Source organism: Schistocerca piceifrons, chromosome 6 (genome assembly GCF_021461385.2).
Source record: "Schistocerca piceifrons isolate TAMUIC-IGC-003096 chromosome 6, iqSchPice1.1, whole genome shotgun sequence".
Lineage (NCBI taxonomy): Eukaryota > Metazoa > Arthropoda > Insecta > Orthoptera > Acrididae > Schistocerca > Schistocerca piceifrons.
The window spans coordinates 301,023,159-301,167,337 of NC_060143.1; the positions used below are offsets into that span (position 1 = coordinate 301,023,159).

A 144,179-nucleotide genomic window follows, 5' to 3' on the forward strand; every position below is an offset into this window, starting at 1 on the left:
TCTCGAATTTTGAAGGTAGCAGGATAAAACTACGGGGAGTGAAAGCTTATTTGTAACTTGTATTGTGACCAGATCATTATTATAAGAGTCGAAGGAAATGAAAAGGAAGACGTACTCAAAAAATCTGGATAAGTGCAAATAGGATCCGCACGTTGAGGATTCTGTAAAAACTTAATTATGTATATAAATAGTTCATTATTCGTAGGAATCGAGGAACTGGACAATTTTTGCTTTTTATCGATATCGATGCTGGCATGATATTGGTCCTGGAAATTCCACGATTTACGAGAATGCTTCAATTTGAAGTGTTTAGTCGAAATTTTTTGTATAATCTCACTATGGATATTGTAATTTTTTGTTCGTTTTATTGATTTTAGAACTACATTAACATGCTGTGCTAACTGGTAACTGTATATGGCTTGACTTCGTCTGCTGTCGTCCTTGTTGCGATTGCTAGTAAGATTTGACAGAAGTCTCCGGACATCACGTTACAGCCCGTCATAGGAATACTGTTGTTACGCAGATGTCGAGTTTTTCTGTGGAACGCTTCAATGGTTACTTAATGGAACACCTGAACCTCATCACAAGCAATGCAAGTGCAATCCTGCATCAATTATCATGATTAATTCGCTCTCAAACATTACAGAAGCTGCACGTATCGTAGGCATACACTTTTAGCGCTGTAGTCCGGCGGCCGAAGGCGCATAACCGGTAAATCACAAAGCATTGTTTTTACAGGCGCAACGGACTTCATTTCATCATAACTCAGCCAATTAGCTCGAAATATTTCTAAATTGTTCACACAAACCTTCCTCGAGAATCACTCAACCTGTTACTGGAAACTCATCACAAAGTGGGTAACATTATTGGCAGGTTACGAATGCAGTGTAAGTTTGTAACAGCAAGAGAATATGTTTTATGTGCTATAATTACAGTTTAGCAATTTTCGGAGTTTTCCCTTTACTTTTTACTGTAAAATCTTGCTTCTCGTCAATTTTCGTATTTCTATGTCAACGGAAAGCTCTGTATAAGTTTTGATGAATGATTTTGCGAGTATCAAAATATGTAACATAAATGGCAGTATCTTTTGATTGAAATTTACGCAGAAGGTTCTGTTCTTTTCACCGTCAAAGGACGATATACCTCAGTATGTAACATTAATCTCAACTTGATATGTCCATTTGGTCCTGAGAAAAGACGGACAGACATAGTCGGATAACAAATGAAAAAAAGTTTCTCATGTGATATAATTACAGTTGAACAATATTAGTATTATTATTTTACTTGTAGTGTGAAACTTTGCTTATTGCCAAATTTCATTATTCTAGATTATCGGGAAGTAACCTACACGTTCTGATGAGTGAGTTTGCAAATATCAAAACCTTTGACATAATAGGCTGCATCTTTTGATTTAATTAACAGGACAGGCAGGCAGGCAAAAACATATTTTTTCGTGTGACGTAATTGTAAATTAACAACTTTGGGATTTTTCCCTTTACTTGTACTGTGAAACCTCGCTTCTTCCCAAATTTCATGCGCTAGGTCAACGGGAAGCACACTATAGGCTTCGATGAGTGAGTTTGCAAGTCTCAAAGTATGTGACGTAAATGGCCACATCTTTTGGTTGCACTGACTTACAAGCTTATATTTTTTACACCGCCAAGGAAAACTACATCTTATTGTATGACACAAGTTTCAACTTTACACATTTACCCGTTCCTAAGAAAAAGGGGTCTTAGCAGTCGGACAGAGAGAGATAAAGTCAGACGGACACACAAACAACGAAGCGATGCTACACTGAAGCGTGAGGGAAACTGGTTTAGGCATGAGTATTTAAATACAGAGACATGTAAACAGGCAGAATACGGCGCTGCAGTCGGCAACGCCTGCATCAGACAATAAGTGGCTGGCGCAGTTGTTAGATCGGCTACTGCTGCTACAATCACAGGTTATCAAGATGGAAGTGAGTTTGAACGTGGTGTTATAGTCGGCGCACGAGCGATGGGACACAGCATCACCGAGGTATCGCTGACGTCAGGATTTTCCCGTACGATCATTTCACAAGTGTACCGTGAATATCAGGAAACCGGTGAAACATCAAATCTCCGACATCGCTGCGGCCAGGAAAAGATCCTGCAAGAACGGGACCAACGACTACTGAAGGCAATCGTTCAACTTGACACAAGTACAAACCTTCCGCAAATTACTGTAGATTTCAATGCTGGGCCATCAGCAAGTGTCAGCTTGTGAACCATTCAACGAAACATCATCGATATGGGCTTTCGGAGCCCAAGGCCCGCTCGTGTAACCTTGATGACTGCACGACACAAAGCTTTACACCTCGTCTGGGGCCGTCAACACCGACATTGGATTGTTGATGACTGGAAACATATTGCCTGGTCGGACGAGTCTCATTTCAAGTAGTATCGAACGGATGGATGTGTACGGGTATGGAGACAATCTCATGGATCCATGCACCCTGAATGTCAAAAGGGGTCTGTTAAAGCTGGTGGAAGCTGTGTAATGGTATGGGGCTTCTGTAGTTGGAGCGATATGGGACCCCAGAAACGTCTAGATACGACTGTGACAAGTGAGACGTACGTAAGCATCCTGTCTGATCACCTGCATCCATTCATGTCCATTGTGAAATTCCGTCAGGACAATTCGACACCCCACATGTTTAGAATTGCTACAGAGTGACTCCAGGAACACTCTGATGAGCTTAAACACTTCCGCTGGCCACCAGACATAAACATTATTGAGCCTATCAACGTGCTGTTCAGAAGAGTTCTCTACGCCCTCGTATTCTTACTGATTTATGGACAGCCCTACAAGATCACGAAGTCAATTCCCTCCAGAACTACTTCAGACATTAGTCGAGTCCATGATGCGTCGCGTTGCGGCACTTCTTCGTGCTCGCGGAGCCCTACTCGATACTATGCAGGCCTACCAGTTTTTTTGGCTCTTCAGTGTATGATGGTTCAGTTTTTACCGACTGATGTGAGGAATCATGAAATGGAGTGGGTTACAGTGTATCTCTGTGTTATTAAAACTGTACATCGAGCAAGCACCAAAGGAAAACATGGAGAAATCAGAAGCCGGCCGGAGTGGCCGTGCGGTTCTAGGCACTACAGTCTGGAGCCGAGCGACCGCTACGGTCCCAGGTTCGAATTCTGCCTCGGGCATGGATGTGTGTGATGTCCTTAGGTTAGTTAGGTTTAATTAGTTCTAAGTTCTAGGCGACTGATGACCTCAGAAGTTAAGTCGCATAGTGCTCAGCGCCATTTGAACCATTTTGAGAAATCAGAAAGGAAATTTAAGTTCAGGGAGAGGAAATAAAAACTTTGCAGTTTGCCAGTGACGTTATAATTCTGTCACACACGGCAAAGGACTTGGAAGAGTAACTGAACGGAGTGGATAGTGTCCTGAAAAGATGTTATAAGACGAATATCAACAAAATTGTGAAAAGAGTAATGGAATGCAGTCGACCTGGTAATGAAGGAATTAGATCGGCAAATGACACACAAAAAGTAGTAGATGGTTCCTGCTACATGGATAGCGGCATAACAGATGATGGCTGCAGGATATAAAAATCAGACATGCGACAGCAAGAAAAGCACTTCTGAAAAAAAGAAGTCTGTTAATATCGAATTTAAATTTACGTGTTAGGAAGTCTTTCGGTATGTTTGCGTCTGGAGTTTTGCTTTGTACGAAAGTTGGTCATGGATGATACACAGTTAAGATAAGAAGAGAAAAAAAGGCTTTGGAAGTGTGGTGCTAAGGAAGAGTGCTGAAGATTGAATGGGTAGAACTAATAACAGTTAAGGAGGTACTAAATCGAACTGCGGAAGAAATAAGTTTATGGGACACATCATGAGGCATCAAGCAATTGTCAGATTGGTAACGAAGGAAGTGTGAGATGAAAAAATTGTAGGAGGAGATCTTGACATGGACGCATTAAGCTGGTACAAATGGATGTAGGTAATCCCAAGTCGTGTAGAGATGAAGAGATTTGCACAGGACAGCGTGGAAAGTTGCGTCAAAGCAGTATTCGGACTGAACTTGACAACAACAAGACGTTCATTTTTTTTCTTTAAAGGACATTATAAAAACGACACCTACCTTGCAAAAAGCGAGTCCAGTTCAGTAAAAACAAAGTATACGCTAGAAACAGTCATAAATTTCTCACAATTGTTACTCCAGTGGTTTTCAGAAGAGGATAAATAAATCTATAAATTTATCATTATCGGTATAGGGCCTTTTAGATCTCGTTCACTCGTCTCCACATGAACTATGTGCTTTGCCTGTTGTCGAATGTAGAACAGATATGCAAGAAGAAGAACGGGTGCAACTGTTCCTCACAGCAGTGAAAGCTAGTCACTTGGGTTATCTCACAGGCTTTCTAATAAAGGACATGAACAAATTTAGAAGATTTGAAGTAAAATCATCGATCCATATCGGTTCGAAAACTAGTGTGCGTAAAGTCAGGAACCGATGATACTGGAATCTTTTGGTATGTGTACATTATTTTTACAGACTGTTTATAAAACATTTTTGTTTTTTGCTGTGGAATAGTGAAGCACCTTATTTTGAGAGCCACGAACTTTCGCTTATACAATCTATTGATTCATAAGAATTACAGCACGGTAGGTGGAACACTAAACGCAGACACTGCCGTGTTAAACCTAGAACACTAAAGGGAGGAAGATGTTACTTTGGTACTAAACCACTATACATTTTACTATTCCAGTTTTATTAAAAGGAAATAATAATTTATAGATTGTGATCTGTTTAATTCAATTATTAGATCCTCAACGGTATGATAATACCAAACTGAGAACAAAATGTCCTGTTTTATACCCTATTGCAACCTTTAATTTTACGAGGGTTCACTAATCTATGTTTAAGAGAGTCTGTGTGAAACGAAAGCAATCAGTTCTCGTGTTAGATACCGCTGAAGTAAACTGAGTTCAACAACTTTTTGTACTGAAGCGAAGTCCTGTCAGCAGAAACACAAACTGGCTTCGTAACAAGCGCTTGGACTGTGTCAGTTCGTGACGAATAACGTAGGGATACGATTGAGCAACCGCTGTTGTGACTAACTTACCTCTGCTCACCAATCGTCACCGAACCTTCAAAAAAACCAGTGCTACCCCGCCATATAGATAGTTACTTATATCAATCAGATGACCTTGGCTAGAGATGCGATAGCGCATCTGCAAAGATAGCATTTTAAATGTATCAGCGCTTTTAACCATCAATTCCGTCTACATTGTCCTTGAAGTGCAAATTGATCGATTAAACACTTTTCTTGACCTTTTCTCCGCTTGAGTGTGTTCGCAGACAGTGTTGGTGACGGGTAGTTAGTTTCTTGTTTCACGGATCTTTTGCGTGGTAAATCATAACGAAGTGGAACGGGTCATTTTGTTTACACACCATATGGTATTGTGTAAGCACACTTATGTTTCAGAGGAACGCTGGGGTAGTCACATCACATGAAAGCTGCTTGCAATTTTCATGGTTCTATTTGTTCATATTCGATGACTTTGTCTGACTTTTTACTTCGAAGGTCGTTTCTACGTTGCAAAACACGGGAATATGATGAGACTGCTACTTTCTGGCGCGCTTTTGCGCAAGTATCAACTTTACATTTCAGCTTTCTTTGTGACCAAGATTAAATCTGTTGTTCCAAGCGAGAGACGTTAATCTATGTTCAGGGATCAATACTGGTGTCTCACTAGCTTATTCGTTACTATCTCACTTATTTAATGTAAGGGACTGGAGGGTATTATAGATTACATGGCGTTCTATTTTCTTCCATTTTTGATGATTTGTGGTAGTGTGTTCCACATGGATGACATATGTAGTTTCATTACATAAATTTTCGTCTTTAGTAATCCATAATGATGTAGAATTCTCTTCAGTATTTTTCATCCAGACCCTCCCTCATAATTTATCACGTTTCCATGGGCAGCTTCTTTGTCTAAAGTCGTAATTGAGGCAAGAAGACTTAACTGAATACGTCCTACCCTCAGTGAAATCATTATTTAGGGAAGTCACCATCAGAAGATGATATAAATATATTTATATATTTTTGCTGCTGAGAACTTAGCGGCATGTGCTGATCCTGAATACGTTGTGACTGACTTTTGTGATAAATGCTCGTGTGTGCAACGTGAAGTCTGTTATTAGGAGGATGCTGTAAACTTTCAGACTGCATTAACAGGTTTGAATGTACTGGTCATAATCAAGTATTCCTTAAACATATGTTCACGATCGTCTATATTTATCGTTTCATTAAGAAAATCTGATTCCAAATAGCTTATAAATAGAAGTTAGCTTGCATCACTATTCATTCTTCGATCAAAATTTTGTAAAGAAAGGGGAATATTTTTAGGGCATTATCTCCGAGGCCATATCAGTTATGAACTCAGATTAAGTTTAGAAAGGCAGCAGAAGGCTTACATCTGGCGACTGTCTACGAGGATAAATTTACGGTCCTTCTCATTAGTTATTTGTGGCCATACTATTCAGTTTAGTTCACGTTCTGTAATTAATTCGTGTTTATCTGATAATGAGAAAAAAGATTTTGTATAATGTAATTACAAATTGACAATTTTCGTATTTTTCCCTTCAGTTGTACTGCAAAACCTAACTTCCTGTCAATTTTTATGATTTCTGGTGAACAGGTGGTACCACATAGGTTTTGATGAGTGAGTTTGCCAGTATCAAAATATGTGACATAAATGGCTGTATCTTTGGCCTCATTGGCTTACAAGCTTCAGTTTTTTGCATCCACAGCAGATCGGATAGTAGACTTTAATATGTGACATGAATTTCAATATTATATATCCACCAGTTCCTGACAAAAAGAGTTCTTAACAGACAGACACTCGAACAGACAGCAAAGTGATCCTATACAGATTCCAAGCAATTGAGGTACAGAACCCTAAAAATAGTGAATACTAACTTTAAATTTCCTTTGGGTAAACACTGCGTTATTTCAATACCAGTATTGTGTTCTGTAGCTACTCAGTTGAGAAACTTTTCATATTTCTTTTTGTCTTGCTTTGCATATGGATTTATTTCTGATATGCTGTGTCCTGAATTATCAGTGGTCATGTCTTACATGTTTGAATTTTGTGCCTAACTTAATTCACTTATTTTGTTACTCTTGCACTTAATCATTTTCAGGCGGCTTTGAGGTGTTTAGTTAATGTTTATTTGTGAGAATTCTGTATCTGTTTTGGTGTACTGGCATGATAGCAATAAATTTTAGAACAATTTTATGAATTTAGGCTCTCCTTATAATGTGGCTACAATGAGATAAGCGTGTACTTATTCATTTCATGTTTTTAATAGTTGGATTTTTCAGAATTAGTAGTCTTACATGTGTTTTGCTGCACAGGGAACTCAGAAGTGGCACTGAATTAATGGGCAGTCAAATGCAGGTAAGACATACTATAGATTTATGTTGAACTTACTTTGCAAGTTTACGTAAGATTCGAAGTGTATACAGATGATTTTCCAAAGGAACAATGCTAGCATACTAAATATCGTCATGAATTTATTAAGATTTAGCACTAACAATGTTGTTTGAACATACAGAACCAAAATAGTGCATTTTGTTAGGCAAATTGTTTTTGACTCTTCTATTGATACTGTGTGATACTGAATACTCTTGTGGAGTGAATACTAATTTAGTTTTGCAATGGAATGTTATTTTGTTACCTATACATGAAAACTGATGTTTGAACTTGCTGTGAGGTATGTGATGTAAGAATCAATACTGAATATTGGTGTTAATCTGAATTTTATTTTTTCTTTACTTGCAATTACGAATATTACTGTGAATCTAATGCATACCCTTGTCTGGGGCCCCTGTATGAGAATGTCATTGCTAGTTAACTGAATCTTTGTCTGCACTATATAGATTATTCATGTGGATATGCAGTGTGTGTTACCAGCTGGTAGGCGGAGTACTTCTGATGAAGTTCACTTCTGAAACGCATGTAATTTGTTGCAAAAAGTCGTAATGTAATTATAAGAGGACAGAGGAAGCTTTAATTATCAGTTTCACAATTATGATTCGCAGTGGAGATAAACTGTGAAAGTTAGGAGTGTATGGAAAGTATTTCAACCCCCATTCCCATCCACCCTGCTTGTTGGTATTGAGTGAGAATCTTTTGCGGTGGAGTATATATTTATTTTTGCACGGCTTGAAAGTGTTTAATCCATTGGAGTTTACTAGTTTCATCGATTTTTCTCATTGAAGGGCCTATTGGACTTTCAAAACTTTCGTGGTGTTGATGAGATGAGGTAATTTTGGATCTTTACTGTCAAGACTTGGGATGTATCCACTACTAGTGCTGATCATTTACTGTGTGTGTATAATACAGGTGTTCTGATAATTTGTTATTCTATTGTTTTTTGTATTTCATAGAAAGTCTGATTTTTGAAGGTTTGTCTGAATTCAGTCTTGATCCCTAACATTTTAAGAATATTTTTGAGCAAGCCTACTGAGAAACAATATTTGATTTTGATGTTTTATTTTTCTGCATTTGTGGTGCTGTATGGAGATTTAGATGGTATAGTTAAACATGATTTCTTTGTTATCAGTTGTGTGACTCTTGATTCTTGCATTTGTATGTGGTACAGTGAAGTGTTCTTAAAGCATTTTATTTGTTACTTTGTTTATGTGATCATTTGTTGCAAAATGGAAAGAACTTTGGCAAATTAAATAAAAAATAAGTGTAAATATTCGAAATAAGCCTGTATCTTTTGAATGCTGATTAGTCACCGAACTTAGTCACAGGTGTCAAGTATCCATGAGCTTCTCAAAAGATTTAAGACTAAACAAACAGACAAATCTAACCATGGTGAAGTCAGGTGCTGCTCTGCGTTTGTTAGAAGAGTGCTAATTAAATATAGCTTGCTCATGAATAAATTACAAAGCTGTAACAAACCTAATTCTTAAACAACCATTCTTCCTCATTTACTAGCCAAACATTTTTTGTCTTGTAAATTGGAATAACTATTTATTCAGCTTTTTCAACTGAATTTTGTTTTCGTTTATAACAAAAATCTTTCACTAAGCGAATTCTAATCTAATTCCATGACTTGGACGTGTGACTGGATTCGTAATTTCCTGTCAGTTTGGTCATAGTTCATAGTAATTTATGGGACATCTCCTTGTCTCTGGGCTCCTCACGGAGATGTTAGGCCCTTTGCTGTTCTTAATCTACATAACCGATGACTGAGTAGCCCTCTTAGCTTTGTTTTCAAGTGATACCGTCGTTTATTGTTTAGTAATGTCATGATAAGATAAAAACCAATTAAAAATTCGCATCTCAAATGAAGGAGTATAAAACATCTGTATCAAATATTGTTTCTCAAGATCCAATAATACGATTAAGAACCAAGAATGAATTCAGAAAAATGTCCAACCACCCACCCACCCACACACACACACACACACACACACACACACATATATATATATATATATGATTGCTGTAGTTTTATACTACCATATGAGAAATTAGGGGAAAATTATCCTCATAATAAAATAATAGAAATTGTAGCTCTTATTTCTTTCATCTTTGGCAATGTTTGTTGAAGTGATACTGAGCTGCACTATGGTTTGGCATCCATGTTAAACTGCAGTTACGCCTATAGCTTGCAGCATAAGTCAGTTCGAAGGTCAGAAGGATGCATTGGCATACCACCCTCCAATAACCCCACAACAAGCGAAGCACCATTCTGTTTGAACTACCTTCCGTTTTGATAGTAAGTACTATGCTTATTCTCATGACTCCATATTCGTCAACTATGCTAGCTCATAGCCGCCTTTCGATCAAACTTTTCTGCCAGTTGCAGACTGTAACTTTCCTGAGTTCCTTATCCCAACGATCAGGTGGTCTCCCTGGTGGTCTTCGTTTTTCTCTGGGACTTAACTGTGAAACTGATTTTGTCCATTTCCATCCTCCGTTCGTGCAATATGTCCTGCCCACTGCCATTTTAGAGTCTTAACCCGATCTATAATATCTTTTACTCTTGTTATTCCTCATATGTCTTCACTTTTCTGTCGATCTTTCTTAGTGAGACGTAAAATTGACCCTTTCATAGCTCTCTGAGCAGTTCTGAGTTCCCTTTTGAAAAATTCATATATTGTATATGTGTATGTCCACATCCAGGATCTCCTCCTAAATTTCTTGATCGATTTCAACCAAATTTGGCACAGAAACAGTAGGCCTCACGAGTATAATCAGTGTGGTGTATATAGCCTCCTAGTTCTAATAGTAACAGAGGTGTGGGCGTAATACTGTTTTTTCCAGGCCCTGGTTTATAGACTGCCCTTCATGACAGGCATGTTGTGTGGGAACAGTATTGGCCCACTAAATCAACCCACTTTTTGAGGGAACCTACATACCAGGGGCTCGAATGAACACATTTTCCCCATTAGCTGTTGATAAATATCCTACCATAATTAAATTTTTGTATTCACATTCATTGACTTCACCAACTCACAATCAAGCTTTCACCTTTCTAACAAACCTGTATCTTGGGTTGATCAAAAAAATATGTTAAAAATATGGAAGTGAAATAAATATCTCCACAATTCCATTCAGTGTCACATTATTCACATTGATGTACATGCCTGAGAATAATAAACGTCCTGGATTAAAGCCAGGATCTGGCATACGGGCTTGACCCACCCAGGGAAAGTACAGTTTCAGGCAGATATTGTGGAAAAATAATTTATTGTTTGGTAAGTAAATGTACCAACATGTTTCAAACACAATTTAGAACATTGTGTATTTTTTGCTTCGTTGGAAGTCCTCGTGTTCATATTGCAGAATGCTTCTATCTTCTGGGATTCAGCGTCGATGCCGCCTATGCAGAGGTTGTGAGGACGCAGAAGACGGCCCCTCAGAAGTCGTCGTGTCCGCCAGACACGCCCACCTGGTAGCCCGTGCCTTCGATATGCTTCTGTGTCCACTGGTCGTACTTTTCTATCCAGCTGTCCGGCATCTCCGTGCGCCAGCCACCAGCCTCGCCGCGCCGCATAAACTTAGTGGGGTCTGCGCCAGTTTTCTCCACCTCAGCTGGCTCTCTGTGAACAACCAGTACATTGTGGTAAGTCTCAAATATTCTTGTGCTTAAGCATACATAGCGCAGTACGTATATTGCGGCATACAAAGTGCACTGTCGATGTAGGTGTTCAGAAATTTACAATGCCTTAAGGTCGGAATTATGCATGTTGTAAAGGTTCCTTAAGTGGGTACTTTACGATAAGAAACGATCAGTTAGAGATAAACCAGCACCTTCCTCCCCCGCCCCCCCTCCTACCCTTCACAAACAATATTTTAAAAAATCGAATTTCCATATACAAAACATCTAAAAATGAGTTGTTTCAGGTGGTACTGGGGGGGGGGGGGGCAGTCAGGAGGTGGCGATGGTCACAGAGGGACGCAAGAGGGAGGGTGATAGATAAACTGATGAGACAACAGGGAATGGCGTGCATTTACGGTCGGAAGTGTGTACACAGAATTTGCAAATATTCATCACGTGGACTTGCTGGTCTTCCGTTTTCCGTGTTTCGAGTTCAAATTAATCGACATAGTATCCTCCTGTTTTGCAAAACAATATTTCTTTATGTGACCCAAACATGTTTCAGCCCCTCTGTGGCCTCATCAGTGGATTTCCTTTACTCAAATCTGTGAATTGTGAACATATTTTAAGTGACAGCAATTCTACGAAAACTGGGCCTAAAGACAGTTTTGGTTTGTTTCTTTCATTACCTTAATTGTGCATTATACTATGCTAGTAGCTTGTCATATGCGATCAAACGATGTTAATACGATTTTTGTTGGCGAGTTAACATATCACTTTATGTTTAAATGGAATTTTGTTGTGTCAAGATATTTCCTACATATATTTGATATTACTTACGTTTTGATGTGGCAGATCCTTTATCTTGTTTCCTTTCTCAAGAGTTATTGAAAAATACTACACACATTTTTCGTAATTTTTCTTTGTAAGAAACATTCCTCATGTCAACAAAACACATGGTGAACACCATTGTTATGTGTTCCAATCGAGTCGGCTTTCGCTTCTTCTCCTGAGATTCTGAATGCCCGTTGAAGCGCTCATGCCCTCTGGGTAAAAAAATTATTGAAGTGAGTTCAGTGCCGAATTTCGCCTCTGTTTACTTTCTGTCTTTCTTTGTGTGTGTGTGTGGAGGGGGGGGGTCGGCGGCGTGTGCATGCTTTTTAGCTGTTTATGTTGTTGTTTCTGTAAAATCCCTATAATGTACTAAATATCGTGCCTTTACAGAGTGTAATGTATTCAGTGATAACGTGTATTTAAAAAAAATTAAAAACAAAAAAACGAGATAATCAGAACATCTTCGAACTCTAAAAAGTAACAGCTCCGTAGTACATTGGCTCAGCTCCTAATAGCCCACAACCACCACCACCTACAATAGAGATAAATTTAAAAATACGAAAACCCAACCACAGTCTACACCAATAGAGGAAAACTTCCACATACAGAAGGCAATGCCAGAAGGAAACCAGGATATACATGAGTACACTACAATGTGCAAAGGCACACTATTTAACACATTAAAGGAACTTCACAGAAAAGACAATACACACACAAAAAAACACCACACACACACACACACACACACACACACACACACACATACATACAAAAGAAAGAGAGATATAACCAAAATACGAATTTGGCTCCAAGCTCACTCGTGAGCAAGTGAACGCCTACTGCGATGTGGTGAAGCGAAAAGCTTTCGTTACAAACAAAAATTTAGTACAATATTTGTAAATTTGTATTTGCTTGCGGTTCTCAATAACTCATGAGAATGCAAAAGACAAAGGACATTTCACAGAAAAATATAAGTGATAGCAAATACAGTATGTAATGTGTATAAGTGCAGATATTAATAAATGTACTACCTTAATATGAACACACGTCAATGTGATGGCTGTTTCTTGTCTGTGTCGAACAGTCTTACCACAAACGTGTTACAAACTTTACGACCTGATGTTTTCTGTATGCCCATAACTACACCATTAAGTGGACTATGCCTGTCAGGACAGACTAAACGTTTTGCGTCCAGGCTTCCACACATCAACACCTGATCTGCTGCTCAGAGGAAAATAAACATCAATGGCTCGCTCTTGCAACATGTACGTGGAGGTACATACAACTTATAATAGCCGTAGATTATTAGTCTGCAAAGTACGTAAATACTGATGTAATATTGTTCAGTACACCATCCACAGTCACGAACAGAAGTATCTGCACATATACCTCCTACACTCTCCATATGTGTAACACATCTTGATACAACAAAATTACGTTTAAACATGAATTGGTGTTTTAACTCGGCGATAACACCATTTGATTGCAGATGACATGCGGCTAGTACAAGATAATGAAAAATGGAGCTGCATAACTGTATAGTGAAAAAAATAAGGTAAATGCAGAAACAAACCAATAGCATCTTTAGATCTAATTTTCGTAGCTTCGCTATTGTTTAAAATATGTTCACATTTCACAGATTTGAATTAAGAAAACCTGCTGATTATGGCTGAGAGGTGGTGAAACATGCATGGTTTACCCAAAAAACATGTTTTGTAAACCTTGCGCTGACGTGACAAAAGTCATGGGATATCTCCTAATATCGTGTAGGACTTCCTTTTCCCGCCGTAGTGCAGCAGCTCTATGTGGCATGCAATTGATAAATCGTTGGAAATTCCTCCAGAGATAATGAGCTGTGCTGCCTCTATAGACGTCCAAGATTGCGTAAGTGTTGCCAGTGGAGGCTCAAATGGTTCAAATGGCTCTGAGCACTATGGGACTTAACATCTGTGGTCATCAGTCCCCTACAACTTAGAACTACTTAAACCTAACTAACCTAAGGACATCACACACATCCATGCCCGAGGCAGGATTCGAACCTGCGACTGTAGCAGTCGCGCAGTTCCGGACTGGGCGCCTAGAACCTCTAGACCACCGCGACCGGCGCCAGTGGAGGATTTTGGCACAAACTGACCTCCCAATCATGTCCAATAAAAATTCGATAGGATTCATGTTGATCTACATGGCCAAATCAGTCGCTCGAATTGTCCAGAATGTTCTCCAAACCAATCGCGAACAACTACGGCCTGGTGAGATGGTGTATTGTCATTAATACAAATTCCATCGCTGTTTGGGAACATGAAGTCCATGAATGGCTGCAAATGGTCTTCAAGTAGCCAAACATAACCATTGCCAGTCAATTATCTGTTCATTTAGACCAAAGGACCCAGTCCATTCCATGTAAACACAGTCCACACCATCACGGACCCACCACCAAGTTGCACAGTGCCCTGTTGACAGCTTGGGTGCGTGTCTTCGTGCTCTTACGAACTGCAGACGAAACTCATCTGACAAGGACACAGTTATCCAGTCGTCTACCATCCAACCGATGTGGTCACGAGCCCAGGAGAAACGCTGCAGGCGATGTCATCTGTTGCCATACCCCATTAACGCCAAATTTCGCCTCACTGCTCTAAATGATACGCTCATCGCACGTCCCACATTATTTTCTGCAGTTATATCATGCAGTGTTGCTTGTCTGTTAGCAATGACAACTCTACGCAAACGCCGCTGCTCCGGTCGTTAAGTGGAAGCAGTCGGCCACTGCATTGTCCATGGTGAGCGGTAATACCTGAAATTTGGTATTCTTGACACATTCGTGACCCTCGGAATATTGAATTCTGTAACGATTTACGAAATGGAATGTCCCATGCGTGTAGGTCCAACTACCATTTCGCCTTCAGAAACTGTTAGTTCCCGTCTTGCGGCCATTATCACGTCTGGAACTTTTTCACACGATTCACCAAAGTATAAATGGCAGCTCCGCCAACGCACTGCCCTTTTATACCTCGCGGTACGCGATGCTACCGCCATTTGTATGTATGCATATCGCTATCCCATGGCTTTTGTCACCTAACTGTACATCCAGTAACTGGAACAGACAAAATTTAACAATTGTAAAAATCACGCTACAAAGGCACAAGTGGACAACAGGCAAAAATGCTTCAAATGGCTCTCAGCACTATGGGACTTAACATCTGAGGTCATCAGTCCCCTAGAACTTAGAACTACTTAAATCTAACTAACCTAAGAACATCACACACACCCATGCCCGAGGCAGGATTCGAACCTGCTACCGCAGCGGTCGCGCGGTTCCAGACTGTAGCGCCTCGAACCGCTCGGCCACCCCGGCCGGCGACAATAGGCAAAAGACAGTGTTCATTTCAACGTACGCACAAGTCTATAAGATGCAGAAGATGGTGCAATCATTACTCGGTCTGTAAATTAACAGTTGGTGCATAGAATCTAGGTTGTTGTTCTTGTGATCTTCAGTCCAGAGACTGATTTGATGCAGCTCTCAATGCTACTCTATCGTGTGCAAACCTGTTGAACTCTGAATAACTACTGCAACCTACATCCTTCTCAATCTGCTAGGCTTATTCATCTCTTGGTCTCCCTCTACGAATTTTACCTTCCACGCGTCCCTGCAGTGATCCCTTGATGCCTCAGAACATGTCCTACCAACCAATTCTTTCTTCTAGTCAAGTTGTGTCACAAATTCCTCTTCTCCCGAATTCTATGCAGAATGTGGGTACTTAATAACAATGCGGTATTCAGAAACTAATACAAATGTGGGCTTCTTGTTTAGCATAACAATCTTCCCACAGATATTGTGCCACCTCAAAATCCTCACAGTTGCGATGCGCTCGAACGCCCGTACGCGCCTCTGCCGCACGTGGTGCTGAGCGGCGGTATTGGCAGTCCGATAGTGACACCTCCTAAATAAAACTGTCTGCCGTCGGGTGACAACGTGTAACGTAACTGAATTCATGTTCTAAATTTTTCGCAGTTTACAAAACAAGATTTGTGCTAGAAATTTCTCATATAAACGGTAGGCTCGTACTGGGCGGAAGCTATGACATCCAGAAAGCGACGTCACGCCTGTCTGAATGAAGATATGTAATGTAATAAATGGTAATACTTTTAAGCTTATCAATAATGCTCATTTTCTAAAAGAAACTGAGTGAAGCCATCTCAGGTTTTAAAGTTTTAGATCAGTATCATAATAATAAATGCAGTTTTGAAGGACATCCACTTGTATTTTAGCTTTCAGCGCACAAGTTGATCTTGTGATTCTGAGTCATTTGCAAGCGGTGGAAAAGAGAAGTGCGGATAGGTAAGCAGAGGTTGTGAAGGTGAGTCAAGATCCGTCCTCCCATTAGTAACAATGAGAATTCAGAATTAATGTAAACAGCTCTAATATCGGAAGTGGCAGCAGCAGATGATGGGAAAAAGTCGTCTCTGTTATTTGGGTTACGGAATGCAAGATTTTCGAAACTAAAATTGACGACAATGTTCGGTGTTGCTACCAAGAGCATAATGACGTCAGGGAGCACCAAGGCTTGTTGCGACAGTGGTTACAAAAACTGAGGCTTGAAGACATCACTCTTCAGCGACCTCACCACAACAGCAGCATCTCCGTATCTGCATACTCAAGACAAGCCAGTTCTTACGTTTGTTAACCATTTTTCGGAACTTTCAGGAACCTCAGTCCATATTTCAATATATGTGTTGCCTTCTTGGAAAATAGAGTAACTCACGTTAATTGCCTTTAAACTGTTATTTAGCATAACGAGTTTCCTGTTTCCTCTATTCAAGTAAATTTAACTCACAAGCTTGAATGTATAACAGTTTTTCAAAAGTCCACAATTACGACAAAAACTCGTTGTCATAAACATTGTAAGAATACGATATTGCTCCCACAGAACTAAATAATTGTTAACAAATACCATGGACGCATATGTTTCAGTTAAAGTATATTTTCTTGACCGTAATTTTGTAAAGTAATTATTAACTCGGTAACTTTTTTAGTCACACTGTGCAATACACTTTTGCATTGGTAGCGAGTGTGGTACGTTAAGTTAAGGTAATCCTATGCATCTTGTGCCCAAAAGTTGTTTAAATCTCAAGTTTGTTGGAACTTTTGTTTGTTTTGCCGTTTGACTGCCTCGTCCTGCGGCTGAATATTTAGTTACGGTTCGCTGAAGAGCAGTAATCTGCTACCATCTCATTTGTATGACGGGCAGTCGAGAGGCACGTCGGGGTTGGGAGGGGACAGGGAGGGACGAGAATACGAATTTTTCAACAAAGATTTTAAAAAGTCACTCGAGAATTGTACCACGAAACTGTCAATAATACTCGCCAGAAGCTCACCAACTTTGAGCAAAACTGTACGGCAAAAAAAAAAAAGAATTTTACTGAATTGTATTCGCAGCGAGAGTGCATACGTCATAGTGCCCTATTTCGTAAGATCTACTTGTAAATACATACTTTTTCGGTAATTCACCGAGGCCATTCCGCTGACGGATGTTGGCAATGTACTCTTGCTGGTTGACAGCGGGGTTGTTCTTCATGCTGGAGAAGCTAAGATGCTCACAGAGTTGTTCCATCTGTTCGTCAGTCACATTCTTTCCCAAGAACTTCGCGGTTCTCCTGATCACCCTCGGAAGATCCTGGAAACGAAACGTACTACTGTCAGTAGAATTTTCAAAATACTCCAAGCAAATGTAGAACCAAATTAACATACACATAAGGAAGGTTTTTAGTTCGTAATATTAAACAGTGAACACAAAAACTGGTAGATTACGACATCAGTTTCGAATCACCAATGACTGTGACGTACCCCACTTTACTTCAGTTAAGTTGTGTAACGAAGATGACATGTATTTTTGTAGTACGTTGACTGTCTATAGGGTAATGCTCCCGTGTCATTTCCTAGCAGTTTCTCTTGTAGAGCACATAACAGCAGCGCCAAACAATTTTAGATATATAAGTTGTGTTTATTTATTAATAAGTCTTCAGAATGTAATATACATATGAAATTTCTACAGTGGCTAGCCTAGTTACTATGAACATTTCCATGAACTGGGGAATCAGAAACCAATATTTGATGAAAGTCTTGCAGCCCTTCTGGCATACAAAATTAGCATTTAGCTTTTTGTATTACGAATTACTGCATTCATGGCTAACATCAATTACCACTGAAGCCACCGAAAAGTTGACAAATTTTCAAAACGACAATCATCGAGGTATAACGTAAAAATTGGTGAACACATTCGGTGCTAGATATTGTTCTCGCCTTAGCAAAAGCAGATGCTTGTTTAAAGAGAGGAAATTGTTGAGGTATCACAGAAGATTACAAAAGTAACTCATAAACAAATTATTGACCATCATGTGTACCATAAAGCGTAGACCTCCATCTTACGAGCCAGGTAGGTCAGCTAGAGCTGGTTTGATCTGCGTGTCGGGTTAATCACTATTCGTCGTGCACAGCGTGCTTAGATACGGGCCAGCCTGAAGTCGTCCTCGCACTGGACTTGAAAGCGGCTGTGGACGTGGATTTGATCAAGTTTTCTTACCTTAAAACATTGAATTTTACATTCCATGAGCCATTCCGAAGCATGAAATACTGAATAAGACATGTCAGATTTGTGTGTCATGAACAGTAACGTCGCCAGGGAGATAAAAGTTCGCCTTTTGCATCGGAATCAGAACTTACCAGACGCTTTATTGGATTCTATCGTTTTGTAGTTGAAATCTACATTTGGTGCTTTTCGGTTATAACCTATGACCTATGGATATGTGGTGTTTCAGAGCACCAGCACTTTGGGCGTCTCTCGGAAACGCGAAGTTTGTGGTAAGATTTGTTGCAATCAAATTATGATAAACGTCTCGTTCGTGATTAAAACATTTTCATATTTAATTATTTTCGTGTTATAAGTTGCTTGTTATGAAAGAAGTCGATTTCTAGGTTACACCATATTGAGTATTTATCAGAAACGCGCCCCGTTTTGGTATTATTTGTTATAACAAAATATCAGTCAATGACATATCGGTGGTTAATGCCTTAAGGACTGCATGACATCAAAGATGTACTGTTACAATACATCTGCTCACTTTGTGTAGTGCGTAAATTGTGGAATTGTGAACTTAGTGTAATTATTTACATTTTGGTATCTGCAAACATTGTGGGACTTTCTTATTAAATTAATAGAAGAGTGTTCCACAATATTACATGTAAGGGTGCTGTCTCTCAGGAGCGAGTGTGTTCGATTTTGTGAAAATACCAGGGAACAGGCCACAATGAATTTTAGGACCGCTTCCTATGCACTGCCTGGTTCGACGAAATTCAAAATTTACTTTATTTATTCGTACAGAACGCTTGACCGATTGTGAAATACATAATTCCTTTGTAAATATTGTGTATGATTGTGTGTAGAAACGTAGAAACAAACAAGCACACAAGCACACACACACACACACGAAGCGCAAGTAAATTTAACAGTGCTATTGCAGTAAATAAATTATTGCTTTGGTTTCATCTAAACGAGAGGTTGCACTATTTGCAGTAGAAGATTTTGCCCTCTCTTGTCACAACTCTTGTATTTCACCTATTCTAGAAATTCTGCTAATAAACTGAGGCAGTGACTTTGTACAAATGAGTATCGGGATTTTAGCTTACTGAAAAGACAAAGATAAAATAATTTTTAAATTATGTTGAAGTTATTGCAAACTTGTATCAAACTTTTTGTAATGGAAGTTTAAAAATCTGATGGCATCTCTGACTGAATATGGAACTTTAATGTTTGGTAAGATCTTTCAGCAGAGTGAAAGTAGGATTTCCTATGAATTGCACAATTTTCATAGCCAAATGTAGAGTGTAAAATCGGCAAATGGGCATTCAAATTTACCAGCCTGAAGTTTAGTTTTGCATAAAAAAGTGTTGAATGTAATCAAGGTCATTAAGGAAAACGTAGTAGCGATTTGAGGGAAATAGAAATATTTCATGAACAGCAGTTGCTAGCTATGGGAATGAAGTGTGAAAACGTTCGTGTCTTCAAGGCCTACCTATTTGATGCATAAAAAGTTACATTAGTATGATATTTAACTGTCATAAAGGCTTGTTCCGAATCAAGTACTAAATTTAGCACATTCTGACATCAGAAGACATATAAAATCAAATGAAGTGTCAGTAACATCATGCTTTCTGAACAGAACTGAAAAACAAAACAAAAACTGAAAATTGGTCAAGGCATTTGTGAAATTATTTTTCTGAAAGTGAGGAATAAAAAAGGTTAAAGAAATATTTTACACACTTTTGAATGATGCTCAGAATTATGTACAGCAAATGAGGTGCATCCTGAGCTAAATTAATAATGCAGATAATTAGATTAAAACTATTTGAGATACTGTAGACCAGGAGACAGAACAGCCAGTCTAACATTCCATGACAATTAAACCAAGTGCAAATGTTGTGACTGATAATTCAGAAGTTGTGAGTACTTTTAGCAATCTCCTTCTAAAAGCACCAGCAAAAATAGTATGAAATTTTTCAGTTTAAGAAACAAGATAATGTATTAAAAGTGCCATTCTGCAAAACGTTAAGCAACTATAAGTAGCACCAACATCATTCACTGGTGTTAACTGAATCATCAAAAGCCTCAAAAATAAAGTCTCATATAATGTTGATGGCATTTTAAACAAAATTCTGAAAAAAATTTTCTAATTTAATATGTAATGATTCTAGTAACATAAACAATGTATCATTGGCCCAGGGCATTTTTCCAAACAGGTTAAAACATCCAACTGTTAAACCTCTATACAAGAAAGGTGACATAAAAGATTTAAATCATTACCATCCAATTTTCTTACTGACATATTTTTCCTAAAATAATGGAAAAAGTAATGTACTCCAGAGTGTTCACATTTTTAAGTAGAAACAGTTTACTTAGTGTAACACAGTTTGGATTCCAGAAGAGTTATTCAACTGAGGATGCTATTTACACATTCACCCACCAAATATTGCAAGCCTTAAATAATAAATTATCGCCATTTGGAATTTTTTGTTATCTTTCCAAGATGTTCGATTGTGTAGATAAAAATCTTAGAAAAACACAGGTTTTATGGAATTACTGTCTTTACATGCAGCAGGTTTGAATCATACTTAATAAACAAAATGCGAAAAGTTGTGGTGAATCATGCTGACAATGTTAGAAAGTTAGAAAACTATAATGACTGGGGAGAAATCACAAAGGGGGTCCCATAGGGTTGAATTTTAGGTACACTCTTATTAATTATATATGTGAATGACCTTCCAAATAACATTTATCAAGCAGAATGGGTACTTTTTGCAGACAATAGTAGTATTATAATAAATCCAATTAGAGAGGAAGCAACAGAAGAGGTTGTTAATGACATTTTATAAAGACTTATCAAGTGGTTCTCAGTAAATGAACTTTCTCTCAATTTTGAGTATGACACTGCATTCAATTATGTACAAAAATGATACCAACAAGTGATATAGCACTTGAGGAGGAGTCAGTAAATAGGTTATAATGCTCCAAATTTTCGGGTATATATATTGAAGAAAATTGGAACTGGAAGAAGGACATTACTGAGATACTCAAATAATTAAGTTCAGCCCTGGTGCAGATCACACATGCTTGGGTACTGAGCTCATGAAGATAAGTAATTAATTCTATAATAACTGTCAATTAAGTAATATTACACTGTATGTAATTTACAGTCTGTTTCATATAATCTATTGAATGTTTCATTCTTTTCAAAGTATTTCTCGAAAAACCAAAAAAATAGCCTAAGGGCCAGTTTCCAAGTACTTTACACATAGGTTTACATACAAATTTAAGACATTTCTTTAAGTATTAAGTGATGAATTTAGGTTGTTTTTATTACACATATATTTAGTAGTGTCGTATCTACTCAGGCAATTAAAGGTTTTAAGTTCTATCTTTTATTTCCTTTCAAAACACGTAAGGTACATATTGCACATACACGATCTTAGGCCTAATTTTTAGGGTATATAAGTTTTGATTTTTGATGTTAGTTTAAATGCATTACCTTGTTGTATTAATAGTATACACGTATACAAGTGTTCCACATAACTTTAGTGACTCTTGTGGCCTGTAGTTAATAGAATATTACTGTTATTGCCTACACAAATTTTGTAAAAATATTGCAAAAAACCATGAGTGAGAATGTTTGAGCTGCCATGGAAGAGTCAGTCCTGGGCTTCTGTCCAGCTGTTGTGGCAGATGGTCACATTGGGGTGAATATAGTATCATGGGCATTGGGGAAGTAAATGGATCTCTTCCATGGTATTGCAGATTATGTTCAAGGGATAGGAAAATAGCGGAATGGGAAGGAAAGAGCCCTTCAGGCTGAACTGAATAGTGCTAGGGAGGAACTAATGAGGTCAAGGGGGAAGAAGGGTGAAGACAGGTGGAAAGTGGTAGCAAGGAACAGGGGCCACAGAGAGAGAACATTATCTGACAGTTTCAGCATTGGCACAAGCAATAGATTTGCCTTGCTACCTTAGCCAAGTAAGGAAGAGGCTCAAGTAGATGCAAGTGTAATCAGCAATCAACAGACTTTCACTAGGAAACCAACTGTTTCAAAAAAAGTAGTAATTAGGAGGAAAGCTCTGATGTTAGGTAGTAGCTATGGAAGAGGTGTGGGCTAGATCCTGCAGGAAAAATTAAGTGACAGGTACCACGTCACAAGTATTTTCAAGCCCAGTGTATGTCTTAGCCAAGTGATAGAGGATGTAGGATCATTGTGCAAGGGTTTTACAAAGCAGGATCATGTTCTGGTAGTGGATGGAGTGGGAAACAATATTGATAGGGATCAGGGTTACAGTATTGAGTGTAACCTGGTAAAAATAGCATCTGCAACGAACCATACAAATGTTGGCTTGGTTACTGCTTTCATGCAGTATGATCGGCCCCAATAGGACAGCTCTGTCAAGAGGGTCAATATGGAACTAGATCAGCTGTCACAAGATTCTCATAAAAACACAGTGAAAAATAATGTTAGTATATTGCATCAGAATATCAGGGGATTAAAAAATAGAGTTGATGAGCTTCTTGTTTCTTTAGAAGATTTAAAAACTGAGGGTGGAATAGATGTACTATGCTTGTCTGAACATCATATAGTCAAATGTATAGAAATGGTAAATTTAAGTGGATATAAGCTTTCAGCACATGTGAGTAGAGACATTATGGAGAGAGAGGAGTTACCATATATGTTAAAACCTGTAACAGTGTGCAAAATTTCGAAATTAAAAAATTTTGTGTAGAGAAACATATAGAAGCATGTGCATGTGATCTTAAACTAAATAGTGGCACTTTTATAAGTAGCAGTGTATAAGTCCCCACTGGAAAATTTTCAACTATTTTTGAGAAACTTGGATTGTTTGTTGTGCTATCTGTCAGACAGAGGAAAGCAAATTGTTGTTTGTGGGGATTTCCACGTACATTTTCTGAAAGTCTGACAGAAAGCTTAACCTTGAAGTAGTACTTGGTTCTTTCAATTTGATGTCAGTTATTGATTTTTCTATTCAGGTGGTACAGGAAAGCAGCACACTGATAGATAATGTTTTCTTAGGACAAGAAAAATTTAATAAAAAGAACTTTTCCTGTTAATAATGGTCTGTCTGATCATGATGCATAGCTAGTTACAGTATATGATATAGCTCCATACAGTAATGCAAAATAGTCCTCCAAAATAGTGCGTTCAGTTAAAGATTTAGCAATTGCAGATCTTAGGGAAAGCTCATAACAGTTAGACTGAGATGAGATGTGCAGGGAACCTGATTCTAATTTAAAATTTAACCTCTTTCATGATACCTTCGTGAGTATATTTGAAAACAGTTTCCCTAAGAAAACAATGAAAAATAATTGTAAGAAATCATGTAAAAAGCCATGACTTACTAAAGGGATAAAAATATCTTGTAAACAGAAAATAGAAATATATCTTATAGCTAGGAGGAGTAATGATCCCAAAACAGTGCAACATTATAAAAACTACAGCACTGTATTAAGAAAAGTTATTAAAAAGTCCAGAAGTATGTGCATTTGTCTGAAATTAGCACATCTGATAGTAAAATAATAACAGAATATTGTTAAAAGGGAAGCAGGGAAACTGAGAGCACAGGAAGACTGTATTTCTATCAAACTCAGTGAATAGTTTAACAAGAATTCAGTTGTAGAAAACATTTTTAATTATCATTTTTTAAGTGTTGTAGAGGAAATAGGATCCACCTATTCATTAGAAAATGCGATACAGCATATGGAAGAGGCAATACCTGTGCAACTTGATAAAATTGATATTTAGCCCACCTCTCCTACTGAAATTAAGAAAATAATAAATTCACTCAAAAATAAATGCTCACATGGAATTGATGGCATTTCCAACAGAGTACAAAAAGCTTGTCCCAACAAATAAGTAGGATTTTCAGGCGCATATGTAGTAGCTCACTGAAACAGGGTATTTTTCCAGATAGACTGTAATATGCTATTGTTAAACAATTGCATAAAAAAGACGATAGGTCTGATGCTAACAACTACCACCCAATCTCACTTCCGACGACCTTATCCAAAATTCTTGGAAAAGTAATGTATTCAGGAGTAGCATCACATATCTGTAAAAATGAAGTACTAATAAAAATGTGAATTTGGTTTTCAGACGGGCTTTTCAATAGAAAATGCTATTATATGCTATCACTGCTGAAATATTAAGTGCATTGAATAACTGAACATCACCAATTGGGATATTTTGTCATCTCTCAAAGGCTTTTGATTGTGTGAATCATGAAATTCTTCTAGATAAGCTTAAGTATTGTGGTATGAGCGGAACAGTGCACAAATGCTTTAATTCATATCTAATTGGAAGAATGCAGAATTTTAAAATTAGCAGTACAGATTGTCTGCAAAAATCAGCAGAGTCCTTTAACTGGGAAGGTATCAAGAATGGTGTCCCACAGGGTTCAGTATTGGGTCCCTTATTGTTCTTAATATACAGGATGGTTCACGAATTATTGCCACCTAGAATAACTCCAAAAACATGACAGTATCTGAAAAGTTTGTGGAACAAATGTTGCATGGGACAATGGTGGCTATAATATGACATTGGTTTTTTGTTGTTAGGTGGGGTCGCATAAGAATATACAAAGGTCAATTTTGTTTTTTATATGGTATGCTATAGTTTAGTACTTATTTTCTGATAGTGGCTATCAAGCCAAATCCAATGACTTGTAACAGTAAGGCCTTTGAAGCTCAACAAAGGTCAAAGAAGTGGCATGAAATTCCATTTACAGGAGGCGTTCGAAGAGATGACCATTCGTATCAATGCAGTGCTGCAATCTTCTTATCACTTTGGCACTTACCAAAGCACATGCTCTGACAATTCTCTCTCGTATATCGTGCAAATAGTAAATATTCTAAAATATTCTCCGAATCTAATGTACCATTGACATGTAAACAAAATTTGACAGTTTCACAATACAACACTAATAGGAATGGTAACGCCAGTATTGTCGAATAAAGTGAATGTGAATGATGTATTCCTTCGAGAAACAAGTCCATATGCCTCTCATTTACAGAGAATGCCAACGAAATTCAGTGAGAGCTAGAGACTTATACACTGAAAGATATCCTCAACGTACTCACCCTACACGTCTTACATGTGTATGATACACTGACAACAACTGGATCTTTAACACATCAGAAACGAAAGTTACTAACGAGGAAACGGAAATTGGTGCTCTTGCAAATGTTGTTCGAGATCCTTGTTTAGTTCACGTCAAATCGCAAGGGAATCTGGCATGAGCCAGAGTAATGTTGTTCGTGTTCTGCATCGCCATAAATATCATCCTAAACATATCAGTCTCCACCAAGAATTAAGTGGTGCGGATTGCATGCATCACATTGAATTCTGCTGATGGGCTCAACTTCAGATTCAGAGGGCTGATACATTGATTAATTTCATTTTATTTACTGATGAGGCTAAATTCACGAACCATAGAAATGATAATTTGCATTATTGGGCAACTGAAAATCCGTGTTGGCTGCAGCAAGTTGCACACCAAAAACCGTGGGCAGTGAATGTATGGTGTGGGATTCTGGAGGACAGAATTATAGGTCCCTATTTCATCGAAGGAAATCTTAATGGTAGGAAGTACACCACATTCTTGCAAGAAACATTAGGTCTGATATTGGAAGAAATACCTTTAGGAACCAGGAACAGAATGTTGTATCAACACGATGAGTGTCCGGCACATTTTTCACTGATGGCTAGAAATGAGTTGCGGAGACAATTCCCAAATCGTTGAATTGGACGCCGAAGAGATGTGTCGTAATGCCTCGTTTGCCAGACTTGACGCCTCTGGATTTTTTGTTGTGGGGATTCCTGAAAGACATTGTTTATAAGATGTTCTAACTACACCTGAAGATATGCGAGAGAGAATTGTCAGAGCATGTGCTTCAATAAGTGCTGATGTGATAAGGAATAACACTCAATCCATGATAAGAAGATGGCAGCACTGCATTGATACCAATGGTCATCACTTCGAACACCTTCTGCAAATGGACGTTCATGCCACCTTTGTGACCTTCGTTGAGCTTCAAAGACCTTACTGTTACACATCACAGGATTCGTCTCGATAGATGCTATCAGAAAAAAAACACCAAACTACAGCACCCCATTACAAAAAAGTTACCTTGATATCTCTGAAGCGAACCCACCTAGCAACAAAAAAACCAATGTCATATTATGGCCTCCATTGTCCCATGCAACATTTGACCCTCAAACTTTTCAGCTCCTATCAAAATTTCGGAGTTGTTCTAGGTGGCAATAGTTAGTGACTCACCCTGTATATTAATGACTTGCCACTCAATATTCATAAAGATACAAAGCTAGTTCTTTTTGCTGATGATACAAGTACAGCAATCACACCCAAAAAACAAAACTCAGCTGAATTTCAGAATATCATTAAGTGGTTCTCTGCAAATGGCCTCTCACTAAATTTTGAGAAATTATACAATTCCAAACAGTAAATGGCATAACACCATTGATAAATATAGACTATGAACATTCTGTTGCTAGGGGGAGAATACTTAAAATTTCTGGATGTGGGCATTGATGAGAGATTGAATTGGAAGAAACACATCGATGATCTGCCGAAACGTTTAGGTTCAGCTACTTATGCTATTAGGGTTATTGCAAATTTTGGTGATAAACATATCAGTAAATTAGCCTACTATGCCTATTTTCAATCACTGATTTCACACAGCATCATATTTTGGGGCAATTCGTCATTAAGAGAGAAGTATAATCAGAAGTGTAATCAGAATAGTAGCTTGAACCCACCCAAGATCACCTTGCACACATTTATTTAAGGAACTCGGGATATTCACAGTACCTTCACAGCACATATATTCATATATGAAATTTGTTATTAATAATCCATCCCAATTCAAAAATAACAGTGACATGCATATCTACAACACTGTAAGAAAGGATTATCTTAACTGGTCTGGATTAAATCTCACTTTGGCACAGAAAGTGGTGAATTATGCTGCCACCTCCTGACATGTTTTGCATATTTCCTCACAGTAATGTCTTGTGGAATAATTTTCTGGGTTAGCTCATCACTTGTAAAGAAAGTATTGATTGCACAATAACGAGCAGTAAGAATAATATATGGTGTGCACCTGCAGTTGTCACGCAGGCACCTCTTCAAAGAGCTGAGTGCTTTAACTGCATCATCACAATACATATATATTCGCTAATGAAATTTGTCAATTTCAAAAGAATAGTGACATTCACACCTACAACACCAGAGGAAAAATGACGTTTATTACGATTCTTAAAGCTGTCACTCACTCTGAAAGGAATTCGGTGTGGAGCTACGAAAATTTTTGATCATTTACCCAATATTGTAAAATGTCTGCTAAGTAGCAATGCAAGTTTTAATTAAGCTAAAATCATTTCTCCTTGACAACTCCTTCTGGTCAATGGACCAATTTCTGTTTAATAACTGGTAACTTGCAAGACAACTAGTTTTAAGTGCAATTGCATCATGTATACATAACCTATAAACGGACTCATTCCACATCACTTTGATAAAAGAATCGTTCGTGTGATCCGTGGAACATGGAAAGACTTAACTAACGAACTAAATGTTTGTTTAATGGAGAAACAAGTTATTTGCACTGGACAGATCAGCTTGAAGAACTGCTTCAAACCACTCTTGAGAAGGACGATCATAACAATGAGAACTTGGACTCTCTGTTGTACACTACATTAAAGACCGAAACTGGAAACGTTTCTAGAACAGGATGCCTGAAAGGTTAAAGCACTAAGTAATGGTTAATTACCAGATATTTGGCATTAAACAAGTTACAAAATACGTACTCAAGACAAGAGCTCTTCTAATTTTTTTATCGCTATAACTAAAATCAAAGGTCATTTTACGCTTCATCTCCATTAAAATAACCCTAGTCTAAAGAAAACACTCCCAAAGGTAATACTATCAAAGACACTTTTCTTCAGAAAAGGAAAAACATTTGCTTTTGACAATTCTGTGACACTGTAACTGGAGTGTGTTAAGGGCATATTGCAAACAGAACTTATGAGTACATACTGAAAATTAATGCCTCCAAATTTTGTGTTCTGTTCTCACTATCATCTGAGGTATTACACGTCTTGCATATTACTCGTTCAACTTTCCCACTTCTCTGAATCAAGTTGCAACTCTCTACCATTAGAGGGTTCCGAAATACAGCGTATAACTTGGCCGTGTATACCGTCATTATTTCAGTAATTGAGCAACAGTGAGCTGTAACCGAGTTTTTAAGTGAAGAAAACGTGCTTCTAATTGAAATCCTTCGCCCTTTATATGACCATACCAGACCACACATAAGCGAAGACTATTGTAGTCTTAGTGCTTGGGTTCATGGTCATTGATCGTCCACCATACCGTTCCTGCTTGGCCCCTATCCGAGTTTTATCTGTTTCCAAAACTTAGAAACACCTTCGAGGGCTTCATTTTGACAGTGATAAAGTGGTGCATGCAGAAGTGAAATTGTGGCTTCATCAACTAAGTGAAATATTCTACAATGATGGTATCAACAAACCGGGAGAAATGTGTATGTCGGCAGGAAGCTTTAAGAGTTTTCACACCAAAAATTCATGGGCATTACTTTTCACCATTTACTCGTACATAACAAACCGGCAGTGGCCGTCAGGTTCTAATTATTAGTATCATATGCCACTATGAATAAATGTCAAATATCACATGGTAACTTTCGGTTTCCTGCCTAGCTTATAACTGTCAGCCACAGTGGAATTCACACCCCCTTGCAGAATTTAAAGATGGTGCATGGAATGCGCATTTGTTATTTAAGGTACTCGTAGTGCTTACCTTCTTCATTTCTTCATACGTGTTGAACAGTACATTCGGCTCATTTCTCATCTTCCAAAAATCGAGTACATGGTCCCAGAACGGAGTGAATGGTACTGTAAAACAAGAAGATGCCAGTTAAAACATGTAGTGAACGAGGCAAAATAGAATCTGCCTGAAAAAAAGTGAAGCACCCAGAAAGGAAGGAAGAAATGAGATGAAACTTCGTGGACTGAAAATCTATATGATTTCAATGGTTACAAAATCGAGACACACTAATAAAGAACTCAGCAGTTTGAGCACACTTGTAAGTGTGACATTGCACCTCGTCTGTTCAGGATGCATGTATTGATTCGCTTCTATTCTCTCCTGAGGCAAGCTGGTCCATAACTGTTGCAAATAGTTCTTGATTCCTATTTAATGGCACTGGGCATTGCAGATGCTCCCATCCATGATCTATTGGGAGCAGATCTGAGGGATCTTGCTAGCTACAGGAGTACCTCAACATCAGACAGACAGTTCATGAACGTTTGTGTCATGTGTGGACGAGAACTGTCTTGTTGAAACTAGTACATGAGAGGTAGCTCTAGAGTCCGCAGGAGGCTCGTGATGTACTTTTCTGCCGCTAGGGTTCATTAAACCACTGTCAGCCATGACCTGTAGTCATACCGAATGGCTTGCCACACTGTGACCCCAGGATTAACATCACTGTGTCTCTGCAGAACACTGGGAGAATGAGACCTCTCCCCAGATCTCCAGCAAACTCGCTGATTATGAGCATCCAGGGTAGTCCAAAACCGCGATTCACCACTGAACACAATTCATCAGCTGTCCATGCTTCTTGGTCAACTATAACGTCGTCACAAAAGTTTCTGTAATGATTGTAAGTACATTTAAATTCTTCTTGCTAAGGAGGGTGACATTTTCAGTGTAGTTTATGTTGCCAATATCAGTAACAAGGCTGTCCAGATTCTTCAATAACAACTACATACCAAAGCGTTTGTTGGCTGCTTTCTTCTTCTTCACTAATAGCTGGGGATGTTTAGCATTTTGAAGGAATGCATATTGCCACTTACCGCTGTCACACAAGACTGATGATATGCAGCTATCAAGCGTCCTTTTACACTCTAAAGGTCCAAGATAGCAGCACTTCCAATAATATGATCTTCTATCGCATCCTCTGAATATGTTTATTCTTGCAATCCAGCTATAATCTCCTAGGTCAGTTCCACTAGAGTGTGTGTGTGAGGGGGGGGGGGTCGGGTGGAGGGGGGGGGGGGGTGGCTTGCGGGTGGGTGGGGAGAGGAGGGTGCTGTGTCACGGATACCCAGGGCCTGAGAAGATCGATGAGCAACTTGCATGTTTCCTTGTAGGCTACTATATACAACTACAGAATGGACCTTGTGTTTGAACTTTATAAGTGTATTAAACCTCAACAAACTGTGCCAGTTAGTTCTAATTGGTGTCATCTGACGAAGAAGTTACAGTACAGTTGCTGTGTAATGTTTAACAGTGTTCTGCAGTTTGTCTACTGATGCAATAAGAATACCTGAAAATTGACTGTTGTACAAGTTAATTTTCTGGGCAATTAAGAACAAGAAAAAAAATTGCGTTCTGTTTGCGAATTTTAATTATTTAACAGTGAACTACTTGGAGATTCTTAACACATACTCCAAAAAGAGAATATATATTAATTACACAGAAGAGTTTTATTAAAGTAGGAGAAATGTATTTTTCACAATCCATGTTATTGTTGTCCACATCCTCATCCTTTACTCGCATCCTTTATAATTAGAATCTATGTATAACCCTCTTCATTTGAGGTCTGTATACCATTGGCGGAGATCTTCTTCTTGTTGGAAACCATAGTTCTCCCGCTGAAGCATCATAATATTTAGGAATCTTTGTAACATCTGGGCTAATCCAATGTGTTGAATACACAAAGTTGTGCAGTCCCTGTTCTCACTGTTAATGCCTGTATAAGCACAGGCAGAAGCATCAGTGGTCATAACTTGCAATATACACTCAATGTGTACTGTCACCCTGCATGTAGCGTCAAAGATCATAATCTCGTTCATTGTGACAATAAGCTGTCAGCAGAGCCCGGCATATCCAACTTTTATACCAAAACCAAATCTAAAATATAAATATTTTTAAATGACATCCACTGCTGCAAATAATACACATTAGCAGTGACAAACCGTCATGAGAGAACCATCAAAGGATAAAGATGTTGATGCTCATAGCAACACTACTTGCTGCAAGACAGTGAAGTACCAGCGCTGGTAATGATGATTAATATATATATATATATATATATATATATATATATATATATATATATATATATATATATATGTGTGTGTGTGTGTGTGTGTGTGTGTGTGTGTGTGCAACATCACCTGACGCAGAAATTATGTTGTTTAGCATTAGTTACAGTGTAAACAACAGCAGCAGCAGCAGACATGTCAGTTGAGTACAATATTGGACCAGGAGTTGTATCCGGTGGTTGTACTACAATATTCACGATTTAGTGAAGCCAAACTCATACTATCCACAGATGAAGGGTTTCGAATATGCAATGCGTCAATGCAGATATTTGCTTTATCCATGGAAATGTTGACCCACCATAAGTTATGCTGGGAGAATTACAGTGCTTAACAACAAACAGTTCTCACATAACAGGAGAAGGCATTTAAGAATTTAATTAGCACCAATTATGTAATACAGCAGTCTCTAGAATGTTGACTACACTGGCAAAAACATGCCCACCGATTCTTAGACATTGCGGAGTAATCTGAGGGAGATGAATCACCACACTCTCTCTTTGAAGCGTTAAGCCACTATCAGAAAGTATTAAACATTTCTCACACATGGCAGATGAAAGCATAAGAAGAAGAGGAAGGAGAAGAAGAAAGGAGAAGGCTATACTACCACTGACTACATCAACCATCACAATATTAGCCAACCAGAAAAGACATTCGGGGTCAGCTGGGACTAATCGTATATGTTAGGAAAACATACAGTTCAAGAAGCACCAATACATGTTGGAGAAAAGGTGTTTGATTTGACACCCAGTTTAGTGGGCCAGGACTATTAGAGTCCTAAAAACAACGAACCCCAAAAAATATTTGCCAGAAGAAATATCATATGGTGAAACCTTGTGTATGACTTAAATGCATAGGTGAGACAACGCCCCAAATAGGCTGTTAAAAAGCACAAACAGTAGAAGATCACATTCTAATTATTAGATCAGCATCAACTGGTGCACTTAGCAAAGCTGAAGGAATTGACATTCTGCATAAAAAACTGAATGCATTACCTCTGAAGTGCACGTGATGGTGTGATGAAAAGTAATGATCCAAAGCTTTTATTCCTTCTTCTATGACGACAGAGATATTCATGTCAGACGTATTACTCAGTCGACTTTCCCATTTCGCTGATGCAAGTTTCAACCCTCTGGTGCAAGAGGACTGTGTCACACAGTGATGTGTAACTATTTCAGTGTGTGAGAAACTGAATGCACGAATTCGAAGAGTACCTCTACAGATTGAGCACCCTCTCCTTCAGTTTGACAATGCCCCCTGATGAAAGTTGTCATCTGCAACAGTGGGACACTTTGAGATCACTGTCATCGATCATCAACTGTAAAGTTCCGACTTAGCTCCATCTAGTTTTCACACGTTTCCAAAACTTGAACACCGTCGAGGATTTAACTTCGATAGTGATGAAGATGTGCAGGCAGAGGTGAGTTGTGGCTCTGTCAACAAAGTCAGACATTCTAAAGCGAAGGTATCAACAAATTTATCTCTCTTTGGGAGAAACGTGTTCAGTGCCAGGGGGTCTGCGTTGAGAAAGAAATATATAGACGTGAAGACAAGGGATGTTGAATGTTAATAAAATTTATTTTATTAAAAATCTGTAAGAGGTTCCACGTGAAAGATCCAGATGCCCTTGTATACCATGATGAACTGAATGAAATCATCGAATACTTAAACTACACACGTCATTTGCTGCAGGGAAAACAGCCCAAATGAATGAAATAACATAAAATATTTCAAAGCATCAAGAAAGGTTGGGACGAAACGGTCTCATGACAAACTAAAACAGACCATAGACGCGAATTTTACAAGAAGAATTTCAAGCAGGTAACGGAACAGTGCGGAATAAACCACTACTCAACATTCTTCCACATGAAAGCGAGTATTGTGGAACATCTGAACAGAACGATAAAAATGGTAGGAGGATGCAATTTAATCTTTGAGGTTCATACAAAATGGCTCGACATTCTGCCACAATTTATTGGGGATTATAATTGAACTAAACATCATAAAACTAAAATGAGGCCTATTGAGGTTCATGATAGTGGGTTTCAAAATACACTATACAGGCAGACAATCGTATTAAGATTGTGGATCCGCACAAGCAGAAATTGAGTGTATGTGATATGCTGCGTATGCAACTTTGCTTGAGAAGGCTTACCAACCGAACTGATTAACAGAGATATTTACATTTTCCAAAGTACAGTGGACAAACTCCGAGAACTGCATCTTGTGTGGATCAAAAAAATGGCCCACATTGAATCAGTATCTGTGGAACTGCCTACCCAGGATAAAAGATTCTTAATGTTTAAGAACACCCACACCAGGAGTGATGTCCCTTCGTCATATATACTGACTCTGAGTGTCTCCTAGCTCCTGTGGTGCATTGTGAGGATGGCCCCAATACTTCTCATACTACCTTCATTAAGTGGTACATACCATATGTAGCAACATGTCAAGATATATGCTTCTATGACCCCAACATCAAGAGATTCAAACAACAAATTCAAATCGTACATTGGGGATAGTCATTTGAGATTGCTGCTCTCAGAGCTCGAAAAACACAAAGTAGAAATTCCACATAGAGACCACAACACTTACAGCTTGAAATATCAGTTACCATATACACATGCCGATCTTCTTCCATGATTTAAGTGGGTATGATACTCAGTTTCTTGTTGGGCACTAGGGTGATTGCGACTTGAATGATGATGAGCCCAGTGTAATCCCTGACACCGTTAAAAAAAATTATTTTGCGAGCGGATCACGCCAAAAAAAGAAAAAAAACATTCTGCTTCCCGAATTCACTACATTTCATGCACTTGTCTCTTCAGGAAACCTGGTGAGACGATGCATCAGGATATGCATATCACCATAGCTGCATATACTGATGGTGCAAAGTTTCAGCTTTTGACAAAGAAGGGGGTCTTTCCATATTAGTACCTGGATGTGAAGGAGTGACTCCATGGAACCATGTTAGCTGTCATAACCACATTCTGCAGTAAACTCACATATACTGTCGTAACAGATGCTGAGTATGGGCATACGGTGTACGTCTGACAGGAGTTCTGATTTTAGGACGTATGTTAAATTGAACATGACAGCCAATATACAGTTGTCTCAAACTTGTTTGAGATTTTCAAGCATCTGGACGTAGGAAAGTACTCTCTGAATCCTGCCTTTTGTTACACTATACCAAGGCTCTCATGGGACACAGTCTTAAGAACATGTGTCAAACTATTATATGTATCTATTCCGCTACGAGTTTGTGAAGCCGTACTTTGCTGATCCAAATTTGCTTTATACAGACAGTTTCATCTACAGGGTGGAAAGCTGCTATCCATATGAAGTAATTGGATGCGATCTCTAAGCATTCGAGATCTCCAGATATAGGACTGATAGTCCTTATTGAAAGAAACCTCAAAACAAGGAAGTTATTGACCTGAGGAAAAGCGAAGTGAATGGTTTGTGGAATTTGTAGTGTTCACATCGAAAATGTATGCATATTATGACACAGGTGCCATCCAAAGAAGGGCTAAGCGTTTTGCACTGTGGAACCTCAAAGGCTCTCACATTATAGGATTACAAGAGGTGCTTGTTCGATGGCATTGGTGCCGCTCTGGTTATGGTATGCCAAGTAGTATTGCACGACAGGTGAAAGGTGAGCTGTCGCGAGATGACAACGCTTAATCTTTGTTGATAGGATTGAGACCCTCTCATAGCCACACTTCATTTGCGAGTGACTGAGTGCACAGATCTGTATGTATTTGTAAACGGTTGTTTGATAAACAGTGGTTGTGTGTGTCTGTGTGAATGAATAAAAATTTAACGGTGTATAAACTGTACATAGCATTTAAGTTTTCTCTCTACTACTTTTTAGTGTATAAATGTATCGTATAGTAGTAGTACTGGATATAAGTCATCGGAAAATTTTATTGTAGGAATTTGCTTTGCGGCTTATTATAACTAAGGCAAGTTCTAGTAATTTATATAAATCATCACAAACTGAATTATTTTACATACATTTGTAAATAAATTAATGAGAATTGTATTGAAATATTAATTTGTTATATCATTAGCATTATTTCCTAATCCTTCACTATTGAGTGCAACAGAAATAAAGAGAAAATATTGTCAATCATAATTTGTTTACAACAAACTTGATCCTCACCATATGGTGTACAGGTCTAGAATCAAGAGAGCCACGTGTGTGTCCTAGTTATAAAGGATGAGGGGGTGTGGGGTTCCCACAATTTTAATGTGTTCCCGTTGGCTGAGAGATATAGAAGGCTGGGAGAGGCTGCCCTTCGTCTTCTAGTCAATTTTATTGCACAAGTTGCATGGGTGGGTTATGAGGTTCCATACTGACCTTGAATGTAAGCCACACAAGTGCCCAGCGAGCATGTATTCAGTATCGAGTTACATCTTGACCTTGAATATACCTCACACTATTTCCTCAGATTCTTGAGTAGGAAGACGGTGTCCCTGGGTGACTAGAATACAACTCGTCCACTGGCCTCAGCTCTAAAATGATATTCCCTGTCAAGGCCAAGTGTAACCAACACGAGGAGTCGTTGTCAGCGTCCTTGAGATAAGATCGTTTCTGCGACTCGTACATACACTGCGTAATTACTGACGTGTTGCAGCAGTGTGATTTCTGTTCTGATATATCATATCCACAGCCACATCCACATACATATTCCACAACACATCGAATGGTGCATGGTGGATGGTACCCTATACCACAGCTAGCCATTTCCTTTGCTGTTCCACCCATAAATACGAGCAACAAGGAAAGACGACTGCCTATATGCCTCCGTGTGAGGGCTTATTTCTCTTATATTCGTGGACCATACGCAAAATGAACGTTGGCAGCAGAAGAATTGTTGTGCCATCAGCTTCAGATGAGGGGTCTGTAAGTTTTGTCAATAGAGCACTGGGCTCTGTTACTTAAGAAGTCTCAGAGCCAGTCACATATTTGAGAACCTATTCTGTATGCTTGTAACTTCTTTAACAGTCTGCAGTATTCGAAAATTCTACAGCAAATCGATGTGAAGGAAACTGGTCTGTAATTAGGCAGATCCGATCTTTTTTTCGAGTCGCTTGGGACTTCGCGCTGGGCGAAAGATTCGCGATAAATGTAAACTAATTAAGGCGCCAGTGTCATAGAACACTCTCTGTAAAACCGAATTGAGATGACATCCGACTTATTTCTTTTCAACAGCTTCAGTTGCTTCCCTACGCCAGGGATGCCTGTTATTACGTCCTCCAAACGGAAGTCTGTGCGACTGTCAAACGACGGTATGTTTGTACGATGATCCTGCGGGAAATTCTTAAACGTCAAATTTTAAATTTCAGCTTCCTTTTGCTGTCTTCTATTGCCACACCAGACTAGTCAACGAGTTTATAAGCCTTAATCCGCTTCGTAATTTCACATAGAGTCAGAGTTTTCTTGGGTTCTTGTCAAATTCATTTGTTAAGGTTTAAAATGTTAAGGTTGTTTTAAATGCCAACATATTAGGTTAGGCTTTACCGTGCCGCGCGGGATAAGCCGAGCGGTCCAAGGCGCTGCAGTCATGGACTGTGCGGCTGGTCCCGGCGGAGGTTCGAGTCCTCCCTCAGGCATGGGTGTGTGTGTTTGTCCTTAGGATAATTTAGGTTAAGTAGTGTGTAAGCTTAGGGACTGATGACCTTAGCAGTTAAGCCCCATAAGATTTCACAAACATTTGAACATTTTTTGTCTTTACCGTGACTGTTATGACATTAAATGAAACAGCAAGTTTACTGTTACCAGTCGCTCTTTATTTATCTCCACTACGCGTCTGAAAGGTTTAAACCTCCATCGTAAGGTGGATTTAGATTTGTTAGTATGACATTTGTGTGTGAGTTGTGTTACGATTTTTTTGAGGAAATTGTGGCACTGTCTAGTGGAGAAACAAAACACTAATTCAGAACTTGGTTTCGGGTTTCTTTCGATAAAAAACTAAACGTATATCTAACGGCAAGAATAAAATAAGTGAAATAGAGTTATTAATTACAGGACTGTATCACTAACGTCGATTTGCAGCAGGGTTTTGGAACATGTACTGTATTCGAACATTATGATGTACGTCGAAGAAAACGATTTATTGACACATAGTCAGCACGGTTTCAGAAAATATCGTTCTTGTGAAACACAACTAGCGCTTTATAGTCATGAAGTAATAAGTGCTATCGACAGAGGATGTCAAATTGATTTCATATTTTTAGATTTCCAGTGGGCTTTCGCCACCGTTCCTCACAAGCGTCTTCTAACCAAACTGCGTGCCTACGGAATATCGCCTCAGTTGTGCGACTGGATTCGTTATTTCCTGTCAGAAAGGTCACAGTTCGTAGTAATAGACGGAAAGTCATCGAGTAAAAAAGAAGTAATATCCGGCGTTCCCCAAGGAAGTGTTATACGTCGTCTATTGTTCCTGATCTATATTAACGACATAGAAGACAATCTGAGTAGCGGTCTTAGATGATGCTGTCATTTTCCATCTTGTAAGGTCATCAGATGGCCAAAACGAATTGCAAAATGATTTACATAAGATATCTATATGGTGCGAAAAGTGGCAATTGACCCTGAATAAAAAAAAGTGTGAAGGTGAGTACTAAAAGAAATCCGCTAAATTTCGAAGACACGATTAGTTCCACAAATCTGAAGGCTGTAAATTGAACTAAATACTTAGGGATTACAATTACAAAAACCCTAAATTGGAACGAACAGATAGATAATGTTGTGCATAGAGCCAACCAAAGACTGCGATCCATTGGAAGAACACTTAGAAGAGGCAACATGTCTACTAAAGAGACTGTTTACACCACGCTTGTCCGCCCTATTCCGGAGTATTGCTGTGCGGTGTGGGATCCGCATCAGGTGGGGCTGACAGATGACGTCGAAAAAGTACAAAGAAGGGCAGCTCGTTTTGTATTATCGCGAAATAGGGGAGATAGTACCACAGACATGGTACGTGAATTGGGGTGGCAATCATTAAAACAAAGGCGTTTTTCGTTGCGACGGGATCTTCTCATGAAATTTCAATCACCAGTTTTGTCCTCCGGTTGCAAAAACATTCTGTTGGCACCCACCTACATAGAGAGAAATGATCATCACGATAAAATAAGAGAAATCAGGGCTCCCACAGAAAAATTTAAGTGCTCGTTTTCCCGCGTGCCGTTCGAGAGTGGAACGGTAGAGAGACAGCTTGAACGTGGTTCATTGAACCCTCTGCCAGCACGTTATTGTGAATAGCAAAGTAATCAAGTAGATGTAGATGTACAGTGCCTACAGTACTGTAGGTAGTCTATTTTATTTATTTTATTTTTACGTTTCACCCAGCTCTCGGTTCCGAGACTAAGTTGAGCACGACAGCTTTTCTGGAGGGCAGAAAATTCAGGAACTTTATTCTGTGCGCAGTTTGCTTTCGCTCTCTGCGTATCGACTGGTGAGCGTTCATCGGGGACCACAAACTACCGTCTACCCTAAAACAAAATCTTGTGCAGTGCGCAGATACTCTTCTACCAAAGACCTGCTTCCTTTGCGTAGTACACCATTGCCCTATCTATGTCTTATAATTCTCCACGCCATAACCCAGGTCCGGAAATCTGCAAACAGTACTGTCACAGAATCGGCAAATTCTTTTGCTGAGACCCTCCACTCGGCTCCAAACCAAAAGACCTCGGCCGGCCGCGGTGGTCTAGCGGTTCTAGGCGCTCAGTCCGGAGCCGCGCGACTGCTATGGTCGCAGGTTCGATCCTGCCTCGGGCATGGATGTGTGTGATGTCCTTGGGTTAGTTAGGTTTAAGTAGTTCTACGTTCTAGGGGACTGATGACCATAGATGTTAAGTCCCATAGTGCTCAGAGCCATTTGAACCAAAAGACCTCGATTAACCCTGTGACCAATTCTGCAGACTGGGAGCTCTGCTTGCACCCAGCGCGTGAGGCCAGCAGTCTTCACCATTTCCCGCGAGCCGCCCCGAAGCTGTGGATGGCCTCGGAACCCACGCGGGAGACGTCATTGCTGCCGACATGTGCCTTGACTAGCAGATGACTGCATCCTGCACGCTCGATAACAGCAAGCAAGGCCTCCTCTACATTTCCTATGAGGCCATCGACAGGTATACCGAATGCACACTGGATTTCTTTCCGGCCCTAAGCTATTTCAGAACCTTCAACATCGCAGCGCGTCAGCAACCGTTGGTTAATATATTAAAAAACTAAAAACCCGCCTCGATTGCGAAAAAAGCACCTAGTGTTAAGTGTTAACCCAGGTTTCGGCGTAGATAACTACACCTTCTTCAGAACAACAATAAACCCACAAGTGCCTAAGAAGACCTTTGTCAATGATTGAAAGAACACCATAGCTATACATTTATAAACGAAAAAGAAAAGGAAAACACAAACAGTACATATGTACAAAGTCAAAACCACTACTTAACTTAATGGTGTACGCTCCACCTCACACCGGCCTATGTTCGATGGGCCATAACCCGCCATAAACTGCAGCTACAAACGGTCGCTCGCTTGCAAGCCTGACCCGCTATGTTTGCACATGCGCAAGACATGCGAAGTTACTTGAATGCGCATGCGCATACGAATACGAGAAAGTTTAACCATGGGTCGGGGCTAAATAGCCCATATATTCCCAACCGTGGATCAACGTATATCAAAAAATGAAATGGATAGAACAAGAAACGAGCTAAATAGGAGATGAAACCTAAAAATAACCGCACACGGTTGCTTATGCTAGTAAATAAACTTATATATGAAGCCACATATGACAACAGGAGGAACTTTTAAAAACTATACGTAAAGCCAGTAGTTAGCCTGGGAGGGGGGTGGGGGGGGTTACTGAGGGGACGTAATCTAAAGACGTCGTGGTAATAAAGATATAGGGATAAAACGTGACGTGATCAACGGGCTAAAATCACCTTCATCGTAAAAGGAAAATGAGGATAAAAAGAAAGAAGATGAACAGCTTGACCAACCGCGCTCGCCAATCAGCGCGCGCATGTGATAATCCCCAGATGTTTTTGAAGAAACGCAGATCTTTAAGCATCTGCAACACGTTAAAGACAATATCCTCAAGGACCTATTCCTACTAAGAAATAGAAAATTTTTTGAAGATTTCGCGCCTTTACTTTGTTCTTTATACTTGCATATCTGATGATCTGGGGATTATCTCATGCGCGCTCTGATTGGCGAGCGCGGTTGGTCAAGCTCTTCATCTTCTTTCTTTCTATCCTCATTTTCCTTTTACGATGAAGGTGATTTTAGCCCGTTGATCACCTCACGTTTTATCCATATATCTTTATTACCACGACGTCTCAGCCCCCCCCCCCTCCCCCAGGCTAACTACTGGCTTTAGGTATAGTTTTTAAGACTTCCTCCTGTTATCATAGGTATCTTCATATATAAGTTTCTTTACTAGCATAAGCAACCGTGTGCGGTTATTTTTATGTTTCATCTCCTATTTAGCTCGTCTCTTGTTCTATCCATTTCATTTTTTGATATACGTTGATCCACGGTTGGGAATATGTGGGCTATTTAGCCCTGACCCATGGTTAAACTTCCTCGTATTCGTATGAGCACGCGCATTCAAGTAACGTCCCTTGTATTGCGCATGTGCATACATAGTGGGTCAGGCTTGTAAGTGAGCGACCGTTTGTAGCTGCAGTTTATGGCGGTTCATGGCCCATCGAACATAGGCCGGTGTGAGGTGGAGCGTACACCATTAAGTAGTGGTTTTGACTTTGTACATATGTACTGTTTGTGTTTTCCTTTTCTTTTTCGTTTATAAATTTATAGCTATGGTGTTCTTTCAATCATTGACAAATCTCTTCTTAGGCACTTGTGGGTTTTATTGTTGTTCTGAAGAAGGTGTAGTTACCTATGCCGAAACCTGAGTTAACGCTTAACACTAGGTGCTTTATTCGCAATCGAGGCGGATTTTTAGTTTTCAAATATACTAAGCTATTTCCCTAACGTGTTCCTGATGCACCTAACATTGGAGCTCCCGATAACTAGCAAACACCTGCCCCCTGTGCCTGCTCGGATCCTGCTCATCTAGACTCACAGATAAAATGGGTTAGGCCGGAGGGCCAGCCCACACGTCGACTCTCCGCCTCGAGCAACACGAACGTGTTAACATTCGCCAATTTCCCTGCAGTGAGGGCAGATTCACAGCGTCGTGTACACAGCAAAGTACCTCGGCAGCAGAGTACGAGGAGAAACATGGGACACCTGAAGTGTCTGATGTGATGCGCCGCATTCTCCGCCACCACTACACCCGAGGCAGGAGCCTGACGATCGCTGACCGTGGCCAAATGCATCTTCAGCTACTTGTGAATTGCTGCCAGCTGTTCCTGAGCACACACAAAACCTAAATATCCTGTCACTGCTAACTTAAGAATCAACCGTAAAAGCACACAGAGAAAGCTAACTATTGAACTTGCTACTCTCCCGATGTTTCGCCAAGGGAGAGTGAACGACTTACTGGACTGTGTAACCAACCGTTCAAAAGAAATCACAACTATGCTACAGGTCGCGTAAACTACTCTTTACAGTTACTAAAACGCAAAATTACATGTCTTAAATATAAAAACACTCGCGGAATTTAAGAATTGAACTATATAAAAGCACAGGCGGTAGCTACAAACTAACTGATTATACAGGGTGTAATAAGGGCAAGTACTTTTACGTGTGGTATATTAAAGCGCACACACACCAGTATGTTGGTTGTTTTTTTGTGTGTCGAAAAGTCTTCCCCCCCCCCCCCCCCGATGTTTTCAGCACAATTGTAACTGCAACAGTAATTGGATTGCAGCTTTCTGTTTAGACCAACAGTTTGCCACTTATGTATCCACACTTCAAAACCTGACGTGCTGCCCAGGGGAAACTAGGCATTAACGGCTTGGTTACAGAGTTTCTCCAAGCACGCCCGACGTTACCTGAATGATACCATTCCAGGATGTTGGATTGGAAGAGGAGGAGCAGAAGATGAACTTCATCGCCAGTGGCCTCCCACGTCTCCAGAACTCACACCTTCTAACTTATCTATGCCTGACACTCTTGATAGTCTGCGACATTTCATTCTTGAAGCTGTGAATTCGATAACGAGAGACCAGCTGCGTCATGTGTGGCAAGAAATAAGCCACCGTCCTGATAATGGTCGTTTAACACATAGTGCTCACATTGAATTAATAAAAATTTGAACTTTTCTCTCTCCAGGGACATTGGAGTTGTGTTTCTATTTTTTGTGGTTTTGAAGCAATAAATTTTTCAAACCTGTTCCTTCTTTTAGAATAACCCTGTGTAAACAACGAAATAGGTCAGTCCCGAATATATGAACTCTGGTGATAGTCGTTACGTTGATAGCTCTAAATACCTTGTGTGACATTTAAATACGATAAGTTTTGAGTCTCACAAAGTTCAGCTGTGTTTGAGAGTTAAAAATAGCCGATATTGATGTTTAACAGAATGTCATATACCTCGGAAAATGTATGCTCTTGTTAGACATTACATCCTGGTCTTTCAGATTAAGACGAAAAAACCGAAATTAATCTGCACCAAAATCGGTTTTTATGGTAGCGGTTAGGTGGGATGCACTGTAATGTTCTCCAGCGAAGCTGTGGTTTACAGCTTAAAGAAAATTTCCCTAGAAATCATTTCTTAAAAAATATTTATAGTGAGGTCGTGAATTGTCTATGTACACTCCTGGAAATTGAAATAAGAACACCGTGAATTCATTGTCCCAGGAAGGGGAAACTTTATTGACACATTCCTGGGGTCAGATACATCACATGATCACACTGACAGAACCACAGGCACATAGACACAGGCAACAGAGCATGCACAATGTCGGCACTAGTACAGTGTATATCCAACTTTCGCAGCAATGCAGGCTGCTATTCTCCCATGGAGACGATCGTAGAGATGCTGGATGTAGTCCTGTGGAACGGCTTGCCATGCCATTTCTACCTGGTGCCTCAGTTGGACCAGCATTCGTGCTGGACGTGCAGACCGCGTGAGACGACGCTTCATCCAGTCCCAAACATGCTCAATGGGGGACAGATCCGGAGATCTTGCTGGCCAGGGTAGTTGACTTACACCTTCTAGAGCACGTTGGGTGGCACGGGATACATGCGGACGTGCATTGTCCTGTTGGAACAGCAAGTTCCCTTGCCGGTCTAGGAATGGTAGAACGATGGGTTCGATGACGGTTTGGATGTACCGTGCACTATTCAGTGTCCCCTCGACGATCACCAGTGGTGTACGGCCAGTGTAGGAGATCGCTCCCCACACCATGATGCCGGGTGTTGGCCCTGTGTGCCTCGGTCGTATGCAGTCCTGATTGTGGCGCTCACTTGCACGGCGCCAAACACGCATACGACCATCATTGGCACCAAGGCAGAAGCGACTCTCATCGCTGAAGACGACACGTATCCATTCGTCCCTCCATTCACGCCTGTCGCGACACCACTGGAGGCGGGCTGCACGATGTTGGGGCGTGAGCGGAAGACGGCCTAACGGTGTGCGGGACCGTAGCCCAGCTTCATGGAGACGGTTGCGAATGGTCCTCGCCGATACCCCAGGAGCAACAGTGTCCCTAATTTGCTGGGAAGTGGCGGTGCGGTCCCCTACAGCACTGCGTAGGATCCTACGGTCTTGGCGTGCATCCGTGCGTCGCTGCGGTCCGGTCCCAGGTCGACGGGCACGTGCACCTTCCGCCGACCACTGGCGACAACATCGATGTACTGTGGAGACCTCACGCCCCACGTGTTGAGCAATTCGGCGGTACGTCCACCCGGCCTCCCGCATGCCCACTATACACCCTCGCTCAAAGTCCGTCAACTGCACATACGGTTGACGTCCACCCTGTCGCGGCATGCTACCAGTGTTAAAGACTGCGATGGAGCTCCGTATGCCACGGCAAACTGGCTGACACTGACGGCGGCGGTGCACAAATGCTGCGCAGCTAGCGCCATTCGACGGCCAACACCGCGGTTCCTGGTGTGTCCGCTGTGCCGTGCGTGTGATCATTGCTTGTACAGCCCTCTTGCAGTGTCCGGAGCAAGTATGGTGGGTCTGACACACCGGTGTCAATGTGTTCTTTTTTCCATTTCCAGGAGTGTATTAAGTAATAAATTTGACATTTTATTCCGTCCACACTGTTTCCGTTGCCATTACACCATTTAGTTTTTTTCCTTCTTCAGTGTACTGTCGAGATTCTTGGCTGACTTGAAAATGCAGTGGCTCAGTTGTATTCTGTAAGGCTGTTGCTTAATGCTTTCAAATCTTTCAGACTTTTTTGTAGTCTCCACAATTGTAATTTGGACCTAAAGTTATTCATTTTTAAGAACTATGAACATGGATAAATAAAAGGAGAAAGAAATTAATGATTCTGAAGTACTTTACACCAAGTCTTATTATGTCTTTCTCTTCGGACTCATCTACAGTGTAACCAAAATTATGTTCACTATAGTTCTTACTAATTTGCAACTGCAGTGGCCTGTACTTACTTTGATCCGTCATGAACCAGTCCAAGAAGTGCTCGAAGCTGAATCTGAAGCCATAGACCAGTTTATAGTAGTGGTAGTAAGAGAGTACCGCGTCTTTTGGATCTCTGGAGACGTAAATCACCTGCAGAGAACAGAAAACAAACATAAGCAACTTTGCAGCAGGTGGCTTTCGATTGTTGTGCAGAAGGTTGCCTCCTCCTATTCTGGTTTTTCATGGCTTTGTAGCCTGCTGAGATTACTGTGTTGTTGTGCTGAAAGGTGTCCATGAACTTGATTGACTGTTCCAGTTTATAAACGTCAATATGTTTCAAAATTGTGTACATATCGATGGACCAACATGTTGAGAAGCGTGATGTGGTATCATGCAACACTAAATTGAAGCAGATTCATCTTCTTCGGTCCGATGAATGCAATGGGTGAATACTTACAGCAAAGTGAAGCATCATATTTGTTAAGAGTTACGAAGAAACGGCGACACATAAATGTTGTGTTAATACAAATGTGCTGAACCGAAGGGAGAGGAAAACTCGTTTACGAATGGTTAAAAACTTTTTACAGGACTGAAACATGGAACAAACATTTTGCTCACGAATGATGACTGTCCTGGCAATCAAAGAATTCCCATGTAGAAATTAACACGATTACTATAAGTAAGGACTGTGTGAAACCCAGATTACTCTGTTCATTCACGAGATTCAGAAGAGAGTTAAAGGTAAAGCCCTGACTGATGGCGTCTTTCTTGACTAACAGAAAACTTTGGGAAGTTCCTCACCACACCCTAGTAAAAGATGACACGTGCGTACAGAATTAGGAAGAGACAAACGATTCCATGGAAGACTTCTCAGGGAAAAGAACTCAGCGCCTCTTCCTTAAGGAGAATAATCGACAGGAGTAAAGACAGTACCGAGTACCTCAGGGTAGTGTTCTGGGGCTGCTACTGTTCACAATTGTGGAGAAGTAAGGAGGAGATAAGTGTTGAACGTTCCGTCGATAACGATGTCAGTAGAGACGAAGCACAAGCTCGCATTAAAAAAAGGGCGGAGAAGGGAATCGGCAATGCCCTTTCAAAGAACCATCCCAACATTTGTTTCAAGTGATTTAGGGAAATCACGAAAAACCTAAATCTGGATGGCCAGACGCCCGTTTGAGCCATCATCTGAATGTTCATAGCTTACAATGGTGAGCAAAAACTGTAGGACCACTTTCTTAACAGGCTGTTATTCCATCTTTGGAACACAGTACAGCACTGTTCTTGGGCTACGTTAATTGTAGGTATAACTCTGTCGTTCAGAAATGAATAAAATGCATTTTCTCAAAATTAAAGGGGTGCCCCTTAGTAATTCTTTAAACAGCGTCATTAACAATTTCTGCTTTTGCTTTCTCTCTAATGGGAACTAGTATCGTCTGCAAAGAGAACCAATTCTATTTGATTGAAAGAGGAATCAGCAAAACTACCACCTGTGGGTCTACAGCCAGTTTTCAGAGCCTCAAACTCAGAAAATGAAGTAGTAAGTGTTAATGGAACATCTCTGAATCATCTTGCTGATTGCATTCTACTGTTTCCATGTAGTGAAGACAATCATTAACAACAAACGGGGAGACTATATGGGGTGTCCCAGGAGGAATGGTAAAAATTCAAGAAATGGGAGGAACGACCATTTCAAGCGAAAACTTCATATGGACGTTTGTCCTGCTCCGAATGGATTCTGAAATAGAATACATCTAATGTAAATTGTTATTTATGTTTGTTTTTAGTCGCTGCTGGAAAACCATTCTGGAGTGTAATTAGCGGTCTTCGAAAGGGAGGTAAGAAGGAAATGACAAGTATTTTGGACAGGTCAGGAAAACTGCTGGTGAATCCTGTGGATGCCTTGGGCAGATGGAGGGAATATTTTGAAGAGTTGCTCAATGTGGCTGAAAATACGATCAGCAATGTTTCAGATTTCGAGGTAGAATGGGATAGGAATGATGACGGAAATAGGATCACATTTGAGGAAATGGAAAAAATGGTCAATAGGTTGCAGTGCAATAAAGCAGCTGGGGTGGATGAAATTAAGTCGGAACTCATCAAATACAGTGGAATGTCAGGTCTTAAATGGCTACACAGGATAATTGAAATGGCCTGGGAGTCGGGACGGGTTCCATCAGATTGGACAAAAGCAGTAATCACACCAATCTTTAAACATGGAAACAGAGAAGATTGTAACAACTACAGAGGTATCTCTTTAATCAGCGTTGTGGGTAAAATCTTCTCAGGTATTGTTGAAAGGGAAGTGCGAGTATCAGTTGATGACAAATTGGATGAAAATCAGTGTGGGTTTAGGCCTCTTAGATGTTGTCAGGACCAGATCTTTAGCTTACGGCAAATAATGGAGAAGTGTTATGAGTGGAGCAGGGAATTGTATCTATGCTTTATAGATCTAGAAAAGGCATATGACCAGGTTCCTAGGAGGAAGTTATTGTCTGTTCTACGAGATTATGGAATAGGAGGCAAACTTTTGCAAGCAATTAAAGGTCTTTACATGGATAGTCAGGCAGCAGTTAGAGTTGACGGTAAATTGAGTTCATGGTTCAGAGTAGTTTCAGGGGTAAGACAAGGCTGCAACCTGTCTCCACTGTTGTTAATATTATTTATGGATCACATGTTGAAAACTATAAACTGGCTGGGTGAGATTAAGATATGTGAACACAAAATAAGCAGTCTCGCATATGCGGATGACTTAGTTGTGATGGCAGATTCGATTGAAAGTTTGCAAAGTAATATTTCAGAGTTAGATCAGAAATGTAAGGACTATGGTATGAAGATTAGCATCTCCAAAACGAAAGTAATGTCAGTGGGAAAGAAATATAAACGGATTGAGTGCCAAATAGGAGGAACGAAGTTAGAACAGGTGGACGGTTTCAAGTACTTAGGATGCATATTCTCACAGGATGGCAACATAGTGAAAGAACTGGAAGCGAAGTGTAGCAAAGCTAATGCAGTGAGCGCTCAGCTACGATCTACTCTGTTCTGCAAGAAGGAAGTCAGTACCAAGACTAAGTTATCTGTGCACCGTTCAATCTTTCGACCAACTTTGTTGTATGGAAGCGAAAGCTGGGTGGATTCAGGTTACCTTATCAACAAGGTTGAGGTTACGGATATGAAAGTAGGTAGGATGATTGCAGGTACTAGTAGATGGGAACAATGGCAGGAGGGTGTCCACAATGAGGAAATCAAAGAAAAACTTGGAATGAACTCTATAGATGTAGCAGTCAGGGCGAACAGGCTTAGATGGTGGGGTCATGTTACACGCATGGGAGAAGCAAGGTTACCCAAGAGACTCATGGGTAGAGGTTAGGAGGAGTCGGGGCAGACCAAGGAGAAGGTACCTGGATTCGGTTAAGAATGATTTTGAAGTAATAGGTTTAACATCAGAAGAGGCACCAATGATAGCACTGAATAGGGGATCATGGAGGAATTTTATAAGGGGGGCTATGCTCCAGACTGAACGCTGAAAGGCATAATCACTCTTAAAAGATGATGATGATGATGATGATTTTAGTCGGTAGATTGTCTGCCTCCGTAGCTGAGTGGTCAGCGCGGCTGACATGTGGGGGACCTGAGTTTGATTCCTGGCACTGCCAGACATTTTTCTTGGTGAGAGAACTGCTATGGGGTGCAACAATGTCTCGAGGCCAACTGTGGAGGTACTCGATAGAGCAGTAGCGATTTCAAGGTCAAGAAACACGACGACGGCCAGGAGCGCCGTGTGCTGACCACATGGCCCTCCGTACTGCTTCCAGTGACGCCATTGAGAGAGGATGCCATGGCGATCGGTCGGACCCCATTGTCCCGTCGAGCGCCAGAATGCGAAACTTTACCGGCCCTGCTTTATTATTCAATATATTGTCGCGTTTACAGATCTACAACAGTTAGTAAACATTGCAACATGCGTTTCACGAAGTATCAATGGAAAGTTACATATCTTTAACAAATTCACGTCTAACCACTATCGTAAATTCTCATTACAGGTGACATACAGTACGCAATAAATTTTCGAATATCCCAGCGTCAACTTCAATGCAATTGTACACTGTCGAAAGAGTAGGCTGTTTGCTTGTTTCGCGTATACCTTCGTTTGTACACCTCCGAACTCATAACAAAAGAAAAAAAGACCTAATGGAATACTGTTTGATTGATCGAAAAACGAATTCGGAAATTAATTTCCACTGTGGAATTGCCTGCGACTATCGATGATTATTATGTGTGTTGTTCATTCCATTCCGTATAAATGTTGCTTCATTGGTGAATAGTATTAATTCAATCAAATGAGGATTTCGTTTAACCAGTGATAAACTTCAAGTCTTGTGGTATTGCCGCCAATGTGAAGATTGTGGACACGCTGTATGAGAAATGGATAAAAGTTTTCCGTGCGTTATATTCGCGATACACGAGTTATGAGACACTGATATGTGCAGAAAGTCGCTGACTGCCGTTAGTAGCACCAGGAGCACCAACACATCAGAAGCCGTAAACACAAAGCATATCTGCAGTTAATCATTGTGCAGTTGTGTGTGATTTCGTTTTAGCAAATTCATGTACAAACACAACTAACCAGTGCTTCTCTCTGTTGCACTTTCAGTCCCTTAAACTCCTTCACTCACAACACCCAATGGTCGGGCTGGACTAAAACGTCGAAGAGGTTGTGTAAGTAAGGCGCACATGTACGCGCCACTATCGCCACGGCAAAAGTACACTCATGTTCAGAAAAACAGAACACCTTGAACGACTAGATATAGGACTTACATATTCACAAGACATGTACATTAGTATGTACTGCAGAAATGATTTACATTTCAGTTCACATTGGTTCAGCATGTGCCCCGTTGCCCAGTAGATAGGTCCGCCATGGTCCCTGATAACTTGTTCAAAGAATGATTGCATCGACACGTATAAGGCGGAAATGATGTCCTGTGGTAAAGCCATCCATGCTGCATTCACCTATTTCCAAAGTTCGTCTGTGCTAACATTCTGTGATACGAAGAATTCACTTTTTCATGCAGCTGGAAAACGGCGTCTGGGATGTTGTACAGAAAGGGTATCAGGTTGTCATTCACGTAGGTCACACTGGTCACAGTGCCCTGGATCTGCACCAACTATGATTTGTGACTGTACCCAATAGCACCGCAGACCGTAAGGCCTCGATTTTGCGCTGTATGTCTTGTGTGAATGCAGTAAATGTGATGCCGCTCCCCATGTCTGTGGCAAACAAAAACGCGGCCATCATTTTAAACAAACAGAATCTGTATTCGTCCGAAAACACTATCTGATGCCATTCCAGTACCCAGTGATGTCGTTCCATACACTATTGCCATCTAGCATGTTTCTCCACATTCGTCAAAGGTAGGTGGAGAAGTGGACGGCGCGCACGTAACCTATACCATAATAAACTGCGACGGACTGTCACCTCGGAATGTGCAGGACGTGCACACTGTTTCACTAGAACCCAGACGGACGCAGATCTGTCCTGCAGTCCCGTTCGGATGAGTTGTCGATCTTCTCGGAGGGTGGTCTGGGTGGTGCGACTTGAGCCATTTCGCCGTGTTCTACGGCCTTCTGTAAATCATTCTTCACTGCCGAAACACTTTGTCCCACACTATCAGCAATTACCCGGATGGATACATCACATTCTCTCATGCGCATAATGCGCCCTCTTCCAAACTCACTGATTTGACTGTACGGTTCACGCATACGTCTGCGATGCCGCCTGCTCGTCTGCTGAAATCGGTTTATAGCGACAAAGAGAGCCGCAGGTACATATTCCTGGTATGCGATGTTGCGCCGCTACGTCGGTGTTGACCCTGAACCCGCGGACCGATATGGTTTAAATGCTAGTCATTTCTGTAGAACACAGTAATATACACGTCCTGTGAATATGAACGTCCTATCTATAGTCGTTCAAGGTGTTCTGTTTTTTCTGACCGTCAGTGTGTATTAAATATGTCTTGTCACATAAGCCATTCGGAACAGGACATGGGTCTATACGAAAATTTTTACTACAAAGGAGTGGGCCTGTCATATCCCTGAATCCTGAGCATTTTCGCTGGGACACTTTGTATACCGAATAAAAGTGGGTCCAATACTGAACTCTGTGGGACTCCCTACATGATTTGTCCCAGCCAATGAAAATCTCTCTCCTTCCAAAAATGTTTGATTAATTAAGCACTACTATTTGCATTCGATTTATTAAGTACGATTTAATCATTTGTTTATAAAGCCATCAACGCCATAAAACTTGCGTTTTTCTAAGAGAGGAATACAATATACACAATCAAATGCATGCCCACGTGCCGAGGAACTACAGTAGCACTCGTATTGTGAGACCAAAAGAGCCATCTCAAGACATCATTTTCGTAACTGAACGTTTATTTGGTGTTTTAAGCCCCATTTTTAAGGAGATATAAATAAAAAGTAAAGAATCAATTACTCACATCTTTGGCGCCACAGGATAGACAGGATAGACAGATCAAACAATTTCAACTGAGCAGCTGGTTGTTTCAAGTATACTGTAAACAGAGTGATGTCTGATAAGGGCTCACCTTTGGTTTCTTGGTCCAGACCTGGGTGGGAAGCAGCTCCTTGGGCAGGTGGCTCTTGATATAGCGCGGTGGAGTCAGATTTGCTGCCTTCTGGACTGATTGCAGCTCACCATCTGCCACATCGCCGCCGATGGTCATATTCCTGCACACACACGTACACAATACTGCTGTGAACGATAGTTTCTTAAATTAACTACCTCGTAGCTGAATGAAAAATACAAAAAGAAAGCGTGTGAGTAATCTTTCTTACATGTAGCGAGGAGAGCAAAGTGAATTCGAAGTACAGAGACTTTCACCATCTCACCGACAAAATCTGAGGAGCGACAGTTTGCGTTTTGAAGAAATGTGAAAACACGTGAGGCAAATGCTGATCCTATGATTTATCTCAAAAGAGATACTGTAGAAGGGTAGATCTAAGTTTGTAGCATCCAGATTTAGAGGATGCTTTTAATAAAATTGCCTGGTACATAATATTTGCAATTCTGTGGGTAGTAGGAATAAAATACACCACGATAAAATACACCGGAAGATCATCTATTACATTTACAAAAAACACACTACAGCTATAAGAGATGAAGCACATGGAAGGAGTTGATCAACAAGTGACAAAGGTGTACTCTATCCTTGAGGTTGTTCAACACATTAAGCAAGCAGTGAACGAAATTTAGAAGAAATTTGGAAGGCAAAATAAAGTTCAGGGGGAGTAAACAAAAACTCAAGATCTTTGCCGCTAACTTTCTAATTCTCTCATGGACGGCGAAGGACTTGGAAGGCCAGTTGAATGGAATGGATAGTACCTTGAAAAGAGATTATAAGATGAACATAAGCAAAGGTATATTAAGTGTAATTAAAAGTAAATCATGTGATGTAAAGCCTATTACACTAACATATGAGACACGGAAAGAAGAAGAGTTTTAAACTTTGGGTAGCAAAATCTTAAATAGATTTTAAAATGTAAAATGCACATTGACAGTAACAGGAGAATCATCTCTGAAAAAGAGAGATTCGGTGGCATCTTATATACAGGGTGATTCAGCTGCCCCTGCCGATGGGTCTTACGCAACCCACAACACCGTCAAAAACCACACATATTCATATTCTCTCGCTCGCTATGTGCAAGTTATAAGTTCTGCAGAAAAAATGGGCAGGACCTTTTCGTAGGAAATTTAAGAGTTACATTCTGTACAGGGATACGTTATCGCTTTTGCCATGGTTTTCGAATTATCCAAGAAAACTCGTTTGAAAGTCACTTCTCTGCGTTTTCTTGAATAGTTCGAAAACTATGGCCTATAGCGAAAACGTATACCAGTATTTTAACTACGTTAAAAATCCTACCTAAAGTTCATGTTTAATTTTTTGTAGAACTAATAGTTTAGGCACAGCGAGCGAGAAAATATGAAAATCTCACATGCTGTTTTTGAAGGTCCTGCAGGTTACATAAAAGCTATCGATAGGGACAGCTGGATCACCCCGTATACCGGGTTATTGTTTTAACTAGATATCTCGAGAACCACACATCATACGAAAAAATGATCTAAGTGAAAAGTTGATATTATTAAAGAGGACATCCGTGCTACAACTGGCCAGATGACCACCTCCTAATCAACCCTCCTGCGTGGATGGGGTCAGCTTTGTATTTTGAAATGAGAACCCCATTTTTATTGCACATTTAGATTCTACACCAAAATATACGTACAGTTTACTCAAAGCATTGTTTTCCATTTGTGGTAGATGGTACTGTAATCGACAAATGTCAGGTGTGCTTCCTTTTGTAATCAAGAACCGACGCTTTAGGTTCTACATGTCATTTACCACGTAAATGCAAACCTTTGTGTTCTAATAGTTGATGTTTATGTTATAAATTTACTTTAGTGTTGTACATTTCATTGTGCAGCACACTATGTTCGGAAACTATATTTAGTCTGATCCAGGAATAAGGACATAAATGTATTAGTATTATGTTATAAGAGGATTGAGTAATAAGATAGAAGAATTTCTTGTCTGTTTGGAGAATTTAGAGAGTTCCAAAAAGATAAGCATCCTGTGCCTTTCTGAGCACCAGATAACCACAGGATTAGGTAAGTGACATGTAAGCACCTTACTGATGTGAACTAATAAGGAAAAAGGAGAATTTTTTACACATATTAAGATAGAACACAAGTTCAAAAAAACTGGGATAGTAGATTTTGTTGTGATCGGCACATAAAAATGTGTGCTTGAGAATTGATGCAGAAAACAATTCACTTTTAGTTGTAACTATTCATAGATCCCCACTGGGAAATTTTGAAAAACTTGTGAGAGTCTGGATCCCTTACCATGCTATCTGTCGGATAATGGCTAGCATTTAAGAGTCTTTGGACACTTAATACAAATTTTCTAAAGTTTTGTGATAGGGAAAATGATCTGGAAACCATATTTGGAACCTACTATTTGATCCCAGTAAATAACTTTCCACCATGGTTGGATAAAGGTGGTAGGAACCTAATTGATAATGTTTTCTTTATGAAGCTCACAGCAAGGAAATAACCATATACCCAGTAACAAATGCTCTCTCTGATTATGGTGTGCAGTTAGTTAGGATAGATGACATAGTACCTTCCAGTACTGATACTCCACAGTGGAAGTCAGTTAGAATAATTAATTACTCAAAACAAATGTTACTAAGAATTGTTTACAAGAGATGACCTGGAATGAAATTCATAATAAATCGAATATTGGAATAAAATTTAATTAATCCATGACCAATTTATATTGTCATTGAAAAACAACTTTCTGCTCAAGCTAATCAGGAAAGACATTAAGCAGCCATGTAAGAAACCATGGGAAATAGGAAGCATTAAATTATCTTGTGAAAGGAAAACGTAAATTCATCTGTTGGCAAGAATGAGCAGAAATCCTACTGTAGTAGCCCATAGTAAAATCTACTCAAAATCATAATTAAACATTATTAAAAAATTAAGGAACATACACATTATTTCAAAAATCAGTAATTCCAACAGCAGACTTAAGTGGAATGTAGTGAAATGAGAGACAGGACATCCAGCCGCAGAATGAGATAAAATCACTATTAAACTGAATGGAAGGGCTATAAACGGTCAGACACAAGTAGCAAGTATATTTAATGATCATTTCTTAAATGTAGCAGAAAGCAAAGGGACAAATAGACCAAAAGTAAAACATAGCAGGATGTCGAAAAAAAACAACGCTCATAAAATTCTGTCATATAAATAAAACATCAAATTCTTCTTCTGAAATTAAGAAAAATACATATTCTCTGAAAAATAAGAGTTCATCTGGATTTGAGAGTGTTTCCACTACTGTACTAAAGATGTGTTCTTGTCTTACCTGAAACATGAAATGCATCACTAACTCAAGGTGTTTCTCCAGATAAACTGAAATATGCTGTTGTTAAACATCTCTTTAAGAAAGACGATGGGAGAGATGTCAATAACTATCAACCTGTTTCATTACTGACACCATTTTCCAAAATTCTGAGAAGATGACATATCTTAGAACACTGTCTCACTTGAGCAACAATAATATCCACAGTTTATCACAGTGTGGTTTTCAGGACTGTTGCTCAACTGAGAATGTCATTCGCATGTTCACTCTTCAAATTTTACAAGCATTAAATGACATCATAACTCTGGGCTGGTACTATCTGCGCTCTATTTAGGGCATTTGACTGAGTGAATCACAATATTCTCCTACAAAAACTGAAGTTTTTTGGAATTGATGATATAATCAACCAATCCATGATATCTCACCAAAAGGATGCAGAAAGCTGTAATTAGTAATTCAGAGAATGTAGCCTGGGGACATTGTTTTGAATGGGGAGAAATCATATATGATGATCCCCAAGGCTCAATATTAGGTCCACTATAAATCCTAAAACAACTTAGTTCAGTCACATTTTCACTTTGAATCATTGCAAAACTCAGGGAGCGACAAATCAGTAAGTTGACATACTTTGCATATTTTCATCCAGTGACGTCGTATGGAATGTGCTCTGGGATAATTCATCTTTACGAAAGAAAATATTCATTGCTCAAAATCGTACTGTAAATATAATATGTGGTGTCACCCACGATCATGTTGTATGCATCTGACTAAAATGTTGGGTACTTTAACTGCTGTTTCACAGTATATTTATTCCTTCATGAAATTTGTTGTTAATAATCCATCACAGTTTAAAAGGAACAATGATGCGTATAATTACAACACTAGAAGAAAAAACGACATTCATCACACCACATTATGGGTATCTTTAGCACAAAAATGGGTGCACAGTGCTGCACTCAAAATTTTTATCACTTACCCAGTGATATAAAATGTCTGAGAGATAAAAAAGTAAAATTTGAGAATAAACTGAAAAAGTTTCTCCTTTTTCCACGCACTCTATGCCATAGAAGAATTTCTATTACTGTAATATATAAAACATGGTGCTTAGGAATTAATCACGTCTGCCTGTCTTCTTTCATGTCAATTATCAGTATGTAGGTGAATATACCAAATAATTTGTGATGCGAATTTAAAATGACTCATTCCACATCATTACGATTTGTCGTGCGAGATATCTATGTAACTTGAAACTAACTAACTAGGTATCAAAGTATTTTAAAGTTACAGGATGGTACCAGATCATAATTTTAATCTTGTATGAACGCATGTAAAGCATGCGCTACAGAATATATACAGTGCTCTACAGCGAGTGTTTGTTATTTCCATGGTAGTTTAACCTGTAATTTAGCCTCATTCCAATCAAACCATCTGTTCTTGTATTTGCTCATGCGTCCAGGTTGCTGAGTTACGTAACAGGCACCAAGCAGTAACTGGTAGGATTCTTGTGTACTGGCTTCACAAGTTCACCCCTCATGGTTTTGTCTTAATAAGAAGCTAACACTGTAGTGTAAGATGTCCAAATACAGCAGTTCATATATTGCATATGGCATCCGTTGCAGAAAGAATTAATGGGTATATTATGTGTCCGCTGTGGAGACGTGATTTATAAGTGGATGTCTTACAACGTACTTACTGAATTTGAGGAAATCTGTCATCCAGGTTGATCTTCTTCGCCGTCTCGAAATCGCAGTCGTGCCCAAGAAGCCACACCATTTCTTGTGTCCATGTCGTTCCTGTAACAACATTTACCAATCGGTTCAGTTGCAGCAGCAGATACTTAGAAATTTGTACGAATGTCGCTCCATGTTTACCAGCAAACAGGGAAATTTTAATGTGCAGATGGTACCAAAAATTCGTGTGGCTAGCGGAGAAAGCTACAGGAGCTGTTCCTTACCTAGAACAGGAACAAACAGAAAAATGTTTGCGCATAAAAGTAACTGCGGCCTGCAGTCGTTAGGAAGCTACTGATTATTAATTTATCTCCGGTAAGTCGCCAGTCAGTAGTGGGGTATGCGCCGACAGTCGTCCTGCTGTATTCGAGACACATATAGAATCGAATTCCTTCTAGCTAACGTGAAAATGTGGCTTAATTTTGGTTTATAGCTTGTTAATCTCTAAAAATGAGGAAGGAAGTGGATGAAACATTTGCGGTTGGAGTATTCGCGTAGTACGATAGTCTTATGTCGGGTGTGCCGGTGAGCCCAGATATGGTTCTCCTTATGCCACTTTAGATGAGAAGAACGTACTCAACTGCTTTGCTCCATGGCCAGAATAGACGACTAGACTCGAAATTTCCGAGGTTTTGCACCCTGAAGCCACAAAATTCTTCTTGAATTTTGTAAAATTATGAACTGAAACTTCCTGCAGTATTTCAAAGGTCTTTCTACAAGGTGTGTAACACAACTGGGGCAATGCAACTTTAATACACAGCCTCCACGCCTGCCCTAATAATTCCTGAAGGATATTCCTGTAAACAAAAATATTCATAAGATTCGACGCCGAGAGTGAGAGGATAGGCGCTAATGTTCTTAACTGATTGTAAATTAAGATGGAGTTTTAATGGCCCACATTCGTGAATGAAGAAAGCACTACTTATTCATTCATTCATTCGTGGTATTTTGCATATTCCATCAGGAAGAAGAACCTTCAGGGCTATGGAATGAGTCAAGGTATATACACTATGTAATCAAAACTATTCGGACACCTGGCTGAAAATGATTTAAAAGTTCATGGACCCCCTCCATCTGTAATGCCGGAATTCAGTATGGTGTTAGCCCACCCTTAGCCTTGATGACAACATCCACTGTCGATGGCACACGTTCAATCAGGTGCTGGAAGGTTTCTTGGGGAATGGCAGCTCATTCTTCACGGAGTGGTGCACTGAGGACAGGTATTGGTGTCGATTGGTGAGGTCTGGCACGAAGTCGGTGTTCCAAAACATCCGAAAGGTGTTCTGTAGGATTCAGGTCAGGACTGTGTGCAGGCCAGTCCGTTACACGGATGTTATTGTCGTACAACCACTCCGCCACAGGCCGTACATTATGAACATGTGCTCGATCGTGTTGGAAGATCCAGTCGTCAACCCCGTATTGCTCTTCAACAGTTGGAAGCAAGAAGGTGCTTAAAACATCAATGTAGCCCTGTGCTGTGATAGAGCCACGCAGAACAACAAGGGGTGCAAGCCCCCTCCACGAAAAACAAGACCTCACTACAACACCTACTCCTCCGAATTTTACTGTTGGCAGTACACACGCTGGCAGACGACGTTCACCGGGCATTCGCCATACCCACATCCTGACATCGGATCGCCACACTGTGTACCGTGATTCGTCACTTCACACAACGTTTTTCTACTGTTCAATTGTCCGTTGTTTACTCTCCTTACACCAAGCGAGGCGTCGTTTGGCTTATGAGCAGCCGCTCGACCATGAAATCCAAGTTTTCTCACCTCTCATCTAAATGTCATAGTACTTGCAGTGGATCCTGATGCACTTTTTAATTCCTGTGTGATGGTCTGGATACATGTCTGCCTATTACACATTACGACCCTCTTCATCTGTCGCGGTCTCTGTCAGTCAACAGACGAGGTCGGCCTGTACGCTTTTGTTCTGTACGTGTCCCTTCACTTTTCCACTTCACTATCACATCGGAAACAGTGGACCTACGGATGTTTAGGAGTGTGGAAATCTCGCGTACAGACGTATGACAAAAGTGACACCCAGTCACCTACCCACGTTCCAAGACCGTGAGTTCCGCGAAGAGCCCCATTCTGCTCGCTCACGAGGTTTAATGATTACTGAGGTCGCTGATATGGAGTATCTGGCGGTAGATGGCAGCAATACGCACCTAATATGGAAAACATATGTTTTTGGGGGTGTCCGGATACTTTTGATCATATAGTGAATAAGATTAAATGGTTCAGTAGAAGAAGCAAGAGAACGTATTAAACATGTCATTCCATAAAACTTTAATCAATCGAAGAAGCCGAAATAAAAAGAACTACAAAATTCTAAAAAACAAAACCTCTTGTGATGTTGATGGAATATCAAACACAATTTTGAAAAGTTATGCCAACATAATATGTAATGGCCTTAGTGATTCAACAGTGCATCACTGGTACAGGGAATTGTCCAGACAGGTTAAAATATGCGAGTGTTAAAAATCTTCATAAGAAAGGTGATGAGACACACATAAACAGTTACCTTCCGACTTCCTTACTGATATTTTTCCAAAATCTTCGAAATAGTTATGTACTCCAGCGTAGTCTCGAACTTAAGTGGAAACAATTTATTTAGCACGCCACAGTTCGGATTCCAGAATGGTTGCTCGATTGAGAATGCTATTCACAGATGCAAACCTGAAACAGTACAGGCCTTACATACGTAAACATCGCCAGCTGGTATTTTTTTATCTTCCCAAGGTGTTTTTTACGCATTTCGTAAAACTCAAGTTTTATGGAACTGATGGCTTTGTGCACCGCTGGTCTGAATGATACTTAGCAAACTGAATTAAAAAGATTTTGATGAATAATACAATGTCGGTAGGATATAAAATCTTACTGAATGAAGTAGTGGTTAATGAGACATTTTCAATTTTCTTTTCTGTTGTTATAGGTTACCAGTTTCTTGATTTTTGTTAGATGGAACCTTGTTGAATATCTCTGCACTTGTGTACAAAACTCCACTGTAAACCCTTGACAAGGAGATGAATAGTACACAAAAATAACTTTTGTTTGTTACACTGATATAGTGCAAGTCACAGTGCAGCTTATGAGCCAAGTGAGTGGACCTAGAATATAGCCAATTGCACTTCCTCATCTATGTATTCACTACACTGACTGTTTTCTGGATACTTTCCCAGGCATGTTAAGATACACAGTGAAGAGCAGGGAAACCCGGCTGTTGCTCTAATGGAAATCTCCTCCGTGACGTGTAGCTGCTCCTTCTGTTTACAATGGTAGTCAGGGTGGGTTACTGTGTTCTTGAGGTTCCGCGGAGGGGTTTGCAGCCTGTCGCGATGGGGGAGGCTCATGAGTACACTCTATCTTTAAGCTGATAGCCAAGGCGATGGAAGCCTGTTGCCATCCTCACGATCCACGTTGGAGGTGGGTAGCTTCATCATGAAAGTCGCATCTCGCCTCTTCCATCTGATGGTAAGTGGCTACCTGGTAAGCACACCAGCTTCAAACTATATGTAGTCTGCTGCATTCATTTTAGTATTTTGACACTGCTGATTCAGTAGGTTGTGTGAACTGTAAGTAACTCTCGTCCTCTTTTGGCCGTGAATTGATAGGTTGCCACATATCTGCGATATGGATTAATCTGTACTCACAGCAAAACCATGTAAGTTCTCAATGGGTATAGTGTATTCATGCTGCCTTTGATCGACCACAGCATGTCTCTACATTGTTTAGTGCTATGATAATTTAATCTTCACTTCCGGCATCCAACCATACAGCAAATTTAATTTACACTCCTTCTCAAGAACTGTAGACAGAAGTTAGTATACAAGAGCTAAAGTTTCATAGCCTCAATAGTACTACACCAGTAAGTCGCCCTCTCCCTGCCTCCTCACGATTCTAAACAGAATCGAACGCCCACACGTAAAACAGCTTCAAATTATGTTCAAAAGTTGTTGGAAGTCGCTAAGTGTGAGGTAGAAAAAGTTCCGACAAAACCTTGAAACTATGTCTAAAATTTGTTGTAAGTCACTAGACACCCTCATTCCCAAACACTAGATGAATATAGTGCTGGTATTTTGCGCGCCATGCTGCCTCAAGAACATACACAATTTCTAGCTTTAATACTTAACTTATTGTATTAAACTTTTTACTTAAGATTGCACTTTTTATTGTCTGTGGAAGCAATCATATAGGCAACCTTTAACTGGGAGCAGGTGATCGATTTAGTCTAATTAATATACACTGAGGTGATAAAAGTCATGGGATAGCGATATGCACACATATACAGGGTGGTCCATTGATCGTGACCGGGCCAAATATCTCACGAAATAAGCGGCAAACGAAAAAACTACAAAGAACGAAACTTGTCTACCTTCAAGGGGGAGACCAGATGGCGCTATGGTTGGCCCGCTAGATGGCGCTGCCATAGGTCAAACGGATATCAACTGCGTTTTTTTTAAATAGGAACCCCCATTTTTATTACATATTCGTGTAGTACGTAAAGAAATATGATTGTTTTAGTTGGTCCCTTTTTTTCGCTTTGTAATAGATGGCACTGTAATAGTCACAAACATATGGATCACAATTTTAGACGAACAGTTGGTAACAGGTAGGTTTTTAAATTAAAATACAGAACCTAGGGACGTTTGAACATTTTATTTCGGTTGTTCTATTGTGATACATATACCTTTGTCAACTTATCATTGCTGAGAACGCATGCTGTTACAGTGTGATTACCTGTAAATACCACATTAATGCAATAAAAGCTCAAAATGATGTCCGTCAACCTCAATGCATTGGGCAATACGTTTAACGACATTCCTCTCAACAGCGAGTAGTTCGCCTTCCGTAATGTTCGCACATGCATTGACAATGTGCTGACGCGTGTTGTCAGGCATTGTCGGTGGATCACGATAGCAAATATCCTTCAACTTTCCCCACAGAAAGAAATCCGGGGACGTCAGATCCGGTGAACGTGCGGGCCACGGTATGGTGCTTCGACGACCAATCCACTTGTCATGAAAATTGCTATTCAATACCGCTTCAACCGCACGCGAGCTATGTGCCGGACATCCATCATGTTGGAAGTACATCGCCATTCCGTCATGCAATGAAACATCTTGTAGTAACATCGGTAGAATATTATGTAGGAAATCAGCATACATTGCACCATTTAGATTGCCATCGATAAAATGGGAGGCAAATATCGTTCCGCCCATAATGCTGCACCCGTCAAGGTCGCTGATGTTCCATTTGTCGCAGCCATCGTGGATTTTCCGTTGTCCAATAGTGCATATTACGCCGGTTTACGTTACCGCTGTTGGTGAAAGACGCTTCGTCGCTAAATAGAATGCGTGCAAAAAATCTGTCATCGTCCCGTAATTTTTCATGTGCCCAGTGGCAGAACTGTACACGACGTTCAAAGTCGTAGCCATGCAATTCCTGGTGCATAGAAATATGGTACGGGTGCAATCGATGTAGCATTCTCAACACCGACGCTTTTGAGATTCCCGATTCTCACGCAGTTTGTCTGTTACTGATGTGCGGATTAGCCGCGACAGCAGCTGAAACACCTACTTGGCCATCATCATTTGTTCTAGGTCCTGGTTGACGTTTCACATGTGGCTGAACACTTCCGGTTTCCTTAAATAACCTAACTATCCGGCGAACGGTCCGGACATTTGGATGATGTCGTCCAGGACACCGAGCAGCATACATAGCACATGCCCGTTGGACATTTTGATCACAATAGCCATACATCAACACGATATCGACCTTTTCCGCAGTTGGTAAAAGGTCCATTTTAACGCGGGTAATGTATCACGAAGCAAATATCGTCCGTACTGGCGGCATGTTACGTGTTACCACGTACTTATACGTTTGTGACTATTACAGTGCCATCTATCACAAAGCGAAAAAAGTGGTCCAACTAAAACAATCATATTTCTTGACGTACTACACGAATATGTAATAAAAATTGGGGTTCCTATTTTAAAAAATGCAGCTGATATCCGTTTGACCTATGGCAGCGCCATCTAGCGTGCCAACCATAGCGCCACCTGGTTTCCCCCTTCAAGCTAGACAAGTTTCGCTCTTTGTAGTTTTTTCGTTTGATGCTTATTTCGTGAGATATTTGGCCCGGTCACTATCAATGGACCACTCTGTAGATGGCGGTAGTATCGCGTACTCGAGGTATAAACGTGCAGTGCATTGGCTGGTGGAGCTGTCATTTGTACTCATGTCATTCGTGTGAGACGCTTTCTGACGTGATTATGGCTGCAGGACGGAAATTAACAGACTTTCAACGCGGAATTATAGCTGGAACTAGATTCATGCGGCTTTCCATTTTGGAAATCGTTATGGAATTTAATACTCCGAGATGCACAATCTCAAGAGTGGGCCGACATTATATCTCACCATGGATAACGCAGTGGCCGACGGCCTTCACTTAACGACAGAGAGCAGTGGCGTTTGCGTAGAGTCGTCAGTGCTAACAGACAAGTAGCACTGCTTAAAACAAACGCAGAAGTCAATGAGAGATGTACGATGAATTTATCCGTCTGGACAGTGAAAGGCATAGGTCCCGAGTTCGAGTCTCCGTTGGCACACAGTTTTTACCTGCCAGGAAGTTTCATATCAGCGAACACTCCGCTGCAGAGTGAAAACCTCAGTCTGGAAACATACCCCAGGCTGTGGCTAAGCCATGTCTTCACAATATCCTTTCTTCCAGGAGTGCTAGTTCTGCAAGGTTCGCAGGAGAGCTTCTGTGAAGTTTGGAAGGTAGGAGACGTGGTACTAGTAGAGCTAAAGCTGTGAGGACGGGGCGTGAGTCGTGTTTGGGTAGCTCCGATGGTAGAGCACTTGCCCGCGAAAGGCAAAGGTCCCGAGTTCGAGTCTCGGTGCGGCACACAGTTTTAATCTGCCAGGAAGTTTCATATCAGCGCACACTCCGCTGCAGAGTGAAAATCTCATTCCGGATTGTTTGTAACATTTATTTAAGGATACAACCATGCCCCACTGACGAGTACGTACTCCTGTTGAACACCTTCAGCCATTTGAATGGGGCTTCATTGCGGACCTATGGGAATCTGGACGGACATATCAACGAATTGCTAAACATATTGGACACACCGTAACTGTGATGTATCTTTGCTTTCTACAGTTGTTTGTGGAAATCCACACACATGGAAACCAGTTGTTAGACTTCCGCGTAGTAGGCGCACGCCAAGATAAAGACATTGTGTGAGCAGTAGTGGCCGACTGAACATCATCCATCGACGAAACCCGGGCGCCTGTTGCGCCATCATGAACTATTGGGAGCCGTCTGCTTCCAGCACGATTAATATCACGTGTACCTCTGGACACCGTGACTCTGTCAAGTGTGGCTACTCTAGAGTCGTGAAAGAGTTTACTAGAGAGTGGAAAGGCACTCTGTCGGCTTCAGTGATGAGAGTAAGTTCTGTCTGCATGCGAGTACGGACGTAACCATGTATGAGGTACACATGGTGAGCTGCCTATTCCAGCGTGCATTTGCCATGATAGACAGGCCCCACCACCGCAGGCATCATGGTGTGGGAGGACATCAGTTTCGACTCGCAGTCACGTTTGGTGTTTCTGCAAGGTGGATCAACCAGTATCCTCTACATTGCCGTTACGTCCGTGCTACTGCCGGTTCTATGGCAGGATGGCGATGTGCTTTTTCATCAGGACAATGCACGTCCACATATGGCTGCAGCGACGCAACGTTCTCTTCGTGATGAACAACAGCTGCCGTGCCCAGCAAGATCACCAGATCTGTCGCCAATTGAATACGTATGGGAAATGATGAAGCAGGAATTCACTCGTTCTCTAAGGCATAGAGGATTCATTGACGAATTGAATAAAACGTGCAAGATGCTTGGGACAGTCTATCTCAGGATGCCATTCGGCACCTTTATGATCGTTTGCGTGTCAGAATATGCCTACATTGCCGCTAATGAGGCAGTGTGGGTGGGGTACATTGTTTATTGATGCTCACGTTTGGGCACCCTTTACTGTAACATGTATGTCTCATGGGTGTGGCCGAGCGCTTCTAGGCGCTTCAGTCTGGAAACGCGCGACCGCTACAGTCGCAGGTTCGAATCTGCCTCGGGCATGGGTGTGTGTGCTGTCCTTAGGTTAGTTAGGTTTAATTAGTTCTAAGTTCTAGGCGACTGATGACCTCAGAAGTTAAGTCCCATAGTGCTCAGAACCATTTTTGTATGTCTGATCTTGTCTGAAATTGTTATCATATATCCGAAAATGACGAACTACCTGTCCCATCTCTTATCAATAATATGACCTTGTCGTTGAGGGTGCTGAAATTTTTTGCCAGCAGTGTATATTACTAACCAACTAACCCAGTTTATGGTTCATGGTTTATAGTCCATGATCCACATATCCAGTTGCTGTTGTCTATGAGACTGCTTCCAGGTGTAACAAAATTTTGATTTTCTATATTTCATATAATTATTAAAATTGCTGCCATAATTCTGTCATTAACAGGTATATCCTATGTTTAAGGTGGGGCTGGGGGTGGGGGTGAAGGTGGTAGTGGAGTCATAAAGCGCGTGTTTGAAAACGAATAGGTCATGGAACAGAATTTCACTCGGAACACGGATTTTTCGGTCTTGGTTTTAACCTAGCCTTCACCTGCCGACGATGTGAAAAGTCGCCAGAAACGACACCTGGTTTGGATTTCACGTTAAACTACAGGTTTCTGGTTAGATAACTGGGATAGGTTCAGTTGGTAGTAAGGCAGGTGGTAGTCGTCAATTTATTGGTAGAATACTCAGGAAATGCCATCAATCTACAAACGAGATTGCTTACAGATCACTCATGCGATCGGTTCCAGAATATTGCTCAAGTGTGTGGGACCTATTCCAAATAGGACTAACACAGGATACTGAACGTATACACTGAAGGGCAGTACGAATGGTGACACATTTCTTTGACCTGAGGGCGAGTGTCACAGAGGTGATCGAAAGCTAAACTGGAAGACTCTTGAAGATAGACGTAAAGAATCGCAAGAAAGACTACTAAGAAAGCTCCAAAAATCGACTTTAGATGATGACTCTTCGAATGTACGTTATATGATCAAAAGTATCCGGACACCCGAAAAATATACGTTTTTCGTATTAGATGCATAGTGCTGCCACCTACTGCCAGGTACTCCATATCAGCGACCTCAGTAGTCATCATACATCGTGAGAGAGCAGAATGGGGCGCTCCGCGGAATTCACGGACTTCGAACGTGGTCAGGTGATTAGGTGTGACTTGTTTCTTACGGCCTTACGCGAGATTTCCACACTCCTAAACATCCCTAGATCCACGTGAAAGGACACGTACAGTACAAAAGTGTACTGACCGACCTCGTCTGTTAACTGACAGAGACACCCGACGGTTGAAAAATGGCTCTGAGCACTATGGGACTTAACATCGAAGCTCATCAGTCCCGTAGAACTTAGAACTACTTAAACCTAACTAACCTAAGGACATCACAAACATCCATGCCCGAGGCAGGATTCGAACCTGTGACCGTAGCGGTCGTGTAATAGGCAAATCATCACACAGGAATTCCAAACTGCACTAGCATCCTCTGCAAGTACTATGACAGTTAGGTGGAAGGTGAGAAAACTTGGATTTCATAGTCAAGCGGCTGCTCATGAGCCAAACGACGCCTCGTTTGGTGTAAGGAGAGTAAACAACGGACGATTGAACAGTAGAAAAACGTTGTGTGGAGTGACGGATCACGGCACACAGTGTGGCGATCCGATGGCAGGGTGTGGGTGTGGCGAATGCCCGGTGAACGTCGTCTGCCAGCGTGTGTACTGCCAACAGTAAAATTCGGAGGAGTAGGTGTTGTAGTGAGGTCTGGTTTTCGTGGAGGGGGCTTGCAACCCTTGTTGTTTTGCGTGGATCTATCACAGCACAGGTCTTCATTGATTTTTTAAGTACCTTCTTGCTTCCAACTGTTGAAGAGCAATTCGGCTACGGTAATTGCATCTTTCAACACGATCGAGCACCTGTTCATAATGCACCGAATGTGGCGGAGTGGTTACACGATAATAACATCCATGTAACGGACTGGCCTGCACAGAATCCTGACCTGGATCCTATAGAAGACCTTCTGGATGTTTTGGAAATCCGACTTTGTGCCAGGCCTGCCTGACCGACATCGATACCTGTCCTCAGTGCAGCACTCCGTGAAGAATGAGCTGCCATTCCCCAAGAAACCTTCCATCACCTGATTGAACGGATGCCTGCGAGAGTGGAAGATGTCATCAAAGCTAATGGTGGACCAACACCATACTGAATTCAAGCATTACCATGGAGGGCGCCACGAATTTGTAACTCATTTTCAACCAACGTTTGATCACATAGTGTACTACAACGCCCTACGTATCGCTGACTTACGGATTGTTAGGACAAGAACTGAATAATTACAGCAAACACTGAATCATTCATTCAGTTATTCTTCCCGTGCTCCATACGTGAACAGGAAGCAGCACTAATAACTGGTACATGTTACGGTCGCAGGTTCGAATCCTGGCTCGGGCATGGTTGTGTGTGATGTCCTTAGGATAGTTAGGTTTAAGTATTTCTAAGTCTAGGGACTGATGGCCTCAGTTGTTAAGTCCCACAGTGCTTAGAGGCATTTGATCCATTTAACTGGTACGATAGGACGTATCCTCTGCCATGCACATTGCGGTGGTTTGCGAAATATGGATAGAGATGTAGATGTAGAGGAAGAATGCCTTAGGCTTTTCGCTAGCCGCCGCTGTTGCGACTAGCTCCCTTGGCCTTAATGAAAATCGCTGGTAACGAGGCCGCCTCACAGAGACTTCCTTGTACGCGCGCGTGACGAGCGTCTGTCGTCGCCAGCGGCCGGGTGGCGACGCCGCGCCGTCGCTGCACACGCCGACCCACTTACCGAAGCCGCGCGGACCACGTCAAAGCGAGCCGCCGCCTCCTCTGTGGCGCGCCGCACTGCGCTCCAGCCCCGACGCGCTCTCATTGCGGTCGTTAAATGTCACAGCGCAACAAGTTCATCTGTTGGAAATGAGAGCACCAGCGGCTTGTTTCGTCGTGCTAAATATACAAAGGGTATAAGTGTTCAAAAAATGGCTCTGAGCACTATGGGACTTAATTACTGTGGTCATCAATCCCTTAGAACTTAGAACTACTTAAACCTAACTAACCTAAGGACATCACACACATCCATGCCCGAGGCAGGATTCGATCCTGCGACCGTAGCGGTCACGCGGTTCCAGACTGTAGCGCCTATAACCGCACGGCCACTCCGGCCGGCGGTATAAGTGTTCGCATAAATATTTTAATATAAAAAGCTTTCCTGGTATTCTGCAAGTAGTATTTGTTTAACCACAAATCGGTTTTCAGATTATTTGGTCATCATGAACATACATAAAAGAGATGCAGGTGGTAGTGTTTACAAAGGAAAGCATGGCATACTTAGTTGTCTGTTCCATCAGTCATTTGCACGATATCCCTATCCACTACCTTTCACACACAATAATAATAGAGATTCTTCTACGAAATAAAAGGAGTTGTCAAAACAAACTTTTTCAGTTTGTTTTGAAATTTTACTTTTCTTCCTATCAGATATTTTAAATCACTGAGTTAGTGATCAAAAACTGTTGTTGCAGCATTATGCACCCCTTTCTGAAATGAAAACAACCTTTTTCCTACACGTATTGTAATTCTGCACGCCACTTCTTCTTTTGAACTGCTCTTGATTATTTACAGCAAACTTCATGAGGTAACAAGTATACTGGTAGCAGTTTCCTATGGGACCAAACTGTTGAGGTCATCAGTCCCTAGGCTTACTCACTAGTTAATCTAAACTTAAACTAGCTTACGCTACGGACAACACACACACACACACACACACACACACACACACACACACACACATCCATGCCCGAGGGAGAACTCGAACCTCCAACGGGTGGAGCCGCATGAATCGTGGCAAGGCGCCTGACACCGCGCGGCAACTCAGCGCGGTTCAAATGGCTCTGAGCACTATGGGACTCAACTGCTGAGGTCATTAGTCCCCTAGAACTTAGAACTACTTAAACATAACGAACCTAAGGACGTCACAAACATCCATGCCCCAGGCAGGATTCGAACCTGCGACCGTAGCGGTCTCGCGGTTCCAGACTGCAGCGCCTTTAACCGCACGGCCACTTCGGCCGGCTCTCAGCGCGGTGGTAATAAGTATAATGTGGAGCAGTAGTCAAATACCCAACTCCTTAAGCGGATAGCTATACGATGTTCATTGGTGAGCACCGCAAATTAATCTTACTGCAGGTTTCTGAGTAACGAAGACTTTCTTCTTTGGAAATGAGTTACGTCAGAATATTATTCTATACGACATTATTGAATGACATGAATGCAGCCATCAAGTTTATTGTTAGTTTTTTATTATCTTTCAAATGAAAATATGTTTAAGATTTTTTTGATATTACATTTCTATGAGGACCATCTGAGCTGGAATCTATGGAAGCTACGTTAGCATATGTCTCCTTTTCATCCAAACCCGATAAACCTTTGCGCATACGTGTTGCGCAGTGTCTCTGGTATGTCCGTCGATCGCGTCATATCGCACTTTCCAGTTCTGAGCGCATAATGAACACGTAAAGATCCATAGAAGAATATAGTGTCTCTCGCCAATGTGAAATGCGTGATGTCTTCGATTTCTCCGTGATGAGGGTTTCCTCCTGATTTCCATGCAGCCACAGAACATAACTGTCGTGGGTGACAGCAAAGTGCCGGCCGGTTTGGCCGAGCGGTTCTAGGCGCTTCAGTCTGGAACCGGGCGACCGCTACAGTCGCAGGTTCGAATCCTGCCTCGGGATTGAATGTGTGTGATGCCGTTAGGTTAGTTAGGTTTAAGTAGTTCTAAGTTCTAGGGGACTGATGACCTCAGATGTTCAAGTCCCATAGTGCTCAGAGCCATTTGAACCATTTTTGACAGCAAAGTGCGGCACCAATGCAGAACTTTTTAGCAGGGCGTACAGATATTCATGGTGCAGGCACTGAGGGAAGAAATCGAATGCCGATCAGTGACCAAATTTAGCAAGTGGATGAGGCGATTCGATAGGGTGATTCAGAAAACACAGGCGTTGTCCTTCTTTGTGACAACCTTCTGTTGCACACTGCAGCAACAACAATAACGCTCCTGCTTCGAAGAGAGGTGTTTGGTCACCCACCATTGAACCCAGTCTTGGTTCTTTCCGATTTTAATCTCTTTGCCCACATGAACCGCTGGCTATGAGGACAGCATTTTGACACAGACAGCAAGCTGGCGAACCGAGTAGAGAACTAGAATGAAATTTTCGCTCTACAGCGGAGTGTGCGCTGATATGAAACTTCCTGGCCGATTAAAACTGTGCACCGGACCGAGACTCGAACTCGTGACCTTTGCCTTTGCGAAGGTAGGAGACGAGATACTGGCGGAATTAAAGCTGTGAGGACGGGGCGTGAGTCGTGCTTGGGTAGCTCAGTTGGTAGAGCACTTGCCCGCGAAAGGCGAAGGTCCCGAGTTCGAGTCTCGCTCCGGCACACAGTTTTAATTTGCCAGGTAGTTTCAGAGTAGAGAACTGTCCGAAAGCACAGGCACTTGCCTTCTACGAAGAGGTTATTGTAAGGTTGGTACCACGAGGCGACAAATGTCTACATCGGAGAGGCGGCCATGTAGAGAAGTAACTGGATCTAGCTAAACGTTGAAATTAAAACATTTTTTATGTTCACCGGGGTTTCCATTGCACGATTGACGGGACTTTGAAAAAAAAAGTAGCCCTCATGTGTACTGTGTATTCTTGTTTTATGACGTGTCTTGTATCTATATCACTGTGGATCTATGGAATGAAAAGTACATCTAATCTAATGTAGTCTAATCTTCTTCATCGAACGTCTGGGCTTTTATGGGTAGGTTGGCCTGGCCTGGGTGTTCCGTCGGCTGATGATAATGGCATGGCAGTTACTGCTTTGGAAACCAGGCGTCTCTTCCGGGTCCAGGCGAATTAAGGCCGTTATGAAGGTTGAAGATAGTCTTCCTTCACACGTAGCGCAATGCAGTGGACCCATCAGCGAACTTCGACTGCATATTTCACTTATGTCTAACCAAATGCTTGGTCACATGGCGAGATCTGTAAATGTATTGAGTGATGGATTACTCACCACACTTGGGGAATGAGACGACCCACACGTCGTCGGAGCGCACCTCGAAGTCTGAGACGCAGGTCCAGTTGCGGCGGTAGTGGTCAGTGACGATGCAGCGCGAAGGGTCGGCCCTCCACAGCACCACCTTCCCGTTAAGTTCTCTCACTGGCTCGAAGTGCATCGCGCCCATGTGCTGTCTGACAAATAAATCCTCTCTGAAGACGTTTTCAGAAGTATACTGGCGGTATAGTTGTGACGTCAGCGTTATGGCCGATTCACACTTGAGGAAACAGAACTGGACGGAACGGAACGTCAAAATATTCCACAATGCATTTCAAATGGTGGCATTCACACACGCCGGAACGTCATCTCCCAGCATCGGAAGTTAACCTAATTTCTCCCCGCTCACTCGTGCTATAGTAGTGTATTTCGTGCTTCTGCATATTTCAGTTTTCATTATACAGGGTGTCCGAAAAGTCTTTCCCTGATTACATAAATTGATAACTCAGGCTAGAAGTAAGATACAAATATGAAACTGGTGTCTAATTGTTTACAAACTATCAAAGTTTTTTTCACACGTCAGTAAACTTCCTCATCGTTCAGGCCTTGTTGCCCAATGACAGTACACGTTGATATGATTTTGCGGTCGAAATGCTATCACGTATTGAGGACGATGATGGTTATCTCAGACGAATTGCCTTTCCCGACGAAGTGACCTTTTTTGTCAGTGGCGTAGTGAATCGCCATAATGTGCGCATTTAGGATTCACAACCCCCTGGCGAGATCATGGAGTGCACCAGAAGCAGTCCAAAGGTGAATGTTTGGTGCGCACTATTGCACGATCGAATTACCGGGATATTCTTCTTCCCTGAGGTTACCATCACATCTGCAGTGTATCTGGACATGTTGCAACTGTATGCTGTTCCTCAGCCGCTTCAGTATCACCCCGATGTCTTGTTTCAGCAAGACGGTGCACCGCCTCATTGGGGTTTGTACGTTTGTGCCTATCTCGATATGACCATTCCTGGGCGATGGATTGATCGTGATGGGCCAACGGTTTGGCCTCCACACTCTCCTAGACATAACCCCATTAGATTTCTTTTTATGGGGTTATGTCAAGGAGGAGGTCTACCGAACACATGTACCGGATCTTGAAACCCTGCGGCAACGGATAACCACAGCGATGTTGGCTAATGTGTGGACGGAAATTAAATATTGCCTAGATGAGCTACGTGCTACCAAGGGTGCTCATGTGAAAGTTTACTGATGTGTGAAAAAGACTTTGTTTGTTTGTAAACAATTAGACACCAGTTCCATATTTGTATCTTACTTCTAGCCGGAGTTATCAATTTATGTAATCAGGGAAAGACTTTTCGGACACCCTGTATTACATTTGTTTCCGTACCTGCCAATACAGCGTGACAAGCGGCGCACTAGCTTTCCAGATAAAAAGGTGCGCCAGGCCAGGGTCGAATTAACGCGGCGCTTTAACGACCGTGGCTAGTGCGCCATCAGCCTAACCGAGGCTTTTTTAACTCACACTCTCTTTCACGAAACTGCTAACAAGGGAACCATAGAACTTTCCCTCACCGATTTGATTCGTTCCGACAGGGTATGTAGCGCACGACTAGGCCTTCAACACAGCACGTGAACGGGAAGGTGCAACTCTCAACCGTTTTCGAGAAAATTTAGTTTGAAAATTTTAGGCGTCCTCATTCACTTTGCATGGTTGATATTACTCAATAATCTGCACCCGAACGAGTAAACACTTAGCTTCCGTGGCTGGCTCTGAGCACTATGGGACTCAACATCTTAGGTCATAAGTCCCCTAGAACTTAGAACTACTTAAACCTAACCTAAGCACATCACACACACCCATGCCCGAGGCAGGATTCGAACCTGCGACCGTAGCAGTCCCGCGGTTCCAGACTGCAGCGCCAGAACCGCATGGCCACCGCGGCTGGCTTAGCTTCCGTAAGCGTAAGGTTTCTGTATCGAATCTCGCCGACGGTACTTTTTCTTATTTATTCCGACGTAATGGTAAGAACAGTTTTAATATGACTCAGTTATCAATACCTAATAAATCATTTATTATCTTCATTATCTTAGCCCTGAAAAATCAGATTCTTCTTCAAAATTTTGGAAGTACTTTCCCACTCAACGTGAGCCCGTTTTAACCGCATTCGTACGCGAGGAAAGAACTTTTTGTTTTGCTTCTCGGTTTGCGGGGAGTACAAACGAATCCAGGTTTGTACGGCTAACGTGTCTGCGGATCTGCTAACGTTAAGTGTTAAAGTGTTTCCTCCACGACATACACTGCTGGCACAGTTCTGAGACGTTTATTTTTACAAGTAGGTGTAGAACCTGTGCGTACATCATCGAACGGAATAGTGAGTTAGCTTGTAAATCAGTTCGCATACAAATTCAGTCAGTCGCATATCGTCAATTGCCTGCACCTACATTCGGTGATATGCTGCAATATGCGTGGTATGCTGCGAAATTTTGATGATGACGGAGGACCGTTCCTGAATGTAAACCAAGTTTGTTTTGTAATATGTTGTTGTTGTTGTTGTGGCCTTCAGTCCTGAGACTGGTTTGATGCAGCTCTCCATGCTACTCTATCCTGTGCAAGCTTCTTCATCTCCCAGTACCTACTGCAGCCTACATCCTTCTGAATCTGCTTAGTGTATTCATCTCTTGGTCTTCCTCTACGATTTTTACCCTCCACGCTGCCCTCCAATACTAAATTGGTGATTCCTCGATGTCTCAGAACATGTCCTACCAAACAATCCCTTCTTCTAGTCAAATTGTGCCACAAACTCCTCTTCTCCCCAATTCTATTCAATACCTCCTCATTAGTTATGTGATCTGCCCATCTAATCTTCAGCATTCTTCTGTAGCACCACATTTCGAAATCTTCTATTCTCTTCTTGTCCAAACTATTTATCGTCCACGTTTCACTTCCATACATGGCTACACTCCATACAAATACTTTCAGAAACGACTTCCTGACGCTTAAATCCATACTCGATGTTAACAAATTTTTCTTCTTCAGAAAAGCTTTCCTTGCCATTGCCAGTCTACATTTTATATCCTCTCTACTCCGACCATCATCAGTTATTTTGCTCCCCAAATAGCATAACTCCTTTACTACTTTAAGTGCCTCATTTCCTAATCTAATTCCCTCAGCATCACCCGACTTAATTCGATTACATTCCAGATTCCTCGTTTTGCTTTTGTTGATGTTCATCTTATACCCTCCTTTCAAGACATTGTCCATTCCGTTCAACTGCTCTTCCAAGTCCTTTGCTGTCTCTGACAGAATTACAATGTCATCACCGAACCTCAAAGTTTTATTTCTTCTCCATGGATTTTAATACCTACTTCGAACTTTTCTTTTGTTTCCTTTATTGCTTGCTCAATATACAGATTGAACAACATTGGGGAGAGGCTACAACCCTGTCTCACTCCCTTCCCAACCACTGCTTCCCTTTCATACCCCTCGACTCTTATAACTGCCATCTGGTTTCTGTACAAATTGTAAATAGCCTTACGCTCCCTGTGTTTTACCCCTGCCACCTTCAGAATTTGAAAGAGAGTATTCCAGTCAACATGGCCAAAAGCTTTCTCTAAGTCTACAAATGCTAGAAACGTAGGTTTGCCTTTCCTTAATCTTTCTTCTAAGATAAGTCGTAGGGTCAGTATTGCCTCACGTGTTCCAACATTTCTACGGAATCCATATTGATCTTCCCCGAGGTCGGCTTCTATCAGTTTTTCCATTCGCCTGTAAAGAATTCGCGTTAGTATTTTGCAGCTGTGACTTATTAAACTGATAGTTCGGTAATTTTCACATCTGTCAACACCTGCTTTCTTTGGGATTGGATTATTATATTCTTCTTGAAGTCTGAGGGTATTTCGCCTGTCTCATACATCTTGCTCACCAGATGGTAGAGTTTTGTCAGGACTGACTCTCCCAAGGCTGTCAGTAGTTGTAATGGAATGTTGTATACTCCGGGGGCCTTGTTTCGACTCAGGTCTTTCAGTGCTCTGTCAAACTCTTCACGCAGTATCGTATCTCCCGTTTCATCTTCATCTACATCTTATTCCATTTCCATAATATAGTCCTGAAGTACATCGCCCTTGTATAGACCCTCTATATACTCCTTCCACCTTTCTGCTTTCCCTTCTTTGCTTAGAACTGGGTTTCCATCAAAGCTCTTGATATTCATGCAAGTGGTTCTCCTTTCTCCAAAGGTCTCTTTAATTTTCCTGTACGCAGTATCTATCTTACCCCTAGTGAGATAAGCCTCTACATCCTTACATTTGTCCTCTAGCCATCCCTGCTTAACCATTTTGCACTTCCTGTCGATATCATTTTTGAGACGTTTGTATTCCTTTTTCCCTGCTTCATTTACTGCATTTTTATATTTTCTCCTTTCATCAATTAAATTCAATATTTCATCTGTTACCCAAGGGTTTCTACTAGCCCTCGTCTTTTTACCTATTTGATCCTCTGCTGCCTTCACTATTTCCTCCCTCAAAGTTACCCATTCTTCTTCTACTGTATTTCTTTCCCCAATTCCTATCAATTGTTCCCTTATGCTCTCCCTGAAACTCTGTACAACCTCTGGTTCTTTCAGTTTATCCAGGTCCCATCTCCTTAAATTCCAACCTTTTTGCACTTTCTTCAGTTTTAATCTACAGTTCATAACCAACAGATTGTGGTCAGAGTCCACATCTGTCCCTGGAAATGTCTTACAATTTAAAACCTGGTTCCTAAATCTCTGTCTTACCATTATGTAATCTGTCTGATACCTTTTAGTATCTCCAGGGTTCTTCCATGTATACAACCTTCTTTCATGATTCTTAAACCAAGTGTTAGCTATGATTAAGTTATGGTCTGCGCAAAATTCTACCAGACGGCTTCCTCTTTCATTTCTTACCCCCAATCCATATTCACCTACTATGTTTCCTTCTCTCCCTTTTCCTACGCTTGAATTCCAGTCACCCATGACTACTAAATTTTCGTCTCCCTTCACTACCTGAATAATTTCTTTTATCTCATCATACATTTCATCAATTTCTTCGTCATCTGCAGAGCTAGTTGGCATATAAACTTGTACTACTGTAGTAGGCGTGGGCTTCGTGTCTATCTTGTCCACAATAATGCGTTCACTATGCTGTTTGTAGCAGCTTACCCGTACTCCTATTTTTTTATTCATTATCAAACCTACTCCTGCATTACCCCTATTTGATTTTGTATTTATAACCCTGTATTCACCTGACCAAATAGGCACAGAGAAAATCATGCACATGCCAAAATTCTGCATTCACTACGTGTACTCTACGCAGCAATTATTATTCTGTTCCTTGTCTCTACAATCATTAACATCCTGATTTGTGCAGTACTCCTTATTATAGGTATTTGTCGCTGATGTAGTTACAATTAGATAAATTAAATGGCTGTACTGATTCGACTGGAGGTTCTCGTGTGCCCTCTTTTATTTACAATCTCCTTACGAAAAAAATTTCTCCTTTTTCCAGGATAAATATTATGAAAATAATATATGAATCATTAAATATTGATAATTTACACAAGCATAACAAATCTGTTGTTACAATTACGCGGGAATGAAGGAAAAAGGTGCCGACAGTGAGATTCGACCCAGAGGCCTCGTCGTATAAAAATAAACGCTTACCAGCTCGATTCCGGACGCCTTGAATGCTAGCGACCACACAAAGTATACAAGTACGCATGAAATTTTCAAACTCAAACTCAATTTTCTCGAAAACAACTGAGAGTTGTGTGTTCCTGTTTACATATATTGAAGTCCTACTCATGTCTACACGTTCTCTCAATATGAACTCGATGTGCGGAAGTTTCTACGGTCACCTTGTAAGCTGGCCCACACTTCCCGCCTCACACAGTACGGTACGCAAACAGTCAAAATTCGATCACACACGGAACAATTACAGAGTTCACAAACAAGTGAGCCACACGACTTCCCTCCCTTAGGTAACTAACGATTTCGGCGACAGAAAGTCAACTAAAATATGTTTTTTGACATAACGTGAGTTCAGTGGAGCCCGTCCTGGATAGGATAAACGAAAACGAAAAGAAAAACAATTGCTTTGTTCTCGTGACGTAGTCAAGTGTTCTGTCACGACTTTGACATTTTTTCCGCGAGTTTTCTTCCACAAGAGACCCCACATATCTATGTAAAAGCGAAAGATGCTTTACATTTAGGAATACTTTTACACAGAAAAACTTACACCGTGCATAAATAGGAACACAGATTGGTGAAATAATTTTTTAACAGTAAAAGAGTCTCCATTGGAAGGGAAATACATTTTTGGACGTTATTTAATGCTTAGAAAGCAAAAGCACGATGGATGAAGTAAGAAAGCTCTGTTTACTGCCTTATACTCATAGTTTGACGTGTATGTGTGTATAAAAGCACAATCAAATTTTCTGAAATGTTTGGCCGACGCTTTTCCTATTTTTACACTTTCTAGCAGTTTACCACAGAGACTTTATCAAGAGTCAGTTACGAAATATGTTGTGGTTGTTAACAAACTTTATCACAGATAGTTTCCTTATGCTGATACTAAATTCCAACTTTTTATATCACAAAAAAATGGTTCAAATGGCTCTGAGCACTATGGGACTTAATTTCTGAGGTCATCAGTCCCCTAGAACTTAGAACTACTTAAACCTAACTAACCTAAGGACATCACACACATCCATGCCCGAGGCAGAATTCGAACCTGCGACCATAGCGGTCGCGCGGTTCCAGATTGTAGCGCCTAGAACCGCTCGGCCACACCGGCCGGCCTTTTATGTCACAGATATTATTCACAGCCTCAACTTTCAGCCTTCGGTACTGGGCTAACCGAGCGGACGTTCTCTTGACTCTGTCTTTTTCCCACCTGTCTCGTTTTCATTTCACCGCCCCTTATACAAGCCACCTCCTGCGCATCCACGATGCGTTTCACAGCGACAGCACGGATGTCCTAAGCCATCTAGATTTCTTCTTTGAATAGGCCGTATATGCACCAACACTGAATGACATCGCACCAAGCGTTCCAGAGTAATGCATTATAGTGCAGATGCCACAATGTGGCCTTCGGTAATGCCGACTAATACACGAGCATAGATAAGGACTACCGATCTCACTCGAACCCAGTCATGGCAACATTACTCAACATTACAAAGGAGAACTGTGAGCAACATACGACACAAAGCAAAGCGGAGTACATCAAGCATTGAGTGACAGCTGCCGTGCGATTGTTTGCTGATGTTGGCACTGCCGTAAACGAGGTATTCAGGACCGACTTCTACCGCTATCTAAAGCCGTCATAGTTTAAAAAACCCCCTCCTCCTCCACCAAAGACCGCCACATTAAAATGTGCCTTTCTATCACCTCATCTCCTCATAGTGGTTAAATGTCGTTGGGACTGGCATCAATCAGCGTAGTAGCCTCGAAAACCACTCGTATGTAGTCGATACCAACGTCACTCGTTTCAGATTGTTTTTATATGTCACACGCTTCACAACCCCCAAGGATATCAGGTGAGCCTTATTACAAAAACTCTAAACCCTTACTTTGAGTACTTTTTTCTGCACGTACGTCACTAAATTTTAAAGATATTATAAGATCGATGCTAACTGTGCAAAAAAGCTATTCCAGTTCAGCAAACACAAATTTTTCAAAATTTTGGCTCATTTTTCACAAGAGGGTAAATGTTGTTGTGCTGTGTGGTTTTCAGTATGAAGACTGGTTTGATGCAGCTCTCCTCGTTAGTCTATACTGTGCATAAGCCTCTTCATCGCTACATAACTACTGTAACCCACGTCCATTTCAACCCACTTAGTGTACTCAAGCCTTGATCCCCCGCTACAACTTCTTACTCTAGACCCATTCTGACATTACCAAATTGACGATTACTTGATACCTCAGCATGTCCCCAATCAACCGATCCCTTTTTTTGTGAATTCGTACCACCAATTCCGTATTTTCGCATTCGATTCAGTACCACTTCTTTAGTCACTAATTCTGTGCATCTAATTCTGTAGCATCTAATTCTGTAGCACTACATTTCAGAAGCTCCTATTCTCTTCTTGCGTGAACTGCTTATCGTTCACATTTCACTTCTGCTCAAGGCAGCACTCCAAATACTTTCGGTGATACCCGTGGTGACAAGTGACTAAGACTCGAAACCGGATTTTACGCTAGCGGCAGCCGTAACAGCTTCGGCTATCTGAGCACACTTTCCATTCAACCGACATTCTCAACATGTCTCACACTATGCATGTTGCGTACACCGTCCATTATCCTCACTGCTCGCAGCTTCGCCTGAATACCACAAGAGTTTGGACGTAGTGTGCAGCCACACTGAATGAATCATTATCTGCCAGCAAACGTGTGTGTGTGTTTGTATATGTGTATGTGTATGTGTGCGCATGCGCGTGTTCTTTTGGACATGTCCGAAACACACACACATATGTACATACAGGGTGGTCCATTGATAGTGGCCGGGCCAAATATAAACATCAAACGAAGAAACTACAAAGAACAAAACTCGTCTAGCTTGAAGAGGGAAACCAGATGGCACTATGGTTGGCCCGCTAGATGGCGCTGCCATAGGTCAAAAGGATATCAACTGCGTTTTTATTACATATTCGTGTAGTACCTAAAGAAATATGAATGTTTTAGTTGGACCACTTTTTTCGATTTGTGGTAGATGGCGCTGTAACAGTCACAAACGTATAAGTACGTGGTAACAAGTAACATGACGCCAGTGCGTACGGTATTTGCTTCGTGATACATTACCCGTGTTAAAATGGACCGTTTACCAATTGCGGAAAAGGTCGATATCGTGTTGATGTATGGCTATTGTGATCAAAATGCCCAACGGGCGTGTGCTGTGTATGTTGCTCGGTATCCTGGACGACATCATCCAGGTGTCCGGACCGTTCGCCTGATAGTTGCCTTATTTAGGGAAACAGGAAGTGTTCAGCCACGTGTGAAACGTCAACAACGATCTGCAACAAATGATGATGCCCAACTGGGTATTTTAGCTGCTGTCGTGGCTAATCCGCACATCAGTAGCAGACAAATTGCGCGAGAATCGGGAATCTCAAAAACGACGGTGTTGAGAATGCTACATCGATTGCATCCGTACCATATTTCTATGCACCAGGAATTGCATGGCGACGACTTTGAACGTCGTGTACAGTTCTGCCACTGGCCATAAGAGAAATTACGGGACGATGACAGATTTTTTGCACGCGTTCTATTTAGCGACGAAGCGTCATTCACCAACAGCGGTAACGTAAACCGGCATAATATGCACTATTGGACAACGGAAAATCCACGATTGCTGCGACAAGTGGAACATCAGCGACCTTGGCGGGTTAATGTATGATGCGGCATTATGGAGGAAGGATAATTCCGCGCGACCACTACGGTCGCAAGGTTCTAATCCTGCCTCGGGCATGGATGTGTGTGATGTCCTTAGGTTAGTTAGGTTTGAGTAGTTCTAAGTTCTAGGGGACTGATGACCTTAGAAGTTAAGTCCCATAGTGCTCAGAGCCATTTTGAAGGATAATTGCCCCCATTTTATCGATGCCAATCTAAATGGAGCAATGTATGCTGATTTCCTACGTAATGTTCTACCGATGTTACTACAAGATGTTTCACTGCGTGACAGAAGGGCGATGTACTTCCAACATGGTGGATGTCCGGCACATAGTTCGCGTGCGGTTGAAGCGGCACTGAATAGCGTATTTCATGACAGGAGGATTGGTCGTCGAAGAACCATACCATGGCCCGCACGTTCACCGGATCTGACGTCCCCGGATTTCTTTCTGTGGGAAAAGTTGAAGGATATTTGCTATTGTGATCCACCGACAACGCCTGACAACATGCGTCAGCGCATTGTCAATGCATGTGCGAACATTACGGAAGGGGAACTACTCGCTGTTGAGAGGAATGTCGTTACGCGTATTGCCAAATGCATTGAGGTTGACGGACATCATTTTGAGCATTTATTGCTTTAATGTGGTATTTACAGGTAATCACGCTGTAACAGCACACGTTCTCAGAAATGATACGTTCACAAATGTACATGTATCACATTGGAACAACCGAAATAAAATGTTCAAACGTACCTACGTTCTGTATTTTAATTTAAAAATCTACCTGTTACCAACTGTTCGTCTAAAACTGTGAGCCGTATGTTTGTGACTGTTACAGCGCTATCTATCACAAAGCGAAAAAAATGGTCCAACTAAAACATTCATATTTCTTTACGTACTACATGAATATGTAATAAAAAATGGGGGTTCCTATTTTAACAAACGCAGTTGATATGCGTTTGACATATGGCAGAGCCATCAAGCGGGCCAACCATAGCGCCATATGGTTTCCCCCTTCAAGCTAGACAAGTTTCCTTCTTTTTAGTTTTTTAGTTTGACGCTTATTTCGTGAGATATTTGGCCCGGTCGCGATCAATGAACCACCCTGTAAATACTCTTGATGACTAATAATGATTCCTTCAGTACAGATGCACACGACATCCAAACTCTTGTGGGAATTAGGTGAAGCTGCGAGCAGTGAGGATAATGGATTGTGCACACAACATGTGTAGTGTACTTCAAGTTGAGAATCTGGGTTGGATGGAAAGTGTGCTCAGATAGCCTAAGCGGTAAAGGCAGCCACTAGCGCAGAGAGTGAAGTCCGATTTTGAGTCCCAGTCTGGAACAAATCTTAATTTGTCAGTATTTCAATTATTTAAATGCCCGATTGCGACTGAGGTCTGACTTCCTATTACGTCATGTATATACAGGATGCATCACCTAAAACTTACACCACGGAAATGAGAAGTGCTATTGATGTGAGGTTTTCACAGAACGGATTGGTAGATAGGAGTTCGTGTTGTTAGCTAATAAACAGGATGTAATAATACTTCTAAAGTGTATTTTTTGTGCAAAAACACACTTATAAAAGGAACAATGCCTATTGACTTTAACATACTAATAGCAAGATAAATTGCGACATCATTTACCTGTAGTGAACACTATCCATTATCGTCACTGCTCGCAGCTTCACTTAATTCCCACTAGTGTGCATCAGCTCTGACCCCATCAGCGTATATATATATATATATATATATATATATATATATGTGTGTGTGTGTGTGTGTGTGTGTGTGCGTGTGCGTGCGTGTGTGTGTGATTCGGGCATTCGGACATGTCCAAAAGAACCCACACACGCGCATGCGCACCGCTAGCATAAAATCCGGTTTAGAGTCTTAGTCACTTGTCACCACTGGTATTACCGAATGTATTTGGAGTGCAGCCATGTGCAGAAGTGGAATCTGAACGATAAGTAGTTCAGGCAAGAAGAGAATAGGAGTTTCTGTATGTCAATAGTGTTTGTTACAAGATTTTAGTGCGAGTCGTTTACGAGGTACTGTATTTAGAAAAGTTCCCACACCGACACTTGTACAATACCTGTGGTAGCACACACTACAGTTCAACTCAAGTGCATACAGTAGTTAGGTGGATTCTGACCAGTAGAGACAGTTGACTGTCATAGGTTGTGTTCGAAATGATCATCGGCAGTAGCAATATACGCTTCCAGTCTGGTACGGAACGACGGCTGCACACGTGCTAACATTTCATCAGAATGTCCGTGCAGTCTGCAGTAACACGTTGCATGTCATTAGGTTTAGTTAGTATGTCTTTGTAGACAGCGTCTTTCAGAGTTCCCCATAAAAAAAGTCGACAATGTCAAATGTGGGGAATGGGCCAACCATGTGCAGGTCTTCTGCGTCCAATCCAACGATTTGGAAACAATTCGTGCACTATGGGCTGGACAGCCATCATGTTGGTACAAGTTCCTTCTAGTCTGCAGGGGAACGTCTTTTAGCATCCGTGGAAGATGGTCTATTAGGAGACCGCGATACTTGTGTGTGTTCAGGGTTCCGCCTATGAAACACGGGCCTATGAGCTAATGGTTCACAATCCCACACCACACATATACGTCCATGGACACTGATGTTCAACCTGACGAAACCAACGGAGATAGTCAACAGACCAACAGCGCATGTTTCGATGGCCATGATTGGTAATTTCGGATTCATCACTAAACAATGGAGCATCCTGTCGTAATGCACATAATCGTTTCCATGCAGCTCTTGATGGAGAGAGAAGTGATAGGGATGGAAAATATGTCGATGGAGAATGCGCAGGACACTTTCTTGATACATACCACTTCCTCATGTGGATGCTAACGTGCCGATAAATTTCTACAGCATCAAGAAGATTAATTTCCTACCCTTCTACCGCCACTTCTTTCCGTCTGTTATGTTGTGTAGGAGTTACACCGCCACCTTCACGTAACTGGTTGAAGACGTTGGGAAATAAATGTTGAGAACTGCCGAGGTGGTAGACGTCTTTTAAGATATCTAGCCTCATATACCGTAGAAGATTCATACACTCTTCATACACTAACAGCAAAATGATCAAATGTGTGTGAATTCCTAAGGGACCAAACTTCTGAGGTCATCGGTCCCTAGACTTACACACTACTTAAACTAACTTAACGCTAAGGACAACACTCACACTGATGCCCGAGGGAGGACTCGAACCTCCGGCGGGAGGGGCCGCACGATTAGTGACATGGCGCCCCTAACCGCGCGGAATCGGTTTTTTCTGCATTGGTAAATCTCATCGTCCACTCACGACCTCCCGCTTGGACTGCCACACATTAAATGACTAGCAAGTTGCAGTGCACTCAAGGAACGCACAAGCACACTGAAAGCAAAGATAACAACATCGTACCTAGCAACTACGCAGATTGAATGGCACAAACAAGTGTCGGTGTTGAAACTTTTCAAAATACGATATCTCGTAAACGACTTGCACTATCATCCTGCAACCAACACCAATGACATTGCAATCTAATCAGCTTTTAGTTTGTTAATGCAAATAGATATGAAAAGTGTACGTTTGCACAAAAGATACACTTTCAAAGTATTATTACAATCTGTTTATTAGCTAACAATGTGAGCCCCTGTTTACCAATCCATTCTGCAAAGGCCGCACAGCATTTCTGCAACATTTGCGGTGCAAGTTTTAAGTGATTCACCCTGTATGCGGCCGCTGAAGCAAAAACAGACATGTCGGAAAGAACAGAACCCCACATATATACGTTCTAGAAAGATTTTCTGGCACTTAAGTTATACTTGATGTTAACAGATTGCTCTTTTGTAGAAATGCTTTTTCTGCTATAGCCAATCTAGTAGATTTTATGCCACTCCATGTCGGCCGTCGTTAGTTATTTTGCTGCCCAAAGGGTAGAATTCGCCTACCTTTCGTGTCTCATTTCCTCATTTAATTCTTCAGCATCGTCTAATTTAATTCGACTACATTTATCACTCGTGTTTCATTTTTGTTCAAGTTCATCTTATAGCCCATTTTCAAGGCACAATTCACGTTCCAAGTCTCTGATAGAATTGCATTGTAATCAGCAAGTTTTTAATTCTGCACCCTGAACATTAATTTCCTTTCCAAATTTCTCTATAGTTCCCTTTAACGCTTGCTGAATGTACAGATTGAATAACATCTGGGGCGGTCTTGTCTTTCTTCATTCTCAACCACTGCTTCCTTTTCATGTCCTTCTTCTCTTATAACAGTACCCTAGTTGCTGTGGAATTTGTAAATAATCTTTCGCTCCCTGTACTTTATTGCATAAACTCATAAATGTAACAATGGCGATATATGAGGTTTCAATGCTCCTTAAACTTTCTCCACGGGAATCCCTTGCTTTGCCTACAATGATACTTTCGTCTAATGTAAAATAGAAATACAGAATTCCGAGAAACGAACCAGATGAATCTTAAAGTTCTGCAGTAACAATTATTGACACCTTTCTCTTCAAAAACTAAACTCTGTAAAATTCACTATCCATCTAGGAATATTATTTTTACACGTTCGTCGTAAAACAGATCATCTCGTATTATGAAATTATGAAGTACGATGTTTTGTGAACTCCACTTCCCACTCTCGTCATTTCTTGCTAACGTTTTGGACTTTATGATATCCAACGCACTTTCGTTCATGTAGTCTACCCAAGCGTTACAGCATGATAGATGGAACACTAATTGCTGAAACTGGGGGATTAGGTGAATATATACGCTGAAAACACTCAGTTCCCATGATCGATACCACCGGAGTAAAGTGAGTTCAGCAGCTGTTTATTTTTAAGTGACATCGTGTTAAATGAAACTGGAATATGGACTTCGTAATAGGGATGTGCGACATTGGCAAATCATCGACGCTAATTTCGATTTCATCATCGATGTATGTACGTCGATGGTCAGAAATAATTTACGCTGATATATCATCACGGCTGATGATTCATCGACGCTGATATCGGTTTCGTCATCGATGTATAAATTTCGATGACCAGAAATAATCTTTCCTAAAATTGTGATGTTTTTAACATGTGTGCTAAAAGATGAATTTATAAAAAGGCATAAAAATCAACACACAAATATATCTAATATATTTATTAACCAATAAATACAGCAATAATTAATATTACATACCCTACAACGCTATGTCTGCAGATTGTAAAAACAACATTTTTGAGAGAAGTTTCCCCTCCAGATTATTACGTTGTTGACAGACTGAACATCAGTCTTTGAGAAACTAGCAATGTGTCTATGCAGCTCAAATATTTAAGTGCAACTTTCTGTAGCTTTTTTGCCGTTGAATAGGAGCTATCGAAGATGTAACCTCATACTTCTAATAGATATTGTTTAAGCTCTAGAATGCTTTCTTTCTGACGGTAAGTCCATTTCTATTCCGGTTTGCAAATTACTATTTCTTCTGTTATTTTATAATGATCATTTCGTAAATAAAATCTGGTTCCTCTGCTTTCTGTAACGTATCAAGTGTTTACAGCACTTCTTGACACCGCTAAAGGTTGAACTAAATGAACAATGCAATATATTAGTCCACGCTTAAATACAAAAATAGGCACTGTTCCTACCTTAGTTCACTCAAAAATCTTTCTCTCACCCTCTCTCTCTCTCTCTCTCTCACTCTCTCCCTCCCTCCCTCCCTAACGCTCCACTAACCCCTTGAACCCCTTGCAGCTCCCACCCCTCTAACGACCATCTTTGCCAAGTAGTAAGTGTGTCGTTACGATATATGTTCAGAAAAATATTGGTTTAAATGACAAAACAGTTATTTCCAGTGACAGCAGGTAGACTGGTTTCGTGCTAACATCGAAGGTCGAAATTTTGTCTTTAACATCTATATTACGACTTACCACAAAGTCTTCAGTATCGATATGCAAACATCAATGTATAAACTCTGAACATTGGTGTTTTGAGTGTATCGATCATTGACCAGCCCTGCTTCGCGATAAGCGCTAGCTTACCTCCGTACGCCTGTCGTCACCGATGCTGCCAGGAAAGCAATTTCTATCACGCCGTGCGGCTAGCTTCTTATATTAATCGGATGTCCTTGACAAGAGATACGATAGCGCCTCTACATCGATAGCATCTTACATGTGGCGTCGAGTTTACCCAGCACTTCTCTCCACATTTCCTTTGCAGAATAAATGTATCGTTTATTCTCTTTGTTGGAATTTTTCTCCTCTTGAATCGGTTCGCAGACTATGAAGTTTTGTACAGGGAATTAACGTAATTATAAAATGTTTGTTCAATGCAAAAGGCTTACAGATGTCCAACGATTGGTGTAAAGATTGACAAATTGCCATAAAAACTCTTAAATGTAATGGAATTCTCATTCGAAATGGCGTGATATCTTTTGAACAACGATCAGTCACTGGACTCGGTCACAGCCGTCAAATATCTGTGAACCTCTGGAAAGATTTAAGGCGGAACTAATCAACAAATCTGGCCGTAGCGAGGTCAGGTGTTACTTCCAGTACTGTTCAGTGTATCCTAACGAAGTATAGCTGGCTCACGAAAAGTTACAAAACTCTAATTAAATTAATTCTTGAGTATGTGCTTAGTATTTGCAAACCATTCTTCGTTGTTTACTAGTTCAACGTGGTATATCTACAAAAGAATAACTGTTGGCACTGCTTTTTTGATACGGAGCCCATGTACTGGATACTGGCGAATATTTTCTCTTCTTCCACAGTGTGTCCATTCGTTGTCTTGCTTTTGTGTATTTGTCTACTTAAATTGTGAATTGTTTTGGCTTGTAGCCATTGGACACACCGTGAAAGAAGAGAAAATATTCGCCACTATCCCACACCTGGGCCCCATATCACAAAAAATAGCCAACCTATTCAGAAAAACAAATGTAACTGTTGCATTCTCAAACAATAATAAGTTAGGAAACCTACTCATCCATAACGTAAAATCAAATACACAAACATACAACAACAGCGGAGTGTACACAGTATCATGCCCCAGTTGTCCTGCCTACTATGTAGGGAAAACAGGCAGGAACTTCAAGACCCGTTTTCAAAAACATGTAAATGCTTTCAGGCTCAAGAATTACGAAAAATCAGTCATTGCACAACATATGTTGGAAACGAAACATGTCATCAACACTCTCGAAAACAATTTGGTAATATTACATAACGAAGCCAATGGGAAGACCCTAAGTCTGTTAGAACAACTGGAGATATACCTACACAAAATAAAAAAAAAATAAAAAACAGAGTCTGTGTTAAATGAACAAACAGATTTCGCAAGCAATAGTTATTTCAGTAATTTTAAAGACTTTTCTTAAGTTATTTCTGGCATATGTCAATTGTTTAATAATTATATCATTAGCACTACGAATAAATTCATCTTTCACAACGCCATGTACAATAACGTCTGTGAAGCGTTTATAAACATGTGTGTGCAAATGTACATCTTGAATGAAGTGACATGTACTAAAACGACGCAGAAAAGAACGTTTGCCGGTACTAAAACGTTAAAATGCTTTCCTTGGATTATGTGGTAAGTTTACACTGTTCATTTGCACATATTTTCCACGTTCGACTTACGAAATTCATAACCTAACATTAAACCTTTTCGTGACAGGAATATGCATTTCACCTCATTCAAGAGAAGAAATAAAACATGCCTTAAGGCAAATTACACGTGACGATGAACCCACAGGGTCCGAAGTGCATCGTGTAGTTAATAAAACACGAAAAAGTTGTGACTTCAGGCGTTCTTTAATTCATACCTCCAATACTTTAAATTGTGTTTATATCCTTTCGCATTTACCGTTTCCGTAACCAGAATAAGGAGGCCACACCCTAACCACTAAAAAGGCCCCTGTGCCACAACATTGGCATTCGCCAAATCCAAGCCCTTCTATCGCATTGGTACGGGGTGCAGCGTGATGCATCACACCAAATCTCTCGTTTCCACTCATCCACTGTCCTCTCACCACTACGTCAAACGTCGGTTAGTACTGAGCACTGTAATGTGTGCCTTTGAGGAGCTGCTCGACCATTGTACTTTATTCTTTTGAACTCCCTGTACACACTCATTGTGCTAGCTGGCCTTCTGGTAGCACTTTAGCAATCACACGTTATGTCTTCAGCATATTTCATGCGATTTTTCATAACCACCCTCTGCAATGTTCTATGATTCTTGTCCGTCAGTACATGAGGTCTGTTTGGTCTTGGTGCAGATGCACGTGTTCCTTCCCGTTTCCACTTCACAGTCACATCACCAACAGTCGACTTAGGAAGTTATAGAAGGAACAGAAAGTCACTGCTGGAGTTATTATTCTGGTGACGTCCAATGACTAGACCACGCTCGAAGTCGCCGAACTCTCCTGACCGACACATTCAGCTGTTACTCTGACAACACAAGTCTCTGTCCTCTTTTATATTGGCAATTGCGTCTCTCGTGACTCCTAGTGGTCAACTCCGCATTACGTAGGAGTGTCTGGGTACTTGTGATCAGACAGTGAACACTGTGACGAAGACCAATTTTTTTCATGGATCCATCTCTTTAGTAGTATCCATCAGGGACGTTTGGCTCAATCGTTTTACCGTCATGTTGGCCTCTGTCCTGCTTGCAAGCATACTGCCGTTTATGTGGCAACATAGTTTTGAGGGATGTAATCCCGTTCCCCACAACCTAAGGAAAGCTGAGATGATGGTAGAAATCGATTTATGACAAGACTGGGACACTGTTGGCGTCCAGAAACGTCTACTCATGTTCAACAATATTGACATCAGTATTCGTAGCGCTACTTCGTCGTGGTAGAGCATACTTTGGTATGCACAATATGGTTTAAATGGCTCTGAGCACTATGGGACTTAACTTCTGAGGTCATCAGTCCTCTAGAACTACTTAAACCTAACTAACCTAAGGACATCACACACATCCATGCCCGAGGCAGGATTCGAACCAGCGACCGCAGCCGTCGCGCGGCTCCAGACTGTAGCGCCTAGAACCGCTCGGCCACTCCGGCCGCGGTATGGGCAATAGCTTTGAAAGTATTGAATAGAGCATAGGAAGGCTAGTACGCCAACATCAGGTAGCCAGGAAAGTTTGCATCGCAAAAAATTGTTGGACGCTACCAACCACTGCGCAGCATGTTTATTATGTAGGAACAAGGTGAAGAGGTCTCACTTCGATTATTTTACTCTGTTTCTTTTCTGAACTAAAAAGTGTATGCAGTTATCACCTCATCTGTATCCCATCTAACGTATTCAAAGTAAATTTTTTATAAATTACAGTTGACTTTTTGCTTTCGTGTGCAAAAACGAATTAGTTTTCTGGCTGACCAACACTCGACCACGCAACATATAGTTGTCCGTGCGCCAAACACGTTTCGCTTTAATCTCTCCGCAACATTTGAATATTTTCCCTTGTGCTGAATTGATAGTCATACTCTACGCTAATATTACCAAAAACTTGACCATTTTAAAGCTGGAAATGACTGACTATGGACAGGCAAAAGTGGAAGAAGCTTAACACACGACAAGACCTGCCGCAGGCAGAATACCTACTACTACTACTACTAATAGGGGTCCGGATATTTTTGATCATTGATGTAATGATGAACCAAGACGAAACCGTAAACTTCTCAACAGAATTCCTAAGTTCACTCATTATTCCCAGTATACTCTCGCAGGAAACCTGCTAAACAATACTGCAGAAGCAGGAATATTAATCAGAAAAGAAAAAGGTGACTCAGTATTCATAGTACGAGCTCTGTCCATTTCAATTGACTTATGGGTTTGTCCATCCTTCGTCTTTATGACGGCGTGAACTCTGTTGGGTAATGTTATTCTCCACAAATCATTGCCTCTCGGATGCCGTTCTTATGATAGGATGCACACTGACCTTTGTTGAGAATGAGAAGCCTATGTCCACGAATCAACATGGTTTTAGAACGCATCGCTCGTGCGAAACTCAGCTTGCCCTTTCTCGCATGATATACCGCGAAATACGGATGAAGGGTAACAGGGAGATTCCATATGTCTGGACTTCCGGAAAGTATTTGACACGATGCCCCATTGCAGGCTGTTAACGAAGGTACGAGCATATGGAATAAGTTCTCAGATACGTGAGTGTCTCAAAGACTTGTTAAGTAATACTCACATCAAAAAAAGTTTTGCTTCACCTCGGTTCCGAGAGTTCCGGAAACTGTACAGAAAATTGGAACAGAGATCAACATAAACATCATTTCCGCCCTTTTTATTGCTCATGAAAGCCACACACTGCATCTTGCACCAACATACAGCGAGACCTTCAGAGGTGGTGATCCAGATTTCTGTACACACAGGCACCTCTAATACCCAGTAGCACGTCCTCTTGCCTTGATGCATGCCTGTATTCGTTGTGGCACACTATCAAGAAGTTCATCAAGGCACTGTTGGTCCAAATTGTCCCACTCCTCAATGGCGATTCAGCGTAGATCCCTCAGAGTAATTGTGGATCACGTCGTCCATAAACAGCCCTTTTCAGTGTATCCCAGGCACGTTCGATAGGGTTCATGTCTGAAGAAGATGCTGACAACTTTAGTTGAGCAATGTCGTTATCCTGTAGGAAGCCATTCACAAGCTGTGCAAGAGGGAGGCACGGATTGTCGTCGATGAAGACGAATGCCTCGCCAATATGCTGCCGATACGGTTGCGCTCTCGGTCGGAGGACGGCATTCACGTATCGTACAGCCGTTACGGCGCCTTCCATGACGACTAGCGGTGTACGTCGCCCCCACACAATGCCACCCCGAAACAACAGGGAACCTCCACCTTCCTGCACTCGGTGGACAGTGTGTCTAAGGCGTTCAGCCTGACCGGATTGCCTCCGAACACGTCTCCGACGATTGTCTTGTTGAAGGCACATGCGACATTCATCGGTGAAGAGAACGTGATGCCAGTCCTGAGCGGTCCATTCTTCGTGTTGTTGAACCCATCTGTAACGCGCCATGAACGTCAGCAGTGAAGATGCGCATCATGCACCCTACTGCGCACAGTTTTAGTCGTAACACGACGTCCTGTGGCTTCACGAAAAGCATTATTCAAGAAGGTGGCATTGCTGTCAGGGTTCCTCCGAGCCATAATCCGTAGTTAACGGTCATCCACTGCAGTAGTAGCCCCTGGGCGGCCTGAGCGAGGCATGTCATCGACAGTTCCTGTCTCTCTGTATCTCCTCCATGTCCGAACAACATCCCTTTGGTTCACTCCGAGACGCCTGGACACTTCCCTTTTTGAGAGCCCTTCCTGGCACAAACTAACAATACGGATGCGATCAAACTGCTGTATTGACCCTCTAGGCATGGTTGAACTACAGACAACACGATCCGTGTACCTCCTCCCTGGTGGAATGACTGGAACTGATCGGCTGTCGGACCCGCCTCCATCTAATAGGTGCTACTCATGCGTGGTTGTTTACATCTCTGGGGGGAGGTTTAGTGACATCTCTGAACAGTCAAAGGGACTGTGTCTGTGATACAATATCCACAGTTAACGTCTATTTTCAGGATTTCTGGGAACTTGAGTGGTACAAAACTTTTTTTGATGTGTGTAGATCCCAGTATGTTTTCGGCGACGGTGAGTGTGCGTCAGAGACAAGGGTATCATCAGGAGTGCCCCAGAGAAGCGTGATACGACCGCTTTTTTTCTCTATATATATAAATGAATTGGCGGACACAGTGGTCTGCAATCTGCGGTTGTTTGCTGATGATGCTGTGGTGTAGAGTAAGGTGTAGTAGATGAGTGACCGTAGCCGTGCGGTTCTAGGCGCTACAATCCTGAACCGCGCGACCGCTACGGTCGCAGGTTCGAATTCTGCCTCGGGCATGGATGTGTGTGATGTCCTTAGGTTAGGTTAGGTTTAAGTAGTTCTAGGGGACCGATGACCTCAGAAGTTAAGTCCCATAGTGCTCAGAGCGATTTGAACCACTTTTTTGAATGACCATAGGAAGATATAACACGACGCAGACAAAATTCCGCAGGGTGTGATGAACGTCAGCTAGTCCTAAATGATGAAAAATGTAAGTTAATGCGGATGAGTAGGAAGAACAAATCTGTAATGTGCGGATACAGTATTAGTAGCGTCCTGTTTGACAAGGGTCAAGTCGTTTAAACATATGGCGTAGCGTTGCAAACTGGCATGAGGTGGAAGGAGAATATGAGAACTGTTGCAGGGAATGTGGTCGACTTCTGTTTATTGCGAGAATTTTAGGAATGAGTGGTTCACCTGCAAAAGAGACCGCACCCAAGGATGCTGTTGCAACGTATTCTTGAGTACTGCTCGGATTTTTGGATCCGTACCGAGTTCCACTGAAAGAAGACATCGCAATTCAGAGGCGGGCTGCTAGATTTGTTCGAACAAAACGAAAGTGTTTCGGAGATGCTTCGGGAAATTAAATGGGAATCCCTGGAGAGAAGGAGACGTTCTTTTCGAGAAACACTATTGAGAAAATTTCGGGAGCCAGCATTTGAAGCTGACCGCCATACGATTCTACTGCCGCTAACATACATTGCGTGCAAGTACCACGATGATAAGATACGAGAAATTAGGGGTTATACGGTGGCATATAGACAGTCATTGTTCCCTCGCTCTATTTGCAACTGGAACAGGAAAGGAAATGACTAGCAGTGGTACAGGGTACCCTCCGCCACGCATCGTACAGTGATTTGCTATCTATGTAGATGTAGATGCACATGTAGATTGTCATCCTAACACAGTCATGACCTAAAACTGTCCCTCTGTTGTATACCTTATACGATGGTGTATATTGTGTTCATATCCAATCGCATTTAGCGTTTTCGTAAGCACAATAAGAAGACCACACCCTATAGACACACAAAAAAAAGCGTAACACGATCTCCACCTTATTTCATTGATGTCTTTACACATGATGGCAGGTAACGGCCTCCAGCTATTCGCCTGATCCAAACCATTTCATCGGAATGCCACAGGATATGGCGTCATTCATGCCACTTGTTCCCAGCCACCCACAGTCCAGTCACTCTTCACACCGCCTCAAGCTCCACTTAGCAACGCCCATTACCTGACCAATTCAAATTGTAATATAATACTTGAACTAGACACGCCCTACAGACCTTGTCTCCATCATGCATAATTGGAGTACTATATTTGTTTTTCTTTTATCACAAAACCTCACTAGTTCCCTGAAAATCTATGGTGTGACTTCTGGCGAACTGCTCGCATTAGTCTACCCGCAACAGCCTGCCTGCCTATTGCGGAGTAACTAATCAGAACTACTCGGTGAAACTATAATGATTATTGTCACTGCACCTCCTGCCGCCATTCTACGTTTCATACCATTTAAAAGTATTCATTCTGGGAGGACCACATCCGTCACTATCAATGCGTAGTACGCAACCATCTTGTGAAACTCAAATCGCTCTGTTCGTTCGTGAGTTCTTGAGGGCAGTAAACTGTAGCGTCCAAGTTAATCCAGCGTTCCTTAACTTGCGGAAAGTATGCGATTGCTCGTCACATAAGAATTTACGGACAAAAGGACCAGTTTAGTGGCTGTATTTAGGATTTACTAGAAGGTAAAACACAACACGTCCTTCTTAAGAGGGCGACATCGTCACATGAAAGAGTTATTTCGGAAGTAACTCAACGGAGAGATATGAAAGCCGTTACTGTTTTCGATGTCTATAAGGAGCAGTCAAATTAAAACGAGACAGGTGAGAAAAAGTAAACTGTTCATTTTTTTCAAAGACAATCGGCATAATCGTTCATATATTTAGCTCATTGTGAGACTGTCAACGTCTTCATGAATAAATATTTGCGATTGCCTATGGAACCATTATTTAGTCAAAACAACAGGAATGCTAACTCCGGAAAAGTCATGATAACCTATTTCTTTGACTGCCAGAGCCCATTACTCACTGACTTTCTGGAATATGGCACAGTGGTACATGGAGACTTTGGAAAAATCGAAGAGCGCCATCAATTCCAAACACCCAAGAATGTTGACGGACGGCATCAAATGGTTCAAATGGCGCTGAGCATTATGGGACTTAACATCTGAGGTCATAAGTCCCCTAGAATTTAGAACTACTTAAACCTAACTAACCTAAGGATATCACACTTCCATGCCCGAGGCAGGATTCTAACCTGCGACCGTAGCGGTCGCGCGGTTCCAGACTGAAGCACCTAGAACCGCTTGGCCACTTCGGCCGGCCGACGGCATCATTTGGTTCTTGGATAATGCCCAACCATATGTTTCCAAGCTCGTTTCGGCTAGGCTGAAGAAGTTTCCCAAACACCCAGTCTCATATCTATTGATAGATGGAGGATGACTACAAGGTTCCACTCGAACTTGCGGCCTTCACAAGAAAATCATGCTACACCTGCTTCCTTAGTCCAACATTCTTCCCAAAAATCGCCCACTTTGTCTTCGTTTTTTGTAGTGACAGCACAGGTCAGCAGCTAATTCCTTCACATTTCAAGAAAGCTTCGTCTGAAATGGCCAATATCTCGCTTCAGTTGTCAAAAATGTCACACAAATTTATTCTACGTTTAGCTGTAATAATCCTAGGCTCCATATTATTAGTGCTCAAACTCGATTTCGCATCCAATTACAGTCAAATACATCTAAAAGTTCAGTACACTGAATTGATTTAACTCGTAATTCGTCGGGGTCCTTGGATATCACATCCACGCTTCCCACCAAAGTAACTTCTGGGGTGGTGCGAATTTGTTACTTGCATTGTTCCTTGGATCTAGAGACTGTATTTCTATAGTTTGAACCGGAAGTCTGAATCACTCTGGCTCACACAATTCTTGTCAAATATGACACGCATTATTCCTATGGAAATTGTCTCAATCCTATGGAAATTAGTTTCCTTGGTTCTGATCGTAAGACTTGAAGTCAGCTCCACCGTGTGAGTGAAATTTCATTTCAGTATGGCTTGTTACAATTCCTCTGATCTATACCAAGCTGTCTCAACTTCCCTCACAAAGTCTAACTCTTGCAACAACCTCTCAAAAGCTTCTATGTCATACATACATCATCGTGCGACAACCTAACTGTAGGCAACTTCATACAACCGAGTCGAATTATCTCAGCGGGACTGAATGGCGCATCCAGAAATTGGTTCTTCCTTAGCACTCCTTCGAAAAATTTTACTAGACTATTGAAACCTGAACCTTCAAAATTTATCAACATGCCATCATGGTCTACTTGTCTTGTGCTGTGCATGACCAGTAATTTCCAAGAACACTCCCTTGAACTGCTTGTCTGATAGGCATTCTTGTGCCACAGGACCCATTCACATAGCAGATTCACCTCCATGGTATTCGCACACGAATTCCAATCAGTGCCGCGGAGGCAAAGTAAGGGGCGAAGAATAATCAAACTTCACTATTCAGGTGTGCGGGTGTAGCGTGTTTCCATTGTCTCTAAACTATCAGCTTTTCTTCAAATAAGAAATATTTGTAATCGAAAGTTTCAGTTTCATGTAAATCATATGGCTGCCCATAGGAGGGCAGCGACTTTCTAGTTGCGCGTGATGGGCAGAAGAATGATCATAATCCTGGTTTGACTCTCTGTACTCGCACATCCCAGTGCGTGCACTGACATTCCTCTATCTGAAGCTCCATCACGACTATCGTTTCAACTGCAGCAAACTTTTCTTTGAAATTTTTTTTATCATATACCATTGCGTGAGTGTGCTTGCACTGCTTTTTGTTAATCACCTCCTGATTTTTTTTGAAATTCAAGGAAGGACCATACTTCCTCTGTTTCCACAGCAGGAACAGGTTGCATACTTTCAATGTTCTCTCTCACCTTAAGGACTTCTCGTTCGACTGTTTCTCGGTTACTAAGAGGAGCATCTCGAGTGCTTCCACCATCTTATGCTCAACTCCATCTGGAATCTTGCTGACTTTTTCCTCCACTACATTTAAAACTCTCCTCACTGGAACCACATGCAAACACTAAGCAAAAATGTAGGTTTACTTATGAAAATTACATTCGCCAAATACCAGAAATGCAACATAAAACTATATACAATTTGTATATAAAAAAATTGAAAAATGTATGTACCACGTACATGGTCCATCCAAATTAATGCGACCACCACCTATGTTCGACGTCAACATGCAGTAACCACTCCCACGCGGCACGTAGCAGCACTAGCAGGGGAGGGTATATAAATAGTTTTTTTTTTTTTTTTTTTTTGGTCATCAGTCTACTGACTGGTTTGATGCGGCCGCCACGAATTCCTTTCCTGTGCTAACCTCTTCATCTCAGAGTAGCACTTGCACCCTACGTCCTCAATTATTTGCTTGACGTATTCCAACCTCTGTCTTCCTCTACAGTTTTTGCCCTCTACAGCTCCCTCTAGTACCATGGAAGTCATTCCCTCATGTCTTAGCAGATGTCCTATCATCCTGTCCCTTCTCCTTATCAGTGTTTTCCACATATTCCTTTCCTCTCCGATTCTGTGTAGAACCTCCTCATTCCTTACCTTATCAGTCCACCTAATTTTCAACATTCGTCTATAGCACCATATCTCAAATGATTCGATTCTCTTCTGTTCCGGTTTTCCCACAGTCCATGTTTCACTACCATATAATGCTGTACTCCAGACGTACATCCTCAGAAATTTCTTCCTCAAATTAAGGCCGGTATTTGATATTAGTAGACTTCTCTTGGCCAGAAATGCCTTTTTTGCCATAGCGAGTCTGCTTTTGATGTCCTCCTTGCTCCGTCCGTCACTGGTTATTTTACTGCCTAGGTAGCAGAATTCCTTAACTTCATTGACTTCGTGACCATCAATCATGATGTTAAGTTTCTCGCTGTTCTCATTTCTACTACTTCTCATTACCTTCGTCTTTCTCCGATTTACTCTCAAACCATACTGTGTACTCATTAGACTGTTCATTCCGTTCAGCAGATCATTTAATTCTTCTTCACTTTCACTCAGGATAGCAATGGCATTAGCGAATCGTATCATTAATATCCTTTTACCTTGTATTTTAATTCCACTCCTGAACCTTTCTTTTATTTCCATCATTGCTTCCTCGATGTACAGATTGAAGAGTAGGGGCGAAAGCCTACAGCCTTATCTTACACCCTTCTTAATACGAGCACTTCGTTCTTGATCGTCCACTCTTATTATTCCCTCTTGGTTGTTGTACATATTGTATATGATCCGTCTCTCCCTATAGCTTACCCCTACATTTTTCAGAATCTCGAACAGCTTACACTATTTTATATTGTCGAACGCTTTTTCCAGGTCGACAAATCCTATGAAAGTGTCTTGATTTTTCTTTAACCTTGCTTCCATCATTAACCGTAACATCAGAATTGCCTCTCTCGTCCCTTTACTTTTCCTAAAGCCAAACTGATCGTCACATAGCGCATTTTCAATTTTCTTTTTCATTCTTCTGTATATTATTCTTGTAAGCAGCTTCGATGCATGAGCTGTTAAGCTGATTGTGCGATAATTCTCGCACTTGTCAGCTCTTGCCGTCTTCGGAATGTCGCCAGACTCATATATTCTACACACCAACGTGAATAGTCGTTTTGTTGCCACTTCCCCCAATGATTTCAGAAATTCTGATGGAATGTTATCTATCCCTTCTGCCTTATTTGACCGTAAGTCCTCCAAAGCTCTTTCAAATTCCGATTCTAATACTGGATCCCCTATCTCTTCTAAATCCACTCCTGTTTCTTCTTCTATCACATCAGACATATCTTAACCCTCATAGAGGCTTTCAATGTATTCTTTCCACCTATCTGCTCTCTCCTCTGCATTTAACAGTGGAATTCCCGTTGCACTCTTAATGTTACCACCGTTGCTTTTAATGTCACCAAAGGTTGTTTTGACTTTCCTGTATACTGAGTCTGTCCTTCCGACAATCATATCTTTTTCGATGTCTTCACATTTTTCCTGCAGCCATTTCGTCTTAGCTTCCCTGCACTTCCGATTTATTTCATTCCTCAGCGACTTGTATTTCTGTATTCCTGATTTTCCCGGAACATGTTTGTACTTCCTCCTTTCATCAATCAACTGAAGTATTTCTTCTGTTACCCATGGTTTCTTCGCAGCTACCTTCTTTGTACCTATGTTTTCCTTCCCAACTTCTGTGATGGCCCTCTTTAGAGATGTCCATTCCTCTTCAACTTTACTGCCTACTGCGCTATTCCTTATTGCTGTATCTATAGCGTTAGAGAACTTCAAACGTATCTCGTCATTCCTTAGTACTTCCGTATCCCACTTCTTTGCGTATTGATTCTTCCTGACTAATGTCTTGAACTTCAGCCAACTCTTCATCACTACTATATTGTTATCTGAGTCTATATCTGCTCCTGGGTACGCCTCACAATCCAGTATCTGATTTCGGAACCTCTGTCTGACCATGATGTAATCTAATTGAAATCTTCCCGTATCTCCCGGCCCTTTCCAAGTATACCTCCTCCTCTTGTGATTCTTGAACAGGGTATTCGCTATTACTAGCTGAAACTTGTTACAGAACTCAATTTGTCTTTCTCCACTTTCATTCCTCGTCCCAAGCCCATATTCTCTTGTAACCTTTTCTTCTACTCCTTCCCCTACAACTGCATTCCAGTCGCCCATGACTATTAGATTTTCGTACCCCTTTACATACTGCATTACCCTTTCAATATCCTCATACACTTTCTCTATCTGTTCATCTTCAGCTTCCGACGTCGGCATGTATACCTGAACTATCGTTGTCGGTGTTGGTCTGCTGTCGATTCTGATTAGAACAACCCGGTCACTGAACTGTTCACAGTAACACACCCTCTGCCCTACCTTCCTATTCATAACGAATCCTACACTTGTTATACCATTTTCTGCTGCTGTTGATATTACCCGATACTCATCTGACCAGAAATCCTTGTCTTCCTTCCACTTCACTTCACTGACCCCTACTATATCTAGATTGAACCTTTGCATTTCCCTTTTCAGATTTTCTAGTTTCCCTACCACGTTCAAGCTTCTGACATTCCACGCCCCGACTCGTAGAACGTTATCCTTTCGTTGATTATTCAATCTTTTTCTCATGGTAACCTCCCTCTTGGCAGTCCCCTCCCGGAGATCCGAATGGGGGACTATTCCGGAGTCTTTTGCCAATGGAGAGATCATCATGACACTTCTTCAATTACAGGCCACATGTCCTGTGGATACACGTTACGTGTCTTTAATGCAGTGGTTTCCATTGCCTTCTGCATCCTCATGTCGTTGATCATTTTGATTCTTCCGCCTTTAGAGGCAATTTCCCACCCCTAGGACAAGAGAGTGCCCTGAAACTCTATCCGCTCCTCCGCCCTCTTTGACAAGGCCGTTGGCAGAATGAGGCTGACTTCTTATGCCGGAAGTCTTAGGCCGCCAATGCTGATTATTTATCAAAACTTAGGCAGTTGCGGGGATCGAACCCGGGACCGAAGACGTTTTGATTATGAATCAAAGACGCTACCCCTAGACCACGGCTAAATAGTACAGTAGTTGTAATGTGGGCATCGAGCGATTTATCTGATGTCCAAAAGGGGGTCATCATTGGCTTTCAGGCCAAGGGTGGAAGCATTTCCGACAAATCTATGATTGTAAACCGTTTGCGTGCCACCTATTTTAAAATATACTGTGCACAGCAAAATGGCTCTTCCAAAGCCAGTGCCGAGCAACTATGGTGCATCACGATCCACAGATGACAGAAATGACGTGCCCCTCAAAACTTACAGCGTATGTGCCTCCACAGCAGGCGCCTGGTTCATACAATCAAGATTGCTGATGACTGCCGTTCATTGGCGATGGAAGCTGGAAGCTGCACGCCAGTACTGCAATTGGATGCCCACTGAGCGACGACAGGTGGCCTTTCCAGATAAATCACGTTTTATGCTCCACCAGATAGATGGCTGTTGGCGTGTATGGTATGAAACAACTAAGACAGAGCATTATCATCTGGAGAACGTTTTGTGCCATTCTCTTTGTGGCATTCCCTGCATGACGTCGTCATTCTGGAAGGCACAGTGGATCTACACAAGCATCAGTTATTACGCACAAATGTGAAGTTTGATTGGACTCCCACCTGTGATAAGCCTGCCCTGTCTTTTAGACGTGCCTTCTGGAGACGTGCCTTCTGGCCTACACACCATCAAGACCTTCAATCGTAGTAGCCGATTCTTCTGATTATTTCTTGGGTGCGATGTTATTTCACGAAGTAGATGATGTGGAATGTCTTATCGCGTTCACACGTTGACACAGGCGCAACACAACTACAGCTAAACAGAAAATGAGACTCTGACTATTGTGTTTGCCCTAGAGAAATTCTAAAATTATGTATACAGCCGACATCTCATGTTACTGGTTGACCATGAACCTCTTTTACCATTATTCAGGACAGACTCCAACATTCTGACCAAATCAGCGCTTCGCCTCCAGAGACGGGCATTGATTTCGTCTAGCTACTCATACAGTAACTTATATCTCTCAACAACTCAACATACCAATGCCAACATTCTCGTCGCGTTACTACTGGGATGGACACACAGTTAGTTCAGAACCAGAAATCTGTTGCCACATGAACGCAGAAGCGGAAGAAGCTGTACCCACACTCTCCTTGAATATAAAGGTAATCGTCCATCACTCCTCAGAGGACTCGGTCAGCCAGCCGGGGTGGCCGAGCGGTTCTACGCGCTACAGTCCGGAACCTCGCGACCGTTACGGTCGCAGGTGCAAATCCTGCCTCGGGCATGGATATGTGTGATGTCCTTAGGTTAGTTAGGTTTAAGTAGTTCTGAGTTCTAGGGGACTGATGACTTCAGAAGTTAAGTCCCATAGTGCTCAGAGCCATTTGAACCAATTGACTCGGTCATTCGAGAACTCCTCCATCTAGTGCACCGAGGGTGGCTGATGGATCGGAGAAAAAGTTGGTTCACCTGAAAGCCCAAGAATTTTGGCACATGCGCCACGAGTTCTCCACCCTCAACAGCGTCCTTCTGTTGCAAGGAGAAAATGGTCGCACTGACATCGTGATCCGATGCGCCTTGCGGCACCATACTTGTACCTCCTACAGCAAGGCCACTGGGAAATTATGCTCACGAAGGTGCTGGCCAATCAACGTGTGTATTCACGAGGTACCGATGACATATTGCGAACTTGGTGGCAGCATGTGAAACCTGCCAAGGCAGACAGGCAATACCCGTTCGTAGATTCTTTCCACAGCCAAATGCTTCAGCACCCTGATTGCAATTCCATTTAGACTTTCCATGCTCCTTCCTTGGCTATTCTTGGTTTATTCTGGTTGATGCCGGAACCGGATTCACCTACATTTCTCGGATTCTTCAATATCCTCGAGACAGACTACACAGGCTCGGGCATAAATCTTCTCTATAAGACTCCCAGAAACCATAGTTATCGACAACAGGCCTCGTTTCACATCTTCCGAATTTACCTTTTTTTATTCTTCCAACGGCATCACTGTATGCTTACAGCACCTTCTCATCCCACATCCACTGGATTAGTGGGATGCTTAGTCCACACATTCAGGTCACAGTAGCAAAGTTATACCGCCATCATGTTGTAGACGAAGTCCTCACTCTGTTTTTGGCGTCTTATCACTCCACCCTTCATGACGGTATCAACTCTGCAGAAAAACTCCATGGACAGCAGCAACCCACGAGAGCTCCATCTCCCCATCCACCGTCTCGACACCACAATTATTCCATCAAAGATGATATCCGGGCATTAGTCTTCTCCAAAAATCGCCGCCGTTGGCCCCCAGCAGTAATAACTCGTTTATTGGGACGCACCTTGGTGGAAGTACTATTACATGAGAACATTTGCTCCAAGCATGTGAACCAAGTGCACCTACTGAAAACAGCGTAGCCTCCTAGCAGTGAATTATCACCATTTATTGTTCCAGAATCGGGCTGAACGATAAAACACAACCTCCATAGCCACAGGGTCCACACCTTCTTCCCTCTTATGAGATCTGCCTATCCCTGGTCCCGACATGAACGTCGACTTAAGCCTGCTGCGGTCACCAAAGATGGCCAACGAAGAAACACCAGGCTCTCAGACAATGAGATGTGCTACTCCCTTTCTTCCTATGAGAGAGGGGAGGGGTGTTGTGTATGGGCTGTATACCCTACAGATCATATCAAGTGGTCTAACCTCAAAGACGTTACCTTAGCAGATAACAGAAGTCAACCATGCATGCTTCCTCGGTCTATGGGCGGCATTCCGAGCGCCGCTAGAGGAGACTGGCCGTGTGGACCTGTTTGCCTCCGCGGACCAGGTGATCACAAATAGTTCCTCTAATATTTCCACCTGGAGTCTAAGGAAGGCGCAAAGCCGTTCCGAGTCATCAACGTCGTGCTCTGAGCCAGGCGCTGACTCACCTGCAGTTTCACATTTAGTGCCTCGACTGGAACCTTTGCAACTTACGACGCTGTGTCGGACGCTGCCGATTGACGGAGCCACCAGGCCTGGCTTCATCATCGCCGGGACTCAGCATCTGTATCGGATACTTCCAGGAACTTTGTATCGGAGACGACTTTCACTACGTTATTTTGCTTTACTTTCGAGTGAACATTAACTTTGACCGTTCATCATTGCATGCTTCAGCTAAACTTGGTTATTTATAAATTCATTGTTAATCCTATCACAAACTTGTATTGACCAATTTTTCTCCAAAGGTGGAGTATTTTGATTTATGTATTTTTCAATAAAATATTTTCCAATATAACGAATATATATTGTTTATCTGGTTTTTGTTCCCAATGTGGCCCAACTGGCGCAAGACTTAGCACCATGCGCCACACATGAAAGGAAACGGAAAGGTGAGATATCACACTAGTACAGAAACATTATCGGCTATGCACTGAAAGCCAACTTTAGCAGTATAGATGTAGAGTTTCAACCGAAATAGTAACTCTCATCACATTGCTAGCAGGTTGTAACGTTGTACAAAGGAGAAAACGGCAGTAGTGGAGCTGAGCACTGATGGAGTTTTTAAATCACCCAACTTTTGTTTGTAGTAGTCGCCGGAGCGATAGCGTGGGACACCGGGTGCTCCATTGATAGTGACCGGGCCAAATATCTCACGAAATAAGCATCAAACGAAAAAACTACAAAGAACGAAACTCGTCTAGCTTGAAGGGGGAAACCAGATGGCGCTATGGTTGGCCCGCTAGATAGCTCTGCCATAGGTCAAATGGATATCAACTGCTTTTTTTTTTAATAGGAACCCCCATTTATTATTACATATTCGTGTAGTACGTAAAGAAATATGAATGTTTTAGTTGGACCACTTTTTTTGCTTTGTGATGGATGGCGCTGTAATAGTCACAAACGTATAATTACGTGGTATCACGTAACATTCCGCCAGTGCGGACGGTATTTGCTTCGTGATACATTACCGGTGTTAAAGTGGACCGTTTACCAATTGCAGAAAAGGTCGATATCGTGGTGATGTATAGCTATTGTGATCAAAATGCCCAACGGGCGTGTGCTTTGTATGCTGCTCGGTATCCTGGCCGACATCATCGAAGTGTCCGGACCGTTCGCCGGATAGTTACGTTATTTAAGGAAACAGGAAGTGTTCAGCCACATGTGAAACGTCAACCACGACCTGCAACAAATAATGATGCCCAAGTAGGTGTTTTAGCTGCTGTCGCGGCTAATCCGCACGTCAGTAGAAGACAAATAGCGCGAGAATCGGGAATCTCAAAAACGTCGGTGTTGAGAATGCTACATCAACATCGATTGCCCCTGTACCATATTCCTATGCACCAGGAATTGCATGGCGACGAATTTGAACGTCGTGTACAGTTCTGCCACTGGGCACAAGAAAAATTACGGGAAGATGACATACTTCTATTTAGCGACGAAGTGTCATTGACCAACAGCGGTAACATAAACCGGCATAATATGCACTATTGGGCAACGGAAAATCCACGCTGGCTGCGAAAAGTGGGACATCAGCGACCTTCGCGTGTAAATGTATGGTGCGGCATTATGGGAGGAAGGATAATTGGCCCCCATTTTATCGATGGCAATCTAAATGGTGCAATGTATGCTGATATCCTACGTAATGTTCTACCGGTGTTACTACAAGATGTAGTATGACAGAATGGCGATGTACTTCCAACATGATGGATGTCCGGCACATAGCTCGCGTGCGGTTGAAGCGGTATCGAACAGTATATTTCATGACAGGTGGATTGGTCGTCGAAACACCATACCATGACCCGCACGTTCACCGGATCTGACGTCCCCGGATTTCTTTCTGTGGGGAAAGTTGAAGGATATTTGCTATTGTGATCCACCGACAACGCCTGACAACATGCGTCAGCGCATTGTCAATGAATGTGCGAACATTACGGAAGGCGAACTACTCGCTGTTGAGAGAAATGTCGTTACACGTATTGCAAATGCATTGAGGTTGACCGACATGATTTTGAGCTTTCATTGCATTAATGTGGTATTTACAGGTTCTCACGGTGTAACAGCATGCGTTCTCAGAAATGATACGTTCACAAAGGTACATGTATCACATTGGAACAACCGAAATAAAATGTTCAAACGTACCTACGTTCTGTATTTTAATTTAAAAACCTACCTGGTACCAGCTGTTCGTCTAAAATTGTGAGCCATATGATTGTGACTATCACAGCGCCATCTATCACAAAGTGAAAAAAGTTGTCCAACTAAAACATTCATATATCTTTACGTACTACACGAATATGTAATAAAAAAATGGGGGTTCCTATTTTTAAAAAAACGCAGTTGACCTATGGCAGCGCCATCTAGCGGGTTTCCGCCTTCAAGCTAGACAAGTTTCGTCCTTCGTAGTTTTTTCGTTTGATGCTTATTTCGTGAGATATTTGGCCCGGTCACGATCAATGGACCACCCTGTATATAGGAAATCCTCACTAACTTGAATTTAGCTATAATTCGGACTGGACTTTTTATCGCGAAGTACACCGCCGTGTTACTGTGACAAAAATCATTCGCGGCAAGCTCATTTATTTATCTGCCTCACCCGTGGCCGATACTGAGTAACATACGTATCGTGAATTACCACAAACACGTAACAGAGTCAAAGCGCAATTCGCTTCCTGAAGCTCACACGACGAGTTATGTCACATTCCATCTCTGTAACGCCCTCCCCCGGTAGCTGGGTAGTCAGTGCGACGGAATGTCAATCCTGAGGGCCTGGGTTCGATTCCCGGCTGGGTGGGAGATTTTCTCCGCTCAGGGAATGGGTGTTGTGTTGTCCTAATCATCATCATTCCATCTCCATCGACGCGAAAGTCGCCGAAGTGGCGTCATTGTGAACGATTTGTACTAAGCGAATGGTCTCCCCGACGGGAGGCCCCAGTCACACGACATCTCTCTAACTTCTTAAAAGTTTATTAAAGTATCGTACAGGACGATACTGTAACTAGTGATATGCTACTAGTAAATTTACATTGAAGCGCCAAAGGAACTGGTATAGGCATGCGAATTCAAATACAGAGATATGTCAACAGGCAGAATACGGCGCTGCGGTCGGCAACGCCTATATAACACAAGTGTCTGGCGCAGTGGTTAGATCGGTTACTACCGCTAAAATGTCAGCTTATTAAGATTTAAGTGAGTTTGAACGTGGTATTATAGTGGCGCACAAGCGATGGGACAAGAATCTCCGAGGCAGCGACGAGGTGGGAATTTTCCCGTACGACCACATATATTTCATTCTTATATCAATTCTTGTGTTAATTCTAATATTTTATTCTTCTCCGACAACGCTGCGGCCGGAAAAAGATTCTTCCAGAACGGGACCAAATACGACTGAAGAGAGTCAACTTGACAAAAGTGCAAACCTTCCTCAAATTGCCGTAGATTTCAATGCTGGGCCATCAGCAAATGTCAGCGTGCGTACCGTTCAACGAAACATCATTGATATGGACTTTAGGAGGCAAAGGCCCTCTCAGTACCCTTGATGACACAAAGCTTTAGGCCTCGCCTGGGCCCGTTGACACCGACATTGGACTGTTGATGATTGGAAACGTGTTGCCCGGTCGGACGAGTCACGTTTCAAATTGTATCTAGCGGATGGAGGTGTACGGGAACGGAGAAAATCTCAGAAATCCATGGGCCCTGCATGTCAGCAGGGAACTTTTCAAGCTGGTGGAGGCTCTGTAATGGTGTGGAGCGAGCGCATTTGGAGTGATATGGAACCCCTGATACGTCTAGATACGACTATAACAGGTGACACGTATGTAAGCATCCTGTCTGATCACCTGCATCCATTCATGTCCATTGTGCATTCCGACGGGCCTGGGCAATTACAGTAGAGCAATGCGACATCCCACACGTCCAGAATTGCTACAGAGTGGCTGCAGGTTTTCTGAGTTTAAACACTTCCACTGGCCACTAAACTCCCCAAACATGAACACTATTGAGCATATCTGAGATATCTTGCAACGTGCTGCTCGGAAGAGATTTTCACTCCCTTACTGATTTATGGACAGCCCCGCAGTATTCATGGTGTCAGTTCCCTCCAGTTCTACTTCAGACATTAGTCGAGTCCATCTTACGTCGTGTTGCGGCACTTTAGCGTGCTTGCGGGAGCCCTGCACGATATTATTCAGGTGTACCAGTTTGTTTGGCTCTTCCGTGTAAATCATAACTTTTAGAAGATGGAGGAGAGTAACTAATAAAATCCAAGCCGGTACTTCTGCCTAGATTGTTATGATACTGTTTGGCATTTCTAAAGGGTTGAACATAGCAACTACCATAACCCACTTTCTCAGGAACTTCGCTTAGTGGGAGTGAAAATAAGCGGAGCCGTGTCTCGGCTTATCCACAGATACTCGACCGTTTCTGAAAAAACGACGTCAAAATTTTCGACGTACTTTATATGCGTTTTAGCGGGTAAGTTCTTCATCTAACGATGTGGCGCAGTGGCTAGCGTCCTGCTTTCATATCGTGCTTTCATACTTTCGCGTTTCGTGTTCGAAATCCGATTATTTCTTTTTATTTTTGGTTTTCATTTATCTACTCATGTCCGTAGAAGATTACTACACGAATGTTTTCCATTGTATATTGAAATAACGTTGATCTTATTTGTCTAATGATTGTACGTGTGGCGAAAGAATAAAAAAATAAAAACAATAAATGAAAGAGAAAATTGTCCGAAATTGTTTTCGGTAATATTCTTGTAGTGTATCTTTACTCATAATCATTTGCGAGCTTCAGTTTTCGGTAGAGTGATCCGCTATGCGTGATTTGTGGTGAAATTATTGCTAATGAATGAAATATTCGGCATTGTTAACGACGTTTTATTCGCGGGTGAAATTCAAACCACGAAATGTCATTACGGGAAACACGCTTTCGCACGATGCTCGCGGTGTTCGGAATTTCTGTTTCGAATGTTGCTACGATCGGTATCACCCAAGGGAATGCACCAAATTTTCCTGAAGAATGGACATAAGAATAAAATATAAGAATTAACACAATAATTGATATAAGAATGAAATATATGAGAATTTAAAAATATTGTAACCCCGTAAAATACCATACACACATATATTATCTAGTAAATATATGATATTTATTGTGAAAACCAGTTTTGATTTTCAACTATTATAACGCCCTTGTATCCCCTAACTTGATAAGAAACATTCGTTTACTAATCTTTCACGAACATTGATAGGAAAATGAAAAATGAATAAATAAATAAAACCAATAATCGGCTTTCGAACACGGGGCGCAAAAGTTGCTATTTTGGCTGGGATTATCGCACGCTAAAAGGCACCAAAATTGCATCAAAAACTTTGACCGTCGTTCTCTCTGAAACGGCAGAATATCTATAGATAAGCCGAGAGACGTGCTCGCTTCCACTGAGCGAAGTTTTTTGAGAAATCAGGTTACTGCACTTGCCGTGCTCTCCTCGAAAGTTAGCTTTTTACGACATTAAGAAAATCACAATAAAAGTGGCCATCATTCATGACTGTGTACTCATGGTAAAAATCACAACGTTCTGTTGTGGACTATAAACTGCATTGGAAAGAGTAGCAGACAAAGAAGGTCAAACAGGCCTCAGGGCTATTACTGAATGGCTGGTCAGATTCCGAAATCAGCACAGGACTGTGAAGAAAGTTAGAATAAGGACGTTGAAAGTGTTGAACCATTTCATAAAGAATTGAAGACTGTTTTACAAGGTGGAAAACTATATGTGGGACAGGTTCACCACGTAGATGAAACAAGCGTGTTTAAAAAGTCCATCCCTGACTGCATGCGATTCAGCTGTTAAGACATTCGACATCCAGTCGTAAAGCAAGTAACGAACAAATTATTTCCTCTTTTGTGTGCAAATGCTGATAGGGCGCACTGTTTGAAATTACTCGTATTTAGGAAAACTATAAAACCTAGGTCAATCGAAAATAAAGGGTGTCCATAAATTATCTTTACGTCTCAAGACTACAAGGCCTTTGAAACTATATTAGATACTAACAGGTGGCTTTCAACATGTGATAACTCGTAAAGTTTTGTTTCCTGATTCATACTCATAGACACGTGCATCCTTAGTGGCATGGATAATGTCTAGTCAGAATTCCATTTCTCTCCATGTACGATTCAAGATCTCTACGGTGACACGGTCAAATGCAATGCGAATGAGTGGTTTCAAGTCCTGTAGGTCTCTGACCTTGGTTCGGTACACTATATACTTAACAAAGTACCATAGGAACAAGTCTAGTGGTGTGAGGTCAGAGGTTCGTGGCTGCCATCGAATTGGACCATCTTGTCCATTCCACCCAAACGGAAACTTTTTATCTAGAAGCTGTCGGACTTTCAAGGACCAGTAGGGTTGTGCCCCATCCTGCTGGAATATGACATCACGTTTCAGGTGTTCTAATTGTGGCACAGCAGACTCTTGTAACAGGTCCAGGTAAACACCATCAATGACGCAGGTTCAGTGAAAAAAATGGTCAATTTATACAATTCTGCATCAGTCTGCAACAAACATTGACCTTGGTACTGTCTCTTTGCATTTCATGAGGATGCTGTGAACCCCATTTTGAACGGAGTGACGATTCAGTTTGCCGGATACATGAAACGTTGCCTCATCGGAGAAACAAATCTTTTCCGAGCAATCATTGTTTGTGTCAATCTTGCCTATCGTATCCACTGGAAACTGTACGCGCTTTGATTTGTCCGTAAACTTTAATGTCTGGAGCAGCTGCACCTTGTGGGGATATAGCCTAACCTCTTATGCAAGACATTGTGCACTGTTGATCGTCTCATTTCCAACCCTCTATCTGCCGTACGCACCAATTTTGTCGGACTTCCTTGCAAACACCTGCCGTACCTTGTTCACTTTGGCTTCTGAAACAGATTGGCGACCTCCTCCCTCCCTTTTTATGGAGCACACTACCCGTTTCCATAAATGACGTTTGTCAGATCCGAATAGTTGGTCGGGACGATGGTTGCCACCCACACGGTGTTCCAAAGTTTAGCTGCACTTGCGTATTGGACGTGGTCTGTATATACCAGGCAGCACATTGTGGTCTCCCCTGTGACGTCCACATTTCTTAAGGTTTAAAGTTTAATTTTACGTCAGAATTTTGTCACATGGAAGGTAAAAGAGTCTTTATGAGTTATCTCATCACATTTTGAAAACCATTTGTTAATATCTAGTATAGTTTTAAAGTTATCGAAGTCTTAAGTTGTAAACATAATTTATGGACACCGCTGTCACGTAGCATCTCCCAGTCATCTACTAAGCTAAAAGAAAAAATTGAGTTGCCACACAGATATTGCCAGATTTGTTCAAGAATGGCTTTGTGCCTGATTTTCGAAAATTCCGTATTGAAGAAGTAAAGTTGAAACCTGAGAATGTGAAATTGTTGCTGATTATGCACAGTGCTCCTGCTTATACTGCTGTTGCGTCTGGTGATAATGAAGCGATTAAGTGTATGTTTCTGCCTACAAACACTGCTTTGCTGATACAGCCTTTGAATTAAGGAGAAATCCTCAGTTATAGGCGCATTTATTGATAAAGTAGTTTGATGATGTGCGGTGTTCTTCAGTACTGACAATGGCGAAGACAAAGCAGGCGAACAGACTATAATGAAACTGGAAGCTTATAATATGGAGCGTGACATCTTCGACTGGAGGTGCAGCTGGAGTAAAAACAACTGCGACTCTTCCAAACGCGTAGAATACTCATTTTAGCAACAAAGAAACAGAGTTTGGTCTTTTAGGGTTAGAAGACTCAGACTTCACAAGGTACATTTGGAGAAATACGCATGGAAGATCGTTGTGACTGACTGGAAGAAGAAAAAGAAGATTTTGGCCACTAAATCCTGACTGTGCGCGAAACAGAGTGCCAGACTCAGAGATTTTCTCGCGAAGAAGAGGAAGTCAGCGGTGTCAGTAAATGTACAGGCAACAGGACTAAATTTAAACTTTCAAACGTAAGGTAAAAGTCGAACTCACTATCAACTTTACTGACATTAATTCGAGTTACCAAAAATATTACCGTGCACTAAAAGATAGCCAAGAACAATCGCTAAAAGAACAGTGTACAAAAGAGACTCAACCACAAATAAATTCCATCTTTAAGCCACCATCAACAGATATTGTGGGTGAAAACTTTGTCATGAAATCAGCATGGCTTAGTAGTGCCTCTTTGAATGCTGTGAACCGTATCATTGTAGATCCAGGTGAGAGTAGAACTGGTCAAGTATGTACCGTTCTACAGTAAACGTAGCATACGTGTACGAAGTTCCATCACAGTGGAGACTTTTGTTTGTGAAAACATACAGCAACGTAAACGTGTAGCAGCGCATACAGGGTGGTCAAAAACAGTATCAGAATCTTGTAAGGGTGTTACATGATGGGATGTGCTTCAAAAATAACTGTGAAGAAAAAATTCGATATGTTGCGCCGTTTCCGAGTTAATAAGCATTGAAATTGCCCATCAGGCAGTTACGGTCTGCGAGATATAGTGTAGATGATAGGCACACGAGATTGCGCAGGCATTTTCTCGGATTCGATCCTTACTGCGTCCCACGTCCAATTTTTGTTCGCTCTCTTGTTCGGTTTTTGAAAACCAAGTGAAGGACACATTTGGTGACACCATCTCTCGCGAGCCTTTTGAATTTATGCGCGGAACGGCCTGATAGACTAACTTCAATGCTATATAACTCGGAAATGGCGCTACGTATCGAATTTTTTCTTAAGAATTATTTCTCAGCACAACCTACCCTGCAATACCCTTACAAGCTTTTCAGACTGTTTCTGACCATCCTGAATATCAAGCTTCTTCAGTGTAATCTTTGAATACGCTTAATGCGTTGATTCCTGTTGTTCATTATTATGATACAGTAACGTTAGCTGCTTTTAAATGAAGTATATTGTACAGTATTTCGCATTATATTACAGTTGTTATTTAATCACTACATCCACTGTATATTATATTCCTAATTATAGCTTGGACAGCTATTTTAGAGAACACTTCTAAATTCAGACATTCAGTAATTCGGACTGGGATTCCCCCCAATTAGTCGAAGCTAATGAGGTTTCATTGCATTCGGATACACATTTTTAAAAGAAATATGAAATAAAGAGAGGCTTTCAGCTAATTAGATTGCTTTTTCACTTCTGAGCGCAACGTCTGGGAAGTATGTTCGGAGTTCTCCTTGATGAAAACCAGACTTCCTGGTATTTCCTGATGACCAGTGGACTTTGATGAGCAGAGTATCACTGAAACAGTGAGATAACTCAGATAACGTCGGGAGCCTTTAACAGTCTGCAGATGCTATCGATAGTGGGTATTTGTATTACCTTTGGCTATAAAAATGACGTGAAGTCGTCAGTGAGTCATTTCGAGATTTTCCAAACATATTCCTTTGCCGTTACTTTCTCAGTTGTCCCTGAGACTTAGACAAAGATACTTTTTCATCACGTACATCATTTATGGAATAGTGATTAAAGCAACTCATAACTTCAAGGCAGTATTAGTCGTAGTTTACAAAACTGAGCATGAAAATTTTATTCATTCATGAGCCGACCTTGTCTGTTCTCAATCGTTGCAAACAAGCTGATGTGTTTTATCGAAGCCTACTAGTTTCAGAAGATTAATGTTCCTTCTTCAGACATCTGTTGAATATGACTGCATTATTGAACAGTCAAGTAGTAAGGTAATAGAGAATAATTAGATTAAAGATAATAGCATCGCAGTGTTACATTTTAATGAAAAAAGTGCATATATCGAACTTTATGTAGTGTAGAGTGCATGATCTTTGGAATCAATAAATTTGTTTAAATCTGAAGAGTAATATGGATGGGCTAGATTGTACTTAATTAGTACATTTGACTATGAAATCTTATTCTTGATAACGTAAGTTCTGGAATCGTACAATCCAGTTACACATTTTGCTTTTAATCTGTATTATTTAATCGATTAATATTTCATATTTTTATTTCAGTACCGGTCAATATTGCCTACATTTTGTAACCGACCCATTTTTAATTTAGTAATTTTCTAGTCTGTCGGCAATTAAGAGAAGTGGATTGGTGGTTACGTCCAGACAAGTAGGTTGAATTCTGTTGTGTGCCAGAAACCAACCCAATACTGCTTTCTAAGATTATAGGGATCTATATTTAACCATATTTTGAAATTACAAAGGTGACTCACCCCCTAAAATGAAACACCTACGCAACATTCTGAATCGATTATTAAAGGCTTGAGTGATCAGGCAGTCGGTGTCCCCATAGTCGTCAGTCGGTCTTAGACTTAAATCAGTCTTATCATCAGTTACCTTTATCATAGGACTCCAAACCACTGATCACCTTTTGTACTGAAGATAACCTGTACGAATGTAATAACAGCTTGTCACAGGGGCAGCGGTGCTCTGCCACTTGCTGGGCTCAGTGTTATGGGAGTTAAAATTTCGATGTGCGTACAATCACCTGGACGATGTAATCATTTATAGGGCTAACTTTGAAGAACATCTGGAACATCAAGAGTAAGTCTCAGTTCGATTAAGAGAGACGGGTATGACGCTCAAGACAAATAAGGTCACATTAGTTAGTATCGTAATATCCTTCCTAGGGCACATTGTGTCGGCAAAAGTTCTTAGTATTGATCAGTCGAGAACCTGATAAAGTAAAAGGTACGACGCCCGTTTCATCGGCATGGTCAACATTTTCAGGAAGTGTGTGTCCAACTTTGCTGAGCTAGCGGCTCCGCTCAGTCACCTGCAACGAAAAGCAGAAAATTTCAAATACGGCGAGAGGCAGTAAGCCGGCCTCGAATCCTAAAACCTGCCGCCAGTAACGCTCTGGTACTGGCAATATCTAACTTTAATCTGCCATTTGTTGTTCAGACGGACACTTTCGATTCGGACATTGTGGCGGTTCTACTACAACAATTCGGTGTATGGTCTTGAAGACCTTGCTATGCTGTTCGCTCTCGAAAAGTTCAGGTTCTACCTAGAGCATAGGAAGATTCAATTAAAAATGGCCTTAAGCTGGGTCTTGACTTGCCCACACAAAATGCTAAGAATAGCACAGTGGGTAGTGAGGATATTGGCCTCCCAATTTGTCGTTGTGCGTATTACAGGGACACTGAGCCAAGTGGCCGACGCACTAATATGTTCGGCCAGGAAAAAGAAGGGAGTCGTGGAAGGTGGGCTAAAAAACATCGTCATCTGCAGGTGCGTCAGAGGAGCCTGGTCGCCAAGATGGCGCTGCTGTACTGACCGAAATCAGTGACTCGATTCGTGATCTTGAGCAAGAGCATGAAACAAATGAGGAGTTAAATGTCATCTGAAAGAATTTGAGGAAGGGGCCTCCGGTGAAGGGGTAGTTGATGGAGAAAGAAATTTTGGAGAGGTGAAGATCTGCCTACCCAGGAATTTTGTGCAAGCTGCTTTCAGATATGTTTTCCCAATCATTGTGTGACGGGCACTTGTCCATCCATAAGACGCTGATGAACATTAGCGAGCACTCAATATGGAAGAGCATGAAAAGTGAAATCCAGAAGTCAGTGGGTAGGTATCAGTAGTGTAAGAGAGGGAAACCCGACATCGAAGACAGAAGAGGCCTCTTGCAGCCCACCCTTCAGCTTCATCGCTTAAGCAAATTATTTATCGAGTATCTCGGCCCACTTTCGCGCACCAAGGACGGTAATCGTTTTGCGTTCGTGGTCGTCAATGCGTTTACGCGGTTCGTGTGGTTTATCCCAAGCAAGCTTGTGGCTTGTGGACTTTTCCCACGACGGCGATAAGCATTCAGCACCTATCAGCCATTTCTTCGAGCTTCAGCCTGTTTGTAAGTGACAATGTTCCGGCGTTCATGTCATGCGAGTTCCAGGGTTTTTGCTTTAGCCTCAGAATCAAGCAAATATTTACCACATACTACTACCCTCAACCTTCACTGGCTCAGCGCATTAACTGTAACTTCAAGTATGCCCTCGTCCTCTATCACTCCGGCTCGCAAAGAAGGTGGAATTCATCGCGGAATTGGCTTAGTCTGGCATTTAACACAGCTTGCCACGAAGCTCGCAGAACGACCCTAGCCAAGTTGATCTTTGCAGCCGAGGTAAACACTCCATTGAGCAACCTCTGGTCCTTCAGCGACCTACTGCGGCAGCGTGTTGATCCTGACGATCTGGGAGGCAGGGAGGAGAAACATTACTGTCGCCCACCAGAGAGAAGCCCGCGCCTATAACCGTCAGAAGTGGTGGGTGACAAGGTGTATGTGAGGTATGGGTGGGGACAGAGTGAAGGGGAAAAGGGATCTCAGTGATAAGTTGAACAGAATCCATAGTTCAAAAATATGCTGCTTGAGTAAATAGTAAGTATGCCTTTATTCTTTTCAGTGTAAATTATTTGTTTGACTGTGTTTCTACCAGCGATGTTATTAACGTAGCTCACTACGACTGATATTGATGATGAGGTCCCATACTCCGTGGAGCGTAGGGGACGATGCAAGAGACCCGCACCGCCGACTAGGCAAGGTCCTAGCGGAGGTGGTTTGCCATTTCCTTCCTCCGAGCTTCTGATATATCAGTAATATATGTAACCGCTGAATGTGCTTCTAAAATAAATTACGTAAATTCCAGTCCTCTGCCCTATACCGAGTTGACTTCTCTCATAGGATGCTATTTAATATTTCTTATAAACTTTACTTTTATTTACAGTAAGTCAGTTAGTCGTTGAATAGAAAGATTTTTTTTGTTTATGTAAGCACTCCGTCTTCAGACCACAAGAGGCCTACCAGGACCATCCGACCGCCGTGTCATCCTCGGTGGAGGATGCGGATACAACACTTTATGATGAATGTACTCCTTAAATGTTTTTAATTCTTTGTTTTTTTTTCTTTTCTTTTCAAATATTGATTGTAACTTGAAGTGCAAGTTTGTCGTTTCCTTGAAGACTAATTATCGCAAATGTCTTTCATTAACGAATATGTGATGCAAAAAACTTTCACCTGTTCCAAATCCTATCAGCCTCCAGCAGTAATGGCGTACACATAGGGAATCTAACTGCCAAATCATAAACGTTTTATTTTGTTTATTTTATTTTATTTTATTTTTGCTTCGGTCAGGGCATATCCTTTTTCGATGACTATTTGTGTGTAATTCATACACTGCTTACTGCGAATGTGACATAGTACCACCAAAGAAAACTAATCCCCACTGTCGGAATCGAATTACCCAAGAAAAATAAAACAAAAAACTTAAGTGTCACTCTCACTTTTCATTTATAGTTACATAATGCAAAACAGAACTCTGCCTCTCCAAACATTGGCAATCACAAGCCAACTAACACAATCTAATTTAATTATGGTCAGTCATCACACAGTGTATTCCTAAATTACGAAGTAGCCAAACGTCATCTCTCGTCATGGATCTAAAGTTTAAGGGACAAAATCTTTATATACAACAGGGTAGATCTCAACTTTAAAAATGCCATGCGCTTTAATAAATACTAAATATTAACTTTTCCTGATTTCTTCTCGCTAGGGAGTGTTGCAACAACAGTCTATTCACCTCGAGACATTGCCTTGCTCGGGTACACCAAATCCCCATTAATCTTGAAACAAAAATAAAGCTCACACTCAAGTACCTTAGAGTTGGCCTACAGCTCCACTGGCCTTATTTACAGGAGCCGACCGTTGTGGCCGAGCGGTTGTAGGCGCTTCAGTCTGGAACCGCGCTGCTGCTACGGTCGCAGGTTCGAATCCTGCCTCGGGTATGGATGTGTGTGATGTCCTTAGGTTAGTTAGGTTTAAGTAGTTCTAAGTCTAGGGGACTGATGACTTCAGATGTTAAGTCCCATAGTGCTCAGAGCCATTTTTTTTACTCACAGGAAACAATCTGAGCCTCCATCTGACAAAGTGAAACATACATTTCCATACTCCAGCAAATGAAATTCAATAACACCGCGTAAGTGAACCAATTCTTTCAATTATTAGCGTCGTCACTTAAATAGATCTCCCTAACCTCAATTTCCCCGATAAGAAATACTTGGAATCCATCAAAATTCCGAGCCAGCATGCTCAAGCACAACGTGCTAACCACAGTCTCTATGTGCAGTTAGATTTACCGCGCCGAAACGTGTAATCCCTAACCTAGGTCCTCCAAATAAGACGATCTACCTAATACTGTAGTCTCTCCCTGTTAACCAGAGCATGAGCTGTACTTTGAGGCAAACACATAGGGATTTTGAAATTTTACTATAATAAAATCATTGAAAGGATTGGTTGTAGCATCTGCATGTAGCGGCCAGATCGTGGTGCTGGTGGCGATCTTTGGAATCAACTATAGCTGCTGCACTGTCTCTGCCTTCCTGATAGCTGTTAACACCCAGCCGTCCTCGTTCTGGTTTTCTACGACAAAGTTACATATAAATGATCAGACAAACATTAAAACAATATTTTACTTGAATACCTTTAGTTCTTTACGTTTCTTCGAGTGGATTTGCCAAAGGTGGAGGCGAAAAGTAAAGCACTTTCGTATGGCAAAACCTTTTGTCCCAGAACACTAGGCAGAGTCCGCACAGGATAAGGTGACTGATGCGCAGTGACCAGTTTACGTCCAGAGCGCTGGCCGAGTTCATTCCTTTGTTTGGAAGGGGAAGCCGACAGTGTTTGCTACCTTTCGGCCGGTCGGCGATGACAGAATAGAGGTGCACGCACTGCAATTTTTCTTAAACGATTTTACAGAAACCATTCGGTAAAAAAAATCATTTTTGCATTTCTTATCCATCGTTTCGTTAATGGTCATAGTTATTGTGATACATAGAAGTAACACAGTGCGCGAAATCTGAAAAATTTTGCAATGAAAATTCGGGGTCGCTATGATTTTGTGTTTGGTGCGAATATATAATATGTTGCTGCATATGTAATTTATCTAACGTACAGAATTTTTGTTTAGACTTGGATGGAGATCTCCATATATCACCAACCTTGAGAAAATTTATCTGATGTAGAACACTCACTTGCGATCGCGCTGCGCCAGTGATAAGGCCAGAATGAATCGTCCACAACATCCCTCGCATTTCACTAACGATTTGAGGTATCGAAATTAGGTTTTGGCAAATGACAGCACACAAAGAGAGTATTTTATCATATAGTTATTATGCAAAACTTCGTTATCCACCGTGTTATTTCAGCAACTACAGACTTTTTCGATGAAAGAATGCCATTTTTGGGAGCCATCGATAGCTGGTGAAACGAAAAATGGTAAGCGTTTTGGAGTAACATAAGTGAAGACTTTACACGTTTACTTTGTACCGAGGATGTGCTTTTTTTAAATAAGCTACTGAACTTACTTTTCTGCAGTTATTCACTTAATGAAATTAATAAAACACTTTTTCATAATTCTGTCGCAATTGCGTCTGCACAACATGTTAGTGAGGTGAGGCTGTGTAATTTTCGCTGTATTTTGACAAAAGAAGAAAATTTTAACATGGTAGAAAGAGAAATGTGTAGGTTTTACTCAAAATTTTCCATTCATGACGCTTCTCTGAGAGCTACAAATGGTTAACAAGTGAAACGGAAATAAATTGCTGCATTTTCAGTGGTACTCTGTTTAAAAACTAATCAGAGCAGAGGTGACAGAACTTTTTGAGTTGTCACCAGGCAAGTGTGGGCGTGGAGGGGCTCCACTTAATATTCACAAAAAATGTGAGCATAGACTTCAGTTTAGAGCGGCACTTCCCCTTCCAGCGCTCAGCGTTTCCCCTACAGCGCCTGTCCGTAAGCCTGACTATTACCAGTCCCTGCCGACTGCACTTCTACTGGCCACAGTATTCTGCATGGACTCTAACACGTCACCATGCTCCACTGTTTCCCTGATTGGTAGCCTTTGTCTCTCTCTCGCTTGTCTCCATATAGGTGCTTCATTGATTACATTTTTGTAACTTTTATTTCAACAGATCCTTGATAACACGTAAAAATTATACTGACTACTGGACCACTCTTTTCTCCCGACTTAGGAACTAAACATTCATTTTCTTTAGGTTCACAAATCTTGCATGCGGAACATATCGCATTTGACGAGTCAGATTTAGGCACCTGATTCACACCTGCAAGCAGGATCGAGTCAGTTGCTTATGAGGCCACGTGGTATGGCATTACCATCATTGGGTTCCATTTGTTAGTAAAGTCGCTGGACGGGCGAGATGTAACACCACATGCTGTATTTTATCACTGAGATCGAACTCTCGTTTCAACATTTTCCCAAGGTTAAGCCACTTGAAGTAGATATGATAAATAACGACGCCACTAGATGTAGATATGATAAACAGGTTTCCCAAATTAAGAGTAAATCGAGAGTCGCAGGAAAATTAGGAATTTCTCTGTGCCACAAACCATGAGTGACAGCTTTCAAGACACTGTACAAGTTTAAAGTTTGAGGACACAAGTTTTCTTGGTGAACTAAGAGGTTATGCTGCGTTACATAATTCTTTCGTGCCTTTTCTGCTTCTGCCTGGAATAATTTAACTAGTCCTTCCCGCTGTCCCGCAAATTAAATGGCTCCGTCAGTCGTGACTGCTGACAGATTCATTTGTTTCAGACCAAGTCTGATTATGGTCCCAATGATGATGGGCTGTTAATCGCAGACGATTATGACTGTTTCCTTCCTTTCTGTGAGATCTTAAGTGACTGTAGATGACAATTCTGGTACCACGAGACGCGAAATTTGAATCCCCGCCAGACGTCGCGAACGTCGAAGACCCATAGAGGTCTGTGCATCTTAAGCTGTGGCGGCGCGCGCCTCCTGGCCCGCTTTTAGAGTGGGGGCGCCACAGCGGAACACGTTGTTGCAGCGGCGAGTAGCGGCGTCCCCGATCGAGTACTTTAGCGCCTGCCTGTCACTCAGCCTGCTAGTCTAACCTTGCGTACGTCTCAGGACATATCGCCTCTCATTAGACAGAGTATTTGCTTTTGTGTTTTCTTTACGAGTGGACGTGGTTGTTTTGTTTGGTTTTCTTGACTCTGTTGTCCGTTCTTGTTGTTGTCGTAAGGTCCTTCGTTGGTCGTGTCCGTTCTCTCCTGTTGTGTTGTTCGCGGGCCGCTCCGCGGGTCCCGCCGCGTTTCCGTCACTTCAACCCCGCGACTGTTCCGGTCGCCGTTACAAGAACAATCACGAATTGTAGATATTTCAGCGTTGTTGACGCAGGTTTGTTCTGCTGGGGACAGGCTGCGTAGCATTGCATATCTTCAGTAATCACCGTTCTTTCCTAGCATTGCAAAAAAATTCAAATAGCTCTAAGCACTATGGGACTAAACATTTGATGTCATCAGTCCCCTAGACTTAGAACTATTTAAACCTAATTAACCTAAGGTTTAAGGACATCACACACATCCATGCCCGACGCAGAATTCGAACCTGCGACCGTAGCAGCAGCGCGGTTCCCGACTGAAGCGCTTAACACTGCATTTTTCAGTTTCTGTGTCCCGTGTAATTTACTCGAAGCGCTGAATTTCTTCCCAAAGCCTTACTAGATGATTAAGTGCAGTAGTTTCTCAGTTACCAGTTCCACTTTGACATGTTTTTATGTTTCTTTTAATACAGCTTTGTATCGTTTCTATGGTCTTCCAAGCTTTCTTTGACTGTCCTTTAGCTGGAAATAAACAATTTGCTTTGGTAGAAGAATTCAGGCACACGAATGATGTGGCCCGATGTGGTTCCAATAACGCCCTCCATGTAAGAAGAATTAGAGCAGCCAATTGTTTCATAATACTGAAGTCGTCATGGATTACCTTCACGGATAGTACTAAATGCGCAGTATACACCCGCTCTTCAAAGTACCAGGAAATAAAATTCAAACTCCATGGCTGCCGTTTTAAAGTTTTCTCAATTATTTCATGATTAAAATTTATTTAGCATATATTTGACAAATAAAAAGTCAAAACCTGTCTTTCTTTGTGATAAACAGTATCCTTTCACTACCAAAAAATTTTAAGCTGACCGGTTTTGAAAATCGGTGAAGTGGGACACATGTGTCCTATGAAACTTTTTTCATGTGAACCTAGGATTTTTGGAGTTAAACGTTTAATTTTTAAAAAGATTTGATCAGGATGGAAGCTATGAAAGAAAGTATAACAAACCAGTACCAAAACACATTTATTCTCCTGACAGTGAAAAAAATGAAATTTTACGCACAAATTTTCAACATAACATTCGAAGATGGTTTCAACATATTGCACAACAATATTTTCTACATTCTATGAAGTTTTGTGGGACATACATGTCCCACTATATACAAACCATCTACAAACTTGTAAAATTAATGAGTAGTGTAGTAATGTTTCAAAAAAGGTCTGTGATGTATAAGAAAACATAGTTAGTTCACACAGTCTTGGAATATGGAAGCTGGCGATTTGATTTGATTTTCGTGAAACAGACGGACTGTAAGAACACGCCGCCCCATTTGATCGCACAAAGCCTTCTATACACACACCCCATGGTCCGTAACATTTTTCTCCAAGTTCCAAAATCATCTCACTACATGCTATCAGTAGACAAATAAGAGATACATATGTCCTGTGCCAACGCTCAAAACTGCATATTACTTCAGTGCAATACACGTAACCCATCAACCACGGAAGGGTTTAGTCAATACGGCGAGCTCCAAACTGTCGCGGTAAGTTTAATTTAGCAAACTGTGCTTTCTTGTCAGGGCTTAAAACACCAGCGACGATTTCAAAGCCCTTGACAAATCCGACATTTCGACATGGTTTTGATTCCGTAGATGAAATTTCCGCAACTTTAACAAGCTAGTACCACGAGTACATTTTCATAAGAAGCAACACATTGACTTCAAGAAATTGGCTGCCAAATTTATCATATAATGAAGCAGGTTCCAAGTTCTAATGCTTCATGTTGTAAACCTTGTGAAATGAAACTGTTTCACAAGAAATTACATTGAGGTAACAAAAGTCATGGAATAGCTGTATGCACATATACAGATGGCGGTCCGGCCGGAGTGACCGAGCGGTTCTAGGCGCTACAGTCTGGAACCGCGCGACCGCTACGGTCGCAGGTTCGAATCCGGCCTCGGGCATGGATGTGTGTGGTGTCCTTAGGTTAGTTAGGTTTAGGTAGTTATAAGTTCTAGGGGACTAATGACCTCAGCAGTTGAGTCCCATAGTGCTCAGAGCCATTTGAACCATTTGAACAGATGGCGGTAGTATCGCGTAAACACGATATAAAAGGACAGTGCACTGGCGGAGCAGTCATTTGTACTCAGGTGATACATGTGGCAAGGTTTCCGATTTCATTATGGCCCCACGACAGGGATTCACGGAGTCTGAACGCGGAATGGTTGTTGGAGCCAGACACATGGGACATTCCATTCAATTGGTAAGGACTTCCATACTGCTAGATCCACAGTGTCAAGCGTGTACCGATAACACCAAATTTCAAGATTACTTCTGACCGCGGGCCGGCCGGTGTGGCCGTGCGGTTCTAGGCGCTTCAGTCTGGAACCGAGCTACCGCTACGGTGGCAGGATCGAATCTTGCCTCGGGCATGGATGTGTGTGATGTCCTTAGGTTAGTTAGGTTTAAGTAGTTCTAAGTTCTAGGGGACTGATGGCCTCAGATGTTAAGTCGCATAGTGCTCAGAGCCATTTGAACCATCTGACCGCGGACAACCCAGCAGAGAGCAGCGGCGTTTTCGTGGAGTTGTCAGTGTTAACAGACAAGTAACAGTGCGTGAAATAACAGCAAAAATCAAAGTGGGACGTACGCCGAACCTATCCCGTAGGACAGTGCAATCATATTTGGCGTTAATGGGCTATGACAGCAGACGATCGACTCTAATGCCTTTGCTAATAGCCCGATATCACCTGCAGGGACCGTACTGGGCTCGTGACCATATCTTTTGGACCCTAGACGACTGAAAAACTGTGACCTGGTCAGAGGAGTTCTAACATTCTGCGTGGTGTCTGTTTGTTCTAGATCGTGTCTCCCTACCACTTTCGCGCAACGACGCTCTGAGCGTGTTTTTTAGGGAATTGACTAGTTTGAACCTGGGACCTGTTGCTGGTAACGAGACGCTAGACCACACATGACATATAGAATTCAGAAGAGTTCAGTGAGACTAGCGATGATATAACCAAATACTTAATGATTTCAGCGTCAGCTCCACTGCACTCCCTGTAAAAGAATCTTAATACTAACTAAATTTAGTGGAAGGGGTTCAAGGCTTTCCTATTTTTAGTTAGCTGGTAAAATAACGCCGAAAAAGCAGTTAAGTTTACCATTGGAAATTTTATTCTACTCACAAAACATCGTTTATAAATTGCACTATTGATAAAAGGAAATGTTTTAATACAGGATGGTAAAAACCAACTGCGTTCAACAAAAATGTGAACGAATATTCCCTGAGCTGGTTTCCAAGTTCTACAATGGATCGAAGGATGACCTATGCCATATCACATCTATAATCTAGGTTTAAATTAAGTTTCACAAAAGAGAAAACTATCAAAAAGGTCTACAGTGGCCCTCAATTATCTTTAATTACTTATCTAACTTGTCGTAAATTACAGTGGCTGATGTGGCTTCTCAATAACTATATAACAGAAAAACCATCGCGTTTCAGATTTTTACTTCAAGTGGCAAATGTGAACACCATGAGCTTTAATTGACGATCGACACTAGTATTACGCAAGAAGGGGATGTAACAGATGAGACTTCTGCAGTTCTGAGTGAAGCCTTATGCGCTCAAAAATGCGGCATCGCGTGCGTTCATTACCTTGTCGTTCGTCAGGGGGCGGCGGGCAGCACAGCTCCGCTCACCTCACCGTCTCGGAAGCAACTCTCTCCTAACTTCTCCTTACAACAATTTACCGAAGTTGGTTTAAAAAAAACTATCTGGCTGTGTTTTCATCTGACCAATCAAGGTCTCAATGTTAACCTTAAGCTCCGCCTACAAAAATTCTGTCTATCCAATGAGAAATGCCCAATGGTGGGGCAATGTTTTTTAAACTTTGCAACATAACAGAGACGCGAAAAAGTCTCACGATAAAACTTGCAGCTGGTGTGGTCCTTTTAGCGTTATCGTAAGATCTATACTGTTCTTCTGGAGGGCTCTATCTTTTAACATGGGCTGGGGAGTGGTCCTGACGTAACATAGACGCGAAAAAGTCTCACGCTAAAACTTGCGGGTGGTGTAGCCCTTTTTGTGTTATCGTAAGATCTATACTGTTCTTCTGGAGGGCTCTAGCTTTTAACATTGGGTGGGGGGTGGTCCTGACGTAACAGAAACGCGAAAATGTCTCACGCTAAAACTTGCGGGCGGTGTGGTCCTAGCGGTTAGCTGGCGACGTGGGTGTCCGTCCGTAGGGCCTTCCAGCTTAACACGGTTCTCCTCTCGGCTTCTGTTCTCGTTTCCCCCCTCGGAACTGCGTCTGTCTCACGGTGGGAAGGTATGACACGTATTTAGGCATTCTTGTGTTAGTCTGTGGTATTCCATTTGCTCACTCGTTACTCGTAATACTTTGGTTAATTCAATGTCACGATTTATTCGGAGCTATGTGACATACTACTGGATTTGCTTATCATGTCAGGGTTTTCATGGAAGGTGTTGGATTTGCCTGACACCATACAGAGTCACGGTTTCAGTTGGTAGGAGCTGAAGGTAGGCTTCGAGTGTGGTGCAGCCCGCACGAAGCCATGGACCCAACTTATCAACAAGGCACTGCGCAAGACTGTCGTGGCTCCATAATGGTGTGGACCGTGGTTACGTGGAATGTACTGGGTCCTCTGGTCCAACTGAACCGACCATACACAGGAAATGGTTATGTTCGGCTGCTCGGGGACAATCTGCAACCGTTCATGAACTTCATGTTCCCTAACAACGATGGAATTCTTGAGGATGAAAATGCGCCATGTCACCGGGCCATTGTTGTTCGTGATTGATTTGGCCACGGCGGCCGCGGTGGCCGAGCGGTTCTAAGCGCTCCAGTCTGGAACCGCGCTACCGCTACGGTCGCAGGATCGAATCCTGCCTCGGGCATGGATGTGTGTGATGTCCTTAGGTTAGTTAGGTTTAAGTAGTTCTAAGTTCTAGGGAATTGGTCACCTGAGAAGTTAAGTCCCATAGCGGTCAGAGCCATTTTTTTCACCCGAAGTGAATCCCATTAAACATTTATGAGACACAATCGAGAGGTCAATTCGTGCACAAACTCCTGCGCCGGCAACACTTTCGCAATTGTGGATGGTTGTGGAGGCAGGTTGGTTCAATATTTTTCTGTAGGGGACTTCCAACGACTTGTTGAGTCCGTGCCACGTCGAGTTGCCGTAACAGGAGGACCGACACGATATTACTGAGCATCGCACGACTTTTGTCACCTCAGTGTAACCACACTGCTTTTTTGTTTACCGTAAAACAGAGTAATTTTGTGACTGAGGTATTAGTTTGTGACGACAGCGCTCTCTAGCTTTTTGCACTTCGGGTTAACATTCAAGAAACAGTTCTGCTGCTGTGTGTACTTGCAAACTACTGCCATTAATGGTGACAGCTACGGGTACCTACAATATACCTGAGCAGTCACAAATTCATTTTGTTCGTAGGTGGAAAAACGTGTTTGAGGATTTTTGGAAACTGTCTCCTACTGCCGATAACCTTGAACAGCTAATTAACTGAAGATAAGTCGATATAAGTAAGTTATATATGCAGACCATTATGTACACGATTTAAATTCTAAAGTTTTCTTTAGCCATTCGAAAGCGAAAAAATCTATTTCCTTTAGCTATACGAGTACCTTTGTGACAGCATGTCAAATAACTTTAACAACATTAGGGTTATTTTTGAACAGTTTAGTAAAAAAAAACACACGCTCTTCCGTGGAGCGATCGTTAAGTTAGGAAATGAATACAGTTCGTACGGCGCGATCGAAGTGTAGATACTTTTACTGTTCCAAGATGACGGTTTCAATGATCTTATGCTACCACCATTTGATCTTTCGAAACTTGTTATGAAATTGGCAACAATTTTATAACAAGTTCCATAAGATCAGATGACGGCAGCAAAGGACTGTTGCAACCGTCATCTTGGAACAGTAAAAGTGTCTACACTGCGATCGCGCCGTAAGAAGTGTGTTCAGTTCGAAAAAGGAAGAAGTATTATTTCACAGTATAACACTGGTGCTCAGAATATTGTATTAAATGCCATGTCTGTGCTTTTTCTCATACCAGTGAACTTGTGTCTAGCTCTATCTGATTACCTTGCTTAGAGAATACTGTGTTAAATGTAGGTACTGTGACCTGTTTTCCTCTCATAAGGTTACATCAACAGAAATGTAAATACGTGTGTAACGGTTTTGTTTAATTACCTTGCTTAACACAGATTAATCTTTTATTCTTATTCTGTTTCATTGAGGATAGGTGTACAATCACGGTGTTAAGAAAACTTGAAAAATAAATCTCATCACCTTAGCACACTTTGTCACAAATGACTTTATGTGTACGGATAAAACAAAACTTATAAAATTGGGCAAATTTGTAACGAAGTCGCAACTGTCTATCATAAGGGAACGCTAGGTCAATTCATCTCTGTGACAGATAAATTTAACTCTACTTTTCCTGTGTTAGACTTCATGTCACAATTTTGTCCTAAGGGGGATGGGGAGGAGGGGGTGTAGCTTTGTGACAATTAATATTCCATATTGCTAGCACATCATTGTACATAACAACTTTATTGTTATTTAAAACTGAAGGATAAATATAGTAAAGTTCCTTATATACGGAATTTAAATGTCACAGTACACACATGGTGAGTCAGGAGGGAAGTTACGTGCTTTACGAGTATTGGTGATTCTGAACAAAAAGCTTCAAATTGGCATACGCTCTATTCCTAATCGTTTCCGAGATAGAACACATTTAATACACACTGTTATTTCTTTTCTATATTATTCAGTACATTGTCATACATTGTCACTGTTTACAACGTACCACAGTAGTGTAGAGGATTTCGATACGAACAAATTGATATAAGACACTTGTGTTCTACCAAGTCTGGAAACTACCTCAAACTGGTCTTCAAAAACTACCTAAACTACTGTTTATGCGCGTCGCGCGAGATTCAGGATACTCTCGCTCTCTTAATGCAAACTATTAGCCCCAAAGAAAAAATGTAGAGGACTATATTTGTAGGAAATTTCATGACGGGTAATTTTGCACTGTAACACGAGCTCACTAGAGGCCGCGGTTTTCGAGTTTTGTGAGAAAAACGTACAGGGAACACTACGTATGTAGCGAGCGATGTATGAGAATTTGGGCCAGACAGGAAACATGGTCGATAGCCGAAGTGGTTAGGGCGACTGCTCGCCATAAGGGGGAAATCCGGGATCGAGTCACAGTATGGTACTAATTTTCTGTTGCTGCTACTGGATTTATTTCAATGTCCGATAACAGCTGGTGTCAGAATTACCCTCTCGTCATGCATATGCGGAGGGAGAATCATGAATGGTGTCTGTTCTTTCGAACAAGTCAGAAAGAAAAGACACCACACATAAATATAAGTGCCTTCGAGGCAAACAATTACACCTTCAGTGCAGATGCACTCTTTGTTCGATACCTTGCGGGAATCAGGAGAGGATGCGAGCAATGAGGATAATGGACAGGGGACACTACGTATGTAGAAGGTGATACATGGGTGTTGTGTTTCATTGGGATGACGTTAAATTCTATAACAGAAATATAGATTAGAAGGCACATAACCTGGTAAAATTTTAATATAATACTGTATACTTAGCTTCGTACAATGATTCCACTGAATGGCTTAATATAAACCCTGACAGTAGTCCGAAGCATGCACATGTACGCTGGTAAAAACAAGTCCTACTTGAACTTTAATCACTGTGATAACAGCCAGAGGCCTGAGTCTCTTAAACTTGCACTCGCAACTCTATCTCACCTAAGCTTACTTCGGACGTAGACCGATGACTGAAGAATCTGGAGATTTGAATGCTGTAGCCAGAAGGCTGGAGCCTGAACACTAGAGACTGGAGGCTTCTTGTGGCAACCTCTTATCGGCATGCTGTGTGGCAGTGGAGGCGCCGATCCAGGGAGGTGTGTTCTTCAGGCAACCAGCGCGTGGAGGAAGCACTGGCTCTTGGCTCTTGGCTGTCCCTCGCGATAACCTCCATAACTGCAGTTGCCTGCTTCGTATATTGCATGGCGTGAGACCACAATAGGAATTTGGGTTGGGTTGGACAGGAAGCGTGCTCAGATAGCCGAAGTCGTCAACGTGGCCGCTTGTACTGAGGAAGAAATCCGTGTTTGAGACCTGGTCCGGCACAAATTTTTCATTTGTCGCCATTGGATTTATTTCAGTGACCAATAGCAATAGGAGTCGGAATTTCTCTTTCATCATGTATATACATACAGGTGCAAATTCATGAACGGTGTCTGTGGTTTTGGACGTGCTCGAACGAACAGACACCACACATACAAACGTTATTGTGCCTGTCGGTGCTTTAGAAAGTCACTGTCGGTTCCATTAACACACATTATTTCTTTCCTCTTAATCTGAAGTTCCCAAACACTTGTGCTGGACGTAGTTGAGGATTTTTGGAAAAATTATCTTTGTTCCACAGGGCACAAACAATGTAGACGAGGGCCACATGTGGCCCATGGACCACAGGTTGAACACGTCTGTAGTAAAGGCAGATATAGAAGAAATTTGGAAGCATGCTGCGAAATTTGTTACCAGTTCTGGAATGTTACGGAAATGCGCCGTGAGCTTGTCTGGTAATCCCTGGAAGAAAGAAGTTTCCTTTTCTTTTTGTTGCGAAAAGCTGTTGTGTAATATGAGAACGTGAAGGTGTACCATTAATACCTATAATTAGTGCTACTGATTGTCCCACCTATAAGCTAGCCAACCAAAGTAATGACTGAGAGTTGGCTGCTGTGAAATCACGTTAAAACCCCAAGGTATTGAATGAGAAATCTAACAAATTAGGATCAGTCCAACCTATACAACAGACTCATTAGAATAGTTCATAAAGGCTTTCCTCGAACATTATGTGAAACTGTGAGGAGTTCGTTGATGAGGCATGGTTTGGGTTTAGGAAAGTTTAAGTACAAGAAAAGCAATAGCTACACTACAAAACCGCTATCATCAGGATGAAAATGTAGGCCTCAGTTTCATAGATTAAGACACTGGCTGTGAAGAGAATTTATATTGGAACCAGACAGCATAGGCTAAGTTTGATAATCAAGTTACCAACTTGGTTAATATCTATACAGGAGTATGATGAGGATGCATTCTGTCACTCCTGTTATTCAATTTGTACTCAATGAGTAATTTTCAAGAAGCAATTGTTGATGTAGAAAAATACATAAAGGTTAACGAAGATTGCATCAACAACATTCGTTACGCTGATGACACAGTATTGATTGCTGACAATTTATATTATCTTCAACAACTTGCCAACATACTAGGATATTATAGCAATAATCTCGGTCTGAATATTACCATCAAAAAGATGTATTTTATGACTGTCACACTACATCCCGATGGTTCAGTGACTCCTGAATAGTACCATGGAATACTTCTTTGTGAAATCTTAAGATGACACATAGAAATAAAATGTCACATACAGAACTCCCGTAATACTTTCATAAAAATTTAAGAAAATTCACGAAAGTACAGCCGTAGACTAAAAGACCTTAGAGTTTGATTAGTAAGGTGTTAAATGTGGTCCGTAATTCTATACGGTTCTGAAGTATGAGCACTAAATATGACAATAGCAAGGAAGATAGAGGCCTTTGAAATCTGGATTTGCCGTAGAACGCTTAAAATGCCGAGAGCAGTATGAATAACTAACACTGAGTATTGCGAAAACTTCACACACAGCGATAATTATTAACAACGTTTAAAAGAAGAAAAACTGCGTACCTGTGACATACCTTACTGAATACCAAAAAAATACTTCCACAAGTGATAATAGCAGGGAAGACCGAGAGTAAAGGAAGAAAAAGGGCGAAGAAGAATATCTTGATTAGATAACGTACGACCTAAACCACTGCACAGGATTACAAAGTGCATACCAGCTGCTACATGCTACAGTTCACAGAATAAAGATGCTCGTAAGGCCCATTACTGGATAGGACGAAGAAGAAGAAGAAGGAACTCTGTTTTAGTCAACTTGGATGCGGTCTCTCTATTTAGGATACAAAAGGTCCTATGGACGACACGCTGGAAGTGTTAACAGAGTACGTTCCTCCTGAAACTTGTAAGTTGTTGTGGTATGCTATGACGACCATCTATTTCTTGTATGGCGCTAAATTTTATGGAATGCCCAACGGAATGACTATGACGCTGATGCACCAAAGAAACTGGTGTGGGCATGCTTATTCAGATACAGACAGAATATGATGCTGCTTTCTGCAACGCCTGAATAAGATAACAAGTGTGTAGGGCAGTTGTTAGACCGGTTACTGCTGCTACAACGGTAGGTTATCAAGATTTAAGTAAGTTTTAACGTGGTGTTACAGTCGACGCACGAGCGATGGGACACAGGATCTCAAATGGCTCTAAGCACTATGGGATTTAACATCTGAGGTCATCAGTCCCCTAGACTTTGAAGTACTTAAACCTAACTAACCTAAGAACATCACACACATCCATGAACGAGGCAGGATTCGAACCTGCGAACGTAGCAGCAGCGCGGTTCCGGACTGAAGCGCCTATAACCGCTCTTCCACAGCGGCCGGCCGGTAGCGATGAATTGGGGATTTTCCCACCGCCTGAATGTACCGTGAATATCAGGAATCCGGTAATACATCAAATCTCCGACATCGCTGCGGCCGGAAAAAGATCCTGGACCAACGACGACTGAAGAGAATCGTTCAACGTGACAGAAATGCAATCCATCCGCAAATTGCTACAGATTTCAGTGCTGGGTCATCAACAAGTGTCAGCGTGCGAACCATCCAACGAAACATCGTCAATATGGGCTTTCGGAGCCGAAGGTCCACTCTTGTGCCCTTGATGACTGCACGACACAAAGCTTTACGCCTCGTCTTGACCCGTCACCACCAACATTGGACTGTTGCTGACTGGAAACATGTTGCCTGGTCGGACGAGTCTCGTTTCAAATTATATCGGCTGGATGGACGTGTACGGGTATGACACGAACGTAAGAATCCTGTCTTAGCACCTGGATCCACTCATGTCCATTGTTCATTCCAAAGGACTTGGACAATTACAGCAGGACAATGCAACATCCCACACGTTCAGAATTGCTACAGAATGGCTCCAGGAAAACTCTTCTGAGTTTAAACACTTCCGCTGGCCACCAAATTTCCCAGACATTATTGAGCATATCTGGGATGCCTTGCAACGTGCTGTTCAGAAGAGATCTGCAGTCCCTCGTACTCTTATGGATTTATGGACACCCTTACAGGATTCATGGTGTCAGTTCCCTCCAGTACTACTTCAGACATTAGTCGAGCCAAGCCACGTCGTGTTGCGGCACTTCTGCGTGTTCGCGGGGGGCCCTACACGATATTAGGCAGGTGTACCAGTTTCTTTGGCTCTTCAGCGTAGTTCTGTATTGTCTCCAGCAGTGGCTGACATCTTAAGAATATTTTGAGAAACGTTCATTAAATTTTTCTTTAGTTCGGTCGTCTTCATTAGATCTTTGTGTTCACGACGCGTTTACGGGTTCTACCATACGGCGTCGAAGCTCTTGAACAGTTCCTTGAGAACATGAATAGCCCACACCCAAATATCTAGATCACTGTTGAGAGAGAGAGAGAGAGAGAGAGAGAGAGAAAATTTACCATTTAGAGATATGTTGATAAAACGACAGTAGAATGATCGGCTTGGCCACACTATGTATCGCAAACCAACACACACTGATTTATATTTCAGAGGGCAGAGTTTCCACTATTCAGTCTAGAAGAGATTCACTTCAAATACTTTGGATAAACAGAGCTACAACTGTTTCTGACGAGAACCACTTGCATTCCTAAATTAATCATGACCTGAAGTATGTGTTCCGAAACAATAACGTTGGCACTCACCAGAAACAGAAACTTAAAAATATTGAACAGTCACGTGATGAGCCACCGATTGTGCTTCTTCTATTCTCCGGTGCTATACCTAGTAAAATATAAAGTATGCTAGGACAACGGGAAAGAAGACTGCCTAAGAAGACCAAGGAGATGATAACACCTGTTAAGGACAATCTCGGCCTCATGATCCCTCAGGTTAATGAAATCCCTTATTGGTGTGGAAGCAGTTGCATCGGACAGTTCGTCTACACCGTTTCCGACAGCGGAGCAGAACATCAATTGCACATTAAAAATCGACAATTTTGTTGTTAAAGAGAGTGTAGAAGTCAGAACGTGCGAGAAAAACTTCAGCCGGGGGAAGCGTATATAATCCTGGTGGTGGGTGGAAGCCTGCTCTTAACGCAGAGAAGAGACAGAGAAATGCTCCAAATTGTTAACGCCACGAAGCCAGCCTAAACGTTGACACCGTCTATGACCGAATGACAACGTAGGCCGACCAATCAGAAGCCGTCCATGGGCTGTCTGAGTCCGCCACAGCAGCACCCACGACAATCTGTTCCTCCTGACGAAGGCGATGGTGGTAATCGTCGTAAGCTTGAGGTTTTGATAAGAAATGACGCTGCAGGAAGTGTGATAATGTTTTATTCAAGCTATTGTGTAATTTGGAGAACCAGCTTTTGCGACAGACAGAACAGAAATTCTTCTGTCTCAAACGTAGATCTCAGAGCAAGGACACAACAAAAAAGATCAAGGCTCTTACAAAGAGATGAAAGCAATGATTTTCACTTCGTTCCATTCGCGAATGGAACAGTAGATGGAGTTGGTTCTCATGGCCTACGTACAGTCCCTTGTGCCCTGTACAGCGGTTTGTGCTTCTTTTATCTACATTATTTTTATTTTTGTTCTTGGCTTTTTTCCTACAGGTCATACAATCGTCTCTTAGTGTTTCAGGTATTTTATAGGTAATCGCAGTATAAGATTTGTTGTTGTTGTGGTCTTCAGTCCTGAAACTGGTTTGATGCAGCTCTCCATGCTACTCTATCCTGTGCAAGCTGCTCATCTCCCAGTACGTACTGCAGCCTACATCCTTCTGAATCTGCTTAGTGTATTCATCTCTTGGTCTCCCACTACGATTTTTACCCTCCACGCTGCCCTCCAGTACTAAATTGGTGATCTCTTGATGCCTCAGAACATGTCCTAACAACCGATCCCTTCTTCTAGTCAAGTTGTGCCACAAACTCCTCTTCTCCCCAATTCTATTCAATACCTCCTCATTAGTTACGTGATCTATCCATCTAATCTACAGCATTTTTCTGTAGCACCGCATTTCGAAAGCTTCCACTCCATTCTTGTCCAAAGTACTTATCGTACGCGTTTCACTTCCACACATGGCTACACCCCATACAAATACTTTCAGAAACGACTTCCTGACACTGAGATCTATACTCGATGTTAACAAATTTCTCTTCTTCAGAAACGCTTTCCTTCCCATAGCCAGTCTACATTTTATATCCTCTCTACTTCGACTATCATCAGTTATTTTGCTCCCCAAATAGCAAAACTCCTTTACTACTTTAAGTGTCTCATTTCCTAATCTAATTCCCTCAGCATCACCCGAGTTAACTCGACTACATTCCATTATCTTCGTTTTGCTTTTGACGATGTTCATCTTATATCCTCCTTTCAAGACACTGTCCATTCCGTTCAACTGCTCTTCCAAGTCCTTTGCTGTCTCTGACAGAATTACAATGCCATCGGCGAACCTTAAAGTTTTAAATTCTTCTCCATGGATTTTAACACCTACTCCGAATTTTTCTTTTGTTTCTTTTACTGCTTGCTCAATATACAGATTGAATAACATCGGGGAGAGGCTTCAAACCTGTCTCACTCCCTTCTCAACCACTGCTTCCCTTTCATGCCTCTGGACTCTTACAACTGCCATCTGCTTTGTATACAAATTGTAAATAGCCTTTCGCTCCCTGTATTTTACCCCTGCCACCTTCAGAATTTGAAAGAGGGTATTCCAGTCAATATTGTCAAAAGCTTTCTCTATGTCTACAAATGCAAAAAACGTACATTCTAAGATAAGATGTAGGGTCAGTATTGCCTCACGTGTTCGAATCCAAACTGATCTTTCCCGAGGTCGGCTTCAACCAGTTTTTCCATTCAACTGTAAAGAATTCGTATTTGTATTTTTCAGCCGTGGCTTATTAAACTGATAGTTCTTCTTGAAGTCTGAGGGTATTTCGCCTCTCTCATACATCTTGGTCACCAGATGGTACAGTTTTGTTAGGGCTGGATCTCCATAGGCTATCAGTAGTTCTAATGGAATGTTGTCTACTCCCAGGACCTTGTTTCGACTTAGGTCTTTCAGTGCTCTGCAAACTCTTCACGCAGTTTCATATCTCCCATTTCATCTTCGTCTACATCCTCTTCCATTTCCATAATATTGGTCTCAAGAACATCGACCATATACAGACCCTGTATATACTCTTTCCACCTTTCTGCTTTCCCTTCTTTGCTTAGAACTGGGTTTCCATCTGAGCTCTTGATATTCATACAAGTGCTTCTCATTCTCCAGAGGTCTCATTAATTTTCCTGTAGGCAGTATCTATCTTACCCCTAGTGAGATAAGCCTCTACATCCTTACATTTGTCCTCTAGCCACCCCTGCTTAGCCATTTTGCACTTCCTGTCGATCTCATTTTTGAGACGTTTGTATTGCTAGTATAAGATTATATTTATTCAAAAACTTTATAATTAGTTTTACAATTTATATCCATTTTAGACAAAAAAATGACGCATCAAGAAGGAATTATCCGAATGCGATGGAAATCGGTAGATGTGATACAAATACACAGGCAAACAAATGATTACAGCTACAAAAATATGGATTATTTATTCGAGAGAAAGAGCTTCACAAATTGAGCAAGTCAATAACGCACTAGTCCACCTCTGGTCCTTATGAAAGCAGTTATTCGGCTTATAACTGATTGATGGAGTTGCTGGATGTCCTCTTGCCTGATATCGTATCAAATTCTGAAATTCTGCGCAGCTAGCGCATTAGATTGTCAAAATTACCAATTGGCTGGAGGGCTCTGCCCTTAATGGCCCAAACTTTCTCAGCTCGGGAGACATCGGCGAACTTGCTGGTCGAGGTAGGATTTGGCAAACACGAAGACAAATAGTAGAAACTCCGCAGTGTGTGCACGGGCTCTGTCTTGCTGAAATGTAGGCCGAGGCGACAAAACTGAACGTGGAATGTCGTCTACATACAGCTGTGCTGAAAGGATACCGTGGATGACAACCAAAGAGGTCCTGCTATGAAATCAAATGCAACCGTAGACCATCACTCCTCGTTGTCGAGCCGTATGGAAGGCCACAGTCCAGGCTGGTATCGCACTGCTGCCGGGGCGTCTCCAGAAACGTTTTCGCTGGTCGTCGGGACTCAGCGCGAAGCGGCACTCATCACTGAAGACAATTGTACTCCAGTCGATGAGATTCCAGGCCGAATATAACCGACGCCACTGCAAACGGGCTTGTGTATGTACAGAGGTCAATGACAATCGGTACAATGGGCGCCCTGAGCTCAGTCCTCTTCTGTGACCCGCCAATTAATGGTCCTTGTGATCACTGAAGCACCAGTTGCACTTCGGAGCCATGATAATGATGAACGAGGGGCTCTGAGTGCGTCTGTGACGATTGCTCGGTCCTCACATTCTGTCGTCTCTCTAGATTGACCGCTTCCTTCTTGACTCTGTGTTCGGTCATGGTTCACCCATTCCTGTCAACATCGTCGGATAGTCATATCACCCCTATTCAGATGTCAGGCGATTCGCCGATTGCTCCAGTCGGCGTATCTGAGCCCAACTACACGTCCTGCCTAAAATACTGACATTCGCCTACATTATTCATCTGCTTGTCTGCACACATAGTTACTTTCCAACTGAGCAGACGGAAAGAAAATCCCCTGGTACCGACATGTCCCCTGTGTACTGTTTTTCTCCTTTTTTGCCGTGTATTTTGATGAAGGAGAACTGCGGTATTAGTGGGGTAATGGTTGTTGATATCTGATTAACTGTTGAAAGAAATCGAAATAGTCCGTTTTCTAGCTTGCATACCAAGAAAAGCGACGAAATTGTTAACTTTGCATCCTACAATTTGTCCATCACATCCACAGTATTGAGGGAGGATTCCTGCTAAAAACAGAATTTATAAATTTTTTATTCACTTTACCTGTGTGGAGCCATGGATTCGAAACAATGTTCGGCTATGTTTGTCCACAGTTAATTCTCTTCACTACCTTTCGATACGTGTACAGCAAAATATTAGTTACTCTCTTTTTAATGGGCAAATTGATCACTTTGTAGCACTGTAGATAGTGTAGGACTGGTACCAGGTGGTCATGGGACCCTTCATCGCTGACGTAGGAATGGCAGTAAAGCAGTGCATATGTGTGAATCGTCTGTATGGAATCAACACAGCAAGATGGATCGATGTGTAGACGTGACAGAATGACAGAAAGAAGCTGTCTTGTTTTATCGTGCCTGAACCGTGATTTATTTTCAAAGAATATTCTTAAGAATTTATTTTATTTACTAGCGATTCATCAAGAACATTACCTCATTTAATCAGACTATGTAAGCATGGAAGTAGTTGCCAGGGAGTAACTGATGAAATCATAACCAAATTCCTTTTAACAAATGAGAATTTTATTCACTTTAATAGTGACTAAAAGCAGTTTTTAAAAGAAACATATTTAAAATTGTAATCAAAAAGCACCCTCTAAATATCAACGTTACAATTTATTCAGAGGCAGAAAGAAACAAGTTTTGACTGTATGAGCTTTCGGGCAGAGAACCTTGCCGCTCCCTTTTGACACGGCCGTTGTTACGACCGCTCACAACAGTCTCTGAAAGACTATATTGGTGCAAATCTGCAACACACCAGATAACTTTAAACTAAGAGTTTTAACAATTTACACAAGCACACAAATTATGCACCCTGGTAGGAGGGATGGAAATGGTACAAAACACTAACAATTAAAATATTAACCTTGCCACCGAAGGTGCAGCTTGATTTTAACTTCTAAGAAAAGTCTTACGGTGAAAGGGTGTCAACTTTATATACTAAAATTATTATTTAAATAAAAGCCATGAAATGCAATCTTAAATAAAATTCTACAAGTTTGGCCAAGCAATATTTAAGATGCTCTACAGTACACAGATACCGCCTCTCAAGATCATAGGCAATAATATCAAAGTTTCCAAAGATCAAAACATATTTCAGGTATTAGGCCGTTAAACTCCAAGCAATAAATTCGTTAACACACCAAATCCGACAAACCAGACAGAGGCAGCTACTAACGTACGGTAGATTGATATGGAGATTACCGAACAATTCGAACCGCAGGTTGCTCTAATCCCCCCCTACTCCACAAAGGAAAAACGGACCACCCAATTTATATACAACCACTTTCCGACGGGTGGGCAAACGGAGAAGAATGGCGGGACGACCCCAAAGCAAAACGGCTGGTGACCTCACCAAGAAAACAAGTAGAATTTAACAAGAGTAAATCAAACAACATATCACCAATCACTTAACTTATAATAAACTGCGATTTCTCAGAAGACCTGGCGCAGCACCCCCAAATCGCTCTCCCAAACCGTCCGCTGCCAGCCGCTTCAACGGACGCAGGAAGGCGCGCCGATCTCCCTTCTCACTGCGTCGCAGCTCGCACCGGCCAGACTGATGTCGTGGATTGACTCCTGTTGCTCTCGTGTCAACCGCGAAGTCACTACCCCTCGCTATACGCCGCGGCCCACTGGACTCATGTGGCGACCTCACATGTGCCGACGCTCAATACGGACAAGTCATCTTGTGTCTCAGTGCACTACTGACCAACCGATCGATCCAACCTCCAATGACCATTGCCTAAGCAAACTCGAGCAGACTGGCGGCCTAACGCGCAGACTCAGATGCATGAACTAAGCCCCGACCGGGCGACCACTCGCTTACTGGCTGAGTGAAAAAGACTCATTCTGCCGGCTTTAAAGGTTGATCCGAACGACAGACAGCCACTAACTGCCTAACAAATGCGGATGAGAGACAGACTAGCAAGCTGGGGACGAGAGACTGACCCAGACTGACCGACTGGCGAGCTCATAGTTCCCCTTAAATGCACGTGAAGAGGCAACCTTTCCCCTTTCCCACCAGAGGGAGACGCCAAAGCTGCGATTGCCACAGCGGCGCCACCGCCAGAAACGGAGGGCGACTGCTTCACGCTACGCGCTGCGGCGCGCTCTTCAAAACAGCAATTTTTACCACGGCTCGGTGCCCAGAACGACTCAAGTGAATGAAACTGTCCGATTTGTTGGCGTCTCAACACCGGCTGTTCAAAGTGTCTACAAAAGGTGGTGTATTACTCGCAAGCATGAAATTCTGCGGAAGGACAGTGATGTAAATCTACACTGGCGTGCAAAACTTAAGAACGAAAGTAACTTTCTCATAGGGTTTCGCTGCCATGTATAACAGCTAGATGAAACTTGGACGATACGCAGGAAGAACTGCTGCAGCGTACACCATAAGATACGCAGTGATAGAACCAGAAATTACACTTTTATTCAAAAACAATAATTACAATGAAGTCATCGCGATTCGTGATGGTCCCTTGGACGTTACAGCGTGTTCCCATGTTGGTAGTAAGGTTGGTACGGAGCTCTTGTGGTAGGGCCTTCCACTTTTCCACCAGCGTAGTTGATTACTGCTAGATGGACGTTGATCCATGTGGACGTGCTGCAGTACATCTTCCCACCGCATTCCTCACGTGCTCAATGGGATTTAAGTCGGGAAAACTGGCAGGCGAGTCCATTTGCCGACTATCATCTCTCTCGAATAGCTTCTCTACCTGCGGTGTTCGATGCGGTCCCACATTATCATCCACAAAAATGAAGCCAGGGCCGAATGCGTCCCTGAAAATGCGCTCAGGGGGAAGCAGTGCAGTGTCACAATAACACTGACTTATGAGTGTACTGTTTTCGTAGACTTGGAGATCAACATGCCATGCAACATTATGCCTCCCCACAACATAACAACTGAACCACCTAAACGATCATATTCAACATTACGTGCTCCCTCCTCTCGCCAGAATCACTAGTCGGACGTTCAACCTGCTCTCGGCTGAGAAGAGCACACAGCACCACTCCTCGTTGGTCCGGTCCCTGAGCTCTTGACACTATCCCAAATACTGCCGAGAATGAGCGAGCGTAAAAGGAACCCAACTAGTCATCTTCTAAAGACATCAAACATTGCCTCCCTTTTGCACCCAATGTTTGACAGGGGTCCCTCCTTGCCTGTTCCACAATGTAGCGGTCATCTGCTCCCGTAGTTGACCATGATCGACCACCTCCTATCCTTTGGCCAGCAGTGCATTTGGTTTGGAATGCTCCCCACGCGTTTGAAACATTTCTATGAGCAATACCAAACTCCTGGGCTAAACTTGGCAGACTTCGTCATTCTCCCAGTTTACCAATGATTCTTCCCCATTTGAAGTAACCTCAATGTCGTGTCCGCGCCATATTGCAGTGAAGAACACCACCACAGGCCACTGTAACTGCTCACTGAAAGCCTTACACCGTGGTTTCCTGCTTCTTCAGCTACCTCTTTTTGCGGCTCCAGCTACATTAAGCAGTATCGTCACATTGAACTCACACCATGCGACATTCGACGTACTGTGCACGACTGGGAGACATGTGGCAAAAGCCTCCCGTACTTTCACTCATTTCCACGGAGTTGCTAACGTGTTAGGTTACTTTATTTAAGTCGTCCGTAAGTTTTACAAAGCAGTGTATGCTGCACAATCCCAGTTACAGATAGCTTATCTAACTTCTTCCAGGGCAACAAAAGTTTAATTTTCAACTAGCTGAGCATCTTGTGTTGTCTGGGTATGTATTTATTCCAATCTTCTATTAGTCCATCTCCTCCTTCCCTCTCTGTCTGCCTATCTCGACCACACCCTCTCCCTATCCACCTCCTCCAAACCCCAGCCTCTCCATCTTCTCCTGCTACTCTCTCTGTCCATCTTCTCTTCTCCTTCTCTCAGTACATCTCCTTCTTCCCCTCTCCCTGTTTATCTTCTCCCCATTCCTTTCTGTGCCCATCTCCTCTCTCGCTCTTCTCTGTCCACCTCCTCCTTCCCCCCTTTCTGTCCGCCTCCTCGTCCTCCCTTTCCTTTTCCTCTACACCCTCTGTCTCTTCATCTCCTCCTCCCTCATCTCTCTACCTATATCTTTCTCCCCCTTTCTCTGCCCATCTCCTCCTCTTTCCTTTCTCTGTCCCTCTCCTTCCCTCTCCTCTCTCTGCCCATTTCCCCCTTCCCTTTTTTGTCCATCTCCTCCTCCTCCTATTTGTGCCTATCCCTACTTTCCTCCTATCTGTCTGTCCATTTCTCATCCCCCCTTCTCTCTCCACGTCATCAAGCTCACCACATTAGGAGGCTGGTGGTTCTTATCCCTACAATATTTCTTTCCAGACTGTACTTGACAACTAGAGCACCTAGCGAGGTCCATACCTTTTCGAAGCTTTTTCGCGCGATCTTCGTGCAGTAATACTTCATGAGGCATGACATTTTAATTTATGACTTCTCTGCTATCAACTCTATTAGCAACACATTTTGCAGATAGTATTCACATATATCGCTGAATGTACCTGCAATATTCACACATAGTTTGAGAGATATACGTTTTATATATGGGAGTTCGATTCCTTTTAGAAAGGAGGTGGGGAGGGTAGGAGGTGTTATTGGTAGATCCTGGCCCACAGCGGCAAACGAGTGTCACTTCTTTCAGTGTCAATGGGTTTTAAACCCGACAGAAATTTCTGCTGTCAGTGAAAGTAGGTCCATCTCAACCAGTTTGAACATTGTGAAGTGAACTTTGGATTAAAGTAACACACAAAAGACCATTGTTCATTGCGGCAAATAAAGCTGCACATGTTAAATGGGACAAATAACAGAGAAACTGGACATTAGTTGACCGGAGACGTATATTGTAATCCGACAAGTAGCGATTTTGGCCATTTTCAAATGATGAAAGGTGTCTATTGCTCTGACGGCACAATGGTGCTTTTAACCTGCAACGTGTGGAGGGTGTAGTTCTGGTCGGAAATGGTTCTGTGTTCCATGAAATTCAGTGATATAATGGCATTATTGTCCAGGAGATCCCTTCCGGGGTTGTTTGACCGCCTGATAAAAGTCTATCTGTTTGATGCTACTTCTGTGCCTTGCGTGTCGATGAAGACGAGGTGAAATTATGAAAACAACGGGAACGCCCAGTGTCCGAGAGAAGAAAATCCCCGACCGGGAATCGAAACCGAGACACCGTGATCTGCAGACAGCAACGCTAGCCACTACACAAGGGCTATCCAAAATACAACACCGACGACGAAGAATACGGCCCACTACAGCCCGATGAAGCTGTTGTTTTCTAAGAAGCAGTAGGAAGCGAGGACAATGTTTTAAAATAATGACCTGCGTTGTCGATTCCGAGCGGACGCAAACGCATATGGGGCGAGGGGTTGGGTGCCTACCTGCTAAGTTACTAGCTGTCTTCTTCCATACCTGCTACTTGCCGCGCGTTTCCCAACGTATTATTACGATGGGCACGCGGGCGACGAGCGAAGGCGTTCTCACCCGCTTTCGCTCGCTTTCTTTGTTTCAGTTCAGTCAATCAGTGAGGCTCACTCTTTCCCCTTGCAGTGATTGGGCGTTGCTTAATAGTTAGCTTCCAAGGTCACATATTTCAAATCGCTCTGGCACGGGTTATTAGAGGTATGTAAAAATACATAATATGTCTTAATTCAGGGACAAAGTTTAAGTAGGCAACATACTAGTTCCAAAAGCGACATGTGTGTTTGGCATAGTTTGGGTGGCTGTATGTGTGGCCGCGTGTGTATGTGCTTACAATGGGATCACGCGATCATAATTTTTCCAGCAATCTGTGGCCGGCAATGTGGTCGTAAGGCTGGGTGATACAGATGAGTCCCCGGCGTATATACGCAATGCTTCCGGGACTGCTTTGAGCTGCAGAGATGCCGGCTAGTATGGCGGCCATGTTGCCGATGATATCGCTTGTTCAGCGAACATAGACAGCAACTGTCGTTTATTTTCAACTTTTTCGCATACTTTATCTCTGTTGCGCGTGATGGTCCAAAGCATCGGAAACCGGCAGCGCTCTGTTACCTTGCGAATCAATTTCAAATTATACATATATTTTTCCCTCTGACGCACTTAGTGGAACGGTGGTCTAATCATTTAATATTGAAAGACTACGAGCAAGGTGTGGACGGGGCCAAGGAATTGACATATCAGACGTGATTTATCACATAAATAATTTATTCATAACATACAGTACATAACACCAACTACGTAAATCCTGCTTCGATGCTTACAATTGCCCAAAATGGGAGGGTCACCACTTTCGAATTGGAAAGGCTTTAATTTAAGAAACTAAAACCCCTTTTATAAATTTGAAAAATAATAATAACACAACACATAAGTAAGCGCTAAGTGAACGCACTCTTAAATCTTTAATTATTAATCACAAAACGTGGGTTTGCCACATTTAAATTCTCATTGCAATATAAAACATAAATACATGAATTCACAACACAACATGGCTTCAAAATTTCTACCTGGACAACCTATGGTCCTAAAACTTTCGTATTACACTCCAGCCAATCACATTAATAACTTATAAGCACGGTTGGTAAAACACAACGTTCGCACTATAATCAATTTTAATAATCCACCATCACTCAAAAAACAACATGAGAAGTTGGAGACGGAGCATGTAAGCCTGTTTATACAATCTTTCGGACCAAAATAGGCACAGGGGCCACCATAACAGAAGTGCACTAGTTGCTTTTAGGATAGGTGTTCCCATTAGCTTAATCACTGAGCAGATATTTACTTAAGCGACAGGTAAGATAGTTAATGCAAATAGAAGGTATTCCTAACGTTTTATTTTTTTCCTCCATTTTAACGAGGGGCTTTTAGTAAGGTGGAAATTACACTTTGAGGAGACGCAATAGCAATCTAGCGGGCATGCCTTCACGAGGACGCCAGGCCACTACACACATACTAAACTAGCCGCGTATCCGCTGTTCAGGTCAAACAATAACAACACTGTTCCATGTTCCTGACACCAAAATAGTCGGGATCAAAACAAACCAAAAATCCCAAGTGCGCAAGATCCAGCATAGCTTCAGAACAGATCTTACTTCAGGCAGTTTCCTTCACAAATACAGGTATCTAAATGAAAACAGGAACGTGTAACAACATTCCCTAATCAGCACAATGTTCTTCTTTAGGTCCCGGTAGCGCTAGACAACGCTGACATGCCAATGTTAACAAACCTCTAAGGCAACATCCTCCAACTGACAAGCCGAAACCAATGTGACCCCTTATCAGCTCCGTGACAGGACTCGAACCCCCAACTACTGTCAGTGCAACTCACTTAGAATAAATAGAGTGCAAATAGTATGGCGGACTCGTATACCCAGGGATTAACAGAACACCAGACTGCACTGGATTTAACCTTAATAATACAGCACTAGATCTTGGGAGACAAGAAACTAACTCCCCACCCGAAACTCTGCAACCACAGGGCGGGAGGATGAACTACCAAAATCTAGAAGTGCAAACATCCACAAATAACTACCAAAATACACCACTACACCGGTTAGCAACGATGTGTGGAGGAATCTGCACTGTCCTAATTGCACCAGTGAACAGAACAGAGGGTTGCCACAGCGGTGGCCACAAGGCGGGAAAGACGACTGGATGAACTCAATCCCAAAGGACGATCAACTTGAAACATTCACACTTAACTTCTTTTCTCCTTTCCCTCGGCGCATTTCGTCGTTTGTCCGGGACTGCTGTGCACAATTCTGAGCCGTCGCCAGTCGTCCCGGCAGACACCGACCCAGCCGAACTGCTCCCGGACTGAAACCCTCGCCGAACGGCGGCTCCACCGCCCCATGATGGGTACTGTTTGTTTGCCTTCG

At 41.9% G+C, this 144,179-nt stretch overlaps 1 protein-coding gene across 1 annotated transcript; it reads right to left on the minus strand.

Annotated features, from left to right (window-relative positions):
• Positions 1–10,932: 10,932 nt before the first annotated feature.
• Positions 10,933–86,571, minus strand: LOC124803286 (luciferin sulfotransferase-like). Its single transcript, XM_047264468.1, has 8 exons — positions 86,557–86,571; positions 71,117–71,295; positions 56,849–56,948; positions 51,814–51,955; positions 45,235–45,355; positions 29,390–29,484; positions 17,440–17,621; positions 10,933–11,116 (listed from the first exon to the last, which is right to left on the minus strand). Exons 2-8 carry the CDS (start codon positions 71,286–71,288, stop codon positions 10,933–10,935), a joined length of 996 nt encoding a protein of 331 aa, XP_047120424.1. The 5' UTR covers positions 71,289–71,295; positions 86,557–86,571.
• Between the last annotated feature and the right edge of the window lie 57,608 nt (positions 86,572–144,179).

Excerpts from the sequence above, each read along its gene's own strand:
- LOC124803286 (XM_047264468.1), bottom strand. The coding sequence starts at position 71,288 with ATGGGCGCGATGCACTTCGAGCCAGTGAGAGAACTTAACGGGAAGGTG. Across the intron at positions 45,356-51,813 it reads TCTGGACCAAGAAACCAAAG|GTGATTTACGTCTCCAGAGA; the intron begins GTGAGCCCTTAT and ends TGTTCTCTGCAG. Across the intron at positions 11,117-17,439 it reads CTCGGTGAATTACCGAAAAA|AGAGCCAGCTGAGGTGGAGA; the intron begins GTATGTATTTAC and ends GGTTGTTCACAG.